The sequence below is a fragment of the Nicotiana sylvestris genome, chromosome 1 (assembly GCF_000393655.2).
Source record: "Nicotiana sylvestris chromosome 1, ASM39365v2, whole genome shotgun sequence".
NCBI classification, from domain to species: Eukaryota; Viridiplantae; Streptophyta; class Magnoliopsida; order Solanales; family Solanaceae; genus Nicotiana; species Nicotiana sylvestris.
The window spans coordinates 187,445,475-187,588,099 of NC_091057.1; the positions used below are offsets into that span (position 1 = coordinate 187,445,475).

The 142,625-nt window shown below is 37.6% G+C and overlaps 15 protein-coding genes, 1 long non-coding RNA gene and 1 pseudogene across 20 annotated transcripts; 5 read left to right on the forward strand and 12 right to left on the reverse strand.

The window, feature by feature from the left end:
- The first annotated feature begins 20,124 nt into the window (after positions 1 to 20,124).
- LOC104222866 (glycerol-3-phosphate acyltransferase 9) lies at positions 20,125 to 25,757 on the forward strand. Of its 5 annotated transcripts, XM_009774190.2 has the most exons (14): positions 20,125 to 20,223; positions 20,484 to 20,815; positions 20,901 to 20,958; positions 21,307 to 21,425; positions 21,606 to 21,705; positions 22,011 to 22,106; positions 22,444 to 22,540; positions 23,989 to 24,076; positions 24,149 to 24,245; positions 24,501 to 24,586; positions 24,710 to 24,829; positions 24,956 to 25,054; positions 25,449 to 25,507; positions 25,583 to 25,757. In XM_009774190.2, exons 2-13 carry the CDS (start codon positions 20,709 to 20,711, stop codon positions 25,495 to 25,497), a joined length of 1,116 nt encoding a protein of 371 aa, XP_009772492.1. In that variant the 5' UTR covers positions 20,125 to 20,223; positions 20,484 to 20,708; the 3' UTR covers positions 25,498 to 25,507; positions 25,583 to 25,757. The 5 variants fall into 5 exon arrangements, with proteins under 5 accessions (XP_009772492.1, XP_009772488.1, XP_009772491.1 ...); XM_009774186.2 differs by having other exon boundaries at positions 25,449 to 25,757; XM_009774189.2 differs by having other exon boundaries at positions 20,136 to 20,223; positions 20,480 to 20,815; positions 25,449 to 25,757.
- Positions 25,758 to 27,112: 1,355 nt separating this feature from the next.
- Positions 27,113 to 27,746, forward strand: LOC138881337 (uncharacterized). The gene is made up of 2 exons (XM_070161556.1): positions 27,113 to 27,197; positions 27,271 to 27,746. The coding sequence occupies exons 1-2, from the start codon at positions 27,118 to 27,120 to the stop codon at positions 27,668 to 27,670; spliced, it is 480 nt and encodes a 159-aa protein (XP_070017657.1). The 5' UTR covers positions 27,113 to 27,117; the 3' UTR covers positions 27,671 to 27,746.
- A 7,924-nt stretch (positions 27,747 to 35,670) lies between these two features.
- Positions 35,671 to 39,225, forward strand: LOC104215979 (lysM domain-containing GPI-anchored protein 2). The gene is made up of 4 exons (XM_009765931.2): positions 35,671 to 36,617; positions 38,358 to 38,478; positions 38,585 to 38,772; positions 38,873 to 39,225. Exons 1-4 carry the CDS (start codon positions 35,957 to 35,959, stop codon positions 38,968 to 38,970), a joined length of 1,068 nt encoding a protein of 355 aa, XP_009764233.1. The 5' UTR covers positions 35,671 to 35,956; the 3' UTR covers positions 38,971 to 39,225.
- Positions 39,226 to 40,585: 1,360 nt separating this feature from the next.
- On the forward strand, positions 40,586 to 49,198 carry LOC104215977 (protein DETOXIFICATION 45, chloroplastic-like). The gene is made up of 15 exons (XM_009765928.2): positions 40,586 to 40,813; positions 41,524 to 41,918; positions 43,015 to 43,199; positions 43,942 to 44,085; positions 44,228 to 44,394; positions 45,253 to 45,388; positions 46,131 to 46,227; positions 46,350 to 46,450; positions 46,620 to 46,783; positions 47,108 to 47,179; positions 47,261 to 47,377; positions 47,491 to 47,586; positions 47,672 to 47,793; positions 48,120 to 48,177; positions 48,786 to 49,198. Exons 2-15 carry the CDS (start codon positions 41,569 to 41,571, stop codon positions 48,795 to 48,797), a joined length of 1,821 nt encoding a protein of 606 aa, XP_009764230.1. The 5' UTR covers positions 40,586 to 40,813; positions 41,524 to 41,568; the 3' UTR covers positions 48,798 to 49,198.
- A 326-nt stretch (positions 49,199 to 49,524) lies between these two features.
- On the reverse strand, positions 49,525 to 54,420 carry LOC104215978 (probable flavin-containing monooxygenase 1). Its single transcript, XM_070157979.1, has 5 exons — positions 53,959 to 54,420; positions 51,649 to 51,886; positions 51,322 to 51,497; positions 50,862 to 51,220; positions 49,525 to 50,001 (listed from the first exon to the last, which is right to left on the reverse strand). Exons 1-5 carry the CDS (start codon positions 54,418 to 54,420, stop codon positions 49,662 to 49,664), a joined length of 1,575 nt encoding a protein of 524 aa, XP_070014080.1. The 3' UTR covers positions 49,525 to 49,661.
- An 11-nt stretch (positions 54,421 to 54,431) lies between these two features.
- On the reverse strand, positions 54,432 to 54,887 carry LOC138878317 (putative flavin-containing monooxygenase 2). The gene has a single exon (XM_070157985.1). The coding sequence runs from the start codon at positions 54,885 to 54,887 to the stop codon at positions 54,432 to 54,434; it is 456 nt and encodes a 151-aa protein (XP_070014086.1).
- An 11-nt stretch (positions 54,888 to 54,898) lies between these two features.
- LOC138878322 (putative flavin-containing monooxygenase 2) lies at positions 54,899 to 55,354 on the reverse strand. The gene has a single exon (XM_070157990.1). It carries the CDS (start codon positions 55,352 to 55,354, stop codon positions 54,899 to 54,901), a length of 456 nt encoding a protein of 151 aa, XP_070014091.1.
- Positions 55,355 to 55,365: 11 nt separating this feature from the next.
- On the reverse strand, positions 55,366 to 55,821 carry LOC138878329 (putative flavin-containing monooxygenase 2). Its single transcript, XM_070157997.1, has one exon. The coding sequence runs from the start codon at positions 55,819 to 55,821 to the stop codon at positions 55,366 to 55,368; it is 456 nt and encodes a 151-aa protein (XP_070014098.1).
- An 11-nt stretch (positions 55,822 to 55,832) lies between these two features.
- On the reverse strand, positions 55,833 to 56,288 carry LOC138878337 (putative flavin-containing monooxygenase 2). Its single transcript, XM_070158005.1, has one exon. It carries the CDS (start codon positions 56,286 to 56,288, stop codon positions 55,833 to 55,835), a length of 456 nt encoding a protein of 151 aa, XP_070014106.1.
- Positions 56,289 to 56,299: 11 nt separating this feature from the next.
- LOC138878344 (putative flavin-containing monooxygenase 2) lies at positions 56,300 to 56,755 on the reverse strand. The gene is made up of 2 exons (XM_070158012.1): positions 56,724 to 56,755; positions 56,300 to 56,666 (listed from the first exon to the last, which is right to left on the reverse strand). Exons 1-2 carry the CDS (start codon positions 56,753 to 56,755, stop codon positions 56,300 to 56,302), a joined length of 399 nt encoding a protein of 132 aa, XP_070014113.1.
- An 11-nt stretch (positions 56,756 to 56,766) lies between these two features.
- On the reverse strand, positions 56,767 to 57,222 carry LOC138878349 (putative flavin-containing monooxygenase 2). Its single transcript, XM_070158018.1, has one exon. It carries the CDS (start codon positions 57,220 to 57,222, stop codon positions 56,767 to 56,769), a length of 456 nt encoding a protein of 151 aa, XP_070014119.1.
- An 11-nt stretch (positions 57,223 to 57,233) lies between these two features.
- LOC138878359 (putative flavin-containing monooxygenase 2) lies at positions 57,234 to 57,689 on the reverse strand. The gene has a single exon (XM_070158026.1). The coding sequence runs from the start codon at positions 57,687 to 57,689 to the stop codon at positions 57,234 to 57,236; it is 456 nt and encodes a 151-aa protein (XP_070014127.1).
- Positions 57,690 to 57,700: 11 nt separating this feature from the next.
- Positions 57,701 to 58,156, reverse strand: LOC138878362 (putative flavin-containing monooxygenase 2). Its single transcript, XM_070158031.1, has one exon. It carries the CDS (start codon positions 58,154 to 58,156, stop codon positions 57,701 to 57,703), a length of 456 nt encoding a protein of 151 aa, XP_070014132.1.
- Positions 58,157 to 65,385: 7,229 nt separating this feature from the next.
- On the reverse strand, positions 65,386 to 91,750 carry LOC104221834 (probable flavin-containing monooxygenase 1; annotated as a pseudogene).
- Positions 91,751 to 93,433: 1,683 nt separating this feature from the next.
- On the reverse strand, positions 93,434 to 97,104 carry LOC104221836 (probable flavin-containing monooxygenase 1). The gene is made up of 5 exons (XM_009772969.2): positions 96,598 to 97,104; positions 95,764 to 96,001; positions 95,278 to 95,453; positions 94,093 to 94,451; positions 93,434 to 93,977 (listed from the first exon to the last, which is right to left on the reverse strand). Exons 1-5 carry the CDS (start codon positions 97,051 to 97,053, stop codon positions 93,635 to 93,637), a joined length of 1,572 nt encoding a protein of 523 aa, XP_009771271.1. The 5' UTR covers positions 97,054 to 97,104; the 3' UTR covers positions 93,434 to 93,634.
- Positions 97,105 to 133,392: 36,288 nt separating this feature from the next.
- LOC104245658 (uncharacterized) lies at positions 133,393 to 134,966 on the reverse strand. The gene is made up of 3 exons (XR_715792.2): positions 134,862 to 134,966; positions 134,440 to 134,644; positions 133,393 to 133,641 (listed from the first exon to the last, which is right to left on the reverse strand). It is a non-coding gene; the product is annotated as an uncharacterized lncRNA (long non-coding RNA).
- Positions 134,967 to 135,256: 290 nt separating this feature from the next.
- Positions 135,257 to 135,679, forward strand: LOC138878377 (uncharacterized). The gene has a single exon (XM_070158050.1). The coding sequence runs from the start codon at positions 135,257 to 135,259 to the stop codon at positions 135,677 to 135,679; it is 423 nt and encodes a 140-aa protein (XP_070014151.1).
- Positions 135,680 to 142,625: the final 6,946 nt, after the last annotated feature.

Consider the following 142,625-nt stretch of genomic DNA (forward strand, 5'->3'; position numbering starts at 1 on the left):
GGATGCAATGCACCTAGGCAGTTGACCGTTTCTACATGCTTTGCTTCAAACCACATGCGTCATCCCGGTTTGTTCATTCGTCTCTTTTTTAGAGTATTATGCGAAACCCCGCGTTTTTATTTTATTTACATTTTCTTTTCTTTATTTAAAAAGCGGTCGAATCTTATGGGGATTGCCTACGTATCACGTCCCCGCGTGAATCAGACCAGGCGTAGTTCTGCCTTAAAGTAAAGACACATAGAAATTCTTCCGGAGTCACTTAATTTCATTATCAAAATTTGCTATTACACATTGCTTCAAACAACATAGCAACAGTACAGACTCCATGGTTCTTTGACCCTATTTGATTGAAGAAAAAATGGAAAACAACATATGGGAAAACATCAAAGCTTAACTAAAACAAGACTCGGCCGGAGGTTAATTTTCCAACTTAGGGACTCGCGAGGCATCGTTCGGCCTTTTCGCGGTTCTAGGTGCGAGATCCCTTTCGAGCTGCTCCAACTCGTGCATGGTCTGTTTGACATAACCCATCACTACTGGGAGAACGGTAACACAGGTCATGTTTTCACACCGTCGACACCTTCTGATGATGGCATGGGCAATGGCCCTGATCTTGTCTCTGGTTTTTTTCTTCTCTATGAGTAGGTGTCTTATCTGATCACTGCACGTCTTGAATACCTGTGAGTCCTGTATATGCTGATCCCTCAGCTGTCGCACTTCTTCCTTCATTTGGGCCAACAAGTCGTAACAGTATCTACTCTCCGATTGGAAATCCCCGGCCTGCTTAACTGCTTTAAACTCGAGTGTAGCCATCTCCCTCTTTATTTTGGCCACAGTCTTCTCGTGGTCACGTTTCAATTGGTTCAAACACCGGCGATGCTTATCTACTCTTGTTCCCCACCGTGCCTTGAACTCTGTCATGACCTTTTCGGATTCTTCTAACCTGTCTCGCCATTCCGCGATCTCCCTTTTCAAACCCTTTATCAACCGCTGGTCTGATCGACTTCTGGGCTGCTCGTCGAGAGACAATCTCAATTTTTGGATTTGGGCCTTAAGCTCTTCGTTCTCTTGGATCAATCTATTCTTTTCGCTTCGATCCGCCGCGACTTGTACGCTATTATCGAATTTCAGACTATCCATTTGTAGCTTCAAATCGCCAATCTCTGCCCGATAACCCTTCTCTTTTGCTAACCAGTTCCATTGCCCTTGGGATGATTCTACGAAATCTTTGAGATGCGGCCTCTTAGCCGGTCTTTCGTAGGACAGGCTACCTCTAAACCAAGCGTGATATTCTGGGGCGACTTCCCCTTGTGCCGTATTAATCACACAAGTGTTTGCTGTCAGATGTTGGCATTCACTCCATATTTGGCGGACTTCTTCTTCAGGGAAATGACCGTTCGGACTGATTTCAATCACTTGGGTACTCAAATCTTCATCTTTCGGTACCACTTGGTACCTCCCAAGTTGCCTCAAAACCCGATATGGTGCATAGGGTTGGATACTTTTCAGTCCCATCAACAGAAAGTGAGGCCGGGTTGCCGGCATGTATATGATTTCCTCGATAGGTGACCATCCGAGCGTCCACTGGATTTGGCTGGCAGTGAGAGTTCGGAGAAATGCGGTCCATGATGTGACTCCCTTAGGTAAATTGAGCCCTTTGATTCTCGTGTAGAATTCTCCAATACAAGTTTTTTCTGGCGAACCATAACCCAAAAGTGAGGAGCGATGGCATAAATGATCGGTCATCCACATTTGCAACAGTAGGTTACATCCTTCGAAAAAGTCGCCCCTGGCTCGACAAGCAGTGAGAGCCCGGAAAATGTCAGCCATAATCATAGGCGCCAGAGTACTTTTATCTTGGGTAAGCAAAGTATTGACAACCCCGGCTATCCTTAGATCAATGTTTCCATCTTTCCTAGGGAACACTATAAGTCCCAGAAAGGCTGTCATAAAAGCCACTAGCCTGTGTTCGTCCCACTTTTGTCGGTTGCCTCTACTGCATAGCTTGAAATCCGGCTTATTGAACCCGCCCATGTGACCGTATCTAGCATATATGAGGTGGAGACTGCAGAATCCTTTGGCAAGATCTGGATGGTGGAATGTCCGAGGTATTTTTAGGAAATCCAGAAACCTGTGTACCGTGACAGCTCTAGGTGCAATTAAGTATTTGAATCTAAAAGGGGCTTCATCAATCCCGATGTACCCTGCTATTTCTTCCAACGTCGGGGTGAGCTCGAAGTCCGAAAAATGGAACACGTTGTGTGCGGAATCCCAACAAGTGACCAATGATCTGATGATATCACCCCGAGGCTGAATGTTTAGTAGGTCCGGGAGACCTTTCAGATATTTCCTTACTTTGTCTTGCCCTTCTTTGCCTAAGTCGTTCCACCATAACCGCAACTCAAACGGGATCCTGGTCATTATTGAAAAGGGTTCGTTTTGTACCGTGCTCATCCTGCACATTTATTGGGGTGATTATGCCTAAGTGAATAATAAAAAATAATAAAAAAAAAAAAAAAAAAAAATAATAATAAAACTTTATTTAGACGTCTACTTTTATAAAACTTTATGAAAAACCCTGCACATTTATTACTTTCATGACTTTTGGCAAAACCAGTAATTTTGCCACAAATAAAGGCGTATTTTTATATTTGTATATATATATGTAGAGATATATATATATATCAAAAATAAGACTCTTTTCCATCTTCATTTTTGCGACAGGACAAACCATATATATATATATTTAAAAGTATATAAAAGTAGAACGACGACCCCTTTTTTCTTCTTTTCTATTTTTCCTTTGCAATTAATTAAAATAAAACTAATAAGACATTTTCCTTTCATTTTCTCAAAATTTCAGCAGAGTTTTGACTGTATTTTGGCATTGGCTTTTTTTTTTTTTCAAAAATAAACAATTAACTCCTTAACCGCTATTCCTTCCCCTTTTTTTTCGATTTCCATTATTCAAACACTGGTCAGCATGCGGGCTTGAGACAAATAGATGCACGGAAAACAAATGGGATGCATTAGGATGGTCCTTTCATACCAGGTTGCTAGTCCTAGACGGACCCAACCCCTGTGTTGAGTCCCCTAAGTCATATGCAACATGATGCAAATAAGCGCTCCTACTAGGGATCCGGCATGAAGTCACGTTATTCTATGTTCAAAACCTGGGTCAGTGTTCTAGACAGTGTACCCGAGCAGACAACTCGGGCCGAGGAGGGGCAACTTACCGGGAACCAAAAGGCCGTCCGGCTTCGTAACTTATCCGTCCTCTTTCTTATTTCGGGTATTGACACTAACAGAATAGGGAGTCTCGACCAGCGAGCTTCTCCCCGGAGGTAAGAAGAGAAGGGTTTCGGCACAGTTTATATATACAGTCCAAATAATATCAAAGCAGTAAAAGCAGCATTTAGCACATTAGGCTCAAACACGTAAAAAACCAGATAATAAATAAAGCCAAATAATAACAATTATTTTAAGCTCGAATTCTTAACCCTGAACCAGTGGTTCTGGGTTACAGATCCCCAGCAGAGTCGCCAGAGCTGTCACACCTCCTTTTTACGCGCCCGCGGGGGCGCAGGGGAGTTTTTTCCAATTAAAGGACAATCGAAACGGGATTGGTTTAATTATTCAGAGTCGCCACTTGGGAGATTTAGGGTGTCCCAAGTCACCAATTTTAATCCCGAATCGAGGAAAAGAATGACTCTATATTATGGTCTGCGTACCAGAAATCCGGATAAGGAATTCTGTTAACCCGGGAGAAGGTGTTAGGCATTCCCGAGTTCCGTGGTTCTAGCACGGTCGCTCAACTGTTATATTCGGCTTGATTATCTGATTTTATACAAGTGTGAACTTATGTGCAAAATTTAACTTTTAACCGCTTTTATCATTTACTGTTTTTATCAAGAATTGCAACGTTGTGAAAATGTATCTCGAACCGCGTTACAATCAATGTACCCGTGGTCGTCGACACACTTTGACTCCGTTGAGATTTGGATTTGGGTCACATCAATGTGCACCCGAGTTTAAGGAAATTAAATTATTAAAGGCGCGCCTAAAGCGACTAGCGTATTTATTTTGGGTAGGACCGTGGAATTTTACTAAACGGTCCATCCCGAAGCCTAAACAATTTTTAAAGCAATATTTATTGAGGGCCCCGCAATTTGTATTTTTATTTGGCGAGGCTCACCTCGTTCTTTATTTCTAATGAATTTGCAACGTCATGGACATGCATCTCGAACCACGTCACAGTCAATGTACCCGTGATTAGAGAGGCATTTCGAATCCGTCGAGATTTGGATTTGGGTCACATAAATGTGCACCCGAGTTTAAGAAGGTAAAGTTTATTAAAGCGTATCCTAAAGAGACTAACGTGTTGTCATTTTAGGAAGGTTGTGAGATTTGCTAAACAACCCGTCCGGGAAACTAAATGCTTCAATGATTTACATTTAACAAGGGCCCCGCATCTGCGTGTTTTGTTTATTTTCATCGAGGCTCATCTCGTTCTTATTTTAAAAGGATATCCTATAGCAACTACGTTTCTTGTCGTGTTCGTCTCTATCAATTGAAAACGGTAGACAGTCCTAATTAATTACATGATTGCGAGTTTACTTATAACAGGATTTAAAATGCTTTTACAGAATAATAAAATGTGACTGCGATTATGGATAACTAGCCGAAAATTATGGGCCCAAACCTAGCTCATGCGAGATGGCCAGACTTAGGCCCCCTTTTTCGATATGGGCCTAACTGATTTGTTTCGATTTGGGCTCGGCCTTCATGAGATTGAGGCCTAGGACTGATTCTTTGTTCTGTGAAATGAGTTTATCAATTTATATGGGACAATCTGGCAAAAGGAGAAAGAATTTTAACTAAAGTGGATAGTTTTCCTATTTGGCTTACATTAGAGAATATATTACACCCTCAGACTAAGTCTAAAGGTACAACTTATTACACTGGGAATGTTTTTTCACCTAACAGCACACATACATGACTAGCATGCATTAACCTGCATTGATACACTAAGCATGTAGGCTACTTCTATTATCCAAACAAAAATGTAACTACTATATACTACATGACATTTAACACAACAGTCCACGTGTATATAAACAATCTGCAGGTCCTCTCTTTTGCATTTATGTTCAAACTCTCAGTTACATTAGTGGTATCGATTGTGTACCTGGTAAGGAGGACAAAGAAGAAAGGAATGATCAGCTAAGCAATATGCAGTGAATACAGCAACAGCAGATAACACCAACAACACAGCAACAACAACCAGCCACAATGATGAAGCTCACAAGTGGTCGAGCAACAAACAAGCAGTCCCAGGAACAGAATGATGAACCAACAGAAAACCAGAGTATTCAATATAACAGCACCAGCAGTTCAACAATCACAAACAGCTCGGCAAATAACCAACAACAATTAGCAAAGACAGCTTGGCTAACTTGAACTCCTAAGCAGTTTTCAGACAGTGTTTTGTTACAATATTCTGAAATTTTCTTTTTGTTTTTTTTTTTCTTTCTCTCCAGACTCAAAAATGTCCAGCCTAAGACCCTTAAACTTCAGCCCCTGTTTTAGTTATCAAATGGCCTATTTATAGGCCAAATGCACCATTACAGCTGAGCTGCCCTGCCTGCCAATTGGCAGAATGCCCATACTCTTTTAAGCCCATGCTCAGCATGCTTGGTGTCAGCTCCCTTTATTCCCCACGCCTGGTTTTGTTTAATCCAGAATTATGGGCTCATTTGTTTATTCATTTTGAGCCCCCATACCCTTGTGTCTTGTTCCCCCATTGGTATTAGTTTAATCCTAAGTTAGTACCCTTTTTGTCAGCTCACTTAAACTAATTACTTCTGTTCTTTTTAAACACCCCAGAATACCCCCGTTAACCTTGATTATTACTGCCCCTGCCTATTGCAGCATTAGGGCATTTTTGCACTGATGAAAACTCGAACTCAGGACTGCCTAGACTGAACCCTTTTAGTCATTTTTATAATGCCAACAGACCATTTCAAACATTACTAGGTCATCCAGCCAGTGTCCGAGTTTAATTAGTTATGTGAAACTCCTAGCTCCTTCGATCCATTAGTTATAGAAAACTAATCGACGACATTTATCGAGTCGACTATACTAATTATAGCAGGTAATAATCAGTCGCTCATATAAACAACACGTTCGGGGACCTAAAGGGTATCAGACAACTTTTATTAAATTACTGGGCCTATATGAATTAGTTCCTTTGACGATTAATCTAACTGACGATCATGTTTATCACAGAGTGTATTCAGAACAAACAGAAGACAATCGACCAAATAAAGGGTCTTTAACAGAGATGAAAGAAATCTGGAAGAAGTAACAAAATAACAAACAAACACAAAGAGATATGCTGACAACTTATTTGGAAATAAAACAAAAGAACGGAAAACTTACCAAAATGTTTAAACCAAACAGACCCAAATCAAACTCGACTTCGAACCTTTGAGGCCGAACAAACCTTAATCAGGGTGTTCTCACATGAGAACACCTTGGTTAAGGTCTATTAGACCTCAAACCTATGTCAAAACTGGCCGGGTTCCCCAGGTGCATGTGCTTCAGAAGTCTGGATTTCCAGATCTGGATTTTTGGGAGTTGTGGGTGGATTCGGACCAAACCAAGCTTGGTTTGGTCACGAGGAAGGTCAGGAGAGTGTCTAGCATGAAGATGGGGTGGTTTGGCATAGGTCCAGGTTCGACTCAAATCTTCAAACGAAGATTCGAGACGAACGGAAGTGATTCGAGGCTTGTGGTTAGTGGATTCGTGTTCAGGATGGTCGGGTGCATCGGGGGTGTTATTTTGGTGGTCATCGGAACTGTGGTTGCCAGGCTTATGGTGGGAAACCTAGGCTGCTAGGGTTTGAGAGGAAAGGGAGCCTGGGGAAGATGGTGAATAGTGGCCGAGGGGGGGGTGTGGCTTGGGGCGTGGGGTAAGGGGGTTAGGTTTATATATGTATTGAGGGTTTAGATCCTGGCCATTGGATCAATTGAGATCAAGGGCCAGGATCTAACCATTGAGGAGGGACGACGTCGTTCGGGAGATGATAGTGGGTTATGACCGGGTAGGGGATTGGATCGGGTCATGTTGACGGGTTTAGAGGAAGGCCTGGATCCGTTGGATCAATGGGAATGAACGGCCCAGATTAACTTGCCTGAAACGACGTCGTTTCGACTTAGCAGGGGCTGTATTGGACCGTTTGATTGCCATGAATCAACGGCTCAGATTGAGGCGCTGATACGACGTCGTTTGGGACGTGTCCGGGCAGCCTGTGTTTGGACTGGATCTGTGTCCTGGTCTTGGGCCTATTTTGTTTCATTTCTTGGCCCAAACCGATTTTCCCTACTCTTTTGCTTTTGTTTTCTTTCTTATTATTTTTTCTTTTCTTTTAAACAAAATAAAAATAACAAATAATAAGGTAACGGAATTAAACAACAATGCAACATTTTAACACAATTATCACAAAAATATTTACGTAGGTTAGCTAAGAGCCTAGGGCGAACGGTGCACATATATATTTTTTGAATTTTCTTTTACTGACCGAATTATGGTTTAACCATCCTAATACATATATTTTGTATTTTGTTTGTTAATGATTAAATGCAAAAAAAAAGAATGGACAGATCCACAAGTGACTAACAACACATGAAAACTCGAACAATTGTACAACGAAGCCATTTGTCACTATTTTTATTTTCTTTTGGAGCGAATGTCCGTAAAGCAAAAATCACGTGCTTACAATAGTTAGACAGGGAAATTTGATGGGCTTCCAGAATATGAGTGATTGCCAAACCATAGGGTAGACTAGTGGGATCTTCAGCACTCTCGATCATGAAATTGATAACCCAGGAGGAAAGCTTGATTTTGAGTTTGGTTACAAGGCAATAGACAAAGAATGTGTCTCTTTGAGAGAAGGTTGAAAAGGAGCCGGTACGGGGAAGCAAAGTGGTTGCCACAATGTGGGCCAAAACCCCGAGTTTCGAAACTGACATCACTCGGACCTAGTTAGTTTGGAAGGAATTCAGAGGGACACTTAGCAATACACTATTTGGCTTGGTCAAAAGTAATTTCGAAGTCATCAGGCCAGATGTTTTTAAACAAAGTAGGAAAACTAGAATAACGACACTAAAAAAGTGAGTCAAACAAGGCACAATCAAGAACAATGCGCTTACCTAGCACTAGCGATTCCAACCCATCAGGTTTACTAGAACGAAGATTTGCATAAAACATTTTGACCAGGGGTTCATATACCTTAGGCGGAGGAATAGAGAAGAACTTTGCCCACCCTTGATAAACGAAAAGTTCTTTGACCTTACAATTAAGGGCTTCCATGTCATCAAGATCGACAACCCTTCCATGAGCAATAGGCTTGTCTTTTAGAGTAATAAAAAGATCCCTATTTGGGGAATCCCAGAAATTTAGGTCAGATTCAAGAGAGGCAGAGAAATCAACCTTTGATTTCTTTGGAGTGGACAAAATAGGGGTTTTTTTCATGGGTCGCTTGCCTAAAGCCTTTTCTCCTAGAAGTTGTGAGTGTTCAGAAAAATCTTCCTGAGATGAGGCGAAGCCTTCAGAGTGATCAAACCCTAGGTCTACTTGTTCAGGGGACGCAGAGGGTTTTTTTTACTTTGGAACTGGTGATCTTTCTAGTGGAAGCAGAGGGATTTTTGGAGTGTTTCGCCATTGTAGAGAATGAGCTTTGATTGAAACTTTTGGAGAAGAGATGGAGATGAGAGTGATTGAAGGGGTTTTCTGTCTTAAGAAGAGGGTTTTGACGGTTGAGTACAGGAAAGGAAAAGTTGTCAGTTGAGAAGACGTGATGATTGGCTTTCCATCTTCGAACTGCGAACTGATGTGAAAGAAGTGAAAAGAGAGGGAAAAAACAGAGATGTAATTAAAGCATGGGAAAAGGACAATTATAGCAAATAAAATTAACTGAGCACATAGGTCCTAAGAGTTATTAGAAGTGCAAATAATACCAAGTAAATTTCTTAAAGTACAAAATCTCTCTAATAAAGGCTTAGTAAAAATATCAGTTAATTGAGCAGAAGTTCCAACAAAAGATATTTCTATGTCTCCCTTAAGAACATGATCTCTAATGAAATGATGCTTAATATCTATATGCTTTGCTCTAGAATGATGCACAGGATTTTTCGAAAGACAAATAGCACTAGAATTGTCACAAAAAATTTGTATAGGCTTAAACGAAAGATCATAGTCACCCAATTGATGAGACATCCATAGTAGTTGTGCGCAACATTGTCCAATAGCAATGTATTCAGCTTCCGTAGTGGACAATGCAACTGATGCTTGCATTTTACTATTCCGGAATATTAATGTCTTTCCTAGTAATTGACATGTACCGCTTGTGCTTTTTCTATCCTCTTTATCACCTGCAAGGTCAGCATCTAAAAAACCTTCTAATTTAAAAGAGTTAGAGCGAGGATACCATAATCCATGAGATACAGTTCTAATGAGATATTGAATGATTCTCTTTACAACAGTCAAATGTGACTCCTTGGGAGCTGACTGAAACCTCGCACATTTACATACACTGAACATGATGTCTGATCGACTTGCTGTCAAATACAATAGTGATCCAATCATTCCACGATATTTGGTTTCATCAACAGAAGTGCCTTGTGTAAGCACGTGATTTTTGCCCTATATGAGAAATACTCCCAAAAAATGCAAAATAAAATGATTTTCCTTGGTGTGCAATTTTGAGTATTTTTGTGATATTTTTGGATAATTATTTGTATTTGTCTGTGTTTGCTTATTTGTTAAATTAATAAAAAATACAAAAATATGTCGCATTTGCATGTAGGATTTAATTCTATAATTGTTAGTAATTAAATTAGTTTTTACAAAAAATTAAAAATTACAAAAATAGGCATCTTTTGCATTTTTAGCATTTAATGTCCAAATGAACCATTTTATGCTTAATTATTACTTAATTGTGCGTTAATTGTTATTGGAGTTAATTTGCGCTTTTATAACTTAGTTTAGTTCTTAATAATATAAAAGAAGAAAAGAGAACAAAAATACAAAGAAAAATCGGATTGGGCCACTTCTTCAATTGTAAGCCAAAGGCCCAAAAATTTGCACAATCTTCTCCATGACCCAGTCCACTTCAGACCGGGTCGACCCGGTCCGCCCCATTAACCCAATACCCAACCCCATTCTTCATTTTTTGGTCCAAACACAAGAACAAAACAAAAATAACAAAAACAAAAAACCCTAAACTACCATCCGCCTCCCCCCTCCATCTTCTTCTTCCCCAAACTCAAACCACCCCAAGCCATCCATGGCTACCTCCCCTTCCACACGAGCAGCTCCCATGGCTGCCTCCCTATCGAAAACACACACACACACATCAAACACACACAAGCTCCACCTCCCTCGCGTCCAAGTAAACCCCGCGACTGCTGCGTCTTCGCCGAGCTCAAGCTTGAGCTCGACGTCCATGGTCGCCACTGCTGCGTCATCATCGTCAACCACCATCACGTCCAAACAACCCTCCGACCTCCAGCTGCTACTGTCCGTCGACCTCCAGTCCCCCACACGTGCACAGTTCCTGTGTCACCTCCGAGTAGCTGCTCGACGTCCTTAAGCCAAGCAGACCCACCGAGCTGCTGCTCCTGTCGTCTGCTCGTGTTCGTTGGTCATCTGCTTCATCTCCCAGTTGCTCCTGCTTCATCGTCATCATTCAACGTCAAGCTCAAAGTCGAGCTCGACTTCCATGGATGACCCTCGACGTCCATGGCTCGACGAGTTCTGCTTCTGCCTTCCACCTCACTTCATCTCCAAACAGACCCGCCACGCTATATTTCTGTTTCATTTTCTTCGTCGATTGTTTCATCTGCCGCGTCGATTGTTGCTGTTGCTTCGGTGTCAACTTCTTAGGTTCGTGTTCGTCGTCGTTCGGTTGAGTTTTGGTCGAGGTTCGTCGAAACAGTCCGTACATATTTTATTTCAATCCGGTTAGTAGTTTTTGAGTTTTATTTTGTCCGTATTTTGTTTTGATATTTTCGAATCTAAAATCAGCAAATGTTTGTTTTGTTTATCGTTTGAATTAATTTTTAGTTCATGTTCATGTGTTGTTTGTTAAATTAATTTTTTTCAGATTTTAAATGAAAGATTAATTAATTGTTTTTCATGTTTATTTCATGTTTGTATTGTTGTTTAAGTGAATATTTGTTAGTTTAATGTTTGTTAGATTCAAATTGAAATTTAATTGGTTATTTCTTCAATTTGTTTCATGTTGTTATGTATTTTCCAGAAATTATTAATGTTGTTTGAGTCATGTGAATCCATCATGTTTGTTGCTAAAAATAGATTTAATTCATGTTCATCTTTGTTTGAAGTTCATGTTTAAATCCAGTGATTTAATGTGAGTTTATGTTTGTTTGTGATTTGTTGATTTAATTTGAATCATGCATATTGTTGTTTGTATTGTTGTGTTTTTGCTCATACATTCATGGTCTAAATTAACCAGGATTGGTTCCCGATATGGTTAATTCATTCCATTGATTTTGAGTTGTGTTGTTCATCGTGTTCATATAATTGTTGTTGAAGATTGTTGAGAAATTGGTCATCTTGATCATATTTTGGTCAAGTTATGATTAATTGATTGTTTAGAGCAGAGGGGTAATTTGGTAAATTGCATTGCATTCGGGGGTAGATTTGTAATTGCAATAAGGTCGGAGGGGTAGTTTGGTAATTGAACATTATTTTGATTCTTTATGTTAAGCATGTGGGACAAATATAATGGGGTGGGGTTTTTGATGTACTTGTTTAATATAATGGGGGACAAGACAAAACATAATGGGGAGGAATCTTGTATTTGTTTAATGTAGGCATGGAGGACATATTGTAATGGGTTGAGAATCTTGTATTTATTTAATGTAGGCATGGGGGACAAAATTTAAAATAAAGAAGACATTTAATAGTGGGCCAAAGCATGCCATTGGGGGAATAATTTTGGGGTTGGGATGGAAGACTTGTCTTGCTATATATAGAGTCATTCTTGACATTAAAAGGGGACTAGAACTAAAACATTAGGAGAGACTTGGAGAGTTGACAGATTTTTTTTACACTTGAAAGTTGACATACTTTGATACTTGAGAGAGTTTGTGATAGTAAAAGAGAAAGACAATTTGAACTTTCACTCGAACAATTCTGTTTGTTTTTCTTCGAGTGTTATTCAAAAATCCGAAGCTACTGCATCTTGTATCTTTTCTCTCCTATGCTTTGATTGTGATTGCACTTTGGTATTGCTGAGTTTTCAATCTGTTGCTGGGTTATTCTACTGGTTGTTACTGGTTTTGCGGTGTTGCTGAATCTGCTGTTGCTGTGGTATTATTGCTGCTGACTCCTACTTCTTTTGTTCTTGTACTGCTGTTTCCAGGTACACATTTGTACAATCTCGGCTTAAAGCAAAAAATGAAATATTAATCAGGCTTTGTTCCTGTTGAATCCCTCCTGTTTAGATTTGTATTTGAATATAATTTTCCTTTCTTTGTATAAAAATGTAGTCGATTTATTAATGAGTAATGGGGTTGCATGTGTACAATTTCTTCATCTAAATAATGTTAGTTTAAATTAATCAAATACTAGTTAATTCGTTTTGATATTATGGTATGTCAATCTCATGTTCTCGTATTATTGAATAATAGAATATAGAATGAAAGTAGTTTTTCTTTGTACAAACTCGATCGCAATTTTCCATTCGCATTAGCCGTAAACTAATAACTAATAAGTTGACGTTTTTCAGCATGTAAATAATTAAGAGATTTTCTTTTATTTTTAGAGACGAACTTAATAGAAAATATAGTCATTGTAGGTTTATCCTTTAAAATAAAAATGAGACGAGCCTCGCCAAATAAAACGTATAGATTGCGGGGCCCTCACAAAATGTATGGTTTAATTAGAATTCGGAAGGACCGTTTAGCGAATTTCACGGTCTTCCCAAAATAATAACGCGATAGTCTCTTTAGGCGCGTGTTTAATATTTTACTTTCTTAAGCCTGGGTGTGCATTTCATGCGACCCGTATCCAAATCCCAAAACATCAAATAAAACGTGTTCCGGATTGTGGGTGCATTTCATGTGACGCAGTCCAAAGACATGTTTTAAGCGATGTTCACATTTCTTTTAAAAACAATAATAATAAAGCGGTTAAAAGATAAAATTTGCACATAAGTTCATATTTGTATAAAATCAGATAATCAAGCCGAATATAACAGTTGAGCGACCGTGCTAGAACCACGGAACTCGGGAATGCCTAACACCTTCTCCCGGGTTAACAGAATTCCTTATCCGGATTTCTGGTACGCAGACTGTAATATGGAGTCATTCTTTTCCTCGATTCGGGATTAAAATTGGTGACTTGGGACACCCTAAATCTCCCAAGTGGCGACTCTGAAATTAATAAACCAATCCCGTTTCGATTGTCCTTTAATTGGAAAAAACTCCCTTGTACCCTCTCGGGTACGGAAAAAGGAGGTGTGACACCTTGTTCATCTTTGTCTAGATTCGTAGAGAGGCTCATTAGAGTGCCAATTGATTTTGCATTGCTCATACCAAATTTTTGAATCAGCTCTTTTGTGTATTTGGTCTGACATATGAAGGTTCCTTCTTCAGATGTTGAATTTGTAGCCCAAGGAACAATGTGAGCTCACCCATCATACTCATTTCAAATTCGCTTTGCATAAGATTTGAAAATTCCTTGCACATAAGAGGGTTAGCACTACCAAATATAATGTCATCAACATAAATTTGAATAATGAGGTTACCTTCTGATGATCGTTTAATTAACAAGGTAGTATCAATTTTACCTCTTGTAAAGCCATGATCAACAAGAAAGGTACTTAGCCTATCATACCAGGCATGTGGAGCTTGTTTCAACCCATACAGTGCTTTAGTGAGCTTGTATACATGGTATGGGAATTTTGAATCTTCAAATCCTGGAGGTTGTTTCACAAATACTTCTTCATCGATGAATCCATTTAAAAAAGCGCTTTTAATATCCATTTGGAACAGCCTGAAACCTTTAAAAGATGCGTATGCCAGAAGAATTCGTATAGATTCCAAACGAGCTACTGGGGAGAAAGTTTCATCATAGTCGACTCCTTCCTGTTGTGAGTAGCCCTGAGCAACTAGTCTAGCTTTATTTCTTATGACCTTTCCATCTTCGTTCAATTTGTTCCTAAACACCCACTTTGTTCCGATTACAGACATATTATCAGGTTTGGGTATTATCAGCTGATACTTGGACGTTTACCTTTCCAAAGTTCATATGGGGTCTTCTTCAGTATTGGCCTTATGAGGCAACGGTTGAGGATGTGACATCTTGTACTTACACCTTCTGCCCAGAAGTGGTTTGGCAATGAGTGTTCTAGTAGCATGGTTCTTGCCATATCTTGGAGGGTTTTGTTCTTTCTTTCCACAACCCCATTTGTTGTGGTGAGCGTGGTGCAGAGAAATTATGAGTGTATCCCTGATCATTACAAAAATCTTCAAATGCTCTGCTTTCAAATTCTCCTCCATGGTCACTCTGAATTGTTGAAATCAAATGTCCCCTTTCTCTTTCAACCCTTTTGCAGAAAATTTCAAAATATTCTTAATGCTTCATCCTTGTGAGACAAGAAGATTACCCAAGTGAAATGTGAATAATCATTAACAATAACAAAGACATACCTCTTTCCTCCTATACTAGCAGTTCTTGTAGGCCCGAATAAATTCATATGAAGTAATTGCAAAGGTTTTGAAGTAGACACTATATCTTTATTTTTGAAAGAATTTCTGGTCTACTTACCCATGTGACATGCATCACAAATATGAGTTCTAGAAAAATTCAATTTAGGCAAACCAACAACTAATTCATGTTTGGACAGTTTTTCTATCAAATGCATTTTATGACCAAGTCTCCTATGCCATAGCCATGGATCATCAGACATAAAGGATAAGCAAATATGACTATCTATCTTTTCAAAACCATCAAGTATATAAATATTTCCATACCTGCTTCCAGGAAGAATTATCTTACCTGATTCGTCTTCAATAACACATCTTATTTTCTTAAACTTTACCTCATATCCTGAGTCGCAGAGTTGACTTATGCTCAAGAGGTTATAGTTGAGGCCATCGACGAGATAAACTTCAGTAATGTCACAATTGTTATTAAAGGGAATTGTTCTAGTACCAACTATTTTGCCATTTGAATCATCCCCTAATTTAACACTTCCTCCATTGATTTTTGCAACTTCTTTGAACAGGTTTTTGTCACCTGTCATATGACTGGAACACGCACTGTCTAGATACCATTTTCCTTTGCGGCTTACTCTGTGGTATTCCTGAAAGACAAGATGATTACTTTCTTTTAGGCACCCAAGCTTGCCTGGGTCCTGAAGGGTTAGTGTTACTAGGTTCAGAACATTTTGGTTTCCAAACCCACCCTAACACATTTGATTTACGAAAATGACAAAAGAAATATTTATGCCCACTTTTATTACATTAATAACACTTAACATCACCCGCTTATAGGTCTTTCATAGGTATTGGAACTAGTCGACTTGGTTCTAGCAGGTTCTTTTCCAGTTGACTTGTAAGTCGTCTGGTTTGACCTAATAGAACTGTGACTGGTGGATTTACGCATGCTATTGAGCTGCATTTGCAAATCCTCAAACTCTTCTTGAAGTACTTCCTTTTCGATTTCACATACTTCATGTTTGAGTTTCCAGTCTTTAACCTCCCTAGTGAGTCTATTAAGTCCATTCATCATTTTTTGAGACTCTTTCAAGTTTGAATTAAGGATATCATGCAATTCATTACATCTTTCACAGTCATAAGGTCTTACCTCACTAGTTTCATCTCGTGCCATGAAACAATTTTCATTCTAGTCATCTGAAACATCTTCATCTGTCCAGCATCCTGAAGTTTTGTTCATTTCATTTTCCAGAATTGTCATGAAGCAGAGATTTGCTATTTATTCATGGTCAGAGTCATCCTTATCATTCCAGCTTCCGCAGGATTTGTTCTTGTTGAAGTCTCTAGAGATCTTCCTCTTTAGTTCTGGGCATTCAGCTTGAATATGCCCAAATTTTCCACATTCGTAGCATTTTCCATCATTCTTATCCTGCTCGTTGTATTGCCTGGATCATCTTGGTGGAAATCTTCCTTTCTTTGTGTTTCTGTATCTTCTCATTAGCCCATCCATATTTCTAGACATAATAGCAATCTCTTCTTGCAGAGCTTCAGGATCATCAATTTCATTTTCAGCCATTTCAGTAGAGGTTTTGAATGCAACTATTTTCTTTTTCTCCTCTTGATTTGTCTTTTTGAGATGCGTCCTTTCAAAGGCAGTTAGTCTCCTCGTAGGTCATCATAGGATAATTTGTTTAGGTTTTGAGAATCTAGTGTGACTACTTTGGTCTGCCAAGTGGTTGGCAGACTTCTGAGAATTTTTCTGACTTGATCACCACTGGTGTAGGGCTTGCCAAATGCCTTTAAATCGCTAATTATTTTGCTAAACCTGACAAACATCTCTTCTCTCCTTCTTTCATTGAAAAAAGTTCGTAATCATGAACCAACATGTTGATATGTATTTTCTTTACTTTGCTGGTTCCCTCATAGGTGACCTCAGGTTTGTCACATATCTCTTTGGTTGTGTCACAACTTGATATTTTCTCGTATTCTTAACCACTAATAGCGTTATGAAGCAAATTTCTCGCCTTGTTGTTCACTTGTACTACTTCCAGTTGCTCCTTTGAGTATGAATCTATATCTTCAGGGTCAGCAAGTGGTGGAGTGCTAGCTGGTAGGGGATACTTTCCCTTTTTAATGACTCTCCAGACTTTGACATCGCAAGCTTTAGCAAAGATTTCCATTCGTACTTTCCAGTGAGAGAAATGTTGTCTATTGAAGTATGATGGTCTAACTTGTGAAGTTCCTTCCTGAAAAAGAGCTCCTATAATAACTTGATTTGCCATGATCTTTTCTCACAAGTTGTTAAGCAAAAGTAAAATGTGAGTCTTGCTCTGATACCAATTAAAAGTACAAGAAAGAGGGGGGGATGAATTGTAAATATTTAAACTTAATCGCTTATTAGTTGACTAATTTATTGAGTAGTCGACTAGATATGATAATTCAACAGATATAGTAAAAGAAAGTAAATTGCAGAAAGTAAATGCAGGAATTAAAGACACCAAGATTTTATACTGGTTCAGATTCAATGTGAATCTAGTCCAGTCCCCTTGGGTTGCAAGAGAGTTCTCTTTTAGTAAATGTGTTTCTCCGAGTACAGTTGTAGTGAATTTGCACACAGTTTCTCCGGCACTCCATTTTGATACAATGCCTCACCAGTGTTATGCTCTCTTTCTTTCCCTGACTTGTTACACAACAGATCTTAGTGAACTACAATGTTTGTTTGCAGTAAAATAAAGAGATTGATTTTGTTTCGATCAAAGTATGTCAGACTAGGGTTTAAGGGGGGATATAGATACTTTGATGGATGGTAGAGGCTTGACAACCCAAGAGATTTGATCCTTGGAAAGAAATTGATTCTTTCCAAGAATAAGATAGTAAGTCATTGCTTCTCCTTGATTTCCTTCCTTCAGCAGAGATACGAGTGAAAACTTGCTCCTTGATTGTTTGTCTTTCCAAACTTAGTCGCGTACCAATCTTCTCATAACTTTTGATCTTCCGGGATACTGCCCCTGATTTGTGCCTTAACTTAAGGCTTGCTTGATTCTCTCCAACGTTGCTCTTTGCTGATTGATTTGCTGATTGGATTCCGTCCAGATTTGCGAGTCCTTTCCTTAGTTGTCCAGATTTGCTGATTGTATGGTAATCTTTGCTAATTGATTTCTTCCCTTATTCATCATGATTGACTCCAGCATTCTTGTGGTATCTTCTTGACTTCTTGTAATTGATTTTCTGTGCATGTATATTATTTACATCGTTAAAACTGGATCTAGCATACTTGAAGTCTAATCTTGGTAGTTTCACCCATATAGGAACCGAGTATAACTCTTCTCTATTGAATTTCATAGTAGGTTCCCAAGCTTTTACTATGAAGGGCTTGTTGTCAAAATGGTATATCCCCCTTGCAACGCCTCATTTTTCCCCAGCTCTATATCAAATCGAACTAATACTATCCCATTTTTCAGCACAGATATCTTGTTTATTCCATGATTTGCCCACATTTGCTGGATAAATCCATTTAACACTGCAAAGGGTAGATGTGCTCCAAGTACATAACACACTACTGCATTCTTCCAATAAGCCAGTTCAGTGCTAATATCCTCTATTTCAATATCACAAACAGGTGTTTCCCCATGCATTACCGGTGCTACAAAATCCAGTTTGAAACCTGCATTTGATACTTTGGTAATGTCAAAATTGTCCCAAATCGAAGACTTCTTCAGCAATTATTCTTCCTCCGCCTCAACTTCATCTGCCCAGGATATCCTATCCTTCCCTATTGAATCAGTTACCCTCACTTCTTCTTGCACATGTGACTGCTCTGTTACTGCATGCAATGGAACAATAACCTCACCATGTGAATTTGTTGTACCTCCAGTTTTCGACTACTCCCTCGATTCAGAGCTCGATGCTTGTTCGATTCCTGTTAGTTTAGTAACTTGTTCCACAGAAGTCTCAAAGTGCTCGGCCTCCGCCGAAATCTTCCCACTCCCCTCTTCAATTCCCAATTGTTCCAATTTCTCAGGATTGCACAAATTTCTACTCGTACCAGCTTGATTCCCATTCGGTTTCATCTGTGTAGTGCTTCGCGCAGCAGTGGCCTGCGCTATTAGAGCTTTCTGAGAAGGGATCCGAGCTCTCTTTCCCATGGATGGCGTAGGTTTGTTAAACTACACCGAGAGGGAATCATATCGTGCACCTCTCATTTTAACTACACTTATTTTTAAAAGTATTTTTGTTCAAAGGTGCTTTTCACAAAGTACTTTTGCAAAGTAGCAACTTGTGTTTTGATAATTCATTAAATAGTATTTTTGTGTTTGGCGAATTCTATTCCAAAAAGTTACCTTTGAGTGTGAAATTATGAAAATGCCCGTAAAAATTTAATTTTCAATTAATGTTATTTGAAAGAGAAATAAATGAATTTAAATATTTGTTATAATAAATATATAATCTAAAGATTTTAATCAATATAAAATATAGTTATTCCAAAGCGATAATATTAGGTATCTATTACTTATTGTTTATATGATGATTTAAATATATCAAAACATACCATCCAGTATAAATTAAAAATCTACTCTTATAAATCACTATATAAAAGAAAATATATAGTTATAATAGAGAGGATATTCGAAAGCGAAATAGAAGAAAGAAAATAAAAATATGATAGAATAAAAAAGAGAAGAAATGTATGGTAAAAAGAGAAAAAGAAATAGAAATGTTAAATTAATGATGGATAGTTTGAAAAATATAAATTTAATATAAGGATACTTTTGTCTTGAATAAATTAATTTTCTACTTATGTTTCAGCTTTTTGGAAGAAGATAGAATTTGTAACTTCTTCCCAAAAGCACAAAAACTACTTCTACGACTCAAAAGTACTTTTCCATTTTGGCCAAACATCTTAAATTTCCAGAATGTACTTTTGGACAACAAAAAAAAAAGAGTACTTTTTATTTTCTCATAAGCTTGCCAAACAAGCTCTAATACACAGAAAATTCTTTTCCTTTTAGATAAACAAAAACAAATACTCCATATGTTTCAATTTAGAAAAGTTTTATTGTATGCCTCTCACAACTGAAATTAGAGAAATTTTATTGCGTGCCTCACACAACTGACATTAGTTGTGTGAAGTTCCTTTTTGTGTTACAAATTTGTGGACTCCAATCTTACACTTTTGGGTTCACAAAACTGCGAGACAAAAAAGAGGCATCATACAACTAGTGTGAGTTGTATGAGACACAAAATATTTTTTTTTTCCAATTTAGATGAGGCAGTTTGACTCATTACGGAGTTTAAGAAAAAGAAAAAGACTTTTGAAACTTGTGGCCTTAAAAACTTAAGGAGTAAAAGTTTTATGCGGTGACCATGACATTTGCGTGGTTATAAAGGATTTTCATTAAAAACAAGGTCTCCAATTAATTATCTCTTCCATTAGATCTCAGTATCGTTTCTACTCTGTGATTGAGAAGAACAGGTAACGCTCCCATTCGCAGATCCATTATCGAATCTTCAATCCATTGTTTTTCAATTTGGTAAACACAATTCACTTCAATCCGATTTGATTCATACTCACATCTGGTTGTAATCTGCTGCTTCTGAAGTTTACTTGTATGGTCTCTAGTATTGTTCCGTTTTACTGTTTGACTTCTGTGTAAATAGTTGATTTTGAATGAAAGTAAATAATGGATGTGTTTGTGGACTGTTTATGCGTTTGTACTGCCTTGTTGAAGACAGATGCCACGTGGCAGAAGGCTTTGGATTGCGTGAGGAAAAGAGGGTAATAGCTTCTTGAAGTGAGAGAAGCCCAATGAATGCTCTGTGTGTGTTAAAAGTCTGAAAACATTACTCCTATTTCAATCACTGGGGCACAAAATAGTCAAGTCCTCAGCTTGGGATCCTCGATACGTTCGATTCTATTGATACAGACTGGAGTATTATTTTTCAAAAAGAATAGAGAGTATGAATAAGCTAAAAACATCAAGCTCCGAATTGGACTTGGATCGACCCAATCTCGAAGATTATCTTCCAACTGGATCCATCCCAGAACCCCATGGCAAGCTTCGCCTGTAAACCCCCCTCCACTCTTCCCTCTTCCTTTTTCTTTTTTCACATGTTCCGAGTTTTGATTTTTATTCCCCCTTTTGCTTTCAGGCGCGATTTAATTGATATTTCTCCCACCCTAACTGAGGCTGCTGGTGCCATTGTTGACGTGAGTTCCCTCTTCCTTCCCCTTTTCATTTACATTTCAATTATACTAATTTAACACCGACCGATGACTGCAAATTTACTGATTGTCGCACTTCCATTAAAAAAATAAAAATTGGTCTCTACTTCTTTTGTTGGTGTTGGAGCTTGTCCTTATTGTCAATTGGTTAATTATGCAATGGCGGTGACTTCAAATTTGCTGGCTCTTTAACTAACAAACAACAATTCGAGCTTTACTTCGTTTGGATTTTGTCATAAAACTTTATTTTGGAGCTTGCCCTTTCAGTTTAAGGAAGTTTACATGTACCCATTTTCATTTAGTTACACCCATTCTCATATTCTTTTTTGGCAGGATTCTTTCACCAGATGCTTCAAGTCAAATCCACCAGAACCTTGGAACTGGAACATTTATTTGTTCCCTTTATGGTGCTTGGGGGTTGTTGTTAGATATGGGATTCTTTTCCCTATAAGGTTTAGCCTCTTTCATTTCTTTTATTTTTCCTCATTTGGGTCCTAATCATAAACTAACTTTAATCACCTACCATGGCCATGATAAGTGCACTTCCTCTATATGTAGAAGATGGATAGTTGTCCACTACCCCATTGAAAGAAGCTCACTTTTGTCATCCTTTGGTTCTAATGCAATTGCAGAGTTATTGTCTTGACAATAGGATGGATAATATTCCTCTCTTGCTATATCCCGGTGCATTTCCTGCTGAAAGGACACGATAAGTTCAGGAAAAAGCTTGAGGTATCTCTCTTGCTATCTGGTTACTTAAATTTTCTCTTTTATCTGCACTAGTTAAGGACTGCGCGTTGGCATTTGCTCAGACTTTACATGGTAATGTTTGCCTTTATCCGTTGCCTTACTGTGGAGAAAGATTATATTCATCGACATTGAGACAAACATCACTTCACCAGGAGTATGATAAATTGACAATATGTTTGGATATTCTCTACTATTAATAAAATGTTTAGACTTGCTTCTGTTGCACTTTTGTTATTCTCTTGAAGAATAAGGTTTCTAACATCCTTGACTTGGTTAATTTTTTCCAGAGATGTCTGGTGGAGCTGATATGCAGTTTCTTTGTTGCATCTTGGACTGGGGTTGTCAAATACCATGGTCCACGGCCTAGCATACGACCTAAGCAGGTATTTCTGCCGCCATAATTTATACTCCATCCGTTCCAATTTATATGAACCGGTTTGACTGGGCACGTAGTTTAAGAAAAAAATGAATATTTTTGGAATTTGTGGTCCTAAACAAGTAAAAAAAGGGCCCAGAGTATTTGTGTGATTATAAAAGCTTCTCATTAAGAGTAGAATTATATGTTTAAGCTAAATTATTACCAAATTTAGAAAGGGGTCATTCTTTTTGGAACGGACCAAAAAGGAAATAGGTTCACATAAACTGAAACAGAGGTAGTATTTCATATGTGAACCATCTTCTCTGATACATCTCAAGTTGACTTATGCATTTTATTGACAGGTTTTTGTGGCGAATCACACGTCAATGATAGATTTTATTGTCCTAGAGCAGATGACTGCATTTGCAGTGATCATGCAGAAGCATCCTGGATGGGTTGGTAAGATTTTGTTGTATTTGCATTGGTTGCTCTTTCATTTTGTCTCTCTGTCAAAAGTTGTTGAGCCTTGATATGAGGACATGTGTATTAACAATCAGACCTAAATATACCATCACACCATGGAGCATTTCTGAAAGTTAAGGCCTAATTACACCTTCAACATTTTAACTTCAAGTTTTTGGATCAGAACCTATAATTCAGTTATTGATTCAAGACCAGGGTGTTGGATAGGAATTTTGCAGATCTTGGTATGATAACTGCATAAGCTAATTACCAAAAGTTTGGTGCAGAGTGAGTGCATTGATCTGAATTGGAGTTGAACTTGATTTGCTAGTCAAATATATATGGAAGACAAATATTGAATCCTAGCATAACTATAAGTTGGCTATGTAAACCCTCTAACTTCTTGCCATGCCAATTGGACCACTTTTTAGAAAAATGATTCTTCTTAGGTAGGAGTTTGTGGATGTTGTTCTGCTAGCTGCTTTAGGTAATAGCAAAAGTTTGGTGCAAACTGAGTGCATTTGATGTGGAATTAGAGTTGACTTGATTTGCTGGTGAAGGAATTTATCGACGGCAAATATTGAAGCCTAGGGTAACTATAATTTGCCTGCCTATACCTTCTAATTGTTGTTGTGCTATTTGGCTTTCAACCAACAAAACCATTTTTTTTTTTGGATAGTAGGAATTAGTGATGGTTATAAGAGTTTTAGCTTGACTAAACTCCAGGTTATCTTGTATGGCTACCCCCCATCTCCTTATCTTTCTTTTACTGGGCAAGCAAATCTTGTTAGCGTCCTGTCCAGGAAGAATTAAAACCTTGTTTGTACGAGTCTAGATAAGACACTTTGGCAGCTCATATTTTGGTAAAGTGGTTATTCCTGTGATTTAGAATCTTGTATGCATAGAGTCTTATTAAATCGCTGGGCCAATTATAAAAACAAGTTACCCTTTTCATCTTTGCTGCCCTGCTGGTACAGTCTAGGCTAAAGTTTAGTCTAACTTGCTTATCACTAACTTAATTTCTAGCATTCCATTTGCTTAAGTTCAACCCATAGGATTATAAGGTGCTATATCCATCCCTGCTGAAGTGGGTCAACAGGGGCGAAACACGTATGTCTTCTTGTACTGTCCTTCACCTTGTCATTAATGATGGAGTGTCATTCGATTGTTTCAAAGTATTTGAATTGTGTGGCTCAACGTCATCTGCATTATTAGTTGCCACCTTTAAGGGTGTTAAAGTCACCTTTCTATGGGCTCTTGAGAAGAGAAATGACATGCATATTTAGGGAACTTTGGGCTGCAAACCTGACTTCAAGGCAAAATTTATGAAATTGTATGTCTCCTCTTCTACTAGTGTGGGATTTTACTGGGTATGTTGTTGTTGTTGTTGTTGTATGTCTCCTCTTCTGTACATTAACTTCTCATTAATAGTAATATTTTTGCAGGACTACTGCAGAGTACCATTTTAGAAGGTGTTGGATGTATCTGGTTCAACCGCTCAGAAGCCAAGGATCGTGAAATTGTAGCACGAAAGTACGTGATGTCAGAAGAATCATTCTGGACATCTCATTTCCTACTATTTTTCTTACAGATTTTAATTTTCAGGTTGAGGCAACATGTTGAAGGGGCCGATAACAACCCTCTTCTTATATTCCCCGAGGGAACTTGCGTAAATAACCACTACACTGTCATGTTCAAAAAGGTTGTCCCAATGAATTCACTCTTTATATAGAATTTTAAAGGGTTGAGCTCTCCTTGACCCAGATTATAGGTCTTTTTTGAGTATTCCCCCGTCAACTATCAGGAGAAAAGTAAATTTTATGGTGTTTCTGGTCTTCAGTATTATTTTTATTATCTTTATGGTAAAAAGGGTGCTATTACAAGTTGTCCCCCCCCCCCCCCAGTGTTTAAGCTAATGGTTTTGATGCCTCTATCCTTTTTCTTGCATGATGAATAGGGAGCATTTGAACTCGGTTGCACTGTTTGTCCTGTTGCAATCAAGTACAACAAAATTTTTGTTGACGCCTTTTGGAATAGTAGAAAGTAAGGTTTTCTTAATCCAAATTACTTATCTGGTTTATTTGGTAGTATTCATCTCGTTATACTCTCTTCTCTCCTGTTTTCTGTTTGCTAGTGTGAAGTATGACTTTCTTCTATTAATTGCAGACAATCCTTCACAACGCACCTCTTGCAGCTCATGACATCTTGGGCTGTTGTCTGTGATGTTTGGTACCTGGAGCCTCAGAACATAAGACCTGGGGAGACTCCAATCGAGTTTGCAGAGAGGTAAATTTCCAGCTGGAAAAGCAGTAACCACTGTTCTAACAGGGGCAATTATCTTATTAGATGTGAGATATTAATTCTTGGATTGTACTCCTATTTAAGGAAATTCTTGCCATCCTCTCTTTTCAGGGTGAGGGACATCATTTCTGCTAGAGCAGGTCTTAAAAAGGTTCCTTGGGATGGATATTTAAAATACTCTCGTCCTAGCCCGAAGCATCGAGAGAGGAAGTACGTTTCCTATATTCCCCCTCCCCCCAAATAAAAGTAGTATAGACTTAAAAACTTTGTGTTGCTAGTTTACGTTTACTTTGATTTGTGTAGTAATAGAGCTGATCCTTTACCACCTCCTCAAAAAAAGAGCAGATCCTTACCTGCTATGTTCCCTGTATTAAATTGTTTTCTTGATCATTTTGCATGTGTATCCTTTATGTTGATGGTGTTGCTGTCTACTATCCTTTTTCTTATTCTTCTAGAAGGAAGTTCCGTTAGTTCGCCTGCCACTGACATTGTTGTCTTTGTTTGAATTTCCGATAGGCAAGCTCTAGCGATATTAAAATTGCAACTCAAGCATTTAGAGGTTATATAAGTTTGAAATCACTGTTTGTTTGTTTTGTATCTGTAGGCAACAGAGTTTTGCAGAATCAGTGCTGCGTCGCCTGGAAGAGAAGTAGAGAATTGGATGTATGCGTTGTCTCCATGTTCACTTTTGCTTTGAGTTTGATCTTATTCTTAAGTTTATTTTTTTGTGGCCTATAGGCTATAGCTGTTCAAATTGGAATAGTTGCACAATTTGGCTTTCATCATTTTCATTAACCACAATAAAGAGAATATTAGAACAAACTTGGCAGCAATTGTATGTGAAGCCCTTTGCTTAGTCCTAATGATTTTTACTTTGGATGTCCACGCAATATACAATATTGTTTCTTGTGGTTGTTCAGTGTTAAACCTAAAATCTCTTTTTAACTCTTGTGCACACTACAGAAGCCCTTTTGAGTGGTATGGAGGAATTGTTTATTGGATGTAGTGACTGATATTTTATCGTTTTCCAAACTATGGATGTGGAGTTTTATTACTGCAGTAGATCCTTCCTATGGTGCACTCAGAGGTGTGACTTAAATCTGGTGAAAACCTTAGAAGATTGAGGTTCATATTCCATTAGACAAATGCTCAGGAAGCAGATAAGTGACGGAATATTCGGGGTGCGCAAGATGAAAACACACACATGCGCGCTTAAACCGAGTCCGGAACCAAAATGTGGTTTTTTTTTACTCAAAATATGCAAATAAGTGTTAAAGAAAAGTTACCAAACTATATATAACGCCACAAAAAGTGGCGCTATACAGTAACGGTAACTGCACCGTTATTGTATTGCGCCACTTTTTGTGGCGTTATATATAGTAAAAATGACACATCTTACATAGCGCCACTATTAATGGCGCTATACCCCTTATTACCTGACCCCACCAATAATTTCTGGGTTCAATAATTCAAAAGCGTATAAAGCCACTTTTTGTGGCGTTATATACAAAAAAAAAACCTCTTCGGCTAGCCATTTCCTATATAAACATCGTAGAATCGCCACAACTTCATTCAAATTTTTTTTTTAACTCTTGTTGGTTTCTATTGTTGTTAAATTCTCCAGCATTTTTTCATTATGTCTGTAGAACGTAGAATAAGAGTATCATTATATTGGGGGGGGGTGAGGTTGTGATGGAGAATAACTCTGTGGGCTACAGTTTACCTGCTAAGTGTAATGTTAAATTGCCACTTTCAATGGAGTACGAAACATTGATATCGTTGTTATGCAAAAAAATGAGTGTGAGAAAACGTTCAGTGATACTCAAAGTAACCGGAAGATATCCGTATTCCGTTACGCCGCAAGGGGTTGCTTTTTACTCAGAGTTTAACATCGACGATGATGACACTTTGAGTGATTTCCTGAGGACTCCGGACGAATGCCGGGAATTTCTTGTAATCACAATGTTGGAGATGTACGTGAAGGTCGAAGACGTTCCAAAAAACGAGGTTGTGCGTAGTAGAGATAACCCCCAGTCATCGGGTGGTTATTCTGGATCAGTTTTTGCCGGACATGTTCCGGATGACAGATTTTTTCTAGATTTAAATTTATCATCGTCGACGAATGAGCATCGAGAAAATAATTTGTACCCTGTTTTCCATAATTCACAAGAAGAGTGGTAAACTTCAATTTTCATTTGTGTTAATTATGTATATTTTTGGCGTATTGAATTAATTTTAACGCTCATTTATTTAATAGGGGGTACCGACCGGATATGAATTTTACAAGTGGCCCATCCGGTAGTCATCACCTAACTGAAAACGTTCATCATGGAATGTCATCACATTATGACTTGTAAGTGAAATGATATAGCCATATATAAAGCATTTATTAATTTAGTAGCTTATATTTTTGTTGAAATGTGCAGTGAAAACGAGCAAGTTGAACTACCCGTACTCACTCAATTGCCCGAAAACGACGTATTACATCAGGATCTGGCAGATGAACAGAGTGAGGAAGAGAACAGCGATTACGATAACAATGCCGATGAATCGGGAGACGAGACACTATTTGCTCGTGAGGATGGTGATGAAGAGGACGAGGAGGAAGGACCTGATTTGAAGAGAGCCCCCCATAGACGAAAAGTGTACGAGTCTGAAGTGCCGTTTCATTCAAAGGAGATTCCTTATATTGATAACTTGCCAGCCGTGCCGGATGTGGAAACTCTCACAAGAGATTTTGATGAAATCCGGACAGCAATGTGGGATGAGTCTAGACCAACGGTGCTTGCAAAAGGGATGCTTTTTCCTGATAAAACACGACCGTAGAAAATGTGGTATATGCTCGCAAACAGGACACGACCGTAGAAAATGTCCTTTGGGTGGCAACAGTAATCAAGCTCAGGGCGGGTGTTCTTCTATTGTACCTAACTACCCATGAGTTCATGTTGTAATAATTAGTTGTTATGTATACGATTTAAGTATTTATGAAATAAAATTTTCTTGTTTGTTAATTATGATTTGTACTTTCCCATTTTACCTATTTAAATAATAATTTAATATAATTATCGGTATATTTATTATGTGTGTGTTGTCTTGTCGACATCACGATATTTAATACGCAAAATATAGCGCCATTTATGTGTGCCTTGTCTTGTCGAACTCAAAAAGCTGACATAAAGTCGTCTTGTCAACATCATGATATGGCGCCATTAGATATGACGCTATCTAATATAGCGCCATTAGATATGACGCTATATGTGTGTTGTTTCACCTATAAATAATGGGGTCATTGTAGTTATTTTGTGTGCTAAAAATTCCCCCCAGAAATATTTCATTAAAAGTAAGTAAGGTTTTTTATTATAAGCAAAAAATTTATAGGCTTAAGCAACTCTCCTGCCCCGAAAAGTCTGCGTAAGCAACCCTCCCCCCCATATATGCTCGGATCTAAGCTGGGGCTGTAGGGGTAGTAGCTCCGACGTCCGAGGGTCGGGAGGTATAGGTGCATCCATGTCGTCAACTGTAAATTCATAATTTTTAATAACTATCATTAATAATTATGTGTTTTTTTATAATTTAAATTCATATTTTTTAACAACTTAATTGTAAAAATTATATATATACTTATGAGTTTCGTGCTAGATTTTCTGAGGCCTAGTGGTACCAAACTATCATTAATAATTTTATGTTTTTTTAATAATTTTTATTCATATTTTTAATAACTTAATTGTAAAAATTATATATATATATATATATATATATATATAAATTTTTTATAATTATGGGTTTCGTGCTAGATTTTCTGAAGCCCAGTGGTACCAAACTATCATTAATAATTTTATGTTTTTTTTTAATAATTTTTATTCATATTTATTTAATAACTAAATTGTAAAAATATATATATATATATATATATATATATATATATATATATATATATATATATATATATATATATATAATTTTTATAATTATGGGTTTCGTGCTAGATTTTCTGAGGCTCAGTGGTACCAAACTATCATTAATAATTTTATGTTTTTTTTTATAATTTTTATTCATATTTTTTAATAAATTAATTGTAAAAATTATATATATTTATATATATATATATAAATAAATTTTTTATAATTATGGGTTTCGTGCTAGAATATAAGATAATTAAACAAAATGAATTCTAAGCTAAAATACTACACAATACTACGCTACAAGGCTCTAAATTTTACTACGCTAAAAGGGTCTACGTTTTACTACGCTAAAAAGGTCTACATTTTACTACGCTAAAAAATAATCTAAACTAAACGGCATAAAAACACATAAATATACATGAGGATATTAACAAACACATTTTTAGACTAATTTACATATTTTTATACAACACTAAAATTAAATCCGGATAAAATTTAACATGCTAGTTTCGGAAAAAATAAACACAAACCGAAATAGAACACATACAAATCAAGTAATATGCATTGTTATAAAAGTTTCAACTTAAAATAAATCGAAATACCTCGATTTAGAATTTTCGGAATGTAAATAGATCAAAATTTTGACTCCGGAAGAGTGAATCCACAATAACACGAAGCTCTACTCGACAGTGGGACCACGAATCTTCAACTTTTATGTGCCGGGGGGACCCAATTTTTTATTTTTAAAATGGGGCAGAATCGGGGGGGACCAAAAGGGAGTAAAATAATGGAGATGAAACGAAGAAGAAGAAGACGGAAGGATTTTTAATAAGGGGTATAGCGCCATTAATAGTGGCGCTATGTAAGGTGGGATTTTAGGGTATAGTGCCATTAATAGTGGCGCTATGTAAGATGTGTCAGTTTTACTATATATAACGCCACAAAAAGTGGCGCTATACATTAACGGTGCAGTTACCATTACTGTATAGCGCCACTTTTTATGACGTTATATATAGTTTGATAACTTTTTTTTTAACACTTATTTGCGTATTTTGAATAAAAAAAACCCACATTTTAGTTCCGGATGTAGGGACTGATATTTTATCGTTTTCCAAACTATGGATGTGGAGTTTTATTACTGCAGTAGATCCTTCCTATGGTGCACTCAGAGGTGTGACTTAAATCTGGTGAAAACCTTAGAAGATTAAGGTTCATATTCCATTAGACAAATGCTCAGGAAGCAGATAAGTGACGGAATATTCGGGGTGCGCATGATGAAAAAACACACATGCGCACTTAAATCGAGTCCGGAATCAAAATGTGGTTTTTTTTGATTCAAAATACGCAAATAAGTGTTAAAAAAAAAGTTACCAAACTATATATAACGCCACAAAAAGTGGCGCTATACAACAACGATAACTGCACCGTTACTGTATAGCGCCACTTTTTGTGGCGTTATATATAGTAAAACTGACACAACTTAGTAAGTAACAGCCAGTTCTGAGTTGGTTGTTCGACGCCCGGAGAAGGCCCCCGAAGGAACCGTTCCCAATCCGTCCCCCGGCCGGCACACGGCGACCTGCTCTCGCCGCGAGAGCAGCTCGAGCAGTCCACCGACAACCGACGTGTTCGGAACTGGGACCCCCGTGCCCAGCCTTCAGAGCCAATCCTTTTCCTGAAGTTACGGATCCATTTTGCCAACCTCCCTTGCCTGCATTGTTCCATCGACCAGAGGCTGTTCACCCTGGAGACCTGATGCGGTTATGAGTACGATCGGGCGTGGACGGCACTTGGTCCTCCGGATTTTCAAGGGCCGTCGGGGGCGCACCAGACACCACGCGACGTGCGGTGCTCTTCTAGTCGCTGGACCCTACCTCCGATTGAGTCGTTTTCAGGGTGGGCAGGCCGTTAAACAGAATTATATATATATATTGCAAAAAAAGATAAAACTATAAAATCTGCGCTGAAATCTTCTGCACGTGGCTATCCCAGTCATTGTGGTTGCCTCCACGTTGGTGTAATTAATTGTTGGCTGCAGAACTTGAGCTACACATGTTTTAAGGTATCGGGGGCCTTACAATATAAGGGAATCTGAGAAGAAATTATAACAGAATTATCTGAATTGATGTGGCCTCAATTGTTTGTTTGATTTGCGAAGTTTAATACTCCTTTAGTTCACTTTTGCTTGTTTATTATATCAAAAATATATTTTTATTTTTACTTGTCTATTTTAGCAAATCAAGATAAAAATAATTTTGTCTTTTCTTGTTATATTTTATTTCTGTCTTCCTGAGCTATCGGAAACAACCTCTCTGCCCTATCGGGATAGGGGTAAGGTCTGCATACACATTACCCTCTCCAAACTTCACGTTTGTGGGATTTTATTGGGTAGTTGTTGTTGTTGTCTCTTCTTGTTATATCCTTGTCATTAATTATTTATTCTCTAAATTATTTTCAAAGATATTTTGAAATACTATTATTATTAAGAGTATTATGATAAATGATATACTTTATTTATTATTATTTTTAAAGGGAGTGCAATTCGTTTTGGTGGGACCATGTAGGGGTGTTCACGGTTCGGTTTGGCCGGTTTTTGATTAAAACCAAAATTAAACCAATTTAATCGATTTTAAAATTTTAAACCAAAACCAAACCAAATTATATACAAACCATCGGTTTGGTTGTTGTTGGTTTGGTTTGGTTTTTCGGTTCCTAGTAAGCTAATGATAAGCCGATAATAGTAAAATAATACTAGACAACAATCTAAAAATAATTTGCTAAATTTATGCTTTTTTATATATTTATTTCGGAACTGGAAGTTTATTTACCTGTTTATACAAAAAAATGAACAAACAACAAACTAAAAGTTTACTTTCTCAAGCTTTAGCTACTATAGTCTTGCAATTTGAATTTTCTTTCTTTACTCTTGTCGTAGTTTTTTTTTCTTTCTAACTCTTTTATTAGAAAAAAGTATGTGTGTAGGTTAGAGAGTTAGATTCTCTTAGGGGTCATTTGGTAGGGTGCATAAGAATAATGCTCAATATGATGTATTAGTAATGCTGGTATTAGTTATGCTTGCATTAGTTATGCTGGTATTAGTTATGCTGACATATTTCTTATCCATTATTTGGTTTGATGTATTAAAGCATTGCACAATTTCTAAAAGAATTGCTTATTTACAAAAATACCCTCAAAACCAGTCCATCACTCTAAAACTTTTTAAAAGAAACATATGTTGAGAAATATTTTTATATGAAAGAGTTTAAAAAAAATATTTGATTTGTCTACCTATATTGTAATATAGAACTAAATCTTTATTTATAAAAAAGGAAATATGATAAGTATTTATTTATTTACTAGAGATATAATTTTATTTCTCACTATTTGAATTATTTTAAACTTGCATTCATATAATAACTAGCATATTTTAATCAAGCATAAATTTTGAAGGACAATTTTGTCTTTAACTAAGCTAATGCATGCATTAAAACCCATTGCATTGCTAATACCATGGTTTTTTATGCATTAGTTATGCATATGATAATACCAAATAGGATGTATAACTAATGCTTGCATAATTAATACATAGGTTCAAAATATCTACCAAACAAGGTATTATTAATACACAAAGCTAATGCAAACATCATTTTATCTAATGCATCCTACCAAATGACCTCTTAAGGAAAAGAAAATTGTCCGATTCCTATTCTTTTGGACTCAGACAATCTTTTAAGATATAAGTAGGATAAATCAAAATTCAAAATAATAATTAAAATGCATAAAGTATTTAAAATTATTTACGAAAAGATATTATATCATATATCAATAATTATTAATATTTTTATATAATTAATCGGTTCAATTTTTCATAATAGAACTAAAATCAAACCAAATATTATCGGTTTTTAAAATTTAAAACCAAACCAATCCAATCCAAATCAAAAAAAATATCGATTTACTTAATCGGTTTGAATCGACTTTTTGTTAAACCGTGAACAACCCTAGGACTATGTTTAATTAATGTGGCTAAGTTTGAAACCCAAGGTAGTCTCTGCCTCGTGTTTTGAAGTGGTAGCTTTTATTAAGTTGTCTTATGCTTGAGCTTAGCTGAGCAACAAGCGCTGCAGCCTTTACATTACAAAGGCATTTCTTACTAATTCCAAAGACTTAAAAAAAACATTAATCTGCTTGAGGACCGATATGAGTTAGAAGACAACAACGTCCTGGGCAGAGGTTGTCGGCTGGTCAAATTTTCACATATGTTTGGCCTTTCATTATTCTGCTAATATTCCTTGAGTTCTAAAGAAAATTCCAACCTTTTCTGTATGTACATGTTTGATATTCCATCTTGTATCCTTTCTAAAGTGTGGATTTCCTTCTTTTCCCTAAAAAGTTGTTGTAAATGAACTTCAAATTTTTTCTGTATCTGGCTCGTCATGATTGACACAAGTGCTCGGGCATTTCGTAGGAGCAATTCGGATTGACCTTTATATAAAATCTTTATGATAGCGGTGAAGCTACGTGGTCACAAGGGTGGTCAACCAACCATCTTTCGTCGAAAAATTACATTGCAAATATAAGTAAAATATACATTTTATCGGGATTTTTTTCGACTTCTTTTAAGTTTGAATACTCTTAGGAAAATTACTAGCTTCGTCAGTGAACATCTATGTGTTTTGTGTTTTGGATTTCAAGGGAAAATTTCAAAATCTCGAGAACTTTGGGGCCCTATTTGTAATTGGAACATTCATCTTTTAGAATTTCATTTCCACGTGAATGTGGGGTTCGTTACAATTTCTTAACGTCTATTGCTCGAATTTAGAATAGATAATGTCCCACTCTCTGTCACTATTAAAGAAGGAATACAATGCATTATTATAAGCCTATGTTCAAGGGTGGTGGGATTGGTTGATATTCCCTCTTTCCCATTTTCTTCACTTACGTTAAATTTTTTTATGTTCAACGGTTTTTGGGTATTTTATAATTTCTTCTCTCATTTTAGTTGACTTTAATTAGTCTATGAAATGATGGTTATTCTAATAATTTAGACTGACAATAATTGAAACAATAGTTGGAATTGTAAAGTAGAGAAAGTAATGAAATCATGACACACTAAATTTGAATTGATGGGAATGAAGTTGCTATTTCAAAAGATATGTTGCTATATTTTTCTAATTAAACGGATCAAAACAGAGAATATGCTTAGTAAAAATGAAATGTACGTTGTACCTAATTATTATGACGCTTGTCTATCCCAGATGTTGACACAGGTACTAAATAAAAATTCGAAATAAATAACTTTATTACAACACTTATTCATAAGGAAAGGATAGCGTAATACGTTATGTTGTTAAATAGAAACTATTCAACTTCACTCTCCATAATTTATCAAAGTGCCTGCCCTTGAATGATGATGACCATGACCAAGTGAGTTGCTTCTACTATATTATAAATTATAAATCTGTTATTATTGGAGAAATTTAGTTCTTGAGGAGAAATATAACTTCTAACTAGTATAAAGTTTAAGACGTGAAATCTGAAATTCAAAATATTATAGTATAAAAAAAGTTAGGTTATTGGGTCTGGTCAGGGCCGGCTCTAATGTGTTAGAGTAGTAAGGCTTTTGTCTTAGGCCCCAAATTTTGGGGGTCCCACTTTTTAAAAAATAATAGGTTTATAAGTATTTTAAAAAAAATAATATTTAGTATTTTTAATACAAAAGTATAGTTTTTAATATAAAAGGAAAGAAAACTCTTTAGATACATAAATAAAGTAATAATTTGACTTACTTAAACATGTGTAGATGGATAGTTTTCCCAATGTTTTAATTTTTCACTTCTTACTCTTTCATTAGATAACGTGTAAAAAATTTACTCCCCCTTTCTTAATTTGGCCAAGTCGATCTTTCTTTTCTCGATCTCTTCATATTTCAGAAACTCCTACATATTTTATGTCTTGCACTTTAATATTCTAACTCACCTTCTTTCTCAAAGAAATTTAAACTTCCAATAGTTCTATACTTCTATTGCTGTATACAATCTTATCTAAAATTAACAATATCTCAAGAAAGATTAAATGAGTTAGCTATATTATCAATCAAAAATCAATCATTAAGGAAAATCGACTATAAAAAGTATTTAATACACTTTGTATCTTAGAAAGCTAAAAAAATATAGACTTTAAATAAAAACATATCGTATAATTTTCTTTTAAAAATTTAAGCCTCATAATTTGGTTTTAGGCATCGCATATACTTGACCCGTCCCTGGGTCTGGTTTTTCCTTCATCCAAAGGATCGAAGGAGTAGAATCCAGTCTTCTTCAAGTAATCTGTTCAATTTTTCTTCAAAAAAAAAAAAAAATTGAATTTGTGCTGAATTTATTTGTTACTAATATATTTTTAACTAATGTGTAACACTTAAACATCTCTGTTGACCCAACCCAAAACAAAAGTACTCTTGGAAAATAAACCACTCACGTTGGACCAAGAGTCCGTTTGGCTTCACTGATTTAGAGTAGCTGATAAAAATTATGTACAAAAAAATACTTTTAAATGCTGGAGCTGATTTAAAAAATAAATAGTTACGCGTTTGAATAAAAGTGCTGAAATTAATAATAAGCAAATGAAGAATTGAGTATACGAAGAGTTTTGTTTTAAAAAGAAGTATTTTAGGGATAGAATAATACATATTTTGGTCAAATCTAAAGTGTTTATAAGCTGAAATTTGATAAGTTGGGGAGACCAACTTATGACTTATTTTTGATTTATAAGCACTTAACTTATAAGCACTTTTAATTTTAACAAACACGTATATAAGCCAAAAATACTTATAAGCCAGTTTAACAAGCTTATAAACTTAGCCAAACAGCCTCTAAATAAATATGGCAAGTCTTGACAAAGACTAGACTATTCCACACTCCTTTCACTTTCACTCTCCACCTTCTTCTTGCTCATTCATTCTGCTGTAAACTGTTTCCTTTTTCGTTTTCTCATATTCAGACTCCTTAGTATTAGCTCCTCATTAATTTCTCTCTTCCCCCCCCCCCCCACCCCCAACTATATTATACCGCACCTCTCTCCACTAGTCATTCCCGTAACGCCCACTAATTACACAAAACTCTGTAACTCCCAAAATAGTTCATTCTTTTCTATTCCTCTTTCCCTTTTTCCAGGCTAAAGCTTAGACAGAGAATACACACAACGCAGAAAAATGGTTTCTTCCTCGAGGCTAACTATTACACTTGCTTCCCTGTTATGCCTTGTTTGGCTGCTCACTGTTTCATCTCCGGCAACAGCTTCCTTCACTTGCCGTTCCGGCGGAACCTGTGATGCCATTATTGACTACACTTTACCCAACGCCACTACCTATAACGCCGTTAAAAAACTGTTCCATGTCAAGAACCTCCGTTTCCTACTCGGCGTTAACAACCTCCCTATCGACACCCCTGCTGATCAAAAACTCCCCGCTAATCAAACCATCAAAATCCCATTCCCTTGTCTCTGTAGAAATGGTACCGGAATATCCAACAAGCGGCCCACTTACACCGTCGTACCCGGTGACTTCCTCTCACACATCGTCTCCGATATCTTCGCCAATTTATTTACCGTTCAGGAACTCCAGACGGTTAACAACATAACCGACCCGAATGTGATACAACCCGGAGATAAGCTGTGGGTCCCACTGCCTTGCAGCTGCGATGACGTTGACGGTGAAAAGGTTGTTCATTATGGTCGCTTGGTGGCCGCCGGCAACACCGTGGATGCCATTGCTCAGCAGTACAATGTTTCCCAGGATACGCTTTTGAAATTAAATGGTTTATCAGATCCTAAAGAACTTATAGCTGGCTCTGTTCTTGATGTTCCCCTTAAAGGTACTCCTTTTTTACTGCTATTTTTTGGCTTTTTTTCTGTGGTCCAAAATATGTGATTTTTCCAAATTTAAAGACTGAATTAATTATTTTTTTCCTACATTGCCCTTGGAGTAATTAATGTTGGAGTATGTGTTAGGAATGTTTATGTATAGAGATAGTAAAGGTTAATATGGTCAATTTTATTGCTAATTAATGCTAAAAGGTCAATTTCGTGTCAAAACAACCAAAAAAAATCACTTATTTTGGGGTTGCCTATTCATTTTCTGAGCCCCACTTTTAGTAATTTGAGAGAAAGTTGCAGAAAGTAAGAACTTTTTACCTGAGTGTCAGTTTGGGGAAGAAAGGTAAAGACATAATTAACGTGTTTTCAGCAACTGAGGTAGGCTTCATTTGATTTTCAAAGTGCAATATTTTTTTCCCAAGTAGTATATTGCTACTGTTCTATTTAGCATTTATGGGCAAATTTAATTGGAAGATGCATGTTCTTCTATTTTATATGTATTGATTTTGCTGTCTGTTGATATGGGGATAAAAGAATAGGCTTAATCATAAACAAACTTTGCACCTTGGAGGTTTGTTTTGAGTTCCGTGGTTGTCTTTGCATATGTTGGCTAATGTTTATTGCGATTTCTCACTAGTCACTGACTTGTATTCCCGTGAACTCTGACCATCTCGTAATGTTGAATTGACATATGTAGTAGCAACACACCTTAGTCATCCTTTTAGTCCCTAGGCTACAGATACTCCTGGACTCTGGAGTTCAAGAGCCCTGTGGGCTGGTGTCACAGGAGGGATTCTGATCTGGATGATCTGATTGACATTTCACATGGCCCATTATATTTAGAAGCATATGTCAAATGAATCATCAAGTTTTTCCATTTTCTGAATGATGGAATAAATTTGTGGTTTTATTAGTTTCGAAGATGCTTGTTTTCCTGTACTTAAGTAATCATCATGCCTTGAAAAGCAGAATAACCGAGTTCAAAAGAGTATACCTATGCATGGATAAAAGACCATGAGAAAATGATGAGAGAAGACTGATTATCAATATTGCTAGTGCTAGTTTTGTATATCATTCATTGACCATATTTTCGAATTTTTTCTGGCTGGTTGCTGTTGCATAGTGGACTTATAGCACGTCTTGTTGAAACATGTTCTCAACAAGCAAATCATAACTCTGTCGAGGCGTCTGCATAACCAAATCGCTGGTGTTCCAATAAGAGTATCATAGTATCATAAGACAATAAGTCACATAAGTCGACCCCTCTTTCAGATTGAAGCTATGATATACCAGCTCATTTAGTCAGTGTGTATTAGAAGATGAGTACCCTTCTTTTAAGTAGAATTAGATAGTTTTCATGGAAGCGCTTGTGTATTGAAACTACTAATTTTCAACATGCTCATCTGAAAATGGCACACATTGGTCACACAGGGTTAGCTGGTTCTGGTTAAGATAAAGAAATTCAGCAATGTCTGACCAATTGAATGTTAAATATGCAAGGTTGCATAATAGAGGGAAAATAATGTAAAAAGGTACTTATAATAGCGAAATGAAAATTGCACTTTTCTCCAAGAGTACAGTCAGGTATAAGTCTACTTCCTTTCTGATTTGCAAATCCAAATTGGTTGATTTCAAAATTGTGTGGATGTGTGTATATTTTCAAGTGTTTTCGCTCTTTTTTTTTTTTTTTTTAAAACCCCTTTGGCCTATACCATGATGTTGAAGTGTTTGATTTGCAGCTTGCCAATCAATGGTGAGCAATACCTCACTGGACTATCCTTTGCTCGTCCCAAATGACACATATTTCTTCACTGCTGCCAATTGTGTAACATGCAAGTGTGATGCTGCGAACAACTGGACGTAAGCTGCTGAACTGATGTTGATTTTTCACTTCTTTTTACACTTTGACTCCCAGTAATCTAATCTTGCTGCATCATACGTCCTTTTCCCGAACCTGCTTTCTCAGCTTGCAATGCCAACCATCTCAGATAAAGTCCTCTCTTTGGAAGTCATGCCCCTCTATGCAGTGCCAAGGTCTGGATAGCTTTTACATTGGGAATGTCACATCTTCAGATTGTAACTCCGCAGCTTGTGCTTATGCTGGTTACAGCAACCAGACCATTTTTACCACAAGCACTCAGTCAACTTGTCCTGGTGAGTTTATGCAGTTTCTGAGCTGCCCATGGCACACTAAAATTTGGTTCATAATAACACTTATGCGCTAAACTGAGACATGCTTTTGTCATTTGTACAGCAAGTACTGCTTCTGAGATGAGGTCAGGGACATGGAGGTGGAATATCATCCTGGTTGCTATCCATCTGGCGTTGCTATCTGCTTCTTATTTGAGATAACTCCACGGTTTATAGGAGACTCTACATGGTGATGTCTGTAAAAGGGTGTAGTTGTTTTAGCTTATAGTACTAGCATTTATGCTGCTGGGGACAAATCTTCAGTTCTTCCACGAACATAAGTAGTTCCTCTATAGTAGACATTATTTAGACAAACCTTTCTCTTCTCCCTACTTGAGACATGGTTCTTCTGCTGTCATTTTGTCTGTCTTCAGGATTTTAACTGTTAAATTTGGCATTTCTTTTGGTGAGCGTGCACCACGTTGGTTCATTTCTTTTAAATTATGTGAACAATTTGTGAAAATGGAAGTTTGGAAGTATAAGTGTGTGTGTGTGGTGGATGCTCAAAGAGAGCACTTTAGCTTTGTAGGGAAAGAAGTTGTTATATAAGCACTTCCCCTAAAAGATATTACCTTCGGTGGCGGAGCTAGAATTTTTATTAAGGGGAGTCAAAATATAAAGAAATGAACTTACCAAGAAGTCAAGGGGTGTCATTATATATATATATATATATTTTAAGAAAAAATTACCAGGCTAAACAGTATAATTTTTTGACGAAGGGATGTATAATTTGTCATCCCTTGGGTGCATGTGGTTCCGCTGCCCTCCCAATTAATGATCTTTTTTGGAGGAGGAAAAAGGATTAGTCGATCCAGAGCAGCATTAGTATGGTTTGCAGAGTAGTATCAGTAAGATTTGTCCTTGTTTTAAAATGATTCGATAGGCCGTAGTAGGAAACAATTTCTTATTATCAAAGTTAATCGTTTTGTGGCATACACGTGTCTTTTTGAATTTTTTCCAAAACACAATTGGATAGTAACTCACTTTTAATTTCACCAAAGATGGAAAACCAACAAAATGAGTTTGGTGGAAATATAAAATGAAAATAACTTAGTATATCCAGATTCAGATACCAATATTTTTAACATACCTTTTATTTGAGGAAACTACAAATGAATGCGTGGGTTTTCTTTCTAATTCTTATTGGAAAAAAAATAAAGAGAGGGCAGTACTCCTTGTAATTCCCTTATTTTAGTGCTGAACTCAATGTATTAAACTTTTACTTGCTATTTGATAATAATAATTCTTCAAAAAGTATTAAACTTGTGAAATTAAACTAATCGAAGAGAGTGATATTATGATACTAGTAACAGTTGCGTTTTTTGGAACGAAGAAATATGTTTCTTTTGCTGAAATCTTTTTCAGTATATTTAAGTTTTTTTTATCATTGAAAATCTTTTTACAAGGAAAATAATTTCGGTCAAAAGGGAGAGAATAATTAATTACTCATCACTTGCATATGAAAGTAATTTTCGTTCATACATTTCTCAAACTTATATTACATATCACCACAACAATAACAACAACCCAGTGTAATTCCATAAGTGGGGTCTGGGGAGGATAATATGTACGCAGACATTAACTCTACCCGAGGGACAGAAAGACTGTTTTCAGGAGACCCTCGGCTCAAAGAGGATATATTACATATCACTAATGTACCTAATTTTTGTATCAACAAAACACTAATATCATACATTATAGTCCACTATATGATTATCAAACACCTGGAAAAAGTACTCAAAAAAATGAGTAATATTTTATACTTTGAGTATATTTTGCTTATACGAGGTTTCAGAAGGTAAGAGGTTTCCCAATATATCGACAAGGCAGTTAGAAAGCGGTGGGGAAATATTATGGCTACCTAGTACCTAGGCAAACTTGATTTTGCCGCCTCTTCTTCTTCCTCTTCTTCTTCTTCTGTTGTGCCACGTGTGCTACGGTACCCGCCTCCATTGCCTCGTCTTCCGGCGGCACCCCATCTCGTAACCGGCCGCCGACGCACCAGGTATCAGTAATCAATTTCACCTTTAATTTCTGTTTGTTACTGCCTTCCTTAACCATATCGGCAGTAATTCCCCCTTTCACTACTTACTATTCAACTCACACTTGACTCTTTCTTCATACTGCCGTGTAGCTTTTATTATGGAGTATGAGCATAGCTGGGGGTGGTAATTAGTACGAGTTTTTGTTGAGGGTTCGGATTGCCTTTTGTTTTTCTGTTTCTTTTGATTACTGAATTTAAGGGGAAAAAGATACCATTTTGCATTTTAATGAAGAAATCATCATAGTTTTCAATTATCACAAAGAAAGAAAAAAGTTGCCACCTTGCATTTATCAATGGATATCATCTTAATTTACAAGTCATCAAAAAGAAAAGAAAAAGTTACCATCTTGCTTAGAATTTTACGCTTTAGAGGCTTAGAGCTTCAGGTATCAGCTGATTTTCAATGTTCTGAAAACTGTACCATTTGTCCTGTCCTTGGATATCAACCTGTTTTTCTTCTTCTTATGCTGTTACTATTGTTAGGTTATAAGTTTCTTCATCAGTTTCCTGATTGGAGAGAAAGGGAAAGAAAGATAGTGCATGTTTAGGATTGAATACTTAACAATGTTTTTCTCAATTTTCCAAGTTAAAGGCCCCCCCCCCCCCTCCTCTTTCTATGTATTTCTCTCTCCAGTTGCTTATGCATTCTTAAATTTCTGTATGATTATCAGATTCATTCACATTGATAGTGAAGTGAGGGAGGCCAAGTGATAAAAATGACAGCTGCACAATTGACTAGTAAGACGATGTATAATGGGTTTGCTGAATTGGAAGTGAAAGAGGAAATATCCAAATTCTGCTCGTTAAGATATTCACATCGGCATCGTAATTCCTTTTCAAGAGTCAGTCGGAATAGCTTGGGATATATTTATGGTGGCAACAATTGTTCTTTATCTATTGAAAGAAGCAAACGTTTTTTAACTCCACCTGTCATTTGCCCAAGGACGCGGAAATTTTTAAGGTTCCGTAATAAGTTAAGTTCAGAGAGTGGTGCAGAAGCTTCTGATTTGCGGGATACTACTGTAAAGGGAAATGATTATCTCGCAAGCTCGAGTGGAGAAGTTTTGTAAGACCCTGATCTCGCTTCAGTTTTCTGCATTCTAGGTTTTTCCTGATGATAGGAAGAATTTAGGTATTGGTCGTATTAGCAGTCATTCCCCATGAAGCGTTATCTAATTAAGATGCTAGTTAGAATTTGAAAAAAAAATTTTCAACTAGATATTTTCCTGAAGTAGATTCTTGCAAATGAGTATCTTAGTGGTCTCTGCCAATTACATTGTTAATAATGTGAAATAGTTGATGCTTTACAAAGATTCTTGACATTGAAGTGGGCTGCTCGAAAAAGAGAACTTGGTGCTTCCCCTGATGATGTGTCGCAACATTAACAGAAGTGCACTTTGTTGCATCTTATTAAACTTTCATGTTACCAATATATCCAGCTTTGGACTTTCCTTTCATGCCGCATGAAAATATTTAAAGTGTTATAGCAGGGTTATTACCTGTCCAAGATCTTTGTACTTTTGTGAACTTTGGTATCTCAAGTAGTAGAAGGCTCTCCTAGAATGGGAAAGGACAGCGAGTTGTTTGTCTTAATTGCCTGGGTTTGGGACTCTAGCATCTAAATGAAACATTGGAGTTATGCAGCTCTCGCATTTCTTGTCTGTGTGCATACACAGGTTTTCCCCCCCTCTAAATGTAACTATTACGGAGGTTAGGTTCGTTGATGAAACTTAGAGATCTTAACTGAACCTAGTACGTATTCTGAACTTTGAATATGCCATAATGTGGACTACATCCATTTTTTTTGTGTTTGTCTGCCACAGGGTTGGGCAAGAAGTTGGAGGGAGGGGTTTTAGAATCTATTCTATAAACAGATGTTTAACATATTAATTTTCTTTGTAGATTTTATGGCGAGCTACAATACAGATTTAGTTTATATAATTAATTGATGGCAAAGTGGCTGCATTACTAATTTGCCTTTTTGATAATTTTCAAGTCAGATCAAGTTGCTACTCCTCATCGTTTTGGTGACATCATGATCATAGTTTTTTTGGTTTAATTTTGGTTATACTGGCAAATATTGTGACAAATGTGAATATTTTACCCTTCACATCCCTTTGCTGATCTAGTTTTCTTTTTCCTCTTCCTTTTGTCACTTTCAGTGAGTTGAATGAGACTGTTCCCATAATAGAAAATGTTGAAAGTGACTCAACAGAGGCTCCTACAAGTTCATCTCGATCTTCCGAGGTCAGGCGTGAGCTTGTGATGCTGTCTTTACCAGCAATTGCTGGACAGGCCATTGACCCTTTGGTACAATTAATGGAGACTGCTTATATTGGGCGCCTGGGTAAGGTGGAAATATTACACATTCAGCGTTTTTGGAACTTATGCTTATTTAACTGAATTTTACAATCTTCTGAGATCACAGATGAATTGGTATAGACAACCTCCTATTTGTGGGGGGGGGAGGGGTTGGGGCCTGATATTTCAGGATCTTATGTTAGCAATGAGCCTTAATTCTGGTAGCTGGAGCTGATGGTGGTTGTTCAACATATTGGGATCAGTAGTTTGTCTAGCTAGTTGTCATTGTCCTGCATAATGCATTTTGGTTGGACTGATTTAACATATATATCTTTACTATTGATTGTGGCTGTCAGATGTACTTTAGTCTCTATACTATTGAAATGCATGCCATCCTTCATCTTGTGGGGTAGAAGAAAATAATGTTTTCTTTGCTGTTTTCCTACTTAAGAGTAGTTTTATTATTTTTGTAGTGTATTACCTGAGTTCAGAATCCTTTCTCTCCAATTACTGATGGTAGCGTATATCAGTCGAAATCATTTTTCCTTCTCTTTTCCTTTTTCGGGACGGGGTGGGAGAGAGTTTTCTTTTAATGTCTTTGTTGCCTCTCAGTGTTCTTTAAAAGGAATTTGATTTTCTTCACTATGTCCAGTTTTCACTGGACTTGGGTCTTTTGGTTTCTTCCAATTTTCCTTTTTGAGGGATACCATGATGGGGTGGAGGAAGTGTTGGTTTCTCTATGTTTACTGTTACTCTCGTGGACCTTAAGAATTGTTTTTGTTTTACAGGTTCAGTGGAGTTAGCTTCAGCGGGTGTCTCCATATCGGTTTTTAACATCATTTCAAAGCTATTTAATGTTCCTCTACTTAGTGTTGCTACATCTTTTGTGGCTGAAGACATTGCCAAGAATGTGACCAAAGTTTACATGTCAGGTAGATGTTGTATTATTTTGTTTTCATTCCTTGCATTGAAATTGCTTAGGCATTTAACTGACCTAGAGTTGATGGTCCTACTAAGAGCTTTATGATTCGTGCTCTGACTTTTATCACACACATTTATCTTTATGTTGTGCAGAGGAGGCAGAAGGCACCAACGGTAGACTTCCCATAGGGGTAGCAGAAAGGCATCAGTTTTCTTCTGTATCTACAGCATTATTTTTAGCAGTTGGCATTGGCATCATTGAAGCTTTGGCTTTGGCTTTGGGATCTGAACTACTTCTTGGTTTGATGGGCATATCATCTGTATGACGGCATATATGTTTTGTACCTTCCCTGTTTTCCCTTTGAATTTCTTTGTTTTTGTGCTTGCTTTCATTCTATGAAGTATGTATCCAGAGCATCAGTGCACATAGTATCATGAATAAGGAAAAAGGCATTAAAGTAAGGCTCATGAGAGGCCATTTCTAGATACATGCTTCTATAACGCTTCATCCTGGCTAATCTAGAACTGATATAACCTTTATGGTTATTTTTCAGTGACAGTATTTGTTTGTTTTTATCTGTGCGACGTCTTTTTAATTTCATTTTTTTCTTTTTACGGGAGGTATGGGCCTGTAGTAGAGAAAGCAGAAGCAAAATGAGGGGCAGACCTTTATGAAATTTTGTACTATACACCACTTGGGTGCAGAATGAAGATGCAATCATTAGGCTAGGTTGCAACTTCAATATCAACTGCAACTTGATGATGTCTACTAATAAGCTGATAGTGTGAAATAATAGTTATGCATTCCCTAATCAAGGAACATAATAATGTTGTCTCAGTTTTTCATTTAGTGAACTCACGTTCGCAACCTGAGTGAATTGAGTTGTTCCTTTTTATCTTGATAACTTAGTACAACAGTTGTACTTCTTGACAAAGAGAGACCAGGTTTCTTCTTAGCATAACTAGATTCCCATATGGTTTGGAGGAGAAAAACTCCTGATGACCTCTAAAGCAATGTTTTGGGGTAGGAAACTGCGAAACAGTTACTTGTGGGTCATAAAATATTTCATCGCAATTATCTTCTAGTGCATGCAAGCCCCTCGATGCACAGTTTTGTATGTGTACGTACATCAAGATTTTCCTATGAGTTCTTACTAAGAAAACTGTTTTGTTTATAGACTTCACCTATGAGAGCTCCAGCAAAAAGATTCCTTGCTCTGCGTGCTCTTGGTGCTCCTGCATTTGTAGTTTCCTTGGCCCTTCAAGGCATATTCCGTGGATTTAAGGATACAAAGACTCCAGTCTTCTGTTTAGGCAAGTCTTGAATCCCTTGCTGTTCAAGTGATAATATTGCTTGCCAAAGATTCTTTCTGCTTGTTTGATTTATGCAGTTTTGACATAGAAATTCCAGCTTCTAGGTATCAGTCCATAGAAGCTTCCCTAGTTAAGGGTGGTTCTAGCAGGAATAGGGAAGCAGACAGTTTATGAGTACCTATTTATCTTTTAAGTTGATAGTTGGATCATTCTTAGTTAAATTGTATGGTTCTTTTGTGAACACTGCAAGTCGGGGTTATTCTCTCTTAAGAAATCTGCATGCTTGAGTTTCAGGAATTATACCAATTAGTGGAGTGAGTGCTACTACTTCACTGAGAGGATAAATAGACTACCCAATTTATCTCCAAAAGGAGCCATATAAAAACCAACAGGATTATCGTCCAGTCTGAGCTAATCTTTCTTGACAATGTGATATAAACGGAGGGAGTAGAATTTAATGCAACGAGAAACTTATCGAGTCCCATATCTTGTCGCTCTTTTGATTGTGAAAGGAGTACTATCTAATGGATGTTTATAGTTACAGAAAGTAATTTGATAGGGAAAAAGGATCTTATGTAAGTGTCCTACGTGACAGATGTCAAAAAGATAAGGTTTCCACTCCTTAAAGTTGTTCGTCAATGCAATTTTATGAATAAACAGTGTGATTCTTTTGTCCTTCCTTGATATGTTAATGGAGCTAAAGTCATACCTTTGTATTGATGTTACATATTAATTTGTGCAGGCATTGGAAACTTTATAGCTATATTTTTGTTTCCCTTACTTATGTATTATTTCGGCTTGGGTGTATCCGGAGCTGCTATATCCACTGTCATTTCACAGTATGTACTTCTCATTGCTCTTTTTAATCATGTTTGCTTTTATTGTCCACTCTCTATTAGTTTTTTATAAAGTCTCTTTATTTTAATACAAATGAATTACTTATGTGCTTCGTTTTTTCTAGATACCTGGTGGCCTTTTCTATGATCTGGTATTTAAATCAGAGAGTAATATTATTACCGCCACGATTTGGGGAGCTGCAATTTGGTGGCTATTTAAAATCTGGTGAGTGTTTATTCTTGAGATGGGTGTTCGAGGATTAGTCCTATTTGAAACACAAGCTCGCCTTTTTGCTTGTACCACAACAATCTCTCAATGCTTGTAGCATTTCATGTCTGTGTATTTTTCATGGCAATGAAAGAGTTCATCTGATTTTGTATTTGTGTTGCCTTAGGTGGTTTCCTCATTGGAAGAACTCTTTCTGTCCTTTTCACAATGACACTTGCTACATCAATGGCTGCCCGTCAAGGTGCTGTAGCGATGGCTGCTCATCAAATATGCTTACAAGTATGGTTAGCTGTCTCCCTCCTCACAGATGCACTGGCTGCATCTGCACAGGTAAATTGAATATAAATGAAATTATTTTATCCCGTCTGATATGGTTCCGATTCTCCTCGTAACTTCTTCCTTCTCATGTATCTCCTATATCAGAACCTTTCTTGTTTTTGTGCATGTGTGTTGCTTCACTGTGCTTGCCTCTATTCTTTTTCTTGTTTGGCAAAAAAACCATGTTCGACTTGGCAACAACTGTCGGTGCGTATCGAAGCTTTCGAAGAATATATGTCAGATGACATATTATTGGATTTGACCAGTAATAGTTGCTGTCATACATCTTATCACACTTTTCTCAATTTGACGCAACTATTCCTACTTTGTTTCCAGGCGTTGGTTGCTAGTTATTTATCGAAAGGTGATTACGTGGTAGTAACCGAAATTACACACTATGTGCTAAAGGTTTGTACTTCCGTTTTTTCTCCTGCAAGTTGTGAGACGCTCTACGCTAATTTAATATCAGATTGGACCCATAATTTGCAGCTAGGGCTACTTGCTGGTGTGTTTTTGGCAGCTGCATTAGGTGTTTCTTTTGGCTCTTTATCTACTTTATTTACCAAGGATGCTGAAGTGTTAGCTGTGGTTGGTACAGGTGTATTGGTATGTCTCTATACCATTTGGGAAATCTTTCGTTAAAATTGTCGATTTAACAGATTTTCTGAAGAGTGTGGTTATTGCTAATTAACTAAGTTCAAAACTTAAAATTGCTGCAGTTTGTCAGTGCCAGTCAACCAATAAATGCTCTTGCCTTTATCTTTGATGGCCTCCATTATGGTGTTTCAGACTTCCCTTATGCAGCTCGCTCCATGGTAAGTTTGTAGTGCATTATGATATTATTACTTACCAAGTATATATTCACACCACGTAAAATCTCTCTTTTAATTCTGCATAAAGATGCTGGTGGGGGCAATATCATCGGGATTTCTGCTGTTTGCTCCTAGACATCTTGGTCTTCCTGGTGTTTGGTTGGGCTTGACCCTTTTCATGGGATTGCGCATGATGGCTGGGATTATCAGGTAATGGATATCTTCCATCTTCCTCCCTTTTGCATGCTACCTAAAACTGTATTTTATTGATTTAAGTATGTGGATCTATGTTTTTCCTCGACAAGATTCTTTCGATGCTCTGTGTATTGTTCCTTGTTTGTGGTCTGAGAGGTAATTTCCATTGATTCAGCAATAATCGTTGTTGATTTCAGTTGGATGCTGGTAGTTCTTAATGTTAGATATCCATATATGTTACAGGAATTCTAGATAAGCAGAGTGTTAGTAGTTTGAATAACTGAAATCTTTGAAATTCTTGTAATATTATATACTTTATCGCAAGGTATTTTTGCATTCAGGTTATTGTCAAAGAAAAGTCCTTGGTGGTTTCTGCATTGTGACACTAATGAAGCCAAGGTGAGTAGATTTCTCATTTCATAGGTTTAACAACTAAGTTTTCCTTAAAAGTTTTTATGAAACTTCTTTATTCCTCGGGAAAGCAGTTCCTATATTATTGTCCCTGCATGACAATCCCTGTATTATAATAGTTGCATAACTAATCATATAGGACAACCCTAAAAGTGTATGATAACTTTGCTTACCAATGAAAGAACCTAGAACCATGAAGCCATAGGAATGTCTGCCAAATGGCTTAGCAGGTGCAGTTTTGAAGGGGCGGTCTGCTATTTTAGTGCTAAAGCAGTGAATATCATCCTCCTGTGATTCCTGAAAAAGATGATGTGAATGTTTACCCGTGCACAATGAGCAATTTTAATTGGATACTTGGTAAATTCAAGTGAAGCAATAAGATGCTTTATATTTACTGGGAAAAGACATTATTGTCATTTTTGAACTACAGAACTCCTCTTAGAATATCATAACCCATTGGCTTTTTCATAATTTATTTTAGGTTTACCTTGTCCAAGATTATTAATATGAAATTTGTAAGATAGTCTAGTTCTGCTATTACGTTGATAAATATTATTCGCTGGTTATTAATTATCTTACTCCGCATTCTCTTTCAGGTTATTAGTTGAGTGGATTCGATTTTCAGGCCTTCTTTGAAACTTATAGAAACCTCCTTTCATATACTTGGTCAACCATCTTTGTTTGAGCCTTTTCCTCTAAAAATAGGATTACTGAGCCTCTTTCCTCCAAGGATACTTGCTCACATAGTTATTTTTCTTTTTCTTCCACTATCTTTTTTTTTGGGGTGTTTTTTTTTTTGGCGGTGGGGGGCGTTCGAAGATTCTTCATGACTGCAATAATGCCTGGTGGCTCGTATCTTTAGATAGCTTTATACAACTGCGGAACAACTGTACATTGAATTATTTACACTACTTCCCTATGTAAATATGTTGGATTCTATAATGTTCGGCATCTTGGTTAAGGAGTCAGCTTGCTGGAACGGAAAGGAATGAACAGGTTATATCTTGAATTTACTCTGTAGCCCTAACCCCCTCTTCGTTCCTTTAGTTTCTTGAGGTCAATCGATCCCTTTTAAGGTTTTGCAAACTTGGTGCACGCAAAATAAGCGTATTGGAGTTGTCTTTATACAACTTTTTATCAGCAAGACTTTGAATGTATACAAGCCTCTGGGGGTTTTAATTTAATGTTTGAATGTCTATGCTAGTCTACCTACTGCTTCTCATAGCTGCTTCTCATAGCTGCCGTGAGATGATTATTGTTGCACAATATTTCTGCTGAGTTTCTAAAAAGAAGAGTATGTATGAATGTCAAGCTGATGTATAAAGCTTTCCAGGGTGGGATAAACAAGCTTATTACGTCATATGAGAAAGACAGAACAGTGACAAAGCACACCTTTAAGACAGTAAAATAAGGAAGACCATGCAGCAGAATGTAAGAAAAGCAACAAAGAGAAATCTTCTGGGATGGTTGAGCTAGCCGGCGTAGTCTGACGGGCCATAAGGTTCGAACCACTCCGCCATGAGACCCTTTTTCCTCTTAGGATTCCAACCCATGTCCTTGCAGAGTTGGTCATTGTGCCAAATATGCAATGCACCAATGCATGATCTCCTGTAGTACTTCTTGCTGTATCTCTTCTTGTATTTATCCCATTGTGCTATGTCTTCCTCCATGGCCTTGACGCTAGGTAGTTTAAACTTTCCATCAAGAAACTCTGCCAGCCATCGACACCTTATTTCTGAAGTGTATAGATTTGCCACGCTTTCAGAGAATCCAATTATTGCCAGCTGTGGAATTTTGGGATGAATGCATTCCCTGATAATAATAACAATCCAGAATGTCATATGACAATTAACACATGGTTAGCTTAGTTCGAAATATACGCATAAAATTGCGTAGTACTAGTACATCGTGTGGAAATGACACCAGGTAGCCGATTTCGCTCAAACTTCAGGACACGATGTCCTAGAGTTTCAGCCTCAAAGTTCAAACTTGAGGACATCATGTCCTAAAGTTCGAATCTTATGTCCTGAATTTTAAATTAGTAGTTCAGAAATTCAGGCACTTAATTCTGAATTTCAAATTAGCAGCTCAATAATTCAGGACACTAATCCTGAATTCCATATTCGGGATACTTAGTCCTGAAGTTTGGGTGAATTGGTTAATATTTCAATACATTATAAATTATGAATATATTTTAAATAGCAGGCTTAAAAGTGGCTATTGCTGCACTTTGCCCATATTGAGTTTGATTTTCAGTATAAATTCCCCTACATAACTAATTTAATGTACATATAACTAATATAACGTTTGATTTTCATATTAACTAAATTTTGCACAAGTTATGTATATGGTATTTAATAATGAAAACTAAACTCTGTATTATTGGTTTTGATAAAACTAATCATATGCAAATTCATGTATTATTTTATAAGGGAAAGGTGTATATGTGTATTAGCAATACGTGGAATATGAGCGTAGTGGAATGCAAGATTAATTTAGGTCAATCTTGCACAATAGTTCATGTAGTATTATTATATATTATTCACGAGGTAACAATTAATCCCGCGATTATTAATTATTCTGTCACATAAATAAGTGTTACATTATTAATATATTATTTACCGCATAAACAATCCTTTCATCCCAAAGAATATAAGGCTTTGATTACGTACCTATATAGAGGAACTGCCGAACCATCTGAGCCTGCTATGTATTCCTGAAAATTTGGTGATTCAAATACGTTTTTGATCTTGTCTATTCCCTTCCAGCCAGTAGCGAGTATGACCAAGTCCGACTTAATTGGTTCAGCTTGACCCTCAAGCACGATACCTTCTTTAGTAAATCCAAAACTCTTTGCTTTCTTCAGCTTGAGACGTCCTTCCTCAACTCTGTTGTAGAAGCCTTCAGGCACCGTAGAAATTAAACATGCACTCAATTCGTTTAAGAAACTATGCTCTGGAACCAATCCATGTTTTGAAAGCTTGAGCTTGTGTTTTATATGGCTTTCCACAAATTTTGAGAATCCCCACCTCTGTAAAATATGATAGTGAGAAATCGATTAATTAGTACTTCATGACTCCAACAGCCATAGTACTCATGATTTGTACGATATATACAGGGAGTAAGAATTACCAGAGGTGAAAGAATAGTAGCCATGAGATATAAAAGAAGGCCTTCACCGGGCTTATGCACCATAAGTTCGGAGAATCGACTTAGATAGAGTTTTGCCAAAGGGAATCCCCATGGAAAATAATCTGGAAGGTTCCAGTGTGGAGTCCTGATTATTACTGTGCATGCACGTTCAATCCCTGCAAACAACAGTCATAGATGGATTCAAGATTTGAAGTTTATGGGTTTCAAGAACGACCTAAAGTTAATAGACAATAATAATTGACTTTATGTATAAACAAACAATAAAAGAGGTAGAATTAATTAATGGAAGATCAATAGCAGTTATACCATTAACGGTAGAGCACTCCATGGCAATGTCCATTCCTGATTTTTGGAATCCAACAACGGCTACGTTTTTATCTTTGACTAAATTGGTTGCAGTTGTGGAGTTCATTTTGGAATAATCCATTGAATGGATTACTTCACCATCGAAAGCTTGTGGACCTTTGTTTGGAGGGAACTGAGGAATATTTGGAACTTGGCTGAATCTTCCCACGCAAACTACTACAAAATCAACTTGGTATACCTGCATGCAAAATTCACGTAATCAAGTAAAGCTAATGAAACCCCAAACTAAGATTTTGGAATATGAGTCCTTTGTTTAGCCGTATCTTTCTTATTCTGATTTCTGTTCTGTCTATCATGAAAACTAAAACACACTTTCTCACTTCCAATTTACTATACCACACTTGCTTTTTTGGAATTTCCAAAACGTTTAATCATCATCCCATTAATAATATTATTGTTTTTATTTTACATCAATCTTTAAACATTCATATTTATTTAACTGTTTAAATATTAAACTTGATATCATGATGTTTTATCAATCAAAGTAACTTTTCAACAACATAATTTTAAATTTTCTTTTACTATTAATAAAGTAGTAATATATAGTACATAAATTAAATTTTAAAAAAAACTGATGCTATAAGTTTAAACATGGAAAGATTGCAAGAAAATGGACTTTGGGCATTTTTCTTTATTCTAGCCAATGAAAGTGCGGTGCTCATGATAAGCAATAAATAGACAGCTTAATTCCCACTGGCACTTTTCTGTCTCCAATCAAAGCTTATAGTGCGCTTAACGCGAATTTTTACACCTATAGAAAACCTTAATACTCTATTTATTTTAAATAAATACCATTTTAAAATATTACATCCTACAGATACCTTTTATACTTTATAGCCAAATATCTAATTATAGTTACATCTTACATTTAAGGCACCATATATGCTAAATAATATTTTTCTCTCCTTTTTAGTCTTTTCTCTCACATAATCACAATAAAATTGACTAACCACGTTCTCTCTCTCTTGTTGCATACACTTTACTCTTTCTCCCTCAACCCACGATTCATACCTCTTCTCCCACCCAAATTCTCTAGTTCTCCTCCATTATCACTCCATTACAATCGCTTAGGGTAAGTTTAATTCGTTGATTTTGATAGACGAAGAGCAATTGGTTCAACTGTAGCGGCTCGATTCTGCTTGGTAGTGGTCGTCGAAGTAGGGTTCATAGCTTTTGCGTAATTCGTGGCTTCGTTTGTGGGATTTGAGGGCTGGGGATTGTTTGTAGTTGTTGTAGGAGGTTGGGCAGATGTGTTAGGGAGCTGACCAGTTGGATAATGGCTGGCCGCCGGCCGGCGAAGCCATAAGGCTGTTTCTCTCTCTAGATCGCCAAAATCGCCTATTTGTATTCAATTGTATTCGAATGTATATTTCAGCTGTATTCACATGTATTCAGTAGCATTCATTTAGATATTTTAGATGTATTAAAAAGTTATGCGTATTCTCTTGTATTCAGTTTTAATCAGTTGTATTTAACTATTTTATTCAGCAGTAGTTAGTTGTATTCAAGTGTTTTATACAACTGTATTCAGTTGTAGTTAATTATATTCAACTATTTTATTCAGCAGAAGTTAGTTGTATTTTGTTGCATTCAAGAGTTTTATTCAGCTGTATTCAGTTGTATTTTGTTGTATTCAAGTATTTTATTCAGATGAATTAAGTTGTATTTTGTTGTATTCAACTGTATACAGTTCTACTCAACTGTATTATTCATATGTATTTCTCTTTATTCAACTATAATCTTTATTATGTATCTTTCAAATACAGATTAATGAGGGATCGTTTTAGTTCGTTGAGTTAAATTAGGAGAATATCATGTGATTTGATTTCCTTCTGTTTTTAACCAGTTTAACCTTCCAGATTTTGCACATATATGTTACTGTATTTAACGTTAATGCCGCTTGAATACAGCTAAATACATGTCAAATTTAGCTGGAATTCCAGTTTTTATGCCTATTTTTTTTGTTGTTGTATTAATGAATACAATAGCTTAAATACATGAAATATATTGTATAAAAACATAAAAGGTATCTATAACACGTAATATAATAAAGGGTATCTATAAATTGCTAATTAGACCGAAAATATTGTGCTTTATAAAAAATTCTAATTTTTAAAACTCTAGGAGATCTTGAGGATTCTCTTTTTTAGTGGAGCATTTTTTAAAAGCGAACGAATGAGTGGAGACAATTGAAAAACGTGAATTTTTAAATGGTTTTGTTGTAACATGTAAGGTGTAATTGCTTATTACCTTTATGGGAAGGGTTTGAGTGTCTTGTACAGTGATGTTCCACTTCCCTTTAGTGCTAAAAGGCTCGCCGGCGCCGCCCCACAAATTCAATTCTCCATCGGAGTCGTCACTAGATTCATAGCTGAGGCTTAATACTTTGGTATTGAACTGAATGTTACGGAGCAAAGCAAAGTGACGAGCGTACGACTCGATATACTCTAAAACGGTGTGTTGGTCAGGGAACACTTCGGTTACAGAATCAGGCCATGGAAAATCAGAAAATTGGTAAAGAGGTTTCGGTGTTTGTAGCTTTGTGCTCTCAATAGTCTTAGTCCACACACCTCCAATACTACTCTCGGACTCGAATACAATGGGATCAAAACCTTTGGAAAGGCTGTATTTGCAGGCCAATAGGCCGCTAATACCAGCTCCGATTATTGTTATCACCTGCTTTTTCCCGCTCTCTCTTTGTTCATTTGCCATTGCTGTTACTGCTACTCTCTCTGGTTTTCCCGCTCTCTCTTTGTCCACTTCCCTTTAGTGCTAAAAGGCTCGCCGGCGCCGCCCCACAAATTCAATTCTCCATCGGAGTCGTCACCAGATTCATAGCTGAGGCTTAATACTTTGGTATTGAACTGAATGTTACGGAGCAAAGCAAAGTGACGAGCGTACGACTCGATATACTCTAAAACGGTGTGTTGGTCAGGGAACACTTCGGTTACAGAATCAGGCCATGGAAAATCAGAAAATTGGTAAAGAGGTTTCGGTGTTTGTAGCTTTGTGCTCTCAATAGTCTTAGTCCACACACCTCCAATACTACTCTCGGACTCGAATACAATGGGATCAAAACCTTTGGAAAGGCTGTATTTGCAGGCCAATAGGCCGCTAATACCAGCTCCGATTATTGTTATCACCTGCTTTTTCCCGCTCTCTCTTTGTTCATTTGCCATTGTTGTTACTGCTACTCTCTCTGGTTTTCCCGCTCTCTTTTTGTCCACTTCCCTTTAGTGCTAAAAGGCTCGCCGGCGCCGCCCCACAAATTCAATTCTCCATCGGAGTCGTCACCAGATTCATAGCTGAGGCTTAATACTTTGGTATTGAACTGAATGTTACGGAGCAAAGCAAAGTGACGAGCGTACGACTCGATATACTCTAAAACGGTGTGTTGGTCAGGGAACACTTCGGTTACAGAATCAGGCCATGGAAAATCAGAAAATTGGTAAAGAGGTTTCGGTGTTTGTAGCTTTGTGCTCTCAATAGTCTTAGTCCACACACCTCCAATACTACTCTCGGACTCGAATACAATGGGATCAAAACCTTTGGAAAGGCTGTATTTGCAGGCCAATAGGCCGCTAATACCAGCTCCGATTATTGCTATCACCTGCTTTTTCCCGCTCTCTCTTTGTTCATTTGCCATTGCTGTTACTGCTACTCTATCTGGTTTTCCCGCTCTCTCTTTGTCCACTTCCCTTTAGTGCTAAAAGGCTCGCCGGCGCCGCCCCACAAATTCAATTCTCCATCGGAGTCGTCACCAGATTCATAGCTGAGGCTTAATACTTTGGTATTGAACTGAATTTTACGGAGCAAAGCAAAGTGACGAGCGTACGACTCGATATACTCTAAAACGGTGTGTTGGTCAGGGAACACTTCGGTTACAGAATCAGGCCATGGAAAATCAGAAAATTGGTAAAGAGGTTTCGGTGTTTGTAGCTTTGTGCTCTCAATAGTCTTAGTCCACACACCTCCAATACTACTCTCGGACTCGAATACAATGGGATCAAAACCTTTGGAAAGGCTGTATTTGCAGGCCAATAGGCCGCTAATACCAGCTCCGATTATTGTTATCACCTGCTTTTTCCCGCTCTCTCTTTGTTCATTTGCCATTGCTGTTACTGCTACTCTCTCTGGTTTTCCCGCTCTCTCTTTGTCCACTTCCCTTTAGTGCTAAAAGGCTCGCCGGCGCCGCCCCACAAATTCAATTCTCCATCGGAGTCGTCACCAGATTCATAGCTGAGGCTTAATACTTTGGTATTGAACTGAATGTTACGGAGCAAAGCAAAGTGACGAGCGTACGACTCGATATACTCTAAAACGGTGTGTTGGTCAGGGAACACTTCGGTTACAGAATCAGGCCATGGAAAATCAGAAAATTGGTAAAGAGGTTTCGGTGTTTGTAGCTTTGTGCTCTCAATAGTCTTAGTCCACACACCTCCAATACTACTCTCGGACTCGAATACAATGGGATCAAAACCTTTGGAAAGGCTGTATTTGCAGGCCAATAGGCCGCTAATACCAGCTCCGATTATTGCTATCACCTGCTTTTTCCCGCTCTCTCTTTGTTCATTTGCCATTGCTGTTACTGCTACTCTCTCTGGTTTTCCCGCTCTCTCTTTGTCCACTTCCCTTTAGTGCTAAAAGGCTCGCCGGCGCCGCCCCACAAATTCAATTCTCCATCGGAGTCGTCACCAGATTCATAGCTGAGGCTTAATACTTTGGTATTGAACTGAATGTTACGGAGCAAAGCAAAGTGACGAGCGTACGACTCGATATACTCTAAAACGGTGTGTTGGTCAGGGAACACTTCGGTTACAGAATCAGGCCATGGAAAATCAGAAAATTGGTAAAGAGGTTTCGGTGTTTGTAGCTTTGTGCTCTCAATAGTCTTAGTCCACACACCTCCAATACTACTCTCGGACTCGAATACAATGGGATCAAAACCTTTGGAAAGGCTGTATTTGCAGGCCAATAGGCCGCTAATACCAGCTCCGATTATTGCTATCACCTACTTTTTCCCGCTCTCTCTTTGTTCATTTGCCATTGCTGTTACTGCTACTCTATCTGGTTTTCCCGCTCTCTCTTTGTCCACTTCCCTTTAGTGCTAAAAGGCTCGCCGGCGCCGCCCCACAAATTCAATTCTCCATCGGAGTCGTCACCAGATTCATAGCTGAGGCTTAATACTTTGGTATTGAACTGAATGTTACGGAGCAAAGCAAAGTGACGAGCGTACGACTCGATATACTCTAAAACGGTGTGTTGGTCAGGGAACACTTCGGTTACAGAATCAGGCCATGGAAAATCAGAAAATTGGTAAAGAGGTTTCGGTGTTTGTAGCTTTGTGCTCTCAATAGTCTTAGTCCACACACCTCCAATACTACTCTCGGACTCGAATACAATGGGATCAAAACCTTTGGAAAGGCTGTATTTGCAGGCCAATAGGCCGCTAATACCAGCTCCGATTATTGCTATCACCTGCTTTTTCCCGCTCTCTCTTTGTTCATTTGCCATTGCTTTTACTGCTACTCTCTCTGGTTTTCCCGCTCTCTCTTTGTCCACTTCCCTTTAGTGCTAAAAGGCTCGCCGGCACCGCCCCACAAATTCAATTCTCCATCGGAGTCGTCACCAGATTCATAGCTGAGGCTTAATACTTTGGTATTGAACTGAATGTTACGGAGCAAAGCAAAGTGACGAGCGTACGACTCGATATACTCTAAAACGGTGTGTTGGTCAGGGAACACTTCGGTTACAGAATCAGGCCATGGAAAATCAGAAAATTGGTAAAGAGGTTTCGGTGTTTGTAGCTTTGTGCTCTCAATAGTCTTAGTCCACACACCTCCAATACTACTCTCGGACTCGAATACAATGGGATCAAAACCTTTGGAAAGGCTGTATTTGCAGGCCAATAGGCCGCTAATACCAGCTCCGATTATTGCTATCACCTGCTTTTTCCCGCTCTCTCTTTGTTCATTTGCCATTGCTGTTACTGCTACTCTATCTGGTTTTCCCGCTCTCTCTTTGTCCACTTCCCTTTAGTGCTAAAAGGCTCGCCGGCACCGCCCCACAAATTCAATTCTCCATCGGAGTCGTCACCAGATTCATAGCTGAGGCTTAATACTTTGGTATTGAACTGAATGTTACGGAGCAAAGCAAAGTGACGAGCGTACGACTCGATATACTCTAAAACGGTGTGTTGGTCAGGGAACACTTCGGTTACAGAATCAGGCCATGGAAAATCAGAAAATTGGTAAAGAGGTTTCGGTGTTTGTAGCTTTGTGCTCTCAATAGTCTTAGTCCACACACCTCCAATACTACTCTCGGACTCGAATACAATGGGATCAAAACCTTTGGAAAGGCTGTATTTGCAGGCCAATAGGCCGCTAATACCAGCTCCGATTATTGCTATCACCTGCTTTTTCCCGCTCTCTCTTTGTTCATTTGCCATTACTGTTACTGCTACTCTCTCTGGTTTTTGCTCTGTAGAATGTGTTGATTAAATGTAGGTGAAGTGAAACAGTCTCTTCTTCATGTACAATTTATTTTGACTGTTTTTCTTCAAAAATTTATCCTCCAGTGCTTTCCATAATTTACTTGCAGAAGTTTCCTTTGTGTATGGATATTTCTGCTCTCTAGCAAGGTAGGATCGAATGGTACCGCAAGCAACACGGTTGATAATTCTCCAATCTTCTTCTCCAATAACATCTGGTTTCTTTTCTTCAATGGCCAGATCTAGCCCTTGTTGAAAAAGGACATCTAGAACCTCGCCTTGCCACATCCCAAAATGTCCGGACCCGTCAAATATTTCTACCGCAAATTTCGCATTTGACACAATTCTTGTCATAAGCGAAGATGCCAATGATGACGTATTGTTGACACTTGATGTAGATTCTTCTTGTTTATTGTCTCCCATCTTTGACACAAATATTATTTAATAGCTGACGACACAAATCAAGATTATTTCCTTTCTGGTGTGGAAGATCAGACTAAGCTGCAACCACAGAGCATACTAAGACAGAATCTTGACACAGTTACCAAGATAAATCTTTTCTGATGTGGAAGATCAGACTATGCTGCAACCACAGAGCATACTAAGACAGTACCTTGGCTCTGATACCAATTGTTGCGGAAGCCAAATGTATATAGTGTGAATAAGTCACAACTACTATACCAAAAATTATGACAGCCACCAAATAATAAATAAGACAATAAAACAATAATAAAGGGAACACCAGAATTTACGAGGTTCGGCTAATTTTGCCTACTCCTCGGACACAACCAATATTTTATTTCACTCCAAAAATACAAGTGAAATAATACTAAAGAGAGAAGATACAAATGCCTTAAACAGATGAGAAGGCAAATGAGAGGTGTATTTAAATCCTAAACATTAAGCCTTCTTTTATAGGGGGAAATCCCCCCAACCCTTCTCTTCCCACCGATGTGGGACAAATAGTTTTGCCCAAATTCAACAAATCTCCACCTTGGCAAAATTCCACATCTTCAATTTTCTCTCAATAACAAATTTTGATTGTGTCTTCATTCAATCTTCAGTTTTCAACAATGTTGATCAAATCCAAACAATGTTGAAACTTGACCGCAGTCACCACCTTTGTCAGCATATCAGCAGGATTCTCCGTAGTATGAATTTTCTTCACTGTGACTCCACCTTCTTCTATGATTTCTCGTACGAAATGATACCGAACATCAATGTGCTTCGTCCTTGCATGATAAACTTGGTTCTTCGCTAATTGAATAGCACTTTGACTATCACAAAAAATTGTGATACCTTTTTGTTCAACACCAAGCTCCTTTAGCAATCCTTGAAGCCAAACTGCCTCTTTCACAGCCTCTGTAATAGCCATGTACTCTGCCTCTGTTGTAGACAAAGCAACTGTTGACTGCAAAGTAGACTTCCAACTAACTGGTGCCTTTGCAAAAGTAAACACATAACCAGTAGTTGATCTTCGTTTGTCCAGATCACCCGCAAAATCTGAGTCACAATATCCAACTACAGACTGATTGTCTTCCTGCTCAAAAACTAACCCGACATCTACAGTATTATGAATATACCGTAGAATCCACTTCACAGCTTGCCAATGCTCCTTCCCTGGATTGTGCATATATCTGCTAATAACTCCAACAGCTTGTGAAATGTCAGGCCTTGTGCAAACCATTGCATACATCAAGCTACCAACAACATTTGCGTATGGTACCTTTGACATATACTCTCGTTCAGCTTCATCCATTGGCGACATAATAGTACTTAGCTTAAAATGGGAAGCAAGTGGAGTACTAACTGGCTTAGTCTTGTCATCTATGCCAAAACGTTGAAGTACTCTCTTCAAATATTCCTTTTGAGATAAACAGAGTTTCTTTGAACGTCTATCTCTAATTATCTCCATGCCAAGAATTTTCTTTGCCTCACCCAAATCCTTCATCTCGAACTCCTTCTTCAGTTGAATCTTCAACTTATCAATTTCTTCCAAATTCTTGGAAGCTATCAACATATCATCAACATATAGGAGAAGATATACAAAGGAACCATCTTTAAGCTTGTGCAAATACACACAATGATCGTATTTGCTTCTCTTGTACCCTTGCCGCAACATAAACTCGTCAAATCGCTTGTACCATTGTCTAGAAGATTGTTTCAATCCGTACAACGATTTTTCAAGTTTGCACACCATATTTTCTTTTCCAGCAACTTTGAATCCTTCTGGCTGAGTCATGTAGATTTCCTCCTCCAAGTTTCCATGTAAAAACGCAGTTTTTACATCCATCTGAACTAGTTCCAAATCCAATTGTGCTACCAAAGCCAACATAATTCTAATGGAGGAATGTTTTACAACTGGAGAAAACACTTCATTGTAATCAATTCCCTCCTTTTGAGCATATCCTTTGGCCACCAATCTTGCTTTGTAGCGAACATCTAATTGGTTAAGAAATCCTTCTTTCTTTGCAAATACCCATTTGCACCCAATTGCTTTCTTTCCCTTCGGGAGATTGGCCAATCTCCATGTATGATTCTGATGAAGGGACTGTATTTCATCATTCATGGCAATCCTCCACTTATCTTCTTCTGAACTTTGGACAGCGTCTTTATAAGTAGTAGGAACATCATCAGCTACAATTGAGGTTGCACAAGCAACCGTCTCTATGAGACGAACAGGTTTCGTTATTGTTCTTTTTGGCCTGCTGGTTGCTATTGATTCAAGTTGTTGTTGAGATTCCTGAGTTGGAATCTCCTCTACTGGCTCTCCTTCCAGAGGGTAATCTTCATTTGTTTCCTCCTCTGCTTCTTGTGTAGGAAAAATAAATTTTCCCTCAAACTCCACCTGCTTAGAAGCACCTTCATTTTGTTTGGTATCTTCTGTTACCTTATTTACCATAGCAAATTCATCAAAGGTAACATCTCTGCTGAACATTACTTTCTTTGTCATAGGACACCATAAGCGATATCCTTTGACTCCAGAAGTAATTCCCATAAAAATAGCCTTCTTTGCCCTTGGATCCAATTTTGACTCCGTCACATGATAATATGCAGTTGAGCCAAACACGTGCAAAGAGTTATAATCTACAGCAGGTTTTCCGTACCATTTTTCAAATGGTGTTTTGCCATCAATAGCAGCAGATGGTAGACGATTAATGAGGTGGCATGCATATGTAATTGCCTCAGCCCAAAATTCTTTGCCCAAGCCAGCATTGGACAACATACACCGTACCTTCTCCAGCAAGGTCCGGTTCATACGTTCTGCCACTCCATTCTGTTGTGGTGTATGTCTAACAGTGAAGTGTCGGATGATGCCATCATTTTCACAGACCTTATTGAAATGATCATTTTTGTATTCACCTCCATTGTCTGTGCGAATACACTTGATTCTCCTGCCTGTCTGATTCTCCACCATCATCTTCCATTTGAGAAAAATTCCCAACACTTCATCTTTGCTCTTCATTGTATACACCCATACTCTTCGGGAAAAATCATCAACAAAGGTTACAAAATAGTGCTTCCCACCCAATGAAGGTGTTTTGGAAGGACCCCAAACATCAGAGTGTACATAATCCAAAATGCCTTTAGTATTATGGATCGCTGTACCAAATTTAACCCTTGTCTGTTTCCCTTTAACACAATGCTCACAAAACTCCAAGTTGCAAGCCTTGACTCCTTTTAACAATCCTTGATCTGATAGAGTTTTCAAGGATTTTCCTCCAGCATGTCCCAAGCGCATGTGCCATAGCTTGGTTGCTTCTGCCTCTTTGTCGTCACTAGATGTCACTGTCGCTGTCCCAATAACTGTACTGCCACAATAGCGATACATATTATTATTCTTCCGATTAGCCTTCATTACCACTAGTGCACCGGAGCATACTCTCATTACTCCATTTTCTGCAATGATTTTGAACCCTTTTGATTCTAGGGCTCCCACAGAGATGAGATTCTTCTTCAAATCCGGTACATCTCGAACATCTGTTAATGTTCTGATCATTCCATCATGGTTCCTTAATCGTATTGAACCAATGCCATATGAGGTAAGAGGGCTGTTATCCGCTGTGTGGATGACTCCATATTCTCCTTCTTGAAATTCCACGAACCAGTCCCTGTTGGGACACATATGATAGCTACAAGCCGAGTCCATCAACCATATGTCTGATGATGTTGATGACTCTGTTGTAACTAATGAGAAGTCTGAATCATCACAATCAGCTACATTTGAATCCATAATGGCCTTTCCATTGTTATGTTTGGCCTTATTCTTCAACTTCGGACAGTCTTTCTTCCAGTGCCCTTTTTCTCGACAAAAGGCACATTCATCTTTGCTGGGTCTGGATCTTGACTTGGATCTTCCCTTCTTTGTCCTCGTTTGATTTTGAGGACGACCCCTCACAAATAGTGCTTCTCCTTCTCCGCCCTTCTGTTTTTCTCGCTTTCTTTGTTCATAGCTGTACAAAGCTGAACAAACTTCTCTGAGAGAAATTTCGTCATTTCCATGGAGTAGAGTAGTTTCAAGGTGCTCGTACTCATCAGGAAGTGACGCCAACAACATTAAGGCCAAGTCACCATCATCATAAGTTGTATCCATATTTTGCAAATCTGTGACCAACTTATTGAAACTGGTGATATGTTCATTCATCGTGGTACCAGGAACATAGGTGAAGTGAAACAGTCTCTTCTTCATGTACAATTTATTTTGACTGTTTTTCTTCAAAAATTTATCCTCCAGTGCTTTCCATAATTTACTTGCAGAAGTTTCCTTTGTGTATGGATATTTCTGCTCTCTAGCAAGGTAGGATCGAATGGTACCGCAAGCAACACGGTTGATAATTCTCCAATCTTCTTCTCCAATAACATCTGGTTTCTTTTCTTCAATGGCCAGATCTAGCCCTTGTTGAAAAAGGACATCTAGAACCTCGCCTTGCCACATCCCAAAATGTCCGGACCCGTCAAAAATTTCTACCGCAAATTTCGCATTTGACACAATTCTTGTCATAAGCGAAGATGCCAATGATGACGTATTGTTGACACTTGATGTAGATTCTTCTTGTTTATTGTCTCCCATATTTGACACAAATATTATTTAATAGCTGACGACACAAATCAAGATTATTTCCTTTCTGATGTAGAAGATCAGACTAAGCTGCAACTACAGAGCATACTCAGACAGTACCTTGGCTCTGATACCAATTGTTGCGGAAGCCAAATGTATATAGTGTGAATAAGTCACAACTACTATACCAAAAATTATGACAGCCACCAAATAATAAATAAGACAATAAAACAATAATAAAGGGAACACCAGAATTTACGAGGTTCGGCTAATTTTGCCTACTCCTCGGACACAACCAATATTTTATTTCACTCCAAAAATACAAGTGAAATAATACTAAAGAGAGAAGATACAAATGCCTTAAACAGATGAGAAGGCAAATGAGAGGTGTATATAAATCCTAAACATTAAGCCTTCTTTTATAGGGGGGAAATCCCCCAACCCTTCTCTTCCCACCGATGTGGGACAAATAGTTTTGCCCAAATTCAACAGTAGCAGCCTCGTCTCCCCTTGGTATAGGTGATCGAGTAACAATCAATTCATGGGTTCATAATTTTCTTTCTTTGTCCTAAATACACCAATAGGCAAGTCTTGTTATTCTCCATATGAAGTCCTAATACACCCGTAGGCGTAGCCAAAGCTTATTATTCATCAGATTATTATCTAATTATCCAAATAATCCTTGTTGACAATTAGACTATAGGCCCACAAAATCATAACTTAATAACAATGACGTAATATTATTAGAAAGATTTGCTGGCAAGACCAATATGGCCAGTTCCAGCTACTCCTTATAATAACCAGATTTGGAAAAGAATAACGGCGTGATTGAGTATTAAATATTTAGGGTTGCTCTTCTATTAGTTCCTTCCACGCCAGAGGAGTATTTAAACATATCTCGTTGTCCTCGTTGATAGGGGTGCTGGGGTTACATAAGAAATAGGAATTGGAGACTCCTACTGCACAACGAAGGCAACACTTTAAAGATTTCTGAAGCATTCAAAAGCACGACCTACATGATCTGACAGTTATAGTATATGCTTTGTAAAAGAAAATTCAGAATCAACTTCAGATTATCTGTATTGGACGCTTGACATGTTGAAGATAGCAAAATTATGTCCAACAAAACTTAGGCATATTAAATTGGAAGAAATCATTTAACGTTTTTTTGTCTCTGCTGAAATTCTAGCTTAATCTTCACTTTATTTAAGCTAAATCACTCTTTTGGGTAATTGATAGCAACATTTGTGTTGAGACGTCCTAACCTTGTAACTCCTAACTAGTTACAAATTGCAATTACACTGGGACTAACAATTGAACTCCAAAATTACCTATCCCAAACTTGGACGCATATAAGTCTGGCAACTTCAAAGGAATTTAGACGAAAAGTGTCGCAACTTTTTTAATGTTTTGATGTCTATGCTAACCCTCAATGATCATCCCAAAATTGTCATAGTGAAACCTCACAGGTGACTTTTCATATGATAACTCAAACTACGTATTAATTATCATTCAGTAGAGATTCATAAAGCTGAGCCAGTATGACCGTCAAGCTATTATAAATATAAATGAAGGGTTTCCAAAGATGGATCGATGACAAGCAAGGGCGTACACAAAACTTTTAGTAAGCGATGTCGATATTTCAGGAAATAAGTAAAGTGTGGGATAAATAGCGAAAGAGATGAGAAGTTTAGAATGACGACAACAAAGAAGTTTGCTTAAAAATTGAAAAATCGCAAAAATAGAATAATCTTTTTAAAAATTATGATTCCAGATTACTTTATATATGCTTAAATAACTTCCTCTATGCATTCAAATATATATTTTTTAATCACTTATAGAATGTGAATGTCAGGTTTTATTGATTAATTTTTATGATGAAATTGAGGGTTCAATTTACTATAAATTCTAGTTTTTCAAAAGGAACATGCATTTTGAAATCAAATAATGTCTACTGCAGAGGTCGATCCCCAGACATCAGGCAAGAAAAATGAAGCCCGACCGCATAAGCGTTATTTATATTTTATATTATAGTTTGGTTTTTTTGCATATATATATCTATATAGTGACACCGCTTGAATACACGTGCATCCGCCCCTGATCACAAGCTTATTTTGTGAAGGCAATGATAAAAGAGTGACAAGCTTAAGGTACCCGGCCATCAACACGAAGGAAAAGAAGAAAAGTACAGTAGGATTTTGAATACAAACGAGAACAGAAAAAAGGAGACCTCTCTGAAACTGGGAGAGGAGGCCCTGATATACGAATGTAAGCCGGCGTAATCCATTGGTCCATAAGGATCGAACCACTCAGCTAAAAGACCCTTTTTCCTTTTTGGATTCCATCTCATGTCTCTGCACAATTGGTCATTGTACCAAATATGCAACGTAGCGATGCATGATCTCCTGTAGTTCTTCGAATATGAATATCTCTTCTTGTATTTATCCCATTCTGCTATGTCTTTCTCCATTACCTTGATATTAGGTAGCTTAAATTTTCCATCAAAAAGTTCTGCCAGCCATCGGCATCTTATTTCCGAGGTGTATAGATTTGCATCACTTTCTGAGAATCCAATTATTGCCAGTTGTGGAATTTGGGGATGAATGCATTCCCTGAAAATCATCCGAAATGACATTACTTTCACACAAGATGAGGTTATATACATTCGGATAAATCTGATGAACGTATGCAAAAGAATTCCCACCGCTACACAAGGATTTAATACTCACCTATAGAGAGGAACTGCATCATCATCTTTCCCTACAATGAAGCCCTGGAATTTTGGTGATTCAAAAATGTGTTTGAGCTTATCAATTCCATTGAAGCCAGTAGCGAGTACGACTAAGTCGGATTTTATTGGTTCAGCCTGACCCTCGAGCAAGATACTTTCTTTAGAGAATCCAAAATTCTCTGCTTTATTCTTGATGAGCTTGATACTTCCTTCCTCAACCCTGTCGTAGAAGCCCTCTGGCAGTTTAGAAACTGAACATGAACTCAATTCTTTTTGGAAACTATGATCCGGCACCATTCCATATTTTGCAAGCCCCAGTTTGTGTTTTATATGGCTTTCTACAAATTTTGAGAAGGCCCACCTCTGTAAAATATGATAGTGAAATCGACTAATTAGTATTGCATGTTAGTTCTGTGACAGGAAGCTATTCAACAAGATATTTCAAAATTTAGGAAGCTACTCATAAATATTTACCAGAGGTGAAAGAATTGTTGCGAAGAGACTCAAAAGAAAGCCTTCACCGGGTTTAGGCACTGTGTTAGATATTGTCAGAGAGTATTTCAAATATAAGATTGTATGTCGGATAGATAGTCAAATATTGTAGGTAGAAGGTGTGATCTCAGGAATGCATTGTTGACTTATGTGTATATATTCTCGATGTAATTTATCATTTAAGCATGAAGTGAAATACACTTACATCATTCACATGGTATCAGACCCTCTACGATCTCGGTAGAGCCTCTTCGGCTGCTTTTTCCGGCAGTCACTACTTCCGGTCAGATCTTGTTACTCTCTGACCTCCGACTTCATTAGTAGTCTCCTTTCCCGGCCAGATCTTGTTTCCACAATCTTGAGTTCAGAAAGAAAGGCATTAATCTTGCCATTTTTGCAACACAATAAGAAATTTCTCTACTTTTGCTTCTTGTTGTTGTTATTGAAGTTGTAATGAGATAGAAAGAAGAGTTGCTGGGTCTTGTATTTTGAGAGAGGAACAGAGTAATTGGGTTTATGATAAGGTTTTCGTTAAAGCTAATTCAAGTCCACTTTATTGTCCCACCTCTTTATTGCTTTTTTCACAAAGTTCACTATTGATATCCGTTTTTCCTCTACATCAAACCATTACTTTGGTTTATTCTGGATTCTAGTGGAAGCTATTTGCAACATATTATTTTTACCTATTTGATCTTTCCGGAATTAGAATCTCAAAATGTCGACGCAAGACGATTCTTCACAGACAGGCGAGGCATCCACAATAGAAGAAGTCAAACCATTTTTCTCTTCAATTTCAAATCCTTCCGCTATTACTACCTTGTAGTAATAATTACTCACCGTGGTCTTCTTCAGTTGAGATGTGGTTCCTGGGACAGGGATATGAGGATCACTTAGTCAAAAATGCTAGTGAAAGACTAAGTGGACTCGAATTGATGCACAATTATGTAATCTTTTATGGAACTTTTTGGATCCTAAATTACTCAACTCGTTTCAATCTTGTAAAACTTGCTATAAAGTTTAGGACTAAAGCTAAAGCTTTGTATACGAACGATATACAACGAATATACAAAGTAGTTTCGGATTTAGTCCAACTTTAGCAGAACAATCAAGATATGGAGAGTTATTTAGGACAAATAGATACCTTGAAAGATCAATTTGACTCACTCATGCCATTTACTGCAAGTGTCACCACCCAGGAGCAACAAAGAGATAGGTTCTTTATGGTTTTGGCACTGAAAGGACTTCGACCTGATCTCAGCCCTGTAAAGGATCAGATCTTGGCAAGCTCAGTAGTTTCTTCATTAGTTAAGGTTTCAGCTCGACTATTGTGTATTAGAACAGAAACACTTGATACTAATAAAGTGAAGACATCTGTATTAGCTGTGCAAAATGAAAATCCACCGGAACAAAATGTCTCTCAAAGAGGAAAATATAAAAGCACCAGACCCTACTGCAATTATTGCAACAAGCCAGGCCATACTCGCCAAACTTGTTGGAAACTGCATAGTCGACCATCACGTACAAATAATCGCAGTACATGCCACATGGTTCAAAATGGTGGTGAAACAGATGATCAAGATGCTGATTTTATTACTTTATCTGGAGTGGATTATAGTGATTACCTGCAGTATCAAGAGGCTAAACGACAATCACTCTCATCTGGCACCTCAAAAACTGGTAATTTCTTTGCTTTTCTGAGCAGGTCTTCACCCAATTGCCCATGAATACTGGACTCTGGTGCATCTAACCATATCTCCGGTAATCAGAATCTTTTTTCAAACCTTATTCCTTCCTCAACCCTCTCTGCGGTTACCCTTGCTAATGGCTAGCGAACTGCAGTAAAAGGAATAGGAGAAGTGCAACTTCTTCCTTCTATCTCTTTAAACTCAATTTTATTTTCTATAGAATGCCCATTCAATTTGATTTCCATTAATAAATTAACCAAAAATCTTAATTATTCTGTCACTTTTTTTGCTAACTCTGTTGTTGTGCAGGACTGGAGAACGGGGAAGACGATTGGAACAGGATATGAGTCACAAGGACTATATCATATGTCCAGATCACAACCACCAGTTGCCTTCACTTCCGCTGCGTCACCTGACTACTCCATAGTCGTTTAGGCCACCCGAGTCTTGCAAAGCTTCAAAAATTAATTCCTAATCTTTCTACATTGTCTTCTTTTGAATGTGAATCTTGTCAGCTTGGGAAACACACTCGCACTTCGTTTCCTAAAAGAGTCAATAATAGAGCTTCATCTATGTTTGACATTGTTCACTCAGATGTTTGGGGTCCTAGTCGTGTTGTTTCAAGTTTGGGATTTCAGTATTTTATTACCTTTATTGATGACTTCTCCCGTTGCACACAGGTATTTCTAATGAAAAATCATTTTGAATTGTTTTCTATTTTTCAAAACTTTTGCGTTGAGGTAAATAATCAATTTGGTATTTCAGTAAAGGTATTACGTAGTGACAAAGCAAAAGAGTATTTATCATCCCCCTTCACTAGTTTCATGTCATCTCAAGGAATCACTCATCAGACTTCTTGTGCATATACTCCTCAACAAAATGGAGTCACCGAACGTAAAAATCGGCATCTCATTGAAACTGCTCGTGCCTTACTTATACACCATCATGTTCCTCTTCGTTTTTGGGGAGATGCTGTTCTCACTGCTTGCTATCTAATCAATGGGATGCCTTCTTCTATGTTGCAACATCAAAGTCCTCACTTAATTCTCTTTCCAGGTCAAAATCCCTATCATTTACCTTTGAGAGTGTTTGGATGTACTTGTTTTGTTCATGATCACAGTCCTGGAAATGACAAACTCCAACCAAAGTCAATTAAGTGTATCTTTCTTGGATACTCTCGTTACCAGAAAGGTTATAAATGCTATGATCCAAAAGATATTTGATCTCTGCGGATGCAACCTTCTTTGAGACGTCTCCCTATTTTCCACTAAACACTACAAATCAAAATTTGATGCCTCAAGTTTTGCCAGTGCCTATATTTCCTGTACCGCAGGTTAGTATTCCAGATAGCCCTCAAGGCTCTCCTCTTCCTCTCCAAGTACCTCTAGCTAATACTAATGATAGCACTACACCTAATTGTCACACCCATTTTTTCAAAACAAACCTCACTTAACCCTCTTAATTAATAAAAAGATTTCGCAAAGTTTTTCAATTTCAAAAGTGACAAAATTGCATTCAAAAGGAAATAACTCAGAGTCTCCACCTGACATTTGATTTCGGTGTGTCAGGTCACCGTTTTTCTAAAAGTAATTTTTTCCTTTCAAAACACTTGAGACTCCAAAACTAAGTCTGCACCAGAGATTTGGGTAAGGGGGTTCATTTGACTCGGGGAGAAAGTGTTAGGCACTCCCCAAGTCCCGTGAAGGTCACGGTTACGTACTCGATCTAGTTGGTTTTTAAAGCATTCAAATTGAGGTAAAATCACAGAAAAGGAAAACAAATACCAAAGAGGCTCGAGGTCGTCCCCATCTAAATGAAAGAAAATTAAAAGAAGGAAAATCAAAGTTCTAAATTACGCTACTTCTTCTACGATGTTCGTCACGACTTCCAATTACGGAATACTACAGGGTATTCCCCGGAATAAAAAATATACAAATCCTTTGGGGCATTCCCCGGATAAATTTAACTAAGGGAACGACATCTCGCCTCAAAACGAACAAAACATCCTAATATTGCCTACCTAAGTGATGACGGCCTAACCATTCTACTAGCGAATTGATTGATGAAATGAGAATAAATAGCAACACAAATTATCTCCAAAAATTATCTTTTAACTCTTGCTAACAAAACCCATTAACTTTATGGCTGCAGAGATTCTTTCATCAATTTGTGGCTCTTAACCTTTCTTAATAAATTCAGCCCAAATGTTACTAGGATAAAATTATAGCCTACATAGTTAACTAGATTAGGCCCCTAGACCCCATTCGTATCACATTTCCCTGAAATCAATTAACTGATAACAAGGATACAAGTCAGGATAATGGACTAAATAGAGGAGCGGAATTGCGGACAAGCAATCAAACGAAAAAAAGAAAAAAAATAACAATCAGAGTGCATTCATTTTCATCCAACATTCACAAGAATCACATGATAAACATTCAAAGAGCAGAGTAAGAATTGGACCTCAATGTCGAGTCGAAACTCTTCTGAAAATTAGATGAATGGCAGAGCTACGAGCCAAATAATACAGCAGTTTCAAAAGATTATTTGAAGCAAAGCTGGAAAACTGGAGACGGGACTTGAACCGCGATCCTCGTCGGCAACCTCGAACCTCCACTGACCAACTTCAAACCAAACCTCGAATGGAAACCAACCAAGATGGAACCTCGAACAACGATTTGCCAAGACGCTAAGAAATGGACTATGGTTTTCCGGCAGTTATGGTGAGAGAGCGATACTCGTTGCCGGCAAAAATAAAAGTGACGGAGCTTTGTTTTTGCTTTACGTGACCTCAAGTTAGTACTTATGTGGCTATGGAAAAAGAAGGAAATCAAGTGAGAAGATGAGTGTTTAAATATATTTCTGGGTGTTGGAGTCTTGGTGTGGAAGAGGACTTATGCGGCGTTAGGGATTTTTGCTCCTACTGTGTCTTGCTACTGTTCCGTTCCTCCCTCTATTTGTGCCGTTCCTCATCACTTTTTTTCTCGCTCCCCCTTTTGGGTGTATTAGATGCCCGTGTTATATAAGTCCAAGGGGTGAGAATTATGCTTGGGGACAAAGAAAATAATCCTCCAGAAATAAAACGTGTGGTCCCCCTCAATTGAAAAAGATCAATCTTTTGCATTACCTGGACCGTGCACATAAAAATAGGAGGGGCATAAGAATGAAAGCCAAAATCTGTTAATGTGCATGTGAATGTGATTATGTGGCAATAGGTCATTGGCAAAAATTAAATAAATAAAAAAAGCACGTGGGTATAAGGGCAAAAAATAAGGGAATGGATCACTTAAATTTCCTTTCTTGCCTCTGCTTTTGCTTCATCCGTTCTTTGCCTCTTTGCTTCCTTTTCCTTTTGTTTTGCTTTATTTGGTTTGTTCTTTTTTTTTTTCATTAATGGTAATATAAAATTATTACACAAAAATACTAGTTATCTATAATAAGTAATATTAGAAAGAGAAATAAAATAATTATATTAGAGAAATCTAAATAATACTCGGTATTTACTAAATACTTATAACTTAATATTACATTAAACCAAGTAAAAATATTTTTGAAACTTTTCTTTTTGATCCTTTGTAAGATAAAATAAAATAAAATAAAACTAACTAAACAAAATATCAATAATCTAAAATAAAAAAAAAATATTTTTGTAGTTTTCTTTTAGTTTTTAAGATAAAATAAGGCAAAAAGTTTAAAAATAGCCAAAATAGCAATATTAGACCTAAAATAAACATATAAACGCTAAAATATGTAAAATTTTGGGGAGGGTCAAAAATCACATGTCTACAGCTGCCCCTCTTTGAATGGAAATGCGAAGAGTTTTTAGACGAAGAACAACTAGACGGGTTTTTGACCCGACCCTTATTTGAAGAAACCAAAAACTAAGAGAAAGGAAGAGAGTGTGACCGAGCCTGGTATCTGAGCTGCCTACATATCCTTGACTATAAAGGAATCAGGCCACGTGTAGTTCAGAAGTGCGTGAGATGATGGAGTATGCCGAGGTAGAGAGTCGGTCGAGGTGCCGTCGAGGTTCCGGTCCGCAGTTCCTGCCATTACATCGAAAATAAAAGGAAAAATTACAGCAAAAGTAAAAGAAAAATACAAGATCCTATCTACTTCTTGTCTTAAATATTCCTTGAATCTCTACTCGATCTTCAATATGAAACCGGAAAAAATGGACCCTATTCTTCAGGCGGGCTCCTGATGCTTCTTAAGTTTGCGAATTAAAGTAACTCTGAAATGAATTCTCTCGTTCTCCAGGTGGGTGCCTGATTACCAAAACTTGAAACTGTATTCCCTCGTTATCCAGGTGGGAGCCTGATTGCTAAAACTTGAAACTGTATTCTCACGTTATCCAGGTGGGCGCCTGATTGCTAAAGCTTGAAACTGTATTCCCTCGTTATCCAGGTGGGCACCTGATTGCTAAAAACTTGAAACTGTATTCCCTCATTATCCAGGTGGGTGCCTGATTGCTAACTTAAAACTGTATTCCCTCGTTATCCAGGTGGGCGCCTGATACTGCAACAAAACAGACAAAACAAAAGAAATGTTTCTTCCCTAGTTTGGGATCTGGGCATATTTATGAGTGTTAATCAGATCATGTTACCTACAGAGCTCTAAGAATTTAAAAGCTAAATCCAATTATCCAGGAGGGCCCTGAAAACTTCAAATTAAATCTCATGTTAAGAGTGATAACTTTAAAGCTAAATTATATTTTCCGAAGGGGGAACTTACGCTAAAACTTAAAATTAAATCTCATTATCCAAAAGGGTCCTGAAAATTTAAAAACTACATCCCATTATCCAGGAGGGTCCTGATATTTTAAATTAAATCCCATTATCCAGGAGGGTCCTGAGAACTTTTAAAATTAAATCTCATTATCCAGGAGGGTCCTGCAAACTTTTAAAATTAAATCCCATTATCCAGGAGGGTCCTGAAAACTTCTAAAATTAAATCTTATTATCCATGAGGGTCCTAAAAACTTAAAAACTAAATCTCATTATCCAGGAGAGTCCTGAGAACTTCTAAAATTAAATTCCATTATCCAGGAAGGTCCTGAAAACTGGGAATGAACTTACCTGAGCCATGCTCTCATCTTGGAGGATTCTGAGCAGAATTTCTTGCTCCCTGAACCATGCTTTTCCATGGGAGGTCCCTGTGGATTAAAAAAAATATATTTCTTTCCCCTGTTTCAGACAAATAAAATCTTGTTAGTTTGAAAACGTGGTGGTTAGTTTGTGGCATCATTGCTGAGTGTCTACTTCCACCACTGCCATGCTTCATTCTGATTAGCTGCCTCGGGCTAGCAAGGAGTTGTTTGACCTTTTGATTGGAACTGGACCACAAAACCTCTACATGACCTGAATCTCTCACACTCACTTGTTGCATTGTGTTTTCATTTGAAAGTTGCTGAATCCTTACATTTTCTCAAAATTCAAGATTCACTTGATTGCCTAAACCTCAGTTATCACCATACTGCTTATTCTAAATCAAGTCAGTTGTGATGTGCCTGGTCGAACTCCGCTTTGCGCAATTTAGAAGCTGGTAGTAGGTTTTGAAATCCTTTCCTGCTTGTTTAACAAGGGTTAACTCGAAAGAGACCCATAAAGATAGACTCAAAGAGCAAAGTGAAATGATTTTTGGCAACAAGAACAAAGGAAAATTTTGAACACAGATGACTATATGAAGAAGAATGAGAAAAAGAAGACTTATCTGAGGGAAGCAGCCAGCTCCAATGATCATGACATGCATTTCGGATTGATCAGCCTAATCTGTCCAACCAATAATATTTTCAGTTCATGTCCTATCTTCATACTTCAAAATCGGGTTTTCACTGATCCAATTTCTCTGTAAAGTCATGAGCCTCATTCGACTTGTAGTGCCCGTTTTCACCAATAAGCCTCTCTCATTTGTTCATCTCTCAACTCACCATCGCCTTACGGTGCCCGCGAGGGTTTTCACCAATATGACTCTCTCATTTTAAATTTTCTCTCAGCTCACCATCGCTTTACGGTGCCCGTGAGGGTTTTCACCAATAAGACTCTCTCGTTTTAAATTTTCTCTCTTGCGCCCATGAACAAAGTGTTACCCATGATTTAAATCATACCTCTATCTCGTTTGATCTGGCATCTTTAAAGATTGATCAGAAGGTCTTTCTTTAGACCGTAATGTAGACTTTTGGACAGAGTTAGAAGGAAAGGGTGGCATGAAGGCTCAAACTAACTTAAGATGAAAAGAGGTCAAAATTATAACTTTTGGAATCAGATCTTTTCAAAACCAAAACTTCTGCCCTAGTTTCTTTGGGTCTGGGGAATTTTAATTTTTATTTTGATGGGATCGAACCGTGAGGCTGCCTACGTATCCTTAAAAGGAATCAGGTCGAATATAGTTCAAAAGAAAGTTGTTTGTTTTTGTTGCTTTTTTCTTTTCTTCTCTTTTCTTCTTTTTCTTTTTCTTCTTTTTTTTCCATCTTTTTCTTCTCTTTTTTTTTCTTTTCTTTTTCCTTCTTTTCATTTTTCTTATTTTCACTCATTCATCATCATTTTGTTTTCATTTTTTTTCATTCTCTACTTCTACTACTGATTCCAAAAGAAGGATATGAAAGAAAATAAATAAGGCTAAAAAAGGGTGGCAAGAGATGAAAGTGTTTGGGTAGTGGAACAAAGTGCCTTCGTCATTTCAACTTTGAACATGCCAAGTACATAATACAACTGAAGGTAAGCAAAGAAATCATACATAGTACCTCTTAACTGCATCAGAATTGATAGCCATATCTACATATTTGCCTTCTATGTCTGTTAAATACAAAGCACCATTGGTAAACACTTTTGCCACTATGAACGACCCCTGCCAGTTCGGGGCGAGCTTGCCTTTAACTTCAGCTTGATAAGGGAGGATATGTTTCAATACCATCTGGCCCACTTCGAATTTCCGAGAGTGCACCTTTTTATTGTATGCTCTTTCCATTCTTTTCTGATATAATTGACCATGACATACTGCAGCCAATCTTTTTTCATCAATCAAACTCAACTGCTCGAGCCGGGTTTTGACCCACACATCATCATCAATTTCGGCTTCTGCGATGATCCGAAGGGATAAAATCTCAACTTCTACAGTTATAACTGCCTCAGGTCCATATACCAGCAAATAAGGAGTTGCACCTACTGAAGTGCGGACAGTAGTGCGATAACCCAGTAAGGCAAAAGGCAACTTTTCATGCCATTGCCTAAAACCTTGCACCATCTTACGAAGTATCTTCTTTATGTTCTTGTTAGCATCCTCAACAGCTCCATTTGCCTTGGGGCGATATAGAGTGGAGTTCCGATGCATGATCTTGAACTGTTGGCATACCTCTTTTATCAAATGACTGTTGAGATTAGCAGCATTGTCTGTGATGATCGCCTTGGGAATTCTGAACCGACAGATGATATTTGACTGAACAAAATCCACCACTGCCTTCTTGGTCACGGACTTGAAAGTTACAGCTTCGACCCACTCGGTAAAGTAATCAATGGCCACCAGAATAAACCTATGCTCGTATGACGCTGTCGGCTCAATTGGTCCAATAACATCCATGCCCCAAGCAACAAAGGGCCAAGGTGCAGACATTGTGTGTAACTCAGATGGGGGAGAATGAATCAAATCACCGTGTACCTGGCATAGATGACACTTGCGAATAAAACTGATACAATCACGTTCCATGGTGAGCCAATAACAACATGCTCGAATTATCTTCTTTGCCAAGACATACCCGTTCATATGCGGCCCGCAAACTCCAGAATGCACTTCGGCCATGATAGTTGAAGCTTCTTTAGCATCTATGCACCTCAGCAGTCCTAAATCCGGAGTCCTCTTGTACAAGATTCCTCCACTCAAGAAAAATCCACTAGCCAGACATCTAATGGTTCTCTTTTGGTCACCTGTAGCATGTACTGGATATACCCTCGACCTGATGTATTCCTTGATATCGTGGAACCAGGTTCGCCATCTATTTCCTCTTCCACCATATTACAATAAGCATGTTGATCATGAACTTGGATATACACGGGGTCGACATAAGCCTTGTCCGGATGATGTAACATTGACGCCAGAGTAGCCAAGGCATCAACAATCTCATTATGAATCCTGGGAATATGTCTAAATTCAACCGACCTAAATCGTTGACAAAGATCATACAGTCACTGTCGATACGGTATGAGCTTCAAATCTCGAGTCTCCCATTCTCCTTGAATCTGGTGAACTAACAAATCTGAATCTCCCAGAATAAGTGTTTCTTGGACTCCCATGTCTATAGCTAACCTCAAACCCAGAATGCATGCTTCGTACTCAGCCATGTTGTTGGTGCAATAAAATCGAAGCTGGGCTCTTACAGGGTAGTGTTGCCCTGTTTCAGAGATAAGTATGGCCCATATTCCGACACCTTTCATGTTAGCAGCTCTATCAAAGAAGAGTTTCCAACCTGGCTTTTCATCGTGGTCATTCTCATCAACACACATGACCTCTTCATCAGGAAAATAAGTCTTCAGTGGCTTATATTCATCATCCACCAGATTCTCGGCCAAGTGGTCGGCCAAGGCTTGGGCTTTCATCGCGGTCCGGCTCACATAGATGATGTCAAACTCTGTAAGTAAAATTTGCCACTTTGCAAGTCTTCCCGTGTGCATAGGCTTATAAAAGATATACTTTAGAGGATCCATGCGAGAAATGAGGTAAGTAGTGTAGGACGACAGATAATGCTTCAACTTTTGCGCCACCCAAGTTCGGGCGCAACATGTCCTCTCAAGCAGGGTGTACTTAACCTCATAGGGAGTGAACTTCTTACTAAGATAATAGATTGCTTGCTCCTTCTTTCCCGTGACGTCATGTTGACCCAATACACAGCCAAAAGAATTATCCAAGACTGTCAAATAGAGAATTAAAGGTCTTCCAGGCTCTGGTGGGACCAACACAGGTGGATTCGACAGGTACCTCTTGATCTTATCAGATGCTTCTCGACACTCGTCAGTCCAATTGACCGCAGCATTCTTCTTCAGTAGCTTAAAGATGGGATCACAGGTTGTCGTGAGTTGAGCAATAAACCTGCTGATGTAATTTAACCTTCCAAGTAGGCTCATCACCTTTATTTTGTTCTTTGACGGTGGTAACTCTTGAATGGATTTGATCTTCGACAGATCCAACTCAATACCGCATCTACTGACCACAAATCCTAGCAGTTTCCCAGAGGGGACACCAAAGGCACATTTTGTCGGATTGAGCTTGAGGTTGTACGTGCGGAGCCTTTGAAAAAAATTCCTCAAGTCCCTAACATGGTCAGACTGCTTCTTTGACTTTATGATCACATCATCTATATAAACCTCAATCTCCTTGTGTATCATGTCGTGAAATATGGTGGTCATCGCCCTCATATATGTTGCCCAGTATTCTTCAGACCGAATGGCATTACCCAGTAGCAATATGTCCCCCATGGCGTGATGAACACTGTCTTTTCTGAATCTTCCTCATCCATCAAGATCTGGTGATATCCTGCGTAACAATCTACAAAAGACCTAATCTCATGCTTGGCACAATTATCGATCAGAATGTGAATGTTCGGCAACGAAAAATCATCCTTTGGGCTTGCTTTGTTAAGATCACAGTAATCAACACATACCCTGGTCTTACCATCTTTCTTTGGTACTGGCACAACATTGGCTAACCAAGTGGGATATCGAGTGACCCGAATGACCTTTGCAGTAAGCTGCTTTGTGATTTCTTCTTTGATCTTCACACTCATATCAGTCTTGAACTTTCGCAACTTTTGCTTAATAGGAGGGAATACTGGATCAGTTGGCAATTTATTAACTACCAGATCAGTGCTCAGGCCCGACATATCGTCATATGACCATGCAAAGACATCTTTGTACTCAAACAATAATTTGATTCTTTCATCCTTAACTTGCGGTTCTAAATACACACTTATCTTGGTTTCCCTAACATCATACTGGTCCTCTAAATTAATTGCTTCAATTTCACTCAAATTAGGCTTTGGTTTTTCTTCAAATTGTTTTAACTCTTTACGGATTTGCTCAAATGCTGCTTCTTCTTCATATTCTATTTCATCATCATATTCTACTTCTTGGATTATTATTTCAGAATTAGATTGGCTTTTAAGACTCGGCTGAACATTCTTCATGCATGTCATATCATTGCAACCAGCATAAAAAGAACTGTAGAAAAGAAAAAAGAACAAAATAGAACACTATTAGGAATAACGGAAAACGGGAAATTGCACTTCATTGAAAATAAAGAGATAGAAGGGTTTGAACATCAAAACAAGGAAAAACTAAAAATCTGGATTACAACCCTGGAATAACCCAGATAACAGAAAGGAAAACAAAGCAAACTACCAAAACTCCTTCCTGGTGGGGAGAAGAGTAGCTTCCCAATTGCTAAGCTTCACGTTTGGGCCAACGAGCTGCACATCTGCTTTACTAAAGCCTTCACCAACTTCTACCATATTGACCTCATCAAACAAACTTTGGAACCTCTTAATCAGCTCTTCATCAACATCGACCACATTTTTTGAGATTGAGGAGGTTGGAGGTTTTTAGGCCCCTGGCTTGACAAAAGACTTAGAGATGTGTGGGACGGGCTTGGGGAGCGACCATACCTTCTGTTTTAGATTTTTAACCTTTTTTACGTCCTTCTCTGTGGGCATGAATCCCAAACCGAATGTACCAGGATTCCTACTGGGGCGCATTGGATGCACAATACCATGTAGAGATGAGCCCAGACCCTTGCCTGACACAAAACCAATCTTCAGCATTTCATTCGCAACCATGACGAATACGGAAGATAGCTTAGGACCCGGAATGCATTTTCCTTCAGGAAATTTCTCAACAGACACTGTTTCGAAAGTCTGATAGACCCAAGGTGCCTTATTATCTTCAGCTTCGATAAACGGAACAATTATGTCATTACGAGTTGACAGGTCCTCATCACCGTGCACAACTATTTCGTACTTGTCTCATTCAAACTTCACCATTTGGTGTAGAGAAGACGGGACTGCCTTAGCAGCATGTATCCAGGGCCTGCCCAACAACAGATTGTAGGAGACATCCACATCTAACACTTGGAATTCCATGGTAAACTCAACTGGCCCTATCGACAATTCGAGCATTATATCTCCAATAGAATATTTACCTCCCCCATCAAAGCCTCGAACACACACACTGTTCAAGTGGATTCTTTCGGTGCCAATCTTCAGTTTTTGCAGAGTAGACAAGGGACAAATATTCTCACTAGAGCCATTGTTAACCAAAACTCTTGAGACAACAGAATCTTCGCACTTCACCGTGAGATAAAGAGCTCGATTGTGTTCTGTACCCTCCATAGGAAGTTCATCGTCTGAGAAAGTAATCCTATTTACTTCGAAGATCTTGCTAGCTATCTTATCCAAGTGATTTACTATGATCTTATCAGGAACATGTGCCTCATTCAAAATCTTCATCGAGACCCTGCGATGTTCATCTGAATGTATCAGCAAAGACAAAAGAGAAATCTGAGCTGGTGTTTTCCTTAACTGCTCCACAATGGAATAATCCTGCACTTTCATCTTTTTCAGGAACTCCTCAGCCTCTTCCTCGGTGACCGATTTCTTTACTGGCATTTGGCTATCTTTGAATGGCTTGGCCTTCCTTAATTCTTCTGGAGTGAAACATCTCCCAGAATGAGTCAATCCTCTAGTTTCATTAACCTTTTCCTCTACTTCTTTTCCTTTGTATGTCACTATCACTTGTTTGTAGTTCCACAAAACAGCCTTGGCATCGATCACTGACAGCTGGGTCACTAGTTTAGTGATGATAGGGGTGATAGGAGCCCCTTTCACAACTAGGACAGGCTTACTTAGAATCCCTAGCACTACCACCTTTGAACTTTCCGGACTTGCCCCAATATCTTTTGAATGCCCTTTCACAACCAACACCGGTGGCTTCAGATTGAGCGAGCTCGGCTTTTCTGTTGCCCCTCAACTGTCAAGGGCTTTGCTTTGGTAGAGTTTGGAGCTTTAACCAAATTACTTTCACTGGCCCGAATCATCATGATGGACTTAGAAGACTTCTTGGGATCCCCATCCTTGTGAACTATTTCAATCATATGTGTCTCTTCATGGGCTGGCAAAAGGTTTTGGTTGATGTTTGGTGCGTCTGGGCTTTGAACTACAATATGGTTTGTATCAATGAGCTCCTGGATTGCCCTTTTCAAATGCCAGCACTTCTCTATGTCATGCCCTGGAGCATCAGAACAATAGGTGCACCTCAAGGAATAATCGAGGTTCTTTGGAGGAGGATTTGGTATCTTCGACTCAATCGGTGTCAAGACGTGCAACTACCTTAACCTTTGAAACAAACTAGCATAGGACTCTCCAAGCGGGGTAAAAGTTTGTTTTCGCTGCTGCCTCTCTCTTCTGGCTGATTGAAAATTTGAACCATTGGGGTTTTGGTAAGGTTGTGGAGGTGGATAGGCATTTTGTGGAGCTGGGTGGGTATTCTGTGGGACTGGGGCACGCCATTGCGGGTAATAAGGGGGTTGAGCATATGACTGTGCATGGTGAACAAGGTATTGGGATGGCCTGTCTGAGTATTGAGGGTTTTGCGGGGAAAAGTAATGTTGAGGTGGATTATATGGAGCTTGGACGTAAGTTTGAGGTCGGGGTCGAGGATGGGTGTATTGATGAGGTGAACCCCTCTGGCCATGCCATGATCCGGAGACAACCATAACGACATCTTCCTTCTTCTTCTTGCCTAGCAAACTTCCGGTACCACTCTGGATTACCTGGGTGGTTGCTTTTATAGTAGAATAGCTCATGATCTTACTCGACTTGAGCACCTCTTCCACCATTTCTCCCATCTTCACCACATTATTGAAAGACTTACCAATGGCTGAGATCAAGTGGCCATAGTAAGTGGACTCCAGGGCTTTAAGAAAGTATTTAACCATCTCGTCCTCTTCTATCTGAGGATTGACTCATGCAGCTTTCTCCCTCCATCGGAACCCATATTCTCTAAAGCTTTAACTGAGTTTCTTTTCCACCTTGGTCAGAGATAAGCGGTCTAGAACAATGTCTATATTGTACTGAAAGTGCCGGGTGAAGGCCTGAGCCATATCATCCCAGGTGTACCACCTGCTAGCGTCCTGGCGGGTGTACCATTCTAAAGCTGCCCCACTCAGACTTTGGCTGAAGTATGCCATTAGTAATTCGTCTTTTCCCCCGGCGCCTCTCATTTTACTGTAATAACCCCTCAAATGAGCTATAGGATCCCCATGGCCGTCATATAAGTCAAACTTGGGCATCTTGAACCCGGCATGCAGTTGGACATCGAGGAACAAACACAAATCCTTATAGGCCATACTCACATGGTTTCCCAACCCTTGCATATTTCTCAATGATTGCTCCAGACTCTGTACCTTCCTAAACATCTCTTCTTGCTCTGCATTCTTGGGTGGTTTGTCAGTTTCAACATGAGACTCAAATTGGGGAGTGTAAGAGTAAGGATCTAGGACTTTGAAGGTGGGCTCTGGTGCATAGTAGTGGGCATCTGGAGGGGGAATGCGGGCTCACTAGAGAATCAGTAGAGGGTAGCTTGTGGAGGGGGTACAAAAATAGGAGCAGATGTCAGAGTAGGGTGCGAGGTTGTTTTGGGTGGCGGAGCATGAATAGTTTGGGCTGAAGTGCCGGGGTAGTTGTGGTAAGAGGTAAAGCCAGGTGCGTGTTGTGGGGAAAGATCAATGGTATTGGGCATCTGGGATTGAGAGAGTGGTGGAATGGAAGCAGGGTTTTCTGAGTAGTTGGTAGGGAACGAGGGTGGAGGGTGTCCCTTAATACAGGCCTGATACATTTCCGCCATCTGGTGCTTCAACCTCCGGACCTCCTCTTGCAATTCTGATTCCGACTCAACAATCTCCCTTGGTGGGTCTACAACTCTAGTGTCTGTTTCCTTGCTAGCCATGACTGTTTGACCTTTTGATCAGGTGTTGTATGGATGACTTGCCAGGATGCCTACAAACTAACCACCTTCCTGAAATTAAATAAAGATAACAAAGGACAACAACACAAAATCACCATGTTAACGTTAGGGCATTTATCATATGATAATATCACATTACGTGCAATGCACTTAGCAACAATTAACGGTTCTAAAATGACTTTGAGGGTCGCAGGATCATATGGCATCATCCCAATTTGCTCATTTCGATCCTTCATCCTCTTTCTTTTCCAACACCTCTTATAACTTTTTCCTCTTTTATCTCTTCTCTTTTTTTTTGAACGAGAAATGATTTGATCGAACCCGATGTAGGTTGCTTACATATCATGTCCCTCATGAATCAGACCAAGAGTAGTTCTGGAAAAGTGATGGAAAATAAACTAAAAACAAAAGCTTTTTGGGATTTTTCGTTTAAAACTTTTCGATATTAAAATACAAAGAGAAGTACGATAATGAAAGACATGATAGACTCGACTACACTATGACAAACTCTGCCCCTACCTAAAGGACTCAGTACTCCTAGACAAGATGCGAAAGTAAAAGATAACATAAGACAATCACAAAACACCTAAATATAATGACTCCTCAAGTTGCTCCTGAATGCGACGGTCCTGACTGGGATGGTCCTAGGCTGTCCGTCATGTTCAAACTCTGTTACATGCCTCATAAAGAAACACCGATGCTAGGAATAAATGCCCTGGCGTATGCCCCCGCATCCTGAAGACTGACCCTAAACAAATACTGGCCATGCTGCTCTACGTTTGCTGCCAATCCCGCTAACTGAGACTTTATCAACTCAAGCTTATACTAGGGATCTTGGTTCAATGCCTCCTCAAAATCATCTATCTGAACTGTCCGACCCCTAAGTTGTGCTGGCAATGGGATGCTGACCCCTGGCGGGACGGACTGTAACCAAATCAAGTACTCCTGAGTACACTCAGGCCTGGCAACGTCCTCTACTAATGTATTTTTCCTCATCCTCTTTGCATTGTTCCAGTATTGCACATACTTGATTTCGTCAGCCGCCTTTTTGCTAAAATTCATGATGTGCCTCCGAAGATTCAAAGTTGGAGGCTCCTCTTGTCTTCTGCCCAACTGCCGCATTACCTAACGGGAGTGTACGGCCTGACACACTTGAGTCCTATCAGCATCAGGAAAGGCTGCATGAGGCACCCTACCAAGATATCATCCAAAGGTAGCCAAAGGTAAGCCCACAAAACATTCCCATTTGTCCTCAAACCAAGGAACTCAATCCAAGCCGTGACGCCTACTGGGTATGTAAACTTAGGAGATTTCATCCTACGCTCTATGCATACCACTCGATCCCTCAAGGCACGGTCGATGGGACAAAGTAAGGAAGCGGTGTGCAAATACTCCAAAATCCACAGTTGTAGCAAAAGGTTACTTCCCTCAAAATATCTGACACCTCCCCTAACCTCACTCAGGGCTCGATACAACTCTGCTAAGATCATCGGCACAACGATAACGGTTTGGATTGCTTCTCATGAAATAGTTCCATTACCACTGATTGCAGACGGGTGCTGATGTGCCTCTCATCTAATGGAAAAACCAATAATCCCAACAAAGCAACGCTGAAAGTTTCGAGGCGACATCTTTGCCACTTTGCCTAGGTTGTGCAGAACTCATCCCAAAAGACGTCAAAACTATCTTGTGGTCCAAATCTAGCAAACAAATAATCCAAGGATATCCAGGACTGCTCGAAAATTTTTAAATGTTTATTATCTTTCAAGCCCAGGTCGCTGAGGAATCTTGTCCTAGAGTGGTCTTAGAGAAGTATCATGTCCTTGCCTATATAGCTTAAACGAGTGAGACCAGACATTTCCGACAAGGTAGGAGTCATCTCACACTCTCCAAATCTGAAAATCAAATTTTGCGGATCCCAATAAGTCAGCATCGCCTCCACTAAGTCTGGGCGAGGTGTGATATCAAGAAGAGAAGTTAGGGTGCCCAATTTCTGCATTAACTCATGCTGCTCTAACAATGAAAACATTTTCCACCACTTGATCAATTTCCTGGGAATCTTTACTACCATCAACACTTTGGATCGAATCAGCGGATCCATACCTGAACGAAGAGAACATGATTAGCAACTCGGGACACTACATGACACAACAACATTTCCTAGTGGACAAATGCAAGACACAATTTGGTTATATTTTGCAGATTGGCCTAAGTGGCTGAAAGTGACTATTAGTGCAAACTTGACCTCTAATGCATGAAAAATACTCCATTTAAAGCTTACATGACTCCAACATCCCAATGATCATGACCTTAAAAATTACTTTGCGAAAATTGACCCTTTTTTGCAAAAAATGACCGATATGGCCAAATGTGGCTAGGAACGCAAACCCGACATGGATGGAACTTAAATTGATATGACACCGAGTTGAAACTCAAGATCTTAAGACTTTGGTAATTGAACCACTTTTGCGAAAATAACCCTATTTTGCAAGACTGGTCGATGTGGCCAAAAGTGGCTAGACATGCAAATTTGACAGGAATGAACCTTAGAATTGAGAGGACACTTTATTGTAGACTCAGGGCTTTAAGACAGGAGATAACAAACTACTTTGAAAAAAATACTCCTATTTTTGCAAAAACGTCTGATGTGGCCAAATATGGCTATACATGCAAGATTTGGCTACGACCCCAGAAGCCAAGAACCTAGGACCTACTAGGAAGACCGGACCCTATGTGGGTTACCTACGTATCCCGCCCCGGAAGACGAGAATCAGGTTCGCGTAGTTCGGGAAGATGCAACTAATTTGAAAAAAACTATATTTTTTGTCTTTTCGAAAAATGACGAAAAATGTAAAAACTTTTGGATTTTCTTTTTCATTTTTTTGAATTTTTGGAAATTATGAAAAATGTAAAATCTTTTTGGATTTTTTTTTTTTGAATTTTTGGAAAATAATGGAAAAATGTAAAATCTTTTTGAATTTTCTTTTTCTTTCTTTACTTGAATTTTTGAAAAATAATGGGAGAGTGTAAAATCTTTTTTGGATGTTTCATTTTCAATCAATTTTTTTGATTTTTTGAAAAACTATGAAAGAAAGATGCGAGTAGGCCCTACTTGCTTCATTTTTCACCCTTCTTTCCAAGACATCAGTCTTCCAAATGACCTTTGTACCCTCACAGATGCAACATTTAGCACATAGGATGATTAAATGTCATTTTGGGTCACGGGCCCATTTTGACAAAATTTGGACAGGCTTCCTACAAAGGGACACGGTACCTGATACCGAGCCCTACTAGGTCTAAATGACATGATGCAAATAAAAATGACCTAAAGGATGACCTAAGTTTGGGGTTCACTAACAAGGCAATTCGGGGGAGCGTATGGTCGATGGTGGCTGCTCAAGCTTTCCACCCACTCCATACGTCCGACGGCCCCCCTCCTAAAATAAGTGTAACTCAACGAAAAGTTCGTGTACGCGACGCGTACTCCGAGACTTATTGCAGAAAGAATTGACCGGGTAATGCATATGATGACAGTTATAAAGCAGTAAACACATAAAGCAAAAACTGTAAACACATAAACAACTAGCAAATAACAAAATATAAAAACATAATAAAAATTAAGTAAAGTTAATGAAAAAACATAAAAACCTCAAACAAATATTCTAAAAGCCAACAAAATCAAGTACTAGATCAAACCCGCAAGTCCCCAGCAGAGTCGCCAGAGATGTCACACCTTTTTTTAAAAAAAAAAACCTCACTTAACCCTCTTAATTAATAAAAAGATTTCGCAAAGCTCGAAAGGGTTTTTCAATTTCAAAAGTGACAAAATTGCGTCCAAAAGGAAATAACTCAGAGTCGCCACCTGACATTTGATTTCGGTGTGTCAGGTCACCGTTTTTCTAAAAGTAATTTTTTCCTTTCAAAACACTTGAGACTCCAAAACTAAGTCTGCACCAGAGATTTGGGTAAGGGGATTCATTTAACTCGGGAAGAAGGTGTTAGGCACTCCCCAAGTCCCGTGAAGGTCACAGTTACGTACTTGATCTAGTTGGTTTTTAAAGCATTCAAATTGAGGTAAAATCACAGAAAAGGAAAACAAATACCAAAGAGGCTCGAGGTCGTCCCCACCTAAATGAAAGAAAATTAAAAGAAGGAAAATTAAAGTTCTAAATTACGCTACTTCTTCTACGATGTTCGTCACGACTTCCAATTACAGAATACTACAGGACATTCCCTGGAATAAAATATATACAAATCCTTCGGGGCATTCCCCGGATAAATTTAACTAAGGGAATGACATCTCGCCTCAAAACGAACAAAACGTCCTAATATTGCCTACCTAAGTGATGACGGCCTAATCATTCTACTAGCAAATCAATTGATGAAATAAGAATTTATAGAAACACAAATTATCCCTAAAAATCATCTTTTAACTCTTGCTAACAAAACCCATTAACTTTATGGCAGCAGAGATTCTTTCATCAATTTGTGGCTCTTAACCTTTCTTAATAAATTCAGCCCAAACGTTGCTAGGATAAAATTATAGCCCATGCAAGTTAACTAGATTAGCCCCTAGACCCCATTCGTATCACATTTCCCTGAAATCAATTAACTGATAACAAGGATACAAGTCAGGATAATGGACTAAATAGAAGAACGGAATTACGGACAAGCAATCAAACGAAAAAAATATAAGAAAAATAACAATCAGAGTGCATTCATCTTCATCCAACATTCACAAGAATCACATGATAAGCATTCAAAGAGCAGAGTAAGAATTGGACCTCAATGTCGAGTCGAAACTCTTCTGAAAATTAGATGAATGGCAGAACTACGAGCCAAATAATACAACAGCTTCAAAAGGTTATTTGAAGCAAAACTGGAAAACTGGTGACGGGACCTAGACCGCGATCCTCGTCGGCAACCTCGAACCTCCACTGACCAACTTCAAACCAAACCTCGAATGGAAACCAACCAAGATGAAACCTCGAACAACGATTTGCCGAGACGCTAAGAAATGGACTATGGTTTTCCGGTAGTTATGGTGAGAGAGCGATACTCCTTGCCGGCAAAAATAAAAGTGACGGAGCTTTGTTTTTGCTTTAGATGACCTCAAGTTAGTACTTATGTGGCTATGGAAAAAGAAGGAAATCAAGTGAGAAGATGAGTGTCTAAATATATTTCTGGGTGTTGGAGTCTTGGTGTGGAAGAGGACTTATGCGGCGTTAGGGATTTTTGCTCCTACTGTGTCTTGCTACTGTTCCGTTCCTCCCTCTATTTGTGCCATTCCTCATCACTTTTTTTCTCTCCCCCCCTTTTGGGTGTGTTAGATGCCCGTGTTATATAAGTCTAAGGGGTGAGAATTATGCTTGGGGGCAAAGAAAAGAATCCTCCAGAAATAAAATGTGTGGTCCCCCTCAATTGAAAAAGATCAATCCTTTGCATTACCTGGACCGTGCACATGAAAATAGGAGGGGCATAAGAATGAAAGCCAAAATCTGTTAATGTGCATGTGAATGTGATTATGTGGCAATAGGTCAATGGCACAAATTAAATAAATAAAAAAAAGTACGTGGGTATGAGGGAAAAAAATAAGGGAAGGGATCACTTAAATTTCCTTTCTTGCCTCTGCTTTTGCTTCATCCGTTCTTTGCCTCCTTGCTTCCTTTTCCTTTTGTTTTGCTTTATTTGGTTTGTTCTTTTTTTCTTTTTTTTCATTAATGGTAATATAAAATTACTACACAAAAATACTAGTTATCTATATTAAGTAATATTAGAAAGAGAAATAAAATAATTATATTAGAGAAATCTAAATAATACTCGGTATTTACTAAATATTTATAATTTAATATTACATTAAACCAAGTAAAAATATTTTTGAAACTTTTCTTTTTGATCCTTTGTAAGATAAAATAAAATAAAACTAACTAAACAATATATCAATAATCTAAATTAAAGAAAATATTTTTGTAGTTTTCTTTTAGTTTTTAAGATAAAATAAGGCAAAGAAGTTGAAAAATATCCAAAATAGTAATATTAGACCTAAAATAAATATATAAATGCTAAAATATGTAAAATTTCGGGGAGAGTCAAAAATCACATGTCTACACTGATCTGGATACATTGGCAGCTCCCCATGACTCATCTCTTGCTCCTAAGTCACCTGCTCCAGTCATGCCTTCATCAGATGCAGTAACTCCACCAATTGCCATACGCAAAGGTATACGTACTACTCAGAAACCAGTATGATTTAACTGTTTAAGTTATCATCGATTGTTCCCATTATATTATACCTTTGTATCTGCTTTATCTCATGTACCTATACCAAACACTGTTGGTGAAGCATTGGAATATTCAGGGTGGAAAGGTGCTATGATCAAAGAAATGACTGCTCTAAAGACCAATAACGCTTGGAAATTTGTCCAGTTACCAAAAAGAAAATCTACTGTTGGATGTCGGTGGATCTATACAGTAAAGGTAGGTTCAGATGGAACAATTGATCGCCTGAAAGCTCGCCTTGTTGCTTAGGGATACACCCAGATTTATGGCCTTGATTATGGTGACATATTCTCCCCCGTTGCCAAAATTGCATCTGTCCGACTGCTTATCTCCTTAGCAGCAATGCGTCGTTGGTCGCTTCATCAACTAGATATAAAGAATGCTTTCTTACATGGTGAGCTTGCTGAGGAAGTTTATATGGAGCAACCTCTTGGGTTTGTTGCTCAGGGGGAGACAAACTTAGTATGTCGCCTGAAACGTTTATTATATGGCCTTAAGCAATCTCCGAGAGCATGGTTTAGAAGATTTAGCTCTGTTGTCCAACAATTTGGGATGTCTCGAAGTGAAGCAGATCACTCCGTTTTCTATCGACATAATGGTCCATAAAATAATATTTATCTGGTCATTTATGTTGATGACATTATCATAACTGGAAATGATCAAGAAGGAATATCTCAACTAAAGCAGCATCTATTCAGTCACTTTCAAACCAAGGACTTTGGGAAGTTAAAGTATTTCTTGGGAATCGAGGTAGCACAATCCAAAACAGGTATTGCTATCTCACAAAGAAATATGCTTTGGACATACTAGAGGAAACATGCATGTTAAACTGCAAACCTATTGACGCTCCTATGGATGCAAATGTCAAACTCGTCCCTGGACAGGGGGAGCCATTGAATGACCCTGACAGATATCGAAGACTGGTCGGTAAACTAAATTATCTTACTATCACACGACATGATATTTCATTTGCAGTAAGTATGGTTAGTCAGTTTCTCCAAGCTCCGTGTAAAGATCATTGGGACGCAGTAATTCGCATTCTAAGATACACCAAAAAATCTCCAGGGCAAGGACTATTATATGAAGACAAAGGTCACACAGACATTGTTGGATATTCTGATGCTGATTAGGTAGGTTCTCTGTCAGATAGACGATCTACTTCTGGGTACTGTATCATGATTGGGGGGGGGGAATCTAATCTCTTGAAAAAGTAAAAAGCAAGATGTTGTTGCCAGATCTAGTGCAGAAGCAGAATATCGAGCTATGGCCCTTGCTACATGCGAGCTTATTTGGTTGAAACAACTCCTCCAAGAATTGAAATGTGTCGAATTCAAACAGATGAAGCTTATATGTGACAATCAAGCTACCCTTCATATTGCATCTAATCCCGTTTTTCATGAAAGAACGAAACATATAGAGGTAGATAGTCATTTTATTCGGCAGAAGATTGAGTCCGGATGTATTGCCACCAACTTCGTCGGTTCAAATGACCAGTTGGCAGATGTGCTTACTAAGTCCCTTAGAGGAGCTCGGATTGAACACATTTGTAGCAAGCTTTGAGCATATAACATGTATGCTCCATCTTGAGGAGGAATGTTAGATATTGTTAGAGAGTATTTCAAATATAAGATTATATGTCGGATAGATAGTCAAATATTGTAGGTAGAAGGCGTGTTCTCAGGAATGCATTGTTGACTTATGTGTCTAGCTTTTGTGTATATATTCTCGATGTAATTTATCATTTTAAACATAAAGTGAAATACACTTACATCATTCACACACCGTAAGTTCAAAGAATCGAGTTAGGTAAAAATATCCCAAAGATAATCCCCATGGGGAAAATCTTGAAGGTTCCAATGCACTGTCCTGATTATTACTGCGCATGGACGCTCAATCCCTGCAAAATAATTAAACCCCAAGAATCAAGCTTATGTACGTTTATAAACAAACAAGAAATTAAAGATATATATATATATATATATTATATAATGGAAAATCACAACTAGGAGTACTTACCATTAAGTGCAGAGCATTCCATGGCAATGTCCATTCCTGATTTCTTGTACCCAACGACGGTTACATGTTTTCCTTTGACAAAGTTGGTTGCAGTTGTTGAGTCCATTTTGGAATAGTCCATTGAATGGATTACTTCACCTTCAAAATCTTGGGGTCCTTTGTTTGGAGGGAATTCAGGGATTTTTGGAACGTGACTGAACCTTCCATGCAAACTACTACAAAATCAGCTTCGTATACCTGCACGTATTTCAATTTTCAACTAGCCATGAGAAATTAAATGATGATGCATGTGCTTATAATCCTTCATTTAATTGTAAAATTGGTAACTAAGACTTTCTAATATGAATGTTTTGTTTTCAACATACCTTGAACACTTATATAGTAACATCTTATGGAATCTAACAACTTCTGTTCTGTTTATCACAAAAGATTTTAGTCTTTCCACTGATAAACTCTGCTCATGTCAAACCAAAAATAATCATTGAACTAAACTATTAAATCTCAGGTCAAATTAAAACATTTTACTTTTGAACAGGCAAAGAATTAATTGCAAGAAGATTAACACTTTAACATTCTATTTCCTTTCTGTTACTATTTGTTAACCAAACACTGCCGTGCACAGATGTGAATGGAAAAAGAAAAGCAAACTAGCTAGAAAGGGAAAAGAGAAGTCCAAACAAACCAAACAGAAAAGATTTGAGGAGTATTTATGCTTATCTAAGTTACTAAACGTTAAAAATGCTTATCATATTGGACGCCTGACTCCTACACGAATCTCGAATGCCAATGGGAACATTTTGGAAGCGATAAAGAAATAATAAAGCAGTGGCTTAGAGACCTTTTTTTTAATGGATTTGCTGTAATCGGATGGTTAATTACCTGTGTGTCGAGGGTTCGAGTGTCCTGTACAGTTACGTTCCATTTCCCCTTAGAGCTAAAAGGCTCGCCGGTGCCACACCACAAATCCCATTCTCCATTGGAGTCACCACCAGATTCATAGCTGAGGCTCAACACTTTGCTATTGAACTGAATGTGACAGAGCAAATCAAAATGACGAGCGTATGATTCAATGTACTCTAAAACGGTGCGTTGGTCGGGGAACACATCGGTTACAGAATCAGGCCATGGAAAATCAGAGAACTGGTAAAGAGGTTTTGGTGTATGCAGCTTGGTACTCCCAATTGTCTTAGTCCATACACCTCCAATGCTATTCTCGGACTCAAATACAATAGGATCAAAACCTTTTGAAAGTGTGTACTTGCTTCTTTCTGCTTTCTCTACGATCATTATTTGCCATTAATTTTTACTGCAACACTCTCTCCTCGATCTTTTTTTCTGTAATATGAGGATGATGGAGTTGAATGTTGATAGCTACAGAACTTGAATTAGCCTCTATATAGTATAGTTAATGACCGAGAGATGAGATAATTTGATTCCTTGCATGGCTTAATTACTCGTAGGCCGTAGCCAATGCTTATTATTCTCCACTAAGGGTGTGGAATTGCATTCCTTGATCAGAATACGTAATCCTCTGTGATCAGTGGCTAATGCAAAGTTCCGTTACCTCATACTTTGTTCCTATTTATACGAGGGTGTATTTTATATGGAATTTAAAAAGAAAGAAAGACTTTTAAAATTCTAAAATAAGACATAAAATTTTTCCTTGCCATAAAATGAAAAGATTAAAGTTAAATTATTTTTGCATATAAAAATATATCATTCTTTTTGAGATAGATTAAAAAGGAATAAACTCATATAAATATATCATTCTTTTTGAGATAGGATAAAGGAGGCTTCCAAAGGTGGATCACAAACTTATTGTGCGAGTGCAAGGGTAAAAGAGTGACAAGCTAACAACTTGTTTCGATGGTTGTTTATAATGAATCATATAATATTGTACTATTTCATATTTTGTTTTTGTAACAATTGTGAATATTACCATAACAAACAAATTAATCAATACATCTAAAGAGCACCTAGGTTCACAACCATCTTCTAGGAAGAGTATTGCAAAGTACTAGGCCTCCAACTGCATCTAATTGCAAATGAGTTTCTAAATAAGACTCAGACATCTACGTGCTTTCTTAAACAATTGAACTACCCCTATTCTCTCCATGGTTAACTAACTCTATATTTACATTTCTTCCCTTAAAATTTTTCCAGTTTCTTGCCTTTCATGCATGATACACCATTGCACTCCATACTGCTGTCAACACTTGTTTTACTTCTCCCGGCTGTATTGTAGTTCCTAGTCATGGCATTAACTGTTGTCGAACTTCCTTTATCCAAGAGCATTCAGCAAACAGATGTCTCGCAGTTTCCTGTGTTTGACTCTCACATAGGTAACATTTAGTATACTGTATCATTTTGATGTATACAACATTTGGATAGATTGTATTGCTTGTCGTTGTTTCATGATGTCATGCACCAATAGTATAAAGTGAATAAACTTGCAATATTATATAAAAAAGTATGATACGAGGTAGAATCATTATATAAAATATAGGGTAAAGATAAAATATATAATTATTTAATACTATAAGGAAGGATAGGATGAGAGGAATATATAAGGTAACAATGCGACCACACCAAATCGATCGTTCTATGACAGCTTGTTTGGATGGTTGTTATGTATCGTTTCATAATATACTGTATTGTACTGTATCGTTTTGATGTATAAAACGTTGGAATAGATTCTCTTGTTTGTCGTCGTTTCATGTTGTCATGCACCAATATTACGAAGAATAAACTTGCAATATTATAAAGAAAAAGTAAGGTACGAAGTAGAATTATTATATAAAAACGTCCGATAAAGGATAAAATAAAATTATTTAATAATAAGAAAGGGTAAAATGAGAGAAAAAAATAAGGTAACGATGCGATCACTATACCAAATCGGTCGTTGCATAAAGTGGTGCCTTTTGTTATTATATGACAACAAATTTAACGATACGAAAAAATAAAATTTAATTAACAATCAAAATAAACATTGGATTTAAAGTAACAATATGATACAATACAATAGATAACAACCATCCAAACACGCTGTAAAGCACCCAGCCATCAACACGAAAGAAAATAAAAAAAGTACAACAGGATTTTGAAAACAAGCGAGAAACAGATGAAAGAAGACCTCTCTGAAACTAGGAGAGGATACTCTTATACTGTATGTTAGCCGGCGTAATCCATTGGTCCATAAGGATCGAACCACTCAGCCAAAAGACCCTTTTTCCTCTTAGGATTCCAGCCCATGTCCTTGCACAGTTGGTCATTGTACCAAATATGCAACGCACCGATGCATGATCTCCTGTAGTTCTTCGAATATGAATATCTCTTCTTGTATTTATCCCATTCTGCTATGTCTTTCTCCATTACCTTGATGTTGGGTAGCTTAAATTTTCCATCAAGAAGTTCTGCCAGCCATCGGCATCTTATTTCCGAGGTGTATAGATTTGCTACACTTTCTGAGAATCCAATTATTGCCAGTTGTGGAATTTGGGGATGAATGCATTCCCTGAAAATCACCCGGAATGACATTACTTTCACACAAGATGAGGCTATACACATAGATAACTCTGATGAACGTATGCAAAAGACTTCCCACCACTATACAAGGATTTAATACTCACCTATAGAGAGGAATTGCAGAATCATCTCTCCCTACAATGAAGTCCTGAAATGTTGGTGATTCAAAAATGTGTTTGAGCTTATCAATTCCCTTAAAGCCAGTAGCGAGTATGACTAAGTCGGATTTTATTGGTTCAGCCTGACCCTCGAGCACGATGCCTTCTTTAGAGAATCCAAAGCTCTTTGTTTTCTTGAGCTTGATACTTCCTTCCTCAACTCTATCGTAAAAGCCCTCAGGCACTATAGAAATTAAACATGAACTCAATTCGTTTAAGAAACTATGATCTGGCACCATTCCATGTTTTGCAAGCTCGAGTTTGTGTTGTAAATAACTTTCTACAAACTTTGAGGAGGCCCACCTCTGTACAATATATATGATTGAAATCAATTTAGTACTTCATGTTAGTTTTCTGAGAGAACAAGTAGAAAGCATATTGTTGTAACTTTGAACTTCTGAGTAGTAACTTTAAGACGACTTCTAATATAACTTGAGAAGGAAGAGTAGTAACTTTGTCGACACATGTTGCTGAGTTGTTTCAACAGCAATTGTATTTATTTTTCTTGTTTCCTCACTTTATAACTTGCACACTTGCATTTATATGTCTTACAAATCAGTCATATAGTTTAATTCCTCCGACTTAGATAGCTGACATGTTACCTTAAACTTCACTTTCTTAGTTCATTTATCCTTTTGGGTGCCTAGTGGTGTCATGTAAAGAATCTTTTATTTGCTTTTTACATGCCATAACCTCCAATCAGTTATCTGCTTTAGTATATTTTTTTGTGAGTTTGGACGATCAGTGGTTGGTTGCTTTTGCAACAATTGAATTTTACGCTCTAGAGCGAGGAGTTCAATAACCTTCCTTTCCGTATTCAAGGTCTTTCCAATTTAGAAAGCTACTCAGATTCTCAGTCCTTTGTTATTGAAATTCAGGAACTATATTTAGGGAGTTTCTCTACAATTGTTGAGTTTTGAGCGAGAAATATGGCTACGGTCCACGGCCAGAAACGAACAGTACTTGTTTCGTAATATGTTCATCTCAGATCAAGAAACCTCTAGTCAATCTCATGGTGTATGGCTTTGTCTTCAGATGCATTATTAATGTGAACGAGAAAGCATGACTAAGCGTTGCTGCACATAGTTGAGTCCTTATATGAGTTAAATTAGTCAGGAAGAAAATAATTACCAATGGTGAAAGAGTTGCCGCGAGGAGACTCAGTAGAAGGCCTTCGCCGGGTTTATGAACCATAAGTTCGGAGAATCGATTTAGGTAGAGATATGCCAAAGGGAATCCCCATGGAAAATAATCGGGAATGTTCCAATGTGGTGTCCTGGTTAATACTGTGCATGGACGTTCAATCCCTGCAAAATTAGTGCAAACAGAATCAAGCTGATGTTTATAAACAAACAATAAAGAGGTCCAAGGAATGAAGGTATATGAAAGATCAGTAGTAGCAGCAGAGGCGGACCCAGAATTCTTACGTGACGGAGGCACATTATTCTGCTCAACCAGTGCCCCCTAAAGGTTTTTAGTGTTCAGGGTGCCAGCTGCTTTAGATTAACCATTTTCAAAGTATATACGTATATATATATAGGAATTCATCCGAAGTTTACAGGATCCGGTGACCCCTCACCCATACACATGGGTCCGCCTCTGAGTAGCAGTACTTACCATTAACTGTGGAGCACTCCATGGCAATGTCCATTCCTGATTTCTGGGACCCAATGACGGCTACATGTTTTCCTTTGACAAAGTTGGTTGCAGTTGTGGAGTCCATTTTGGAATAATCCATTGAATGGATAACTTTACCCTCAAAAACTTCGGGACCTTTGTTTGGAGGGAATTGAGGGATATTTGGAACTTGGCTGAATCTTCCCACGCAAACTACTACAAAATCAGCTTGGTATACCTGCAGCCATGAGAGATATGCCAGCTTATCCTCCATTTGATTGAGAAATTGATCAAAACCACAAATTAATATTTCGTTATATGAATCTTTTTCCCCCCAAACATATCTTTAGCTTAACAAATTCTTATGGCTTAATTGTAACTTCTGATCTGCTTATCAAGAAAGCTTTTGTCATTGTAACTGATATACCAATAACATGGCTAGCCAGCACAGATTACAGCGTTATAGAGATACATATCAAGCAGGAGACGACTCAAATAATAACCCAACAATAAACATTGAATTGAAATTGTAAAAGTTTTTGAAATGGCACTCTATCGTACAGTTACAGAGAACCGCTACAAACAATCATTATACACACTCCTCTTCATTTTTAATGGAGGTTCTATAGGGACTAGTTGTCGGTCCTCGGAGAAGAGAAATTTCAATATATTGCTTTATTCCACTACGTAAATACTACTGTACTAATTGACCCAAATTTTTTTCTCTTATATGCCAAACAAAGGGAATAAGAGATAAAAAAAAAGAGTAACCCCCAGCGGCATTATTTAATGGATTTGCTATAATATATAAGGGGTGGTTAGTTAACTAATTACCTGCGGGGAGGGGGTTCGAGTGTCCTGTACAGTTACGTTCCATTTCCCCTTAGAGCTAAAAGGCTCGCCTGTGCCGCCCCACAAATTCCATTCTCCATCAGAGCCGCCACCAGATTCATAACTGAGGCTCAACACTTTGCTATTGAACTGAATGTGACGGAGCAAATTAAAGTGATGAGCATATGATTCAATGTACTCCAGCACAGTTTGTTGGTCGGGAAACACATCGGTTACAGAATCAGGCCATGGAAAATCAGAGAACTGGTAAACAGGTCTTGGTGTCTGCAGCTTGGTACTCCCAATAGTCTTAGTCCACACACCTCCAATGCTACCCTCGGACTCAAACACAATGGGATCGAAACCTTTTGAAAGGCTGTATTTGCAGGCCAATAGGCCGCTTATACCAGCTCCGATTATTGCAATCACCTGCTTCTTTCCGTGAGTATTAGTTGCCATTGTTATTGCATGCGATAGAATGAATAACTTGATTTCTGGACAAACTTTGATAGTCCTATATATAAGTAGGTAATTTATCTACCTTTCATCTTGTATGATTTAAAAATCTTAAGCACCGGCCCCTACTACTATAGCATTTAATTAATGCCTCATCAGGAGGAGGCACTTAAACGTGAGGGATTGCATTACTTAATCAGAACACGCAATCCTCTATCAGTGGCTTTTGCGAGGTCTCTCCCTTATAATTTTTACATCTCTCCTGTATTGAGAAAAAACTGAGTATGAATATTGAAGATGACGTGTCATGACACGTGGACTGGTCAAAAGGTCAAAACGCAATAAATAGCCAAGAGGCACGGGCGACAACAGATAGGGGGAAAAGAAAGCAACATAGGTGTGGACCGTTACTAAAATAGGTACGAGTTTCGTACCTATTCTATTCGAGTCGTTTAAAGATCAAAGATCAGAAGAAGTTGAAGATACGAATCTGATGACGTAAAAGAGTTTAAATACAACATTAAATGTCAAATACGTTAGAGAATCTGAATTAAATAGAAATGATTGTGTAACGTTTCTTTTAAATATCATTTATTGCTCATAATTGCCTCATTAAGACAAAGACATTATATCTTCTCCTAGAATCAACTATAAAAGGGGAAAGACTCAACATCTGTAAGGACACGAAATACTATTGAGATCTTACTGAAATACAAAATTATTTACTGCTTTACCATCATTCTCACAAATATTTTATTTTCGTCTCCTGATTATCAGTAACCCGAATTTCTTTCTAGCTTTGACCAAAAACTCAGATTTTTGGTTAAACAAATTAGTTCCGTTGCCAGGAATCTGATAATCTTTTCTTTGAAGCTACGTTTTATTCGTCTTTTATCAACATGTCAAACAACAACGACAATAACAGTAATAACACATTGGGAAACCATGAAAATCAAATCCATCAAAATCAAGGTGACGTGATTCCCTCCCCTCCAGATTCACCACATCAATCTCGTGAAGGCACTCCTGCTACTGAATCCCGTGCTGATCAACAAGAACAATCCGAACACTTTGAAGGAGGTACAAATGAAGCTTTACAAAATCTAATTGATGCACAGGTCGGCAAAGCACTCCAGGCTCTAGTTAGTCGATTGCCTGTTGCACCACCCACACCAACTCCTAATAATAATACATTGGAGAATCCCCGTTCTGGTCTTGTTAATTCTGGAAATGGAGGAACCACAAGTGAACCACAGGAAGGGGGACCAGGTAATTCAAATAATTCTTATTTGCAAAATTTAGTACTAACCTTGCAGAAATAAATTAAGGAACAAAATGAGCGTATTGAATAAATACCTGGAGTTCCGCCTGTAATAAAGGGAGTTGACATGGATAAATACTCACAACAACCTTGGAAGCCAAGTGCTGCTCCCCTTCCAATTCCGAAAAAGTTCAAAATGCCTGACATCCCGAAATATTATGGTACTACAGACCCACGTGACCATGTGACTGCATTTACAACAGGCGTGAAAGGCAACGACTTGACCAAACAAGAAATTGAATCTGTACTGGTCAAGAAATTTGGAGAAACACTCACCAAGGGTGCATTAACCTGGTATTCTCTTTTATCTGAAAATTCTATAAATTCTTTTGCTGTGCTTGCAGATTCTTTTATTAAAGCACATTCGGGAGCACAAAAGGTTGAGAAAAGAATGGAAGATATTTTCAAAATCAAACAAGGAGATTTAGAGTTGCTCAGAGACTTTGTCGATAGATTCCAACGTGAAAGAATGACTCTACCCCGTGTGCCTGACAACTGGGCTGCAATAGCTTTTGCAAGTAATTTAAATGACAAAAGTTCTAAAGCAACGAGAAGACTCAAAGAAAGCCTTCGAGAATTCCCTGCAACCACGTGGAATGATGTTTACAACAGGTATAGTACGAAGCTGCGCATCGAAGAAGATACCGTACCTAAATTTCATCATGAAGAAAGGGGTGGTTCCAGAAGATCAGAAACTGAAAAAAGATCAGGTAAAAATAGGTACGGTCCATATATGAGACCTGCAGGAAAAGACCCACGGTCAAAACAAGATAGCCAGAAATATGATCAAAAATTGAGGAACAGGGACTCTAGTTCTTCATCGAAATTCAGAAATGATCGGAACAAACAAGAGTCACGAGATGTTGACAGAAGTTTAAAGGTACGGTTCGGCGGATATAACTTTAATGTCACTACCTCCGAGCTCGTGGCTGTTTTGAGAAGTATGGGAGATAAGGTGCGGTGGCCAAAAGAGATGCGGTCAAATCCAAATAGACGCAATCCAGATCATTGGTGCGAATTCCACAATGATCACGGGCACAAAACTTCAGAATGTAGATTCTTGCAGAGTGAAGTGGATCATCTATTGAAGCAAGGGTACCTCACTGAGTTATTTATTGAAAAAGGTAAACAAGCCTATATGAAAAATAGGCAAGAGCCACCAAAGCCTCCTTCACCCAAGAGAACAATGAATGTGATAAGTGGGGGAGAAGATATTCACGACATAACCTACACAACCTCCAACAAGGTTTCTAAAGTAACAATTACACACGGGAAACGGGTACGACAGGTTTTAGTTAATGAAAGTATTTCATTCGATGATGCAGATACCGAAGGAGTGATAACTCCACATAATGACGCACTGGTAATATCTTTACCTGTACATGATACTAATGTAAAACGAGTTTTGATTGATCCAGGGAGTTCCGTAAATATTATACTACTAAGGGTATTACGTGAAATGCAAGTTGAAGACAAAATGTTACCCAAGGCACATACCTTGTCAAGCTTCGACAATTCAAGTGTGGTAACAAAAGGAGAGGTAATTCTAACAACTTTTGCTATATGTGTGGTTAAAGAAATTAAATTTCAGGTAATTGATAAGGAAATGGCCTACAATATGATCATGAGGAGGCCTTGGATCCATGAGATGGATGTTGTTCCATCAACCCTACATCAAGTTATTAAATTTTCATCACCGTGGGGGATTTGTCAAATTCGAGGGGATCAGCAAACATCCAGGAGTATCAATACTGTAACAGATACGAGCACCGTAAACAAAGAAAAATAGCAATTACAGGAAACAGTTGAAGGTGCCTACACTCAAGTCTCAACTAAACGAGAGAAAACAGATTTAGACTCGAGACCTGATACAATTCAAGAACTTGAGGAGAATGAAAATATCAAAACAACCATCGAAGAACTCGAGGCTGTGACATTATTTGAGCAGTGGCCTGAACGGAAAGTTTATGTTGGAGCTAATTTAAACTCAAACATGCGAGGTATGTTAATTGAATTTCTAAAATCTAACGTGGACTGTTTTGCTTGGTCCCATGCTGACATGACAGGGATACCACCGGATGTGATGACTCACAAATTAAACGAAGATCCATCCTTTACACCAATAAAGCAAAAGAAAAGAAAGCAATGGGCTTTCAAAAACTAGGTGATTCAAGATGAGGTCCAAAAGCTATTAAAAATTGGGTCAATCCGCGAGGTAAAGTACCCTAATTGGTTAGCCAACATAGTTTTTGTACCTAAGAAAAATGGTAAGTGGCGAGTCTGTGTAGATTATATAGATCTTAATAAAGCTTGTCCAAAAGATTCTTTCCCTTTACCACATATAGATCAGTTAATTGATGCAACTGTAGGACATGAACTTCTAAGTTTTTTAGATGCATATTCAGGGTACAACCAAATTAAAATGGACCCTAGTGATAAAGAAAAAACTTCTTTCATCACAGACAGGGGACTTACTGTTATAAAGTAATGCCCTTTGGTCTCAAAAATGTTGGGGCAACCTATCAAAGGTTGATCACCAAAATGTTTCAAGAATATTTAGAAAAGACAATGGAGGTACATATAGATGATATGCTCATCAAAACCCAGCAGTCTTATGATCATATTTCTCATCTATCTATTACATTTGAAATTTTGCGAAAATTTAATATGAAACTCAACCCAGAAAAATGTGCATTTGGAGTTGCATCAGGTAAGTTTTTGGGTTTTCTTGTTTCTAACCGTGGTATTGAGGTAAATCCTTCTCAGATCAAAGCAATAGAAGAAATCCCTGATATCCTTACTAATAAAAAGGAAGTTCAAAGATTAACGGGAAGAATTGCAGCTTTGGGGAGATTTATTTCCAAATCCTCATAAAAGTGTTTTAAGTTTTTCTCTGCACTCAAAAAGCAAGATCATTTTAAATGGAATGAAGATTGTCAACAAGCCCTTAGAAATTTGAAAGCTTATTTGTCAAAACCACCGTTATTAGCAAAACCAAAGGTGGGAGAAAAGCTTCTCATCTATCTGGCTGTATCTGAAGTTGCGGTAAGTGTTGTTTTAGTCCGTGAGGACCAAGGTAAATAATCTCCTATTTATTATGTAAGCAAGTCCTTATTAGATGCTGAGACACGATACCCACAGCTAGAAAAGTTAGCATTAGCTTTGATCATGACATCTAGAAAATTAAGACCTTATTTTCAATGTCATCCCATTATTGTAGTTACTGCTTTTCCGATTCGAAATATTTTGCATAAACACGAACTGTCAGGAAGATTAGCAAAATGGGCTATAGAACTAAGTGAATACAAAATCATTTATCAACCCTGAACCGCTATAAAATCTCAAGTACTAGTTGATTTCGTGGCTGATTTTAGTCAGGGGATGCATTTAGAAGCAGAAAAAGAATTACAAGTTTTTAATGGTGCAAACCCGGGGACTTGGATTTTATTCACTGATGGTTCATTAAATATAAAAGTAGAAGGTTTGGGTATAGTTCTCATACCACCTACGAGTGAAATTATTAGGCAAGCTATAAAATGTCGTTCTATAACTAACAATGAAGCAGAGTACGAAGCTGTAATTGCAGGTTTGGAATTGACAAGAGAACTCGGCATAACACAAATTATAATCAAGAGTGATTCTCAACTCGTGGTCAATCAAATGCTGGGGACTTATATAGCCAGGGAAACTCGAATGCAAGAATATCTTGAAAAGGTACGGGAACTAATTAAGCAATTCCAAACTTGGAAGGTAATGCAGATCCCAAAAGATGAGAATGTGGAGGCAGATGCTTTAGCTAATCTCGCATCTGCAGCTGACGTAGCAAACGACGCAAATGCTTCAGTCATACATTTATTTCATTCCGTTCTCGAACCTGATAAGAATGAGGTAAATTTTAATCATCTAACATGGGATTGGAGAAACGAAATTATTGTTTTTTACAGCACGAAACCGTGCCTATTGAAAAAGCTGCTCGATATTGTTTTTATCAAGGAAATCTTTATCGAAAGATGTTCGGTGGACCACTAGCACGGTGTCTCGGACCCTCTCAAACAAAATATGTGATAAGGGAAGTGCACGAAGGACATTGTGGAAATCACGCAGGGGGAAAGTCGCTGGTAAGAACATTGATTCGAGCAGGATATTATTGGCCTAAGATGGAAGAATAGGCAAACAGTTTCATGTCTAAATGTGATAAATGTCAAAGATACGACAATAATATGCACAGACCACCTGAGTTATTACACCCTGTTATAGCCCCGTGACCCTTTATGAAATGGGGAATGGATATCGTAGGTCCACTTCCACAAGCAAAAGGTTAGGTAAAGTTTCTACTTGTACTCACAGATTATTTCACTAAATGGGTAGAAGCAGGAGCATTTAAACAGGTACGAGAGAAGGAAGTTAAAGACTTCATATGGCGAAATATAATATGCCGTTTTAGAGCACCAAAAGAGATCGTGTGTGACAATGGACCACAATTCATAGGAGCTCAAATCACAGAATTTCTTCAAAGTTGGCAGATTAAAAGGATAACGTCTACGCCATACCATCCAGTGGGTAATGGACAAGCGGAATCCACTAACAAAGTCATTATCAACAACTTGAAGAAGAGGTTACAGGATTCAAAAGGTAATTGGCCTGAGGTATTACCTGGAGTATTATGGGCTTATCGTACAACGACAAAAACAAGCATTGGAGAAACACCATTTTCAATGGTTTATGGTGCGGAAGCCTTAATTCCAGTTGAAATAGGTGAATCAAGCACACGGTACGTTCGGGCAACGGAGGAATCTAATGATGAAGAGATGTGGGTCAACCTTTATTTGCTTGAAGGAAGAAGAAAAGTTGCATTGATAAGAATGGCAGCACAAAAGCAAGTAATTGAACGATATTACAATAGGAAAGCACGCCTCAAATATTTCAAAATTGGGGACTTCGTGCTTAAAAAGGTGTTCCAATCTGCAAAGGCTGGTAATTCAGGAAAGCTAAGTCCAACGTGGGAAGGACCATACAAAGTTCGTGACATTGCGGGAAAAGGAGCATATGAGTTGGAGACAATAGACGGCAAAAGTTTACCCTCACATTGGAATGCCGTCCATATAAAGAGGTATTACTTTTGCGAAAGTACCCACGGTCAGGTATCGCCATGTTAAAATTTTTTCTTTTGAATTATTAAAGTTTAACTAATGATTTTAGATGCTAGGCAAAAACCCTAACTCGTGCCAAATAATGAGTCACGACCTGCAAGGCAAAATGGAGTGTTCTAAAATTCCCAGCACAGGGTTACAATTAATCTGATGGAAATACACACGAGTTAGGCAGTCTTCATCTATAGTCACACCTCCGAGTCCCGTATCTTTTTCTGTTTCAGGAAAATGACCAAATAGAAAGAAATAAACAAGTGCTCGAGGCTTCATACTTCACCGCTCAAACACTTGGGGGACTACATATTATACACAGATATGTGTAGATAAACAGATATGAATATCGAACAAAAGTCGGCCACAAAGAGACAAATGTTGAGAAAAAGTTACGAAATCTTCAGCATTCATCATCGTGTTCAACAAACACAAGACATTCATCATAATGTTTTTCCCATGAGAACAACAGAGTCATCTCTCAAACTCATAAACGAAGTCACCTCTAAAATCCTTCTTAATATATAAAGATAGGGTCTTGGCTATGTACTAAAACAGGTTATGAAGAAAAACCTTGTTTATTTTATATTATGTAAAAATCTGTTACAAGAAAAACAGTTATGAGAAAGTCATAGATGGATTTTAATACATGTAATAGTCAAAAAAAACTTGTTAAAGTTCATGAATAAAACTTGTCAAAGTTGTTTCATACAAAACATGTGTATTCCTATTTCTTTCATCGTATTATAACACCATTGTGAAGTTGAGACGTCTTCTTCATTAAGTGTCGACAAAATAAAAGGGCCCTCTTTTATAAACCTCATGTTAATAAGTCATGAAAAGAATCATAAAGCATTTTCAAAGGATAAAAATGCTAAACTATTCTATAAGTCCTAAATAAGTAAGGAAAAGGCAAGAATAGAACATATTGAAGTACTAACAAAACTTCTTAATATAATTAAAAAGACTAAGTAGAAACTTAGTCAATAAAAGTTTATACAAGTGCCCTATTATGATAACTGGGGACTTTTACCAAAATATCCTTTAAAACCATCATCCCTTTAAAACTAAGGGATAAAACCATCATCCAATTGAAGGTGTTAGCACATCAGAAGTTGCAATATTAATTTCACTTTCAGCCACAGGCACAGTGGCAACTTCTGAAGAAGCAGCAACAGGAACGGTTTCAGCTGAGCTTGAAATGTTAGAATCAATGAGGGAAGCAAGAGTCGCGGAACCTTCAACTTCCACAGACTGAGTCATAGAAGTTTTACCCTCTGAAGCTTGAATTGCAACATTTTCAACTTCAACTGCCATAACAACGGCTTCTTCATTTAAAGGTTCTTCAGCCATGAGAGCTTCAATTGACGGAGAGGGAAAGTCAAGTGGTTGTTGGGTTCTCTCAATGGTCTCTAAAACTTTGGCCAACTCTGAGTTTAAATCAAAGTTTTCTTGACTGGCCTCCATTAAAGCATCACGGCTGTAAGCACGTGATTTTTGCCCAATATGAGAATTACTCCCCAAAAATTCAAAAATAAAATAATTTTCCTTGGTGTGCAATTTTGTGATATTTTGTGATATTTTGAATAATTATTTGTATTTGTCTGTGCATGTTTATTTGCTAAATTAATAAAAAATACAAAAATATATCGCATTTTGTATGTAGGATTTAATTCTATAATTTGTTAGTAATTAAGTTTGTTTACAAAAAAATAAAAATTTACAAAAATAGGCATCGTTTGCATTTTTAGCATTTAATGTCCAAATATACAATTTTATGCTTAATTATTACTTAATTGTGCGTTAATTGTTATTGGAAGTTAATTTGCACTTTTATAACTTAATTTAGTTCTTAATAATAATTTAAATATTTTTATAATTTAGTTTTAGAGAAATAAAAAGAAGAAAAGAGAGCGAAAATATAAAGAAAGTCGGAATTGGGCCTCTTCTTCGATTTCAAGCCACAGGCCCAAAAAATGGTCCAATCTTCCCAAACGACCCAGTCCATTTCAAACCGGGTCAACCCGGTCCATAACCCAACACCCCCTATCTTGCATTTCAAAAAAAAAAAACAAAGCAAAACAAAACAAAACAAAAAAAAAGAAAAGGAAGAAAACCCTAAAAAATCCCTCTCTCTCATCCGCCCCCCCCCCCTTCTCTTTCTCTCTTTTCTTCTTCTTCTTCAAGCATCCAAACACCCCATCTATGGCTGCCCTTCCCCCACCTCTTCTTCTTCACATACACACACACAACCACGGCAACACAACACACACACACCCGCCGCCCGTGTTTCTTCTTCTTCTTCAAGATCGCGAGTGTTTCTTCTTCTTCAAGTTCACGTTGATCGTTGCTTCTTCTTCTTCCTCACTTCATGATGTTGCGTGACTGCTTCGTCCAGCATCTACTGCTGCTCACGTTTTGCATTGTTGCTGCCCCGTCCGGCATCGCTTTCACGGTTGTCTGCTACCTCTCCTTCAAGCTCTTCGTTTGTCCGTTCGTGATCGTCTTCGGCGTCAAATGATTTTGGTGCGATATTTGTTTCCGGGCAGATTTGTTTCCGTTCAAGTTCGTCATTGTTTCGATCCGGTTAGTGGGTTTTTGAGTTTCATTTTTTGCCCGTAATTTGTTTGATATTTTTCGGATCCAAAATCGATAAATGATTCAATTCTTGTTTTGTTTGTTCATCATTGAAATAATTTTTTTTTAGTTTGTTTATATGTTTGGTTGGTTTAATTTTCAGATTCAAATGAAAATTTAATTAATTGATTTTCAGTTTATTTCATGTTAATTTAATTTTTGCAAAAAAAAGGAATTGTTAGTTTAGGTTTAATATTGTTAGATTTAGTTTAAATCGCTTGAATCCGTTGTTTGTTTAATATAGATTTCATTCATGATCATGTATCTTTGTTATATTTTTTTTGTTGGATTTAATTAAGAAAGATTAATTGATTATTTGAAGATTAGTGATTTGAATATGTTTATTTGTTTTGTTTAAGTTCAATTCGAAATTTGAATAAAGTTTGTTATTGTGGTTGAATCTTTTCATTCATGTTCATACTTTATTTGATTGATCTTGAATCCGAAATTTGTATAGTTTGATTTTCTTATTTCTTGTTTATCATTTGTGATTATTTCTTGAATTGGTCTCATAATCTTGTTTAAAGTTTAATATAAGAATTGTTTGTTGTAATGTTGTTAGAGTTGATTTTAAGTTCAATATTATTGAATTTAAGAATCTAAATATACTTGTTTGATTGTTGTTGTTTAAATCCGAAAAATAGGTTTGTTGTTGCTAAAAATATTGTTCAATCAAATTTTAGTTGTTCTTGGTTGTTCAATTTGTGTTCATGTGATTTGTTGTTGAAATGTTGTTAAAATCATGTTCATGTGATATTGTTGTTATGATGTTCATCCGTGTTCATATTGTTGTTTGAACATTGTTAGAAATTGATCATATTGTCTATATTTTGGTTAAGTTTGATTAATTGATGTGTTATAGCTGATGGGTAGTTTGGTAAATTTGTAATACGTTCAGGGGTAGTTTGGTAATTTCAGTAAGGTCGGAAGGGGTAGTTTAGGAATTGTACATTTTGTAATTGTTTATTTGAAGCATGGGGGACAAAATGAAATGGGGTGGGTTGTGATATGATTATTTAATATAAAGGGGGGACAAGATTTAATTTAAAGGGGAATCTTGCATTATTTTAAATGAAGCATGGGGGACAAAATGAAATGGGGTGGTGTGATATGTTTATTTAATGTAATGGGGATGAGTGGAAAGATAATGGGTTGGGTAGAGAAAAGTATGGATTTTAATTAATTGAAAGGTTTATGGGATGGGTTATATATGTGAGGTCTTGAAATCAAAAAATATAGACAGAGAGATAGAGAAAAAATACACAGATACGAGAGAGAGAAACAAATCTGAAAATAAGAGAGAGAAAAGGGCTGAACATTTAAGAGATAGAAAATTCCGAAAAATATTTAAGCTTTCAAAAAATAAAAATAAAAACTAAAAAAAATATTCTGCTTTCTTTTGTTGTTTGAAATCAGAATTAATTGTTGTTTCATCAAAGCTGGAAGATTTTGTTTTTTTTGGATTACTACTCCACTGGTTTGTTACTGTTGCTGGGCTATTGTTGCTGTGTTGTACTGATTTTACTGCTGCTGCTGATACTCATATTCATTTTCTTTTGCTTCCAATATCAGGTACACAACTGAAAAGCTGGTTATTGTAATCCGAAATATGAAGCATGAATACATATGAAGAATGAAAATTTGAAGTTTTAATTTCGTTTTTTTTCTTTGTTTCTTTTGTTGATTGTATTTAAGCTATTTCATGAATTACTAAATAATAGCTGGAATAAGAAAATAATATCATAAGTTAGTCTGTAATAAATCAGTTCGGCAAAACAGGTTAATTCACTAGCTATGAAGGCTTCAAGATTGTAGGTTGATCATGAACAAGTAGCTAAATTTAGTTAAAACATGAATTTAAATTAAACATCGTAAATTAGGCATTAAGGCATGACTTGAGCTTAAGCAAGATTAGAAGAACGTTTAAGTCTAATAAACTTTCTAATAAGTTTTAGTAATTATGGTTAAATCTAGTTTCAAATGATTGTGAATAATTAATCTCAATAATATTTTTTTAAAAAAAAAAATAATAATAACAATGCTGAGTTTTAATCTAGCTATATTTGTTTATTTTCAATATTAGTTGTTGAATTTTTATTTTATTTTAAATTTCGAAATTAAGAGTAATTTTTTTTCATCAATATTTGTATTAACCAAGCAATTAGCATGTCATGTTTTCTTAAAATTATAAAAGCTAGTAATTAATTAGGATTTTTCTTTCTTTATTTTAGAGACTAATTTTTATAGAAAAAATGTAGTCGCTTTAAGATTTGTCCATTTAAAATAAATGAGATGAGCCTCGCTTAATGAAATGTATAGATTTCGGGGCCCTCAATAAATGTACAGTTAATTGCTTAGAATTAGGGAGGAGCCGTTTTAGCAAATTTCACGGCCCTACCCAAAATAATGACACGCTAGTCGCTCTAGACGCGTATTTAATAATGTTATTTCCTTAAATACGGGTGTGCATTTATGTAACCCAAATCTAAATCTCAACGGAGTCGAAATGTGTCGATAACCACGGGTGCAATTGATTGCGACGTGATTTGAAATACGTTTTCACAATGTTGCAATTTTTCGTAAAATACTAACAATAAATAAAAAGAATAATAAAAGCGGCTAAGGGATAAAATTTGCACATAAGTTTATAATACGTATTATATTAGATAATCAAGCCGAATATAACAGTTAAGCGACCGTGCTAGAACCACGGAACTCGGGAATGCCTAACACCTTCTCCCGGGTTAACAGAATTCCTTATCTGGATTTCTGGTGCGCAGACTGTAATACAGAGTCATTCTTTTCCTCGATTCGGGATTAAAATAGGTGACTTGGGACACCCTAAATCTCCCAAGTGGCGACTCTGAAATAAAGAAATAAATCCCGTTTCGACTGTCCTTTAATTGGAAAAAACTCCTGTACCCTCGCGAGGGCGGAAAAAGGAGGTGTGACAGCTCTGGCGACTCTGCTGGGGAATAACGACCCAGAACCACTAGTTCAGGGTTCAAGAATTCGAGCTTAGAATAATTGTTATATTTGGCTTTATTATCTGATATATATTGCATGTTCTGACATAACATACTAAATGTTGTCTTTTACCGCTTTGATATTATCTGAACTGTATATAAACTGTGCCGAAACCCTTCTCTTCTTACCTCCGGGGAGAAGCTCGCTGGTCGAGGCTCCCTATTCTGTTAGTGTCAATACCTGAAATAAGAAAGAGGACGGATAAGTTACGAAGCCGGATGGCCTTTTGGTTCCCGGTAAGTTGCCCCCTCCTCGACTCGAGTTGTCCGCTCGGGTACACAGTCTAGAACATATACCCAGGTTATAAACCTAGTATAACGAAACCTCATGCCGGATCCCTAATAGGAACGATTATTTGCATCACGTTACATATGACTTAGGGGACTCAACACAGGGGTTGGGTCCGTCTAGGACTAGCAACCTGAAATGAAAAGACCATTCTGATGCATCCTACTTGCATGTTGACCGGTTTCTGAATCTCGGGAATGTTGGAAAATTGAAAAAAAAAAGAAAAAAAAGGGAAAAAGAATATATCAGTTAGGGAGTTAATTGATTATTTTAGAAAAAAAATCAATGACCAATTACTGGCGAAACTCTGCCGAAATTTTGAAAAAAAAAGGGAAAATATTTTATTTTGTTTTACTAAAAAATATATATAAAAAAAGTCTTTTATTATTTTTTTTCCGGAAAAATAGATTGTTTTATTGTTTGTTGAAAATGAAAAAAAAATCGTTATTTTGTCTTTTTCAAAAATAGAAAAGGAAAATAGATTGTCTTGCCAGGAAAAAAATAAAAATGAAAAAGAGTCATGTTTTAAAATAGTTCGGTTAATTTGACCGAACTACGCGGGTTTGATTCTCACCGGATGTGAGATACGTAGGCAACCCTCATCGGGTCCAACCCCCTTTTTGCTAAAAAAAAGCCAAAAAACAAATAAATAAATAAAAAAAAAACATGTCAAGAATTTTAATTTTGCCATAAATAAGTCGGGTGGTGTCCAACCTCCCCTTTTGCTAATAATAGCAAAATATATATGTCAAATTTCTAAGAAGTCGGGTGACGCTGTTTTATGAAGACATAGCTGAATGTTCCCGAAGAGGACGCCGGAAGGCTGACTTTGCATAAACAGCCACATTTGGGTCATATTTAAGATTTGGTCCAGTTGACCCACACAACCTTAAAAATCTTCGTCCCCGAGACTTTGAAAGGCTGTGTTTGCAATAGTGAGTTTCCTAATTTGAAAAACGATAAAAAAAAAGAGTCATAAATAAGTCAGGTGATGTTGTTATGTCATAAATAGCCAAATATTCCCAAACGGGGCACCGAAGGGCTGACTTTGCATAAACAACCACCTTTGGTCGTATTTTGATTTTTGACCTTCACAGCCTTAAAATTTTTGCCCCTGAGGCGCAGGAAGGCCGTGTCGCAATATCGGGTCTTTTATCTAAAAATATTAGAATTAAGAATTGAGTTCTTCATTTAAAATATAGGGTTAATTTTGAGTCGATAATATAGATAGTAGTTTTTGGAGTTAAATAAAAGTTTTCTTTTGCTTAAACGCTTTAATAAATGTGCAGGATGAGCACAACAATAAATGAGCCTTTTTCAATAATGACCAAAATCCCTTTTGAGCTGCAATTGTGGTGGAATGATTTGGGCAAAGAAGGGCAAGACGAAGTGAGAAAATATTTGAAAGACCTTCCGGATTTATTAGACATTCAGCCTCGGGGGGATATCATCAGGGCATTGGTCGCCCATTGGGATTCGGCACATAATGTGTTTCATTTTTCAGACTTTGAACTCACCCCAACAATAGAAGAAATAGCGGGGTACATTGGAAGTGACCAAGCTCCATTGAGATTCAAATACTTGATTGCTCCTAGAGCCATTACCATACATCGATTCCTGGATTCCTTGAAAGTACCCCGGACAGTTCATCACCCAGATTTTGCAAAGGGTTTCTGCAGTTTCCGCTTCGTGTATGATAGATATGGACATGTGGGCGGGTTCAATAATCCAGACTTTAAGCTTTGCAGCAGAAATAGCCGACAAAAATGGGAGAAACACAGGCGAGTGGCATTTATGGTAGCTTTTTTGGGTCTCGTAATATTCCCAAGGAAAGATGGTAATATTGATTTGAAAATAGCAGGCGTCGTCAGTACTTTGCAAACCATGGGGAAAAGCACTTTAGCACCTATGATTGTGGCTGATATCTTCAGAGCTCTCACTGCGTGCAAAGCTGGGGGCAAATTTTTTGAGGGATGTAACTTATTGTTGCAAATATGGATGATTGAGCATTTGTGCCCGCGCTCTCAGTTATTGAGTTATGGCTCGGCTGAGAAAACTTGTATAGGGGAATTTTGTACGAGAATCAAAGGGGTTGGTCTACCTGAAGGAGTCACAGCTTGGGCATTATTATTTCGGAACCTCGAGGCTAGCCAGATACAGTGGGTGCTTGGATGGTTGTCTGTCGAGGAAGTCATATATATGCCAGCAGCCCGACCGCATTTTTTGTTAATGGGACTCAAAAGCATACAACCTTATGCACCATATCGGGTTCTGAGGCAACTCGGTAGATATCAAGTAATACCGAGAGATGAAGATTTAAGTACCCAAGTGATCGAAATTAGTCCTGACGGTCGATTCCCCGAGGAAGAGGTTCGTCAAATTTGGAGTGAGTGTCAATATCTGATGGCAAACACTTGTGTGTCTGATAGGGTCAGAGGGGAAATTGCTCCAGGGTATCACGAATGGTTCAGAGGTGACGTGGCATATGGAAGACCGGCTAAAAGACCTCATCTCGAAGATTTCGCCAAGTCGTCCCAAGAGCAGTGGGATTGGTTAGCAAAGGAAGAAAGCTATCGGGTTGAGATTGGTAAATTAAAGCAACAAGTCGAGAGTCTGAAATTCGAGAGCAGTGTACAGGTTGCCGAGGATCAAGGTGAAATGAATAGACTAGCCAGAGAAAATGACGCTCTTAAAGCCCAAGTCCGACAGTTGAAGATAACCATCGATAAGCAACCGAGGAGCCGATCCGATGAACAATTGGTAAAAAGATTGGAAAGCGAAGTCAGAGAATGGCGGGATGAGCTAGGAAAAGCTGAAAATGTCATGGCAGAACTCAAAGCACAATGGGCGACAAGAACCGAAGAGCGTCGCCAATACTTGAATCAGTTGAAGAGGGACCATGAGAAAATTGTTGCCAATTTAAAGAGAAAAGTAGTTGCCCTTGAAGGTAGAGCGGTTAGGCAGGCTAGAGACTTCGAAACTGAGAGCGGACATTGTTACAACTTGTTAGCCCAAATGGAGGCAGAAGTGCAACAGCTGCAAGACCAGCACTTGCAAGACTCCCGAGCTTTAAAGACGTGCAGCGATCAGATAAGACGCTTGCTCATAGAAAAGAAGCAAACAAAAGACAGGATTAGAGCCATTGCTCATGCTATTGTCAGGAGATGTCGGGTTTGTGAAGACATGACCCGTACTACTTTTATCTCAGCAGTGATGATCTATGTGAAGCGAACCATGAATGAGTTAGAGCAGCTTGAAAGGGATTTGGATCCTAGACCCGCGGCGAGGCCGAACGACGCCCCGCGGATACCTAAGTTTGAAGCACTAGAATATGCATAGTCCGTGTCTTTGAGTGTCTACCATGTCGAGTCAGTCTTTTGTACGTCCGGATTGAGTATGTTTGCAGCTTAGAGTTTTTGTTTGCTTTCAGATTACGTTTGTTAGTTTCTTTCCAAAACAAAAGATGTCGAGTTTGTAAGAGTCTGTTTATTAATGAAAGTTGAGCATTTTATTTCCACCCATATTTTTACATTTATCTGCACGAACTACGCTTGGTCTGATTCGTGCGGGGTCACGATACGTAGGCAATCTCTATAAGATTCGACCGTAATTTAAAAAAAAAAAAAATATATGTTTGTCAGAGCAAAAATAAGCTGGGATGATGCATGAGGTCAGAGCAAAAGCATGTTAGAAATGATTAACGTGCAATTACAATATCTGTTAAGACTCTAACACTGACAAGTTTGTTGTTTTTCCAATATCAGTTAGTTGTTAGAGCGTACTGGCACCGTACCATTATCAAACAAGATCAAAAGGTCCTATACCAGAAAGCATGACTGGGTCAGACAACAGCGTTGAGTCAGAAAAAACGGCCAATCAGATGCTGAAGGAAGCCCTGGAGAAAATGGAAAAAATGAGGCTAGAAATGAATGAAATGCAGATAGCCTTAGCTAGAGCCCAGAAGGGGCAAGAACTACCCGTTACTCCTACCCTCCAACCAGTACACACGCCGGAATACCCCTCTCCCGGTCCTTCAACAAGTTTCCCAAGCCATCACTATTATCAGGGAAGAGAGGCTTATGATTCCCAAGCTCCACCTCCCACTCAAAACCCTCCTCCACCAAATGTTCCCGTCTTTGTGGCACCTCCCCCAGCTCCACTACATAGATCATCCAGTGAGCCGCTATTCCAAGCTCACGACACCCAATATTACCCTCCCGAACCCACTTTCAAAGCGCCTGAGCCATATACCTCCTCTCCCCATTTTGAAATCCCGGGAGAAGTTGAGAAACCGGTTAAGAATGCAGAACAAGAGGAGGTAATTCGTAAAGTCAAAAGCCTGGAGCAATCCTTCAGGAACATGCATGGTTTAGGAAACCAAGTTAGTGTCGCATACAAAGATTTGTGCCCTTTTCCTGATGTACAGTTGCCTGCGGGGTTTAAAATGCCAAAGTTTGACTTATATGAGGGGCACGGTGACCCAGTAGCCCATCTGCGTGGTTTTTGTAGCAAAATGAGAGGGGCTGGGGGAAAAGATGAGTTGTTGATAGCATATTTCGGGCAAAGCCTGAGCGGGTCAGCGCTAGAATGGTACACGAGGCAAGACCCCGGCCGATGGTATACATGGGATGATTTGGCCCAGGCATTCATCGGCCATTTTCAATATAACCTCGAAATAGTCCCTGATCGTCTGTCATTGTTGAAACTAGAAAAGAAGCCTGGGGAAAGTTTTAGAGAGTTTGGTTTCCGCTGGAGGGAACAAGCTGCAAGGGTTGATCCTCCCATGCGGGAAAGTGAGATGGTAGATTACTTCTTGCAAACATTGGAACCTACCTATTTTGGTCATCTAGTGACATCTGTCGGGAAGTCGTTTAATGAAGTGGTAAAGATGGGAGCCATGATTGAAGAAGGATTGAAATCTAACAAGATCTTGAGCTACTCGGCTTTGAAAGCAACCACCCAGGCCATCCAAAGCGGTACTGGTGGTGTGCTGGGAAAGAAGAAGAAAGAAGAAGTTGCTGCAGTTGAAGCTAATGTTTGGTCCAGGCACAATAACCGTCCACTCTACTACAACCAACCCAGACCCCATCACCCAAACTATCAATATACCTCATATGGTCCACCGCAACACTATTATCCACCACCAGAACCACAATTTTCTATTCACCATGCCCAGACCTACACTCAACCCCCAGTGCACTCGCAATGGCGTACACCAAGTCCCCAAAATACACAGCCACACCCACAAAACACCTATCCACCTCCCAGGGCTAACAGACCAGGAACCAGCTTCCGCCCAAACCAAGCTTTTAGAAATGAGAAGGCCCCAAACAAAAAAACATTTACCCCGCTGGGAGAATCTTACACTTCTCTTTTCCACAGATTGAAACAGTTGGGGATGTTGACCCCAGTTGAATCCAAAGCACCAAATCCTCTTCCCAGAAACCTGGACCACTCTGTTAGCTGCGAGTATTGCTCAGGGATGCCGGGGCACGATACTGAAAAATGTTGGAAGTTGAAAAACGCAATCCAAGAGCTCATTGATAATCGTCGTATTGAGGTACAGGCTCCAGAGGCCCCGAACATCAATCAAAATCCGTTACCAGCGCATTATGAGGCCAACATGATCGAACTGATACATAAGGGGGAAGAGCCTAAGAAACCTTCGCAGGTGGTTATGGTGATTCGTTCTACGGAAACCAAAGAAAAGACAGTGAGTGCAAGGCCAGTGGTTCAGTTAAAAGCAGTAGAAGACAAGCCAGTGCTAGTAATGGGAAAGGGATCGTTTGTGGCCGAGAAAAAGCAGGAGCCAGTCAAGATAGTGGTACCAAGGTCAGTATCCATGCCCGTGGTGGTCGTGAAGGGAGTCTATATAGAGCCGGTTGTCATAAAACCGGTAGTCCAGTTACCCATGGTTGATAGCAAAGCCGTACCCTGGAAATATGACAAAGTAGTGGTGACATACAAAGGAAAGGAAATTGAGGAAGAAAGTTGTGAAGCACAGGGACTGACCCGGTCAGGACGTTGTTTCGCCCCTGAAGAGTTGAGAAAAGCTAAGGGCGCAAAAGACAATCCAGTGCCAGTTAAAAAAGCTGTAACGGAAGAGGAAGCAGAAGAGTTTCTGAAAAAGATGAAAGGACAAGATTATTCCATTGTTGATCAACTGAGAAAAACACCGGCCCAAATCTCGTTGTTGTCATTATTAATTCACTCTGATGAGCATTGCCGAGCTTTAATGAAGATATTGAATGAGGCTCATGTGCCTGACAAAATCTCAGTAAACCATTTAGAGACAATTGCCAACAAGATCTTTGAAGTGAACAGGATAGCATTTTCTGATGATGAATTGCCTATGGAAGGCACAGAACACAACAAGGCTCTCTATTTGACGGTCAAATGTGAAGGTTCAATGGTTACTCGGGCACTAATCGATAACGGGTCGAGCGCTAATATTTGCACGTTATCCACATTGAACAAGTTAAAGATTGATGAGGATAGAATCCGCAAAAATAGCATTTGTGTTCGAGGGTTCGATGGAGGGGGAACAAACACAGTAGGGGATATTGTACTCGAATTGACTATTGGCCCAGTCGAGTTCACGATGGAATTTCAGGTGTTGGATGCTGCAGTATCCTATAATCTTTTGTTGGGTCGACCGTGGATTCATGCGGCAAAAGCCGTGCCCTCCACACTGCACCAAATGATCAAATTCGAGTGGGACAGACAAGAAATTGTGTTACATGGGGAAGATCCCACATGCGCCGTGAATGATGCCATTGTACCCTTTATAGAGACCGAAGATGATAAGGGGCCATGGGTGTATCAGATCCTCGACACGGTTCCGGTGAGCAGGTTGCTTGAGGGTAAAAGCATGCCATGTCCTAGGGTGTCAGCTACGACCGTCATGGTAGTGTCAGAAATGTTGAATAACGGGTTCGTGCCCGGGAAGGGTTTGGGGGTTGAACTGCAGGGCATTACTCAACCTGTGTCTTTGCCCAAAAATTTGGACACCTTCGGGTTAGGGTTCAAACCAACAGCGGCAGATATCAGAAAGGCCCGTAAATTGAAGAAGAAAGCTTGGGTGCTCCCTAAACCAATTCCTCGATTGTCCAGGTCCTTCGTCAGGCCGAATATCAAGAAACAGTCATTGGCAAAGATATCGGGTTCGTTAGTTGAGGCGGATGGGAATTTGGATAAGGTGTTTGAGAAAGTATTTGTTGAAGTAAACATGGTTGAGGCCGGGGAAGGGTCAAGCAGAGCAGACATACAGTACATCGGACCACGTGCTAACATCAGCAATTGGGAAGCTACTCCTCTTCCAGTTCGGAGGGAGTCGTGGTAGTGGGTTTTGTTTTCCTTTTTGTCACCTGGATTATTCCAGGGTTTGTAATCCAGTTGTTATGTTCCGTCCGTTTGGATGAGTTAAAACCTTGTTGTCTTTACGTTTAATGAAATGCAATTTTCTTCGTCCCTAATTCTCTTTCCATTTTCGTTTCTTTTCTTTGTACAGTTCTCTTTATGCTGATATCAATGACATGACATGCATGAGGAATCTTCGGCCCAGCTTTAAAAGCCAATCTAATTCAGAAGTAATAATACAAGAGGTCGAGTGTGATGATGGGATGGATTGTAATAATGATGAAGCTTATGAGGAAATTAGTAAAGAATTAAGCCACTTTGAAGAAAAACCCAAACCTAACCTAAATGACACAGAAGCAGTTAATCTAGGGGACCAAGATAACGTACGGGAAACTAAAATAAGTGTTCATTTGGATCCACAACTCAAGGAGGAGATAATTAAAGTATTGCATGAGTACAAAGACGTTTTTGCATGGTCATATGATGATATGCCGGGTCTAAGCACCGATTTGGTGGTTCATAAATTGCCCACTGATCCAGCACTCCTCCCTGTCAAGCAGAAGTTGAGAAAGTTCAAAACAGACATAAGTGTGAAGATCAAAGAAGAGATCTCCAAGCAGTTTGAGGCAAGGGTCATTCAGGTTACACGGTACCCCACTTGGTTAGCCAATGTCGTGCCTGTGCCAAAGAAAGATGGCAAGACCAGGGTGTGCGTCGATTATCGAGACCTTAACAAAGCAAGCCCAAAAGATAATTTCCCACTGCCCAACATCCATATACTGATCGACAATTGTGCCAAACATGATATTGGCTCTTTTGTGGATTGTTATGCGGGTTATCATCAGATTCTAATGGATAAGGAAGATGCAGAAAAGACGGCATTCATCACGCCGTGGGGAACGTATTGTTATCGGGTCATGCCGTTTGGTTTGAAAAATGCTGGGGCAACTTATATGAGGGCCATGACAACTATCTTCCATGATATGATACATAAAGAAATTGAGGTATACGTGGATGATGTGATCGTTAAGTCTAGACAGCAATCTGACCATGCCAGAGATTTGAGAAAATTCTTTCAAAGGCTTCGCAGATACAATCTTAAGCTCAATCCTGCGAAATGTGCTTTCGGGGTGCCATCTGGGAAGTTGTTGGGATTTATAGTTAGCCGGAGGGGTATTGAATTAGACCCGTCAAAGATCAAAGCTATTCAGGAGTTGACACCTCCAAGAAACAAAACCGAGGTGATGAGTTTGTTGGGAAGACTGAACTATATCAGCAGGTTCATTGCTCAGCTCACGGCAACGTGTGAACCAATTTTCAAATTGTTAAAGAAAGATGCCGCGGTCAAATGGACTGATGAATGCCAGGAGGCTTTTGATAAGATAAAGAGGTATTTGTCAAACCCACCCGTGCTGGTCCCACCAGAACCAGGGAGACCTTTGATTCTATATCTGACAGTTGTGGACAGTTCATTCGGCTGTGTACTGGGGCAGCATGATGTTACGGGCAGAAAGGAGCAGGCTATCTACTATCTCAGTAAGAAGTTCACATCTTACGAGGTCAAGTATACTCATCTGGAAAGGACATGTTGTGCCCTAACTTGGGTGGCACAGAAATTGAAACATTACTTGTCATCTTACACCACTTACCTTATATCTCGCTTGGACCCGTTGAAGTATATTTTCCAGAAACCCATGCCCACAGGAAGGCTTGCAAAGTGGCAGATCTTACTTACAGAGTTCGACATTGTCTATGTGACACGGACTGCCATGAAAGCACAGGCATTAGCCGATCACTTGGCTGAGAACCCCGTTGATGAAGATTATGAGCCTTTGAAAACTTATTTCCCTGATGAAGAGATAATGCACATTGAAGAATTAGAACAAGCTGAGAAGTCGGGATGGAAACTTTTCTTTGATGGGGCTGCAAATATGAAGGGTGTGGGAATAGGAGCAGTACTTATTTCGGAAACAGGTCAGCATTACCCTGTTACAGCTCGGCTTCGTTTCTACTGTACAAACAACATGGCAGAATATGAGGCGTGTATATTGGGATTGAGATTAGCTGTGGATATGGGTGTACAGGAAGTCTTGGTCATGGGTGACTCGGACTTACTGGTACACCAGATTCAAGGGGAATGGGAAACACGGGACTTGAAGCTTATACCGTATCGACAATGTCTGCATGAGCTTTGCCAGCGTTTTCAGGCCATAGAATTCAGACACATTCCAAGGATTCATAATGAGGTTGCTGACGCTTTGGCTACTTTGGCATCAATGTTGCACCATCCAGATAAGGCCTATGTTGATCCATTGCAGATTCAAGTCCGTGATCAACATGCTTACTGCAATATGATAGAAGAGGAAATCGATGGAGAGCCATGGTTCCATGATATCAAAGAGTACATCAAAGCGGGAGTGTATCCAACGCAGGCCACCGGTGATCAGAAAAGAACAATTCGACGGTTGGCAAGTGGGTTTTTCCTTAGTGGAGGAGTACTGTACAAAAGAACGCCAGAGCTCGGTTTGTTGAGATGTATAGATGCACGGCAGGCCACAACTATCATGACTGAGGTGCATTCCGGAGTTTGCGGACCGCATATGAGTGGGTATGTTCTAGCAAAGAAAATTCTTCGAGCAGGTTATTATTGGCTCACGATGGAGCGAGATTGTATAAGTTTTGTGCGTAAGTGTCATCAATGCCAAATACATGGAGATTTGATTCATGCTCCACCATCAGAATTACATACGATGTCCGCGCCATGGCCTTTTGTTGCATGGGGCATGGATGTTATTGGGCCAATTGATCCAGCAGCATCAAATGGGCACAGATTTATCTTGGTAGCTATAGATTATTTTACCAAATGGGTGGAAGCGAAGACATTCAAGTCTGTGACCAAGAAGGCTGTAGTTGACTTCGTGCATGCAAATATCATATGTCGGTTTGGGATCCCAAAGGTAATCATCACAGATAATGGGGCTAATCTTAATAGTCATTTGATGAAGGAGACATGTGAGCAGTTTAAGATTGCTCACAGGCACTCTACTCCGTACCGTCCCAAGGCAAATGGTGCGGTTGAAGCGGCCAATAAGAACATAAAGAAAATACTCCGGAAGATGGTTGAAGGATCTAGACAATGGCACGAGAAATTGCCTTTTGCATTGTTAGGATATCGCACCACCATGCGTACCTCGGTAGGGGCGACTCCTTACTCATTGGTATATGGTACCGAGGCGGTAATACCCGCAGAAGTGGAAATCCCATCTCTGCGAATCATTGCAGAGGCTGAAATCAATGATGATGAATGGGTGAAAAGCCGTCTTGAGCAGTTGAGTTTGATCGATGAGAAAAGATTGGCATCAGTGTGTCATGGCCAACTGTACCAACGAAGAATGGCAAGAGCATACAACAAAAAAGTACGTCCAAGGAAATTTGAAGTAGGGCAATTAGTACTGAGGCGGATCTTGCCTCATTGGTCTGAGGCAAAAGGAAAATTTGCCCCAAACTGGCAAGGACCATTTGTAGTAACCAGAGTGTTGTCTAATGGAGCATTGTATTTGACAGATGCGGAAGGAAAATGTGTAGAAATGACCATCAATTCCGATGCGGTCAAGAGATATTATGTATGATTTCTTTATTTTTCTAAATGTATCTGTTCGTATTTGGCATATCTTAAAGATTGAAATGATGAAGGCATTTTGTTCTGCTATCCAAACACTCATATCCCTTGTTATCCCCTTCGAGCCTTACTTATTTTTCATGCACCTCTTTCGGAATCATCGGCATTATCAGAGAACACAAGTGTCGAACATAAAGGAAAAAAAAGGAAAGAAAAGAAAAAAAAGAGAAAAGAAAAAAAAAGAAAAGAAGAAAAGAAAAGAAGGAAAAATGAAAAAAAAGGGAAAGAAGAGAAAACATAACAACGTAGTCTCTATGAAGTGAACTACGTTTGACTTGATCCCGAAAGGGTACGTAGGCAGCCTTACTCCAAGGTTCAGTCATACCAAATAGAAATCCAAAAATCCCCAAGCAAGAAACTGGGGCAGAAGTGGTGATTGTTATGAAAGTTGGATTCCGAAAGTTGTAATTTGAACCCATTGGAATTGTTTTGAGCCTTTTATACCTTTCTTTCTAAATCAATCCAAAAGCCTACATTACGGACCGAAGAAAGACCTTATGATCAGTTTTGAGAAATGCCAAGATGAACAGGTAGGAATAACCCACGATAGGGGCAACACTCTGGTTCGAGCAAGAAGAACAAAAATAAATGAGAGAGTCTTATGGGTGAAAACCCTCACGGGCACCGTAAGGCGACGGGAGCTGAGAGAAAAATAAATGAGAGAGTCTTGTTGGTGAAAACCTTTACGGGCACCTCAAGGCGAAGGTGAGATAAGAAATGGAAAACTGAGAAAGGTATGTTGATAGAAACCGTTTCGCGGTACCGCAGGGAAACAAGATTAAGGTCTAGATAAATCAAACAAGTGATGGAAGTTCTGGGCAATGAGGTACGACAATTGAGAGTTGTTTGTTTGGACAGATTGGGCTGATTAATCCAAAATGCATGTCTTGACCATTGGTACTAGTTGTCTCGTTCAGATAAGTTTCTTTTCTTTCTCTTTTCAAACAGTCATCTGGTTTTGGATTCTTCTTATCCTTAACTCAAAAATCATTTCATTTTTCTTTTGAGGGTTTTTATCTAGCTGAGATGTTTCAGTGCCAGTTTTGTTCGATGCAAGCAGAAAGGACTTCAAAGTTCACTACCAGCTTCTAGAATTGTAAAGCACAACGTGGTCAGAGCATGTCAAAAACAACTTAATGTCAAGTGGAATACAGGGAATTAACGGAAGTTTCATCGGTGAAATGATTGGGAAATGTCGTGGGAAAGGCGAAAGCTCAAATAAAAGGTCAGAAAAGTGAAATAACAGCAGGGGTGTAAAGCATTTAGGTCGCCAGAGGTTGGGAAATTTAAAAGTTGGTCAGAAAGTCAAGCAGTTCAGGGTCAGTGTGTGGAAATTAGTCAACACAAAGCAAGGCAGTGGAAGGATTTTTCAGCAAGAATGCCATCAACTAACCACTGTTTTAAACTGACGAAATTTTCTTTGATTAAGCAGGGGGAGAAAAATTAGTTGTTGAAGAGGAATTCTCCAGGAGGGAAAAACAAGCACTAATTAGGATAAATGCAAGTTGTCAGGAGTCCGCCTGGAGAACAGAGACGTATTTTTCAAGTTTGACGTCAGGAGTCCGCCTGGAGAACAGAGACGTATTTTTCAAGTTTGACTCAGGAGTCCGCCTGGAGAACAGAGACGTACTTTTCAAGTTTGACGTCAGGAGTCCGCCTGAAGAACGGAGACATACAGCTTAAATTTTAAAAGTCAGGAGTCCGCCTGGAGAACAGAGACATACTTTTCAAGTTTGGTGTAAGGAGTCCGCCTGAAGAACAGAGACACATAGTTTAAATTTTAAAAGTCAGAAGTCTGCCTGGAGAATAGAGATATTACATTTCAGGAGTTGAAGTTGGGAGCCCGCCCATAGAACAGAGGCATACATTTCAGTCTTTTCATTTCAAGCATTGAAGTTGGGAGCCCGCCCAGATAACAGAGGCATATATTTCAGTCTTTACATTCCAAGCGTTGAAGTTGGGAGCCCGCCCAGATAGCAGAGGCATACATTCAGTCTTTTTATTTCAAGTGTTGAAGTTGGGAGCCCGCCCATAGAACAGAGGAATACATTTCAGTCTTTATATTTCAAGTGTTGAAGTTGGGAGCCCACCCAGATAACAGAGGCATACATTTCAGTCTTTTCATTTCAAGTGTTGAAGTTGGGAGCCCGCCCATATAACAGAGGAACACATTCAGCATTAATTTTCAAGTATTAAAGTTGGGAGCCCGCCCATCGAACAGAGGCATACATTTCAAGATCAAGTCACAGGACAATAAAACAGAGGGTTACAACAGGAATCCCCAGCAGAAAACAATAAAAATCCCCAGCATCAGGAAGCAGAAGGTTGCAATAAGAGGTCCCAGCAAAAACTCAAGTGCTTGTGTCGAAAGGAAGAAAAGCATCGGAAGAAAAGCACCGGAAAAAATGCAAGCAGACAAGAAAGCAAGGCAACAAGAAAAATTGCAGTATAGCCTAGCTTCTTGTTTTCTTTTAAGCAAGGTGTAACAAGGAGATCGGTAAGCAGTAGTAATAGCATGCAACAACAGTAACAATGCAGTCCCACGGTAGTCCCAGCTACCAAAAACTTCCCGAACTACATTGACCTGATTCCTGTTTAGCCCAGGATATGTAGGAAACCTTTGAAGCAAAGGTTCGGTCAAATCTTTTTCAAAAATGCTTCACACGGAGTACTCGGATGGGCAAAAATCGCTCGCTTTATCTTTGCACGAAAACCCTACGTGTCTTCGGGCAAAGAGGGGCAGCTGTAAGCACGTGATTTTTGCCCAATATGAGAATTACTCCCCAAAAATTCAAAAATAAAATAATTTTCCTTGGTGTGCAATTTTGTGATATTTTGTGATATTTTGAATAATTATTTGTATTTGTCTGTGCATGTTTATTTGCTAAATTAATAAAAAATACAAAAATATATCGCATTTTGTATGTAGGATTTAATTCTATAATTTGTTAGTAATTAAGTTTGTTTACAAAAAAATAAAAATTTACAAAAATAGGCATCGTTTGCATTTTTAGCATTTAATGTCCAAATATACAATTTTATGCTTAATTATTACTTAATTGTGCGTTAATTGTTATTGGAAGTTAATTTGCACTTTTATAACTTAATTTAGTTCTTAATAATAATTTAAGTATTTTTATAATTTAGTTTTAGAGAAATAAAAAGAAGAAAAGAGAGCGAAAATATAAAGAAAGTCGGAATTGGGCCTCTTCTTCGATTTCAAGCCACAGGCCCAAAAAATGGCCCAATCTTCCCAAACGACCCAGTCCATTTCAAACCGGGTCAACCCGGTCCATAACCCAACACCCCCTATCTTGCATTTCGAAAAAAAAAACAAAGCAAAACAAAACAAAACAAAAAAAAAAGAAAAGGAAGAAAACCCTAAAAAATCCCTCTCTCTCATCCGCCCCCCCCCCCTTCTCTTTCTCTCTTTTCTTCTTCTTCTTCAAGCATCCAAACACCCCATCCATGGCTGCCCTTCCCCCACCTCTTCTCCTTCACATACACACACACAACCACGGCAACACAACACACACACACCCGCCGCCCGTGTTTCTTCTTCTTCTTCAAGATCGCGAGTGTTTCTTCTTCTTCAAGTTCACGTTGATCGTTGCTTCTTCTTCTTCCTCACTTCATGATGCTGCGTGACTGCTTCGTCCAGCATCTACTGCTGCTCACGTTTTGCATTGTTGCTGCCCCGTCCGGCATCGCTTTCACGGTTGTCTGCTACCTCTCCTTCAAGCTCTTCGTTTGTCCGTTCGTGATCGTCTTCGGCGTCAAATGATTTTGGTGCGATATTTGTTTCCGGGCAGATTTGTTTCCGTTCAAGTTCGTCATTGTTTCGATCCGGTTAGTGGGTTTTTGAGTTTCATTTTTTGCCCGTAATTTGTTTGATATTTTTCGGATCCAAAATCGATAAATGATTCAATTCTTGTTTTGTTTGTTCATCATTGAAATAATTTTTTTTTAGTTTGTTTATATGTTTGGTTGGTTTAATTTTCAGATTCAAATGAAAATTTAATTAATTGATTTTCAGTTTATTTCATGTTTAATTTAATTTTTGCAAAAAAAAAGGAATTGTTAGTTTAGGTTTAATATTGTTAGATTTAGTTTAAATCGCTTGAATCCGTTGTTTGTTTAATATAGATTTCATTCATGATCATGTATCTTTGTTATATTTTTTTTGTTGGATTTAATTAAGAAAGATTAATTGATTATTTGAAGATTAGTGATTTGAATATGTTTATTTGTTTTGTTTAAGTTCAATTCGAAATTTGAATAAAGTTTGTTATTGTGGTTGAATCTTTTCATTCATGTTCATACTTTATTTGATTGATCTTGAATCCGAAATTTGTATAGTTTGATTTTCTTATTTCTTGTTTATCATTTGTGATTATTTCTTGAATTGGTCTCATAATCTTGTTTAAAGTTTAATATAAGAATTGTTTGTTGTAATGTTGTTAGAGTTGATTTTAAGTTCAATATTATTGAATTTAAGAATCTAAATATACTTGTTTGATTGTTGTTGTTTAAATCCGAAAAATAGGTTTGTTGTTGCTAAAAATATTGTTCAATCAAATTTTAGTTGTTCTTGGTTGTTCAATTTGTGTTCATGTGATTTGTTGTTGAAATGTTGTTAAAATCATGTTCATGTGATATTGTTGTTATGATGTTCATCCGTGTTCATATTGTTGTTTGAACATTGTTAGAAATTGATCATATTGTCTATATTTTGGTTAAGTTTGATTAATTGATGTGTTATAGCTGATGGGTAGTTTGGTAAATTTGTAATACGTTCAGGGGTAGTTTGGTAATTTCAGTAAGGTCGGAAGGGGTAGTTTAGGAATTGTACATTTTGTAATTGTTTATTTGAAGCATGGGGGACAAAATGAAATGGGGTGGGTTGTGATATGATTATTTAATATAAAGGGGGGACAAGATTTAATTTAAAGGGGAATCTTGCATTATTTTAAATGAAGCATGGGGGACAAAATGAAATGGGGTGGTGTGATATGTTTATTTAATGTAATGGGGATGAGTGGAAAGATAATGGGTTGGGTAGAGAAAAGTATGGATTTTAATTAATTGAAAGGTTTATGGGATGGGTTATATATGTGAGGTCTTGAAATCAAAAAATATAGACAGAGAGATAGAGAAAAAATACACAGATACGAGAGAGAGAAACAAATCTGAAAATAAGAGAGAGAAAAGGGCTGAACATTTAAGAGATAGAAAATTCCGAAAAATATTTAAGCTTTCAAAAAATAAAAATAAAAACTAAAAAAAATATTCTGCTTTCTTTTGTTGTTTGAAATCAGAATTAATTGTTGTTTCATCAAAGCTGGAAGATTTTGTTTTTTTTGGATTACTACTCCACTGGTTTGTTACTGTTGCTGGGCTATTGTTGCTGTGTTGTACTGATTTTACTGCTGCTGCTGATACTCATATTCATTTTCTTTTGCTTCCAATATCAGGTACACAACTGAAAAGCTGGTTATTGTAATCCGAAATATGAAGCATGAATACATATGAAGAATGAAAATTTGAAGTTTTAATTTCGTTTTTTTTTCTTTGTTTCTTTTGTTGATTGTATTTAAGCTATTTCATGAATTACTAAATAATAGCTGGAATAAGAAAATAATATCATAAGTTAGTCTGTAATAAATCAGTTCGGCAAAACAGGTTAATTCACTAGCTATGAAGGCTTCAAGATTGTAGGTTGATCATGAACAAGTAGCTAAATTTAGTTAAAACATGAATTTAAATTAAACATCGTAAATTAGGCATTAAGGCATGACTTGAGCTTAAGCAAGATTAGAAGAACGTTTAAGTCTAATAAACTTTCTAATAAGTTTTAGTAATTATGGTTAAATCTAGTTTCAAATGATTGTGAATAATTAATCTCAATAATATTTTTTTTAAAAAAAATAATAATAACAATGCTGAGTTTTAATCTAGCTATATTTGTTTATTTTTGAATATTAGTTGTTGAATTTTTATTTTATTTTAAATTTCGAAATTAAGAGTAATTTTTTTTCATCAATATTTGTATTAACCAAGCAATTAGCATGTCATGTTTTCTTAAAATTATAAAAAGCTAGTAATTAATTAGGATTTTTCTTTCTTTATTTTAGAGACTAATTTTTATAGAAAAAATGTAGTCGCTTTAAGATTTGTCCATTTAAAATAAATGAGATGAGCCTCGCTTAATGAAATGTATAGATTTCGGGGCCCTCAATAAATGTACAGTTAATTGCTTAGAATTAGGGAGGAGCCGTTTTAGCAAATTTCACGGCCCTACCCAAAATAATGACACGCTAGTCGCTCTAGACGCGTATTTAATAATGTTATTTCCTTAAATACGGGTGTGCATTTATGTAACCCAAATCTAAATCTCAACGGAGTCGAAATGTGTCGATAACCACGGGTGCAATTGATTGCGACGTGATTTGAAATACGTTTTCACAATGTTGCAATTTTTCGTAAAATACTAACAATAAATAAAAAGAATAATAAAAGCGGCTAAGGGATAAAATTTGCACATAAGTTTATAATACGTATTATATTAGATAATCAAGCCGAATATAACAGTTAAGCGACCGTGCTAGAACCACGGAACTCGGGAATGCCTAACACCTTCTCCCGGGTTAACAGAATTCCTTATCTGGATTTCTGGTGCGCAGACTGTAATACAGAGTCATTCTTTTCCTCGATTCGGGATTAAAATAGGTGACTTGGGACACCCTAAATCTCCCAAGTGGAGACTCTGAAATAAAGAAATAAATCCCGTTTCGACTGTCCTTTAATTGGAAAAAACTCATGTACCCTCGCGAGGGCGGAAAAAGGAGGTGTGACAACGGCGAGAGTTTAGAAAAGCCCAACTCACCTCTATGTTAAAATTCTCCTCAAGAAGTTCATACTCTCTTTCCCACATAGCAAGATCATTCTTTAACACTTGATTTTCAGCTAAAGAGGATTCAAAGGATGCTTCAAGGGAGGCATGGGAACTCTCTAAGGTACGTACCTTATCAGAAGAGATTTTTAAATCAGCTTGAGCTTGAGTCAAGCTTTGCACTAACTCCCCTGCATACTCGTCTTTCTTGGCCAAGAGTACCTTAAGTTCTCTGATCTCTTCACTACAATTTGATAGTTGTTCTGAAAATGAACACTTTAGGCGCTCCTTATCTTTCTAAAATTGGCTTGAAGAAGCCTTGGAAACTGCTAGCTCAGAAGCCAGACCTCGCTTTTGTTGCTCCTGGAGATTTCTACTCTCTAGCAATTCTTCTATAGTTCCCTGAGCATTCTCAAACTGCTCTTTCCAATTGGCTGCTTCTAGCTGTGCTCCCTTGGCTATTTCCTCAGCCTCGTGGATAGACTTTTCAGACTCACGAGCTTTCTTTTCCAGAAGGGAAATTCTTCCCATCAATTCTGTACCAATGAGGTTAGCCTGCAGTGACGATTCATAGAAATAAGAATTGTTTTAAAAAAACTTGTTAGTAAGTAAAGGAAGAATACCTTCAAAGTAGAATGAACAATGGCATTCATCAAAGTTAAGCAGCTATGGTTGTCCATTTTCTTCTTCTCAATATCTCCAATTAAAGGCCTAAGCCAGCCATCTGCTCCACCAGACTTCCTTAAAAGGTTGTTGTTAGCAGGAACTTCAAGCGTAACGCTCCTCATAGCCAAGCTTCTACTACTAGAACCCTCCTCTGCATATTGAACAAAGGAATGGGGAGCTATAGAAGGAAGAGTGGTAGAAGAAGTGAAAATAACAGGAGTCATAGGACTCGAAGCAGGTAAGGGAGCAGAAGTAGGTAAAGAAGCAGGAAAAAAAGGAATGGGAACAGAGGAAGAAACAGGAACTTCATCTAAAACTGGACCTAGTTCTCCACTTTCAAAACCACCAACGAAGAGACGATGAATAGATTCGGTGGTGTCCCTCGGAGTGGTTTCATCTTCAGAGGGAATGTGAACAGGTTCAGTAAGAGAGGCACGGACAGGGGTAACTTCAACTTCATTCTCGGAAACTATGCGTCTCCTGGCTCTTGGTCTAGCTATCAAAGAGGTGTCTTCGTCTTCATCGTCCTCAGAATCTTCTTCTACAACTTTCCTCTTTGACAGCCTAGCTTGAGTTCTCTCCACAGAAAGAGAAGTACCAGAAGAGGCTTGAAGGGCAGTAGCCACTTCGGTTGTCATTCCTCGAATAGCAAATCCTGACAAAAAGAAGGATTTAAAAAAAAAGAAGTTAGAAAAAATAAATTATTTGTCATACGAAAAATGATAAAGAGATGCATACCGTGAGTTTTCACTTTCCAACCATGTAAATTGGAAATGGATTTCCACATTCTCGCCTCCATAGGCACGACTTTCATGATTAATCTACCCAACCACGAAAATGAGGAACGGGTTCCACATCTCCCATGGTTGATATAGAAAAGCAAAAAAGGATGAAATTAGAAAAGAAGTTGAAATTCTTAAGAGGTAAGAACGGTAAGTAAAAAAAAACTTGCGTGCAAAGTTCCACTTCTCAGGGAAGGGGATATTTGTTTCACCCACCAAATCAATTGTGCGTACCGCAACATAACGAGTGTACCACCCCTGGTCCTTGTCATCTTCAGGGCTTACTAAGACCCTTTTGCTTTTTGTAGTTAGAGTAAAAACTCCATTGCGAAATAACTTGGGGTGGTAAAGATGAATAAGGTGGGGAAAGGAAAAATTAACACCGGCTTTAATAGATAAATACCTCAAACAAGCCACTGTTCTCCATACAAGGGGACCAATTTGTCCCAAACAAATTTTGAAAAAATGACAGAAATCAAGTATGACTGGGTCAATAGCAGGAATAAATTCCAAAGTGAAGGGGTAAGTATAAACAAAAGAAAATCCAATCCTAAAAGAAGATATTCTTTGATTTGGATTAGGGATTACTATACGAAAATCACTTCTCCAGTTGCAATCTTTTCGAACAATAGAAACCAAAGGTTCAGTGATTAAAGAAGGAAAAGTGTCAGCTTTCTCTAAATTGACAACTTGCTCACGAAGAGATTTCCTATCATTCTCAAAAGATAGGTCGTTGGGTACTATTTCCTCAACTAAAGGCTCTTGAAGAGGCTCAGGAAGTTCTTTACCTTTAGAGGAAGATTTCTTAGTGATAGAACCTCTGGAAATAGTACCGGAGCTAGAAGAAGGCGTGACAGAACCAGAGGCACCACCACGAACGAATCCTAGGCTACGAAGCTTGCCTCCTCTTCCTCTTCTATGTCTTACAGGGGCATTGAGGAAGCTATCAAGAATTGGGATTCTTTTAGGGTTAGGATTCAGAGATGCCATTGCAGAGAAAAGGATGAACTCAAAGAGAAATGAGTAGAAATAAAGAGTAAAAGATCTATTAAGGGTTTATGAAGAAAAGGACAAAGGGAAAAGAGATATATATGTATATAATAGCAACCGTCAAACAAAGAAGTGTAATGATGGAAAACCTATAATAAAGGCAACTATCGCTTCATAAATATAAGGGATGAATAAACCTTGAAAAAAGGCTGCAGAATTACAAAACCAATCGGAAGGTGACACGTGTGTAGAGCATTAAATAGAAAAGACAACTGGGGCGTCAGTACTATCATAACATTGATTACAACAAAAAATTCCTTTTTTGTGAAGGTCCACTTCCCAAATATTTAATGAATAAATAAATGGAAAGTGGGGGGACTATCTGTATTGGGAAAAAACTGAGTCTGAATATTGAAGATGACGTGTCATGACACGTGGACTGGTCAAAAGGTCAAAACGCAATAAATAGCCAAGATGCACGGGTGACAACAAATAGGGGGAAAAGAAAGCAACATAGGTGTGAACCGTTACTAAAATAGGTACGAGTCTCGTACCTATTCGAGTCGTTTAAAGATCAAAGATCAGAAGAAGTTGAAGATACGAATCTGATGACATAAAAGAGTTTAAATACAACATTAAATGTCAAATACGTTAGAGATTCCGAATTAAATAGAAATGATTGTGTAACGTTTCTTTTAAATATCATTTATTGCTCAAATTGCCTCATTAAGACAAAGACATTATATCTTCTCCTAGCATCAACTATAAAAGGGGAAAGACTCAACATCTGTAAGGACACGAAATACTATTGAGATCTTACTGAAATACAAAACTATTTACTGCTTTACCATCATTCTCAAAAATATTTTATTTTCGTCTCCTGATTATCAGTAACCCGAATTTCTTTCTAGCTTTGACCAAAGACTCATATTTTTGGTTAAACATCTCCGTCTCCACGTGGACAAGAGTGAGTTACTCTAGTGGTGAGCACTCTCCACTAGTTGTGAATTCAAGTCTTTCCAAAAGCAAGACGGGATTGAAGGGAGATAGACCGAGATTCTATCAGAAACAGTTTCTTTACCTAGGGCACGCGATTGATTTTTTTGTTGAAAATATTAGTGTAAAACGGTTACTTATATAGTTAGAAACATTTGTAAAACGGTTACTTATATAGTATACACTAAATAGTACTGATAGCTACATTTGTCCTCACAATGATATGTTCTAAGAGGACATGGGCCATACAATTGAATAACATTAATTGCCCAATAATATGCAGGTCTTAAATGCCTGCCCCTACACTGGCCCCGCGATTGAGCTTCCAAATGCATGCTTTGGGAAAGAATAAAAAATAACTACAAAAATCAAATTAATTACTCTTGCCCATTTACTTTTCTACCAATCAAAGTAATTATCTTTTGTGGGTTCATACCACACCTACTAAATAAAGAAAAATGTGGAGAAACAAAATAGGCAGCTTGTAAATTTGCAAGTTGGGCGGCTGGACTTTGAAAAGTATTGAACCAATCAGATTGGTTGGTAGGTAAAAATTGTGCCTATAACACGACAATAATCCACAAATTATTGTCTGTGAGATAATTAGTGAGTGATAGTAATATTGTAGTGAAGTGTGTTAAATAAAGAGTGTTATTCTTTCAAAGTTGTAGTAGTTTCTTGACACTACTAAGTTGCAATATTATAGTGATAATATTGCTCCACTCGGGTATTGTATTTTATCCCGCTAAAATATTTGGTGTCATTGTTACTCTCTTGTGTTATTATTATTTGCTGTGGATATTATTCCTGGGCGGGATTATTTATTTTATCCCAACATCTTTTTTATCCATTGTAGCTTTTGTGGGTAATTCTCTTTTTTTTTTCGTCATTTTTTATTTATTTCACTGCTTCTTTTATTATTTTTTCTTTCTTTTGTCCTTTTATTTTTTCTCATTTTTTTCTTTATCTTTATTTCTTTTTTCTCCTTTTCTGTTCATTTTTTCCCCAAATCATATTATTCCTTATTTTCTTTTTCACAATAATGTCATTCAACACTCAATTTTGGCTAGTTTCTTTTCTTTTTTATATTTTCCTTTTTGTTCATTTTCTTTATTTCTTGTTCTTTTTCTAATTTCTTTGACTCGTTTTTCTTTTATTTCTTTTTTCTCCATAATCCAATTTTATTCACTTATTATTTTATTTTATTTTTCTCCTTTTCTCTTTTTCTTTATTCTTTTTATTAGTGAATATGTCGCGCTTCGCGCGATCGTGAAAAATATAATTAGAATAGTCCTATAAGTTGACACAGAAGAGATTAAAACACTTCACTTAAGCAATAAAAATTAATTATCAATCACAATACAAAAATTGGAGCTTTGATAAATAACATTTTACACTATCAAAAATTCTTTCGGAAAAGAAGAAATAGAAAAAACTTTAAGCAAAATATTCAGTATAAATATATATTTATACATATACCTTTGGGTGGAGAAAAGGTAAATACATGATTCTCTTAGTCAAATATATATTAAGGGCCTATCTAAAAGTATTTTATTTTGTTACTCTGGCTAACTGAAAAAGTGCATTACCTGTAACTGTGAGGAGAAACATTTATTTTTTTACATTAGATCACACAAAACGGACTTTTAGCGTTTAAAAAAGGGAAACTACCAGCTATGTCCATTTATAAGTAGCCCATCATAAAAATTGGCCAATTCATAAAATATTACTAATATTAGCCAATTAGCTATTTGTAGCAAACAAATGTCAAATTTTTGCTTTCTTTCGAGTGGGTGTTATTAGAATAGATTGAGTACATCTTAAGGAGATTGAATATCAGTTTTGGGATGATTTGGTGAAGTTTTAAGGTGGTTTGAATTGAAAATTCGAAGTAAAAACTGAACACGAAAAAAATGATATGTGTATCATTTGTGTATGACATATGTATCGTATTTGTATCAATTGTGTATCACATGTATATCCATGTATACATGTGTGTGATATATGTTTGATACATGGTTTGCAGAAGAATTTTTTGAACTCAATTTAATTATGAATTTTGATACAAAACCAGTCCAAGTCACCTCCAATCTTCCTCAAATTTTGTATATTGACTTATCTATATCTTTTCAATGAATTTCAACTATACCCATTGAAAGAGTTCCTTTTTGCTTAGATTTTTGGAATATTATATATATTTTTGGTATTTTATCGCCTTATTTGCTACCTCATCCATGAAATTTCCTTTCCGTCTTGCATATGTTTAAAAATATGGAGGTGATTCTTGCATAAAGAACCTTATTTATTTCGTTTTTTAATTTTTATATGTACTTGACTAGTTTTGACAAGTCTATGACTAATGACTAGAGGTTGGTAAGTTGAAACTTATTTGGGACATTTGTGCAAGTTTCCCTTCAAAAAAATCATTTCAAGTTAAATCAGATTTGAAACTACTCAAAGTAACATTTGTTACTTCCAAAAATGCTTCTAAGAAAGAGGACATTACATTTGAAAAAGCAAATAAAGAGCTACTTGCACTGAACAAAGATATGGTCATACAACTACTTCAAGTTAAAAAATAAGTATACAAATATGGATTACAAAAGCAAGCTTTGATGACAGACATATGAAAGAAATTGCTTCATCATTTGTGATATCTATCCAAACCGATTCATTAAATAACTCTTGGATAAACTATTAAATTAAATAGAACTGTGGGTAAGAGTATAATAGAAGGCATGCTCTTCACATCAATAAACTCCACATCTTGCTGAAAAAGCTATGTTCTCGATCTCTTTGCTTGCCGCAGCATCCTAGCAAATTACATTAGGTCATGATTCACACTTTTTTGCTTATAACCAAGGAAACATGAAAAGAAAACAACCCAAGGTTCTCTTGTACCTATCCATATATTAAGTCAAATCCTAGGAAGTTCTCAACTACCTAATTCCTACTTATTTTCGCTTGCACTTGAAGCCTATACCAAGATATTGAGGGACTTATAGCCCGTTTGGCCAAGCTGCAAAAATCACCTTATTTTGAGAAGCGTTTTTCTCAAAAGTACTTTTGGTGAGAAGCAGTTTGTGTTTGACTAATTAGTTTGAAAAACACTTCTGAGCAACAATTAGTGTTTGACCAAACTTTAAAAAACTGCTTCTAAGTGTATTTTTCTCAAAAGTGTTTCTCAAAAAAAGTACTTTTAGAGAGAAACTACATTTTTCTGCTTCTCCTCAAAAGCACTTTTTTCCTTCCAAAAGTTTGGCCAAACACCTCAATTTTTGGCAAAAAAAAAAAAACCCTTTTGGCCAAAAAAGAAGCTTGGACAAACCGGCTATTAGTTAACTATCAATTGCTTCTCCAGCTAAAAAATGCTTCTTTACCATCTTTCTATACCAAATTGGACGCTTCGACAATCTTTATGAATTTCATTCCAATCCTAAGCTTAAGCCATACAAATACTTCAAGTGAACTTTTAAGCACATGCACATGATTTTGATTCTGTAGTTTGTGAAAATGTTAAGGTTCTATACAAACAGACAAATGCCTCTATTAGATTTAAGTGATGGAGAAGAAAATAGATATAGACTTTACTTGAATAGAATAAGTGCTACCTTCCTTGTTCTTCCAAAGGTGTTGCAACAGGCTATTAAGAGGGCTCTCAATATTTTGTTCTGCAAAAGAAATTACAGTTAGGATAAGGTAAAAATATTAAATAAACAACGAAGGGAAGGCGGCGCAGAAAAATCTCGAATCTCCTAATAGACTTTGGACAAACAGAAGAATCGTTCGACAATCAAGAGCTGAAGACATCTTGCCCTGCAAAAAGACAATGAAATAATCAATGTTAAATGAAAGGAAGGTGGCTTTTCTGATGACATAACATGCACTATTTTTCATTGAAAGACTACAGGCAAAGGAATTGGATTTCTGTGATACTCTGCAAAAAATTAATGTAAGAAGCCGGTAAATATAAATAAAAGTTTAATAAGGAGACACATGATCAAACACCAATCAAACATGAAGAATTTTGTACCACGGATATTTTTACAGAGAGAAATTGCTTCTCCGCAATTCATTTCTTCCTCTATCTTTAATAGATTTATTCTCCGTCCTGGCTGCAATTGGAATTGAAGACCTCAAGGTTTTGGTTGAAACGCTAATATGTTTAATTCTTTCACCCATTTTGGCTCTTATTTTCTATTTTTTTTACTATATTAATAAAAAAGATAACTGATATAGTATATTTTTATTTTTTTCTATATTAATTATCAGTAAACAACTTATTTTAACATATAGTATACCAAAAATAATGTATTAGTAACAGTTAAAATATATTGTTACAACATAGAATGATACTCATATTCTATTGTTGCAACATAGAATATATTAGTAACAGTTGAAATATATTGTTGGTATTAATTCACAAAAATGGTTGGTACTACTGGTAATGAGCCTGAATTCACTCCTCGTGCTTCAAGTTATCTGTTCCTTCATCCTAGTGATGTCCCTGGTACATCACTGGTTGGTGTTCCTTTCTCCGATACTGGATTTGGAGGTTGGAAAAGGAGCATTATCGTGTCTCTTTCAGCTAGAAATAAAATAGCTTTTATCGATGGAACTCTCCCTAGGTCTCCTATTAATTCACCTGAGTGCAAACAATGGGATAGGGTGAACAACATGGTAATTTCCTGGTTGACAAGCTCCTTGTCCGCTGAGATTGCAGAAAGTGTTCAATATTCAGAGACTGCTGAGAGTATTTGGAGGCAATTAAATATTAGGTATGGAACAATTAATGGAACTAAGAAATTCGAAATTAAGAGGGAGTTGGCTTACATGTCAAGGGGCTCTTGATATTGTATCTTATTTTAACAAGTTAAAGAGGCTTTGGGATGAACTGACAGTCATGTCTTCCAATCATGCAAAAAATTATAATTGTGCTGCAAAGCCTGGTCTGGATCAGGAAGAAGAAGAAAATTGAGTGCATCAATTTCTAATGGGGTTGAACGAGACATATGTTAATGTTAAGAGCAACATTCAACTCATGAATCCACTGTCTTCACTTGACAATGTCTATAACATTCTTTTACAAGATAAAAAACAAAGACAAGTCATTCATACTACTCATTTTGGTTCTGATATGGCTTCTTTCCATGCAAGTGCCAACAATAAGTCTCCTTCTCAATCAAATCTTAACAAACAATACAATCAGAGAGTTAATTTTGATCACCCATCAAAGGATGAATCTTAGGCTGCATAAGGGAATAGTGACATCAAAGTTAGATACGTTTGTAAAACGGTTATATAATACTGATAGCTACATTTATCTTGACAACGATAAGTCCTAAGAGGACATGGGCCATACAATTGAATAACATAAATTGCCCAATAATATGCAGGTCTTAAATACCCATCTACACCGGGCCCCGCGATTGAGCTTCCAAATGCATGCTTTGGGAAAGAATCAAAAAGGAAAATGACCAGTTATGTCCATTTATAAGTATCTCAATATAAAAATTGGTCAATTCATAGAATATTACTAATATTAGCTAATTAGCTATTTGTAGCAAAAAAATATCAATTTTTTTGAGTGACTGTTATTAGAATAGATTGGGTACATCTTAAGGAACTTGAATTTCAGTTTTGGGATGATTTGGTGAAGTTTTGAGGTGGTTTGCATTGAAAATTCGAAGTAAAAACTCAACATGAAAAAAATGATATGTGTATCACATTGTGTATCATTTATGTATCACATATATATCATATTTATATCAATTGTGTATCACATGAATATCCATGTATACCTGTGTATGGGATATATGTGTGATACATGTTTGATACATGTGTCGCAAAAGAATTTTTTGAACTCGATTTAATTACAAATTTTTTGACTTATCTATATGTTTTCAATGAATTTCAACTATACCCATTGAAAAAGTTCCTTTTTTGCTTAGATTTTTTTAATATTGTATATTTATTTTTTGTATTTTATCACCTTACTAATGAAGAATTACAAGAAAATACATGTGACTTCACACCATAACAAAAATGACCCACGTTTTTAAGTTTTACCCCACCTAACCCACATTGTACATATTTTGAAATCACTTGCAAATTCAAAATTTGTGTTCTTACAACTATTGCTTCTAAAAGCTATGAAGTTAATTCTTTGTTCTCACAACCATTGCTTTCACTCTCTCTTCTTCTCACAGCTTCTACACATGCTTCAAGGGGCCGTGTATTTTCTGTTTCTCCTCTTGTGTCACCTGCTTGCAATATAAGAAAATTAAAAAGTAGAAGTCCAACATTGAAAACCATTCAAAGCTTTGATTTTGAAAATGAATTTTTTTGAATTTGTTAGTTGTTTGGATTGGGTGTTGTTCTAATTAATTGAAAATATCAAAAGTAATTCAAAATTTAAATTTGAAGTGATTTGGAGTAGATTTGAGTTAAATTTCAGAAAAGACACAAGGAAGAAGATGTTTTATTGTATAATTATGTATAATCTTGTATAATAGTGTATATGAGTGTAGAAACATATCTTATACACTATTATACACTTTTATACACCTTTATACAAGTGTTTGTAGACAAACTTCTTCCACGATTTTCAGTTGCAATTCTTGTTCAAAACCAGTCCAAATCTCCATTAAATGACTTCAAATTTTATATACAACCTCCTTATACTATTTCTAACAAGTCTAAATAATATCCACTCCAAATTTCTCACAAAATCAAATTTAAAATTTAAACTCACATATTTAAGCTTGTTAAAAATCTATTTTTCACTACACAAATAAATTTGGTTTGTTGAATTAATATGTGAGTCACAGTTACTAATTTGAAAATTAATTTAAAAGCTTGAGAAATCTTTTTTAAAAATTAAATAGCAATTTTGAGAACCTATTGGAGTTGGATGTTGAATGTTAGCCTATTATTTTTGGGCTAGTTGGTTGTAAATTGAAATATGAGCTATAAAATTGAAAAGTATGGAGCCTAGTTGTTCTAATGTGAAATTTTTCCTATTTACTACCTCATCCATGAAATTTCCTTTCCGTCTTGCATCGAATGCTGCTAATCATGCTTAAAAATATGGAAGGTGATTTTTGCATGTGATTCTTTGAGAGAAAGAACCTTATTTATTTGGTTTTTCATTTTTTATATGTGTTTGCCTAGTTTTGGTAAGTCTATAACTAATGACTAGGGGTTGATATGTTTAGACTTATTTGGAACATTTGTGTAAGTTATAACTACAAAAATCAAACTAATTATCCTTGCCTACTCATTTACTTTTTTACCAATCAAACTAATTATCTTTTCTATCCATTGTAGCTTTTCTGGGTAATTCGATTTTTTTTTTTAAATTTATTTCACTGCTTCTTTTATTTTATCTTTCTCATTTATTTTTCTTTATCTTTTTTTCTTTTTTCTCCTTTTCTGTTCATTTTTCCCCAAATCATATTATTCTTTATTTTGTTTTCACCATAACCTCATTCAATACTCAATTTTGGCTAGTCTCTACACTAGGCCCCGCTATTGAGCTTCCAATTGGGACTTTATCGTATATTTACACGAGATTTTAAATATATTTATTCGGTTTTGTCTAAGTTTTCCTATTTATGGTAAGTAACTAAATTTTTTTATAAGATATAAACAAATCTGGTCAAAATCTATAATATATCTACATTTATCTACAATTAAATGCAAATATTTTGTACAAAATCCGATCAAAACTACAATTTATATACAATTATGTTAGATGCATATATTTTGTATGCCGTTTCTACACCCGATATACAAATATATATAATTTATTTATGTCTTCTTTTTCGAGTTTCAATATGATATTCCAACCAAAACCACTTCGAATCTTCACTAAATTTTCACACATTGGAATTCCTATTCTTTTTTTGTCGCTATAAAATCTTATATGATTAAACAAAATGTGTATATTAAAACTAGTAGCAGTGTATGATGTAGCATATAATCAATGAGTTCAACTGATCTCAATATTTTCAACATGGAAAATAGATATAGATGTAAGAATATTACTATTTTAAAAAAAAAAAAAATTTGAACTTATCATTCCAAAAGTGTAATGGGTACGCAATTGTATGTACTAAAGGTTGAACTCGTAAAATTTATATTCTAGATCCACCTCTTCTTAATAATGTACTTATCCCGTTAAAATCCTGGACCCGCCTCTATTCACGTTCCGTTGGCCCTTAAAGTAAATCGACATATCCAAATTAGCAGAATCTAGTACTCCAACGTCAACCCAAGTAATCTAAGTGGAAGGTGGGGTTTATCCATGATCTTCAAAACAAAAACATGAACAAGAAAACTCCGTGAATTTGATATAAGAACGAGGTTATAAATATTGTAATATTATCCAAATTAATAGTTGTGAACCTTCCTACACAGTACGTCTACAAGGTTATGACTTATGAGATATAAATTGATACTATCAATTGCATCACTTGGTGTATTATCTGGCATGCATTATTGATACGGAATCTAGAATGAAAGAGGAAGAAGACATTATTTTGTATATAATTGGTAAATTATATATCAATTTGTAATTAAGTTAAAACTTCAATATTGAAGGTAAATAAGTTTCAAAAATAGTATAGATATGTAAAAATTCCCTTGCTACAAATGCTTACCATAACTGACTGGATCAAAATTAATTAACTGACTGGTATTATATTTGCACCAAATCCTTACCATAACGTCAAATTGCGCGCTCTGGCTTTGATACAAGTTGCATGCAGCAGTTATCCACAATGATCTCATTGTACTTGATACCAGGGTACTTGCTAGCAACCTCGCGAGGACTCCAGAAATAAACCATCAGCGAGTTTCATGATGTTTGCTTTGTGCACACTACAGCGGTCGCTTTCTTGCGATTGTTGAGGTACGCATATTCAAAGGCATATTTTCCAATGCGTTCAGAGCAAAACTTTGTGATCACCTAGCAGTTAGATTATAAAAATAACAATTATAAGACTCAGACTCCTCCCGGTGAAGCCATTACTGTCACAACCCGAATTCTCCACCGTCGAGATCGTGATGACGCCTAACATTGTACCCGCTAGACAAACCAACGTTTCATGATATTCTATCTTTTTCTTTTATCTTTTCAATGTTTATTACTTAACAATATAAAAACAGCGAAAATAATTGCGGAACAAAGCAGTTTAAAGGTTTAACTTAGAACAATAACGAAATCCGAAATAACATCTACCCAGAACTGGAGTCATAACTCACGAACTGTCTATGATTACTACAAGTAATGGTCTGAAAGAAAAATATACATCTGTTTCGGAGGAAAAGTAAATACAGAATACAGTAAAGATAGAAGGGGACGCCAGGGCCTGCGGACGTCTGCAGGACTACCTTGGGTCTCCCGAACTGAAGGCAGCACCCTCGAACTCTGATCAGCCACTAGCTCCAAAATTTGCACTGGAAGTGCAGAGTGCAGTATCAGTACAACCGACCACATGTACTGGTAAGTGCCTAGCCTAACCTCGACGAAGTAGTGACGAGGCTACGTCGGGGCATACAACATATACAACCTGCAATAGTTTATACTAAACGGAAAGGAACTACAGAATGTACATAACTAATAACTGACATTAAATAAATCTGGAATCCAACTATACTACTATTTCTTTTAAGCTATAACCAATCCTTAGGGGTGTTCCAACATCACACTAACAGACCTCAACAGATAATGAACACATAACAACAACTGATGCAGCGCGCATCCCGATCCCATCATATACACAACAACAGAATAAATATTCACTTTTTATTCCTTCTTGTTGCGGCGTGCAACCCAATCCCAACTGTCCACCCTTATTACTCCTTGTTGCAGCGTGCAACCCGATCCCATATAATACTGTTGCGGCGTGCAACCCGATCCCTATATATATATATATCAACACCAATCACAAAGAGAAAATACCAAGAATTTCACAAGTTAACTCAATTTCCAAATTTCTACACTTCAACTCGTATAATGGGTTATCACTACGATTACGAACTTCACCCATGAAGGCTAATCAACAAGACCAACCAAAGTGCACCATAAGACACCAACAACTCAATACAAGCTAACAATATAAATAAACAGAACCATGAAACATTAGATACTCCAAATACGAGATCGACAATTAATATAAGTAATTAGGCATGGAGGCATTTATGGCAAATAACAATTAAATCATAGAAACAGTTTAAGCAGGTAGCAATTAAGACAAGGAATGATGTAATAGGAAACGGGGAAGGGAAACAACTAAACATGGTAATTTTAGTGGTGCATAGGTACTCGTCACCACACCTATACGCCACACACATGAGATTTCACATAGCAAATAAGTCGGGGATTCATATTCCCTCAAGTCAAGGTTAGACCAAATACTTACATCAAGCCAACGGGTAATTCAACACTCAACCACCGCTTTACCTCTCGATTCCACCACCAATTCACTCGTATCCAGCCATAATTAATTCAATAACATCAATAAATGCTACATAAACCAATTCTAATGCATGAATATGAATTCCCAAATATTTTTCACAAAAAGTTAAAAATCGACCCGGAGCCTGCTTGGTCAAAACTCGAAGTTCGAACAAAAACCCGACTACTCATTCACCCAAGAACCCAAATATGCAATACGACCTCAAATTGAGGTCCAAATTCCCAAAATTTGAAAATCCTAATTTCTACCCAAAAACACCAAATTCCCCATGGAAAACCCTAGATTTTAAGATGAAATCATGTGAAAAGATGAAGTAGATTGAAAGAAATGAGTTAGAAGTTGTTTACCTATAATTTGGGGAAGAACCTTTCTTTGAAAAATCGCCTAAGAGAGCTTAGGGTTTGAGAGAATATGAAAAATGAAGAAAATCCCGTCTAAGTTAGAATTTACACAGGCGCAGTTATCGCATTTGCAATGATAGGTTCGCAAATGCGGCCTAGGCTTCGCAAATGCGAAGGTAGGCCTGCCCTTCTCTCCTCGCAAATGCGAACATTGTTCGCAATTGTGGCTACTGTAGACGTCACATTTGTGACGATAAACTTCGCATTTGCGAAGGTCCCCTGCCCAGCTTGCACTTCGAAATTGCGAAGACTTCTTCGCAAATGTGATCACTATTGGCCCAGTTACTCTTCGCAATTGCGATGAGTTACTCACAATTACCATACTGACAGACTTCGCAATTGCGAACCCTGATCTCACAATTGCGAGATCAGAGGCCAATACCAGAACTTAAACCTGCAAAAAGTTTTCCTAAGTCCAAAACACCCCGTAGCCTATTCAAAACTTACCCGAGCCCTTGGGGATCCAAACCAAACATGCACACAAGCCTAAAAATATCATACAGACTTGCTCATGCGATCAAATCATCAAAATAACATCTAACTTGAGAACTTTGATGTCTCCAGTTAGATGTCCGGGGTTCATTCTGAGAGGAAGAAGGTAAGTTTGACTGATTTTCCTTTATCCTTTTCTCAGATGCCAGTGGAGTTCCCTGAACTACATCAACCACTCTTTCTTCAGCTTCAGTGGTTGTAATTGAGGTGCTTAGTTCTGTTAATGATGAGGCAGCGTTGTCTTCATTTGTCTCCTTCACTTGACTCATCATATATGCTTTCCCGTTTGTCATGTTAATGACTTCACTAGGAACAAGTAAGGGTTCTCCATCTTGATCTTTCTCAGCATTCTTCTCAAATGATGGATGAGATTCATCAAAAATAACATGGACGCTTTCTTCAACACATTGAGTCCACTTG

Bases quoted from the DNA above. Each gene is read 5' to 3' on its own strand.
- LOC104222866 (XM_009774186.2), top strand. From the start codon at position 20,709: ATGAATAAGCTAAAAACATCAAGCTCCGAATTGGACTTGGATCGACCC. The intron at 22,107-22,443 runs GTATTTCTGCCG...TTTTATTGACAG, and splicing joins CTAGCATACGACCTAAGCAG to GTTTTTGTGGCGAATCACAC. The intron at 24,077-24,148 runs GTACGTGATGTC...TTTAATTTTCAG, and splicing joins CGTGAAATTGTAGCACGAAA to GTTGAGGCAACATGTTGAAG.
- LOC138881337 (XM_070161556.1), top strand. From the start codon at position 27,118: ATGAATTTTACAAGTGGCCCATCCGGTAGTCATCACCTAACTGAAAAC. The intron at 27,198-27,270 runs GTAAGTGAAATG...TGAAATGTGCAG, and splicing joins ATGTCATCACATTATGACTT to TGAAAACGAGCAAGTTGAAC.
- LOC104215979 (XM_009765931.2), top strand. From the start codon at position 35,957: ATGGTTTCTTCCTCGAGGCTAACTATTACACTTGCTTCCCTGTTATGC. The intron at 38,479-38,584 runs GTAAGCTGCTGA...CTGCTTTCTCAG, and splicing joins GATGCTGCGAACAACTGGAC to CTTGCAATGCCAACCATCTC. The intron at 38,773-38,872 runs GTGAGTTTATGC...TCATTTGTACAG, and splicing joins CACTCAGTCAACTTGTCCTG to CAAGTACTGCTTCTGAGATG.
- LOC104215977 (XM_009765928.2), top strand. From the start codon at position 41,569: ATGACAGCTGCACAATTGACTAGTAAGACGATGTATAATGGGTTTGCT. The intron at 44,395-45,252 runs GTATGACGGCAT...TTTTGTTTATAG, and splicing joins GTTTGATGGGCATATCATCT to ACTTCACCTATGAGAGCTCC. The intron at 46,451-46,619 runs GTGAGTGTTTAT...GTGTTGCCTTAG, and splicing joins TGGTGGCTATTTAAAATCTG to GTGGTTTCCTCATTGGAAGA.
- LOC104215978 (XM_070157979.1), bottom strand. From the start codon at position 54,420: ATGGCAAATGAACAAAGAGAGAGCGGGAAAAAGCAGGTGATAACAATA. The intron at 51,498-51,648 runs GTATAACTGCTA...TGTTGTTTGCAG, and splicing joins GGAGTGCTCTACCGTTAATG to GGATTGAACGTGCATGCACA. The intron at 50,002-50,861 runs GTACGTAATCAA...TATTATTATCAG, and splicing joins TCGGCAGTTCCTCTATATAG to GGAATGCATTCATCCCAAAA.
- LOC138878317 (XM_070157985.1), bottom strand. From the start codon at position 54,887: ATGGCAAATGAACAAAGAGAGAGCGGGAAAAAGCAGGTGATAACAATA.
- LOC138878322 (XM_070157990.1), bottom strand. From the start codon at position 55,354: ATGGCAAATGAACAAAGAGAGAGCGGGAAAAAGCAGGTGATAGCAATA.
- LOC138878329 (XM_070157997.1), bottom strand. From the start codon at position 55,821: ATGGCAAATGAACAAAGAGAGAGCGGGAAAAAGCAGGTGATAACAATA.
- LOC138878337 (XM_070158005.1), bottom strand. From the start codon at position 56,288: ATGGCAAATGAACAAAGAGAGAGCGGGAAAAAGCAGGTGATAGCAATA.
- LOC138878344 (XM_070158012.1), bottom strand. From the start codon at position 56,755: ATGGCAAATGAACAAAGAGAGAGCGGGAAAAA. The intron at 56,667-56,723 runs GTAGGTGATAGC...CTGCAAATACAG, and splicing joins CAAAGAGAGAGCGGGAAAAA to CCTTTCCAAAGGTTTTGATC.
- LOC138878349 (XM_070158018.1), bottom strand. From the start codon at position 57,222: ATGGCAAATGAACAAAGAGAGAGCGGGAAAAAGCAGGTGATAGCAATA.
- LOC138878359 (XM_070158026.1), bottom strand. From the start codon at position 57,689: ATGGCAAATGAACAAAGAGAGAGCGGGAAAAAGCAGGTGATAGCAATA.
- LOC138878362 (XM_070158031.1), bottom strand. From the start codon at position 58,156: ATGGCAAATGAACAAAGAGAGAGCGGGAAAAAGCAGGTGATAGCAATA.
- LOC104221836 (XM_009772969.2), bottom strand. From the start codon at position 97,053: ATGGCAACTAATACTCACGGAAAGAAGCAGGTGATTGCAATAATCGGA. The intron at 96,002-96,597 runs GTAATTAGTTAA...TCATGGCTGCAG, and splicing joins CTCGAACCCCCTCCCCGCAG to GTATACCAAGCTGATTTTGT. The intron at 95,454-95,763 runs GTAAGTACTGCT...CTAATTTTGCAG, and splicing joins GGAGTGCTCCACAGTTAATG to GGATTGAACGTCCATGCACA.
- LOC138878377 (XM_070158050.1), top strand. From the start codon at position 135,257: ATGGTTGGTACTACTGGTAATGAGCCTGAATTCACTCCTCGTGCTTCA.